The sequence below is a fragment of the Limanda limanda genome, chromosome 2 (assembly GCF_963576545.1).
Source record: "Limanda limanda chromosome 2, fLimLim1.1, whole genome shotgun sequence".
Classification (NCBI taxonomy): Eukaryota; Metazoa; Chordata; class Actinopteri; order Pleuronectiformes; family Pleuronectidae; genus Limanda; species Limanda limanda.
Genome location: NC_083637.1, coordinates 9,020,226 through 9,157,659, shown reverse-complemented (window position 1 = coordinate 9,157,659; position 137,434 = coordinate 9,020,226). Strand labels below are relative to the sequence as shown.

Below are 137,434 nucleotides of genomic sequence, written 5' to 3'. Positions count from 1 at the left end.
TTTCCTGTTGTATTCTCAAACTCGGACATTCTTCTGAGATTTTAATCGGGGGGTTGGGAGGAAAAAGGTCTGGAGATAATCCAGAGCAAGTGACTTGGACATTTGTGTTCTCACAATTAGCCCGTCTGGATAATTTCAGGAGATGGTGTCTGAAGGCAACTTTAGTGAATAATCTTGAAATCATTGAAATATTACTTTGACAAAACAATATCTATTTCCAGAAACAGTGTCTTTGTTAATCTGAATGATCCAGACAACATGCTTTTGTAATAGGGAGCGTTTCTTCTGAATTCATTCCTAAGAAAACATTTGAGATCTGTAATTTCGGTGAATTTAACTCTTTAAAGAACAAAAAACGTCTTTGAAATCTATCAGGATTAACAACATTAGGAACCGAGGACTTAACTGGTTCTTCAGTCAGTGTCAAAGGTTTAACTTGCTTTTATAGGGCTACTCCCGCCCCCCCACCCCTCTCATCCCAGCTCCTTCAAAGTGTGTTAGTTCTATTCAGCTCTCTGTTGAAACACTTATACGACCATTTAGGAGCTGGAGCCCCCTGTTAACCTGCAACTAGACTCCTTCTAGGTGAGCAGTAGGTCATCTGGCCGAACTGTACGTGGTAGGTCACTAGCTAACCTTCTCGCTGATCATCCGTAAACAGACGGCTGATGCCTCGTATGCCGGCTCCTGGGGCATCAGATAAATATAAAACATGTGGTAAACTAGTCGAGCTGATCCGTCCCAGATGCTTGAGTTCATCTTGTAGAGTTAAAGGGTATAAATGAAGGGAAAGGATCAACAGTGGATAGAGGGTTTGGATGTGATCATGCTTTACCACGCAGGCTTTATTCCTCCAAACACAGAAAACATGCAGCCTGCATTAACAATAGGGTTTCACAGACAGTAAAAGTCAGAGGCTCAGGACAGAGGTAAACTGATCCTGGGCCTGTGCCTAAAGTCACCCCAGCGGGTTCTCATTACAACTCGGGAAAATGAGACACAGCTTGTCAGACCCTCTGGTCCATCTGTCATTCGTTGTTCTACCCCCCCCTCCCTCCACCCCCCTTTCACCTTCTCCTTCCTGTCTTCATAAAGAGTCGAGGGCTAGACGATGCTGTCAGACACAATCACACAGTGTACGGCGCAGGTTCAAAAGGAGCGTCGGCTGAAATGTTGGCGAAATCAATTTATTGGATGTTCATGAAGAGTCCACCATCAAAGCCACCAGGGTTATAATGGGAACCAGGACCCATGCGTTTTGAAAAGTCCACTTTCTTACTAGATCTTGATTCTCAAAGATTCTGTGCCGAAAAGCTAAGTAGCTCCATACAGGAGATTTAAGGCAAATGAAGTCTGACCAGAATAAATGAAAGGATAGGTCTAGCGATCTTCTGTACCTAACTAACTGGTACCATGTTGCATTAGAGGCAACACGGACATGAATTGATTCTGTCTGTGGAGTGAAAGTCTAACATAGTTTATTCTCCTGTGCCATTGTCCATCGGTCCATTGTGTTTTCACTAAAAGGAAAATGAGCACAGTGTGTAGCATCATCTCGAAATACATAGGATGGTGCCAAATGTCCGTTAAATCTCAGTCGTCTGAAATCATTATTTATTAGAACACAATAAAACAGATCCACTGTAAGGAGCAGGAATCTTTACTGATCCTCCAAGGCCCCTCGACTGCCAGCTGAGAATCAACCCTACAGCTCTGAGCATTGTCCCAAAGTGCACTAATGAGCTTGTTAACTTCAATCACTCCTTGTACGTTGACATTTGGGAAAGAATTTGTCCCATCCAACGGGAATTAATCGGATTAGAGCTCGAGTCATATAGATGTTCCCTGCTTGGCCTAATTGATGTTCCCATTGAACGGGTCTAATTGACTCAGTGTGGCGGCTCAGAGCAGCTGTGGGATTAAACGTGTATGAGAAACGTGGACGTATAGAAGTGGTCAAATATGTGGAGAGGGAGCTAGAGCCGTTTATTTTCTGTTAAATCAAGGCATCGACATTTGAGGTTGTATAGTTTTTGGAAACATGTTCAGAGTTTTTTCTGATCAGACTTCATTTAATTTGTTTTACAGATAAAACGTACACATCTCATACACTGTATATAAAGATGGCCGACATGACGCCAACCCAAAAGTGAGGCCAAATCATCTTGATCACTCGAATCTGGTGATTCCAGAGATTTGGAATCTCACAGAAATTTGACAAACACAAGATACTTCTTCTTTATCTTCAGTTTTGTTGAGGCTGGCAAACAACTTTTAGGTGCAATACCAACACCTTGAACTGGAGTTGTACACTTGCTGCACAAGTACACAACATCCGGTTGATGACGCTTGCTGGTCAGCTCGCTCTCATTGGCTATTCAGGATTATTTGGGCAGATAATCTGCACCGACTGACCTAAATCTGCCCAATTATCCTCCAAACAAAAAGCAACAAACAGACAAAGGTGAAAACAACCTCTTTGTTTTAATTATTATTCTGAGAGTTGGTTTGAAAAGATGGGTGTATTACCAGATACAGGCTTGTAGTTTCCCACATTTTCTGTCTTTGTGCTAAGCTAAGCTAACTGGTTCCTGGCTGTAGCTTGATATTTGCAGCACAGATCCAGCGATTTGCTCTGACAGCATCGTGAAGGCAAACCCACAGGTGTGTGATTATTTCCGGAACATTGAAGACGCATCTCAGTATCTAAAGTGTGAGACCTCGTCCAGGTTAGTGTCACAGGATCCACAAACAGGCAGGTTTACGCTCACAGGATGTTAGCGTGACGAGCAGATCCTTCTACAGGGCGCTGCTCTCTGACCCCTGACCGATACCGAAGCTGGAAGACTCACACTGAGCGACTTTACAACTTCAACTAAAGTACAAGCAGTTCTGCAGCCACAGAGGAGTCTTCTGTCTGACCTGTACCTGATCTGCACCCCCTGTGGAGAAGTCGTGCCCCTTGCCACCTTCACACATTCCTCATTAAAAAAAGGATGTTGCTGTAGTTTCCCCCCACAAATTATTAAAATGAGCGTTAACTGAACTAGAATAAAAAGATGTTTAAACTATTTAAAAAGACTTTGATATCAGTGAGGGATGTTTACTGTGCTGGTTTTAAGTCACATTCTGTGCCCACATTTACCAAACTGATAAAAGTGAGATTTTGAATTAGAATTTCAACAGAAGCGAAAGTTCTTCTCGTTTACCCTTATTAGGAATTTAACGATCATTAAACTTCTAACAACTAAAATGCCTTTAAAGGGACGGATGTAACTTTATTTGTTGACAGGGAGAGAGACTGCATCGTCAGTCAGGATGAATCATTTGTTCAAGGTCAAAGAAAAGTGTTTGTTTTAGCCTACAGATAAACGTATATTTGATTTGTAAATGTATACTCCACTGTTAGTTATAGTACATTGTTTGAAACATCTCTTATTCAAGTCTTGTTCTTCTTAAAGCAAAAATTTAAATCCTAAATTGAGGTATTCTTAGAGAAGATTGATAAAAAAGAACAGCTGATTAATATTGTATTTTCAAATGAAGTATTTGCCTTAAATGTGCAATTTATTATTAGGGAACAACTTAATTTTTTTGCTTTGAAATAACAATTGGCTTGTTTATAGACAGTCAACGCAGATGATAAAGACAAATGATCTTTAAATAAGTGTGTGTGTGCGTGTGTGTGTGTATGTGTGTGTGACTGTGTGTGTGTGTAGGCGTGTGTGTGTGTGTGTTTAACTTCCTACAACGATAAGTTTTGCGTGACATGAACAAATTGCAGCTCTGGAAGAAGTCATGGATCATTTGCCTTTTGGAAGTTTGTGTTGGGAAATATAATCTCACATACCTTCATCTCAGGAATTCGAGGGTTTACAAAAAAAAATAAAACGAAAAACCCACCCCTCTAAATTTTAGCGATGGTGGAAGCGGTCGAGCAAGTGACCCACAGTGACCTCTGGAATACCAGACATGGGCTCAAGTGTAAATAAAGGTTTGGTATTCATTCACAGTTGTGACACCACAACAAGGACACCTTTTATTTTGAGATATAGTTGAAGTGTGTGTATGTGTTTGGAACAAAAAACGGACTTTACACCAAGTTCAGCTCAAACTCTGGACAAACTTTACTTCCTGGTTTCACCTCTGATTTTTCACTCTGAACCACGAACCAGGATTTGACTCATTGCTGCTTTGTACAGTTTCCAAATGGAGCAAAGCCATCAAAGTATAATTATCCTACAAACGCACGGTACAGAAAGCAGATCTGCAATATAATCATTTGTCATTTTCCAGATTTCTTTCCTTACACTAGTATGTCTACTACAAATAAGACGGATTACTCCATTTAACTTAAGTAAATGTAATTTGGGGTAATTTTATCCAGATACATCTGACCTGCCAACAAATACACACACGCATGAGCAGAGTGAGTTCGGACTTTATTGTTTTCTAGGAAATTTAAATATGCTGAGGAATGAAAGGCATCTCGATTAAACCAGAAGGAAAACCGCTCATAAAATGATATTTGTAATGTTTTAGATCTTTATCTACTAATTTTGATATTTCACAAGAAAAAAGTTGTGCATTAATCACAATCAAGTCTTAATGTTATAAAATAATATCTCCTATTGCTTATTTACATGTTTTGCTTTATTCTTGTAATGTAATAAGTTTATTCTTGTAAATTACAATAATTAATATAAAATCATGATATAAAAGAAAGTTACACGAGGGATAGAACAACATGGCCTCTGTCCTGAGAATCCCAAGAGAATAGGATTGATAACCTTGCAGCGGTTCTTCACTAAGTGTATTTTCCTTTGGAGTATCATATTATCCATTTGTAGCTTTTAGCTTTTTCACTGATACTCTCATCCCCCAAGAGGTTTAATCGATTCCAATTGTTGTCTCACAGTTAAACATAACGTCTCAAACCGCTTCTGCAGCATAATACGCTTCTCTGCCGTCATTGCATCTCATATTCTACCTGGAAATATGGTGAAACAAGTTGTTTTTTGTGTCATTCACAACCAACACAAGCAAACAAGTTACACAAAAAGATCGTTGACCAATTGTAGCGACAAATGAAAAGTGAGTTTTGTATTATTTTGTTCAGGATGCTTTCCTCCCCAAGGGAACATGCTGCAAACAGAAAACTGAAAATGTTTTACAAGTCATTTCCTAAATCAAACCAGACCAGTCAGCCTCAAAGCAGCTAAATATGTGCATCTGTTTGTTTATTTTACTGCAAGAAACTTTGCTTCTGTACTTTTCATACTGTTATACAATGTCTGATAATCTTATTCCACTGGGCCACCAGGTTTATTTTACAGCCACTTTTACTCCATAGGAGAAAATACTTTTGTAAAAGCGCCAACCACCGATTGTAATTTGTCTCGTGGACCTTCGAACATGTCATCATTGCTTTCCTGTTGTTTTCATTAGTGGAGGGCAACATTAAAACCCCACGCGCCGAATTCTCCTGCGATTGCAACAGAGGAGCGCAGCCCGAGTGCGGTCGGAGGGAATCACCGAGACTTTTACTATCCCTGAACACAGTCCCAGAAGCGAGTGGGTTCGTGCTGACTCCCAGTAGCGCCAGTGCGTTGTGTGTGCGTGTGTGTTTGGTTGTACTGGTGTGCGGACGCAGACGGAACAGGCCCGAGGCGACGCCCGTTAAACCTGCAGAGTCCTGCTGAGAGGAGGCGGAAAACAACCGGCGTTATCCCAAACTCTTCGGGGAGACAGATCACCGCACACACGCTTAAAACCAGGCCTCACATTAACGGAATGATGGGTCCCCTTTAATGCCCAGGGCTTCTCCAACCACAGCAATCCAACTAAACGGCCTCCTCCAAAGTGCTTCTCCTCTAATTGTTTGACATTCTGCTTGTATTTGTTACAGAGGGATAAAAACATCAGCTCGCCACAAGACACTTCTGCACACGAGCAGACAGTAAACACGACAACGCTTATCTTTCTCCGCGGCCTCTTAATCAAATATTCTTCAAATCTTCGCTCGACAGTCCTGGTTAAATAATGGCGATGGCACCATATTGACTTATGGCGTTCCAACCAAAACATGGTCCTGGCCCTGCTTCATAGTGCCAGATGTTACGTAGCCAGATCAGATGTCACAGCCAGTGTATACAACTCTCTGTATAACATTCATTCTAATCCAGTCCATGGTGTGTGGGTTTCAAAGCTGCTTTTACAACTGAAGGATTAAACAAGACCTGCTCAGTTTCTTGTTTGTTGAAGAAATTTAAGGTTTTAAATTTGACAAAAGCAGTTTTCATACAGATGAAATAAGATACAATTTGAAAATTGGATTGGAGGTATTGGGATTTATATCTGAAGTTTGCTGTTTTAACTTTATTCCAGTCTATTTGCTAAGCTTGGCTAATCGCCTCTTGGGTCTATTGCTTCTGAGTATTAAAATCATAAACTTTGATAAACCTTTAACATAAAAATGGTTCCCACTATGAATCTATCTACAAAAATAATAACACAAACATTTGCATGGGAAATAACGTTTTGTGGAGTGAGTGATCCTCAGTGAATTTCTCATAGAGCTTAAATGCCAAGCACTCTTGTATATGGAGCACATATAGTACGGTGGCCCTGAAGCATCTTTTTAACAGGAAGGAAAAGCTGACAAAACATGTTTGTGATTTGTAAATTGTTCTTTTTTTCCGTATTTGTCATTGTGTGTTGTGGTTTTTCCACTTCACGGCCACCATTCCATATACGTCTGTTTTAAATAGCCTATTTCTACACTGTATATAACCCCCACAGTGTATACATCATCTCCCTCTGCACTGTATATAAGCACATTACTAAACGCAGAGTCACATTCTTCTTATAGTCCAGCAAACTAAACTGTTTAAATGCACACATGCTTTATGCTTCTACACTCTCCGGAGTATTCTCAAAGTGAAGGGATTAAATGAACTCCACATGGGACACTGAGCACACTTTCATAGGCCTGGGAACCCCCAACACACACACACACACACACACACACACACACACACACACACACACACACACACACACACACACACACACAGATGCATGCGCGTCTCCATGACTTCAGAGCTGCAGAGGTCATTACATCAACTTCCATTAATTTCCTGGAAACTTGCACTAACCTTAACCATAACTACTTCTTGCTTACCCCCCAAACCTTAACTTTAAAACATGTTTAAATGATTTGCATTTTGTCCTTATAAGGAAGACAACACACACACACACACACACACACACACACACACACACACACACACACACACACACTGAGCTGTTCCGTCTGTCTCCCACACATGTGTCTACGGCCCTAATTGTTTAAAACCGTTCCCGGTTCGACCTCCCTCTGCAGCCGAGGCTCTAATGGGTCCAACAGAAAGCTGAGGCCCATGCACGTCGTCAGCCGGAGCAAACTGAAACAGATTTCACTGGTCAGCGGGTGAACTCATGCCGCACATCACCTGTGTTTATACCTCGGTCGCTGTGGCTGGTTTGTGTATATATACGTAAGTGTGTGTAATGGATGGTAGAGTGGTTTGGGGGGAAACTTTGCTTGTGGCTTCTGCAGGGGGCTGAGGGGAAAGGTTCTGGTCTGTTTGTTTCATTCTGTCTGTCCTTCATTTATAAAAACTGTTGAAGACGGGCACAGGAAAGAAATCCTTCTTTGTTTTTGCAGATTTTTTTCTGTTGAGTGGAACAAACACAAAGAGTGGAAGCGCTGAGTGAAAGGCGCCGGCTTAATGAGCCACATCACTCTCACATTCTATATTCTTTACTTTGGCTTCTCATTAGATTCAGACTTCATTTGAAGGTCAGTGTTCAGTCTGAGTGAGGATCTGACCAGAGCTTGTGTCCTCGCATGTGATTCAAAACAAATGGTGATCGCACATTTAAAGCGAGGACATTATGGATTGGCCTTCTTATTGACATCTGTGGACACTTTCCCTTCCTTTCCTTTGTCTTTCTTTTCCTTTTTCTTTCATCTCCAAATCTATACAGTAAATATGTTTAATACTCAGTATGTAGGTAGTCAGAGAGGTCCTGAACACAAGCATATCAGTCTCTCTCTGAACTTATTGAGCAAAGTATTTTTATAGAACTTTGAAATATCCAGAAATGAACGGATTTGATTGTACACATGTTGGACTTTACTTTGAAAAATCTCCAAATCTATACAGTAAATATGTTTAATATTCAGTATGTAGGTAGTCAGAGAGGTGAAGAACAGGCTTTCTTTTCCTGTTCTTTCCTTGGTCTTACTTATCCTTTCCTTTCCTTGCAATTCCGTCTCCTTTCCTTGGTCTTTCTTTTCCTTTCCTTTTCTTAGTCTTTTCCTTTTCTTTCCTTTCCTTTGTCTTTCCTTGGAATTCCCTTTCCTTACCTTAGTCTTTCTTTTCCTTTCCTTACCTTAGTCTTTCTTATCTTGTCCGTTCCTTGGCCCTTTCTTTCCTCTTCTTAGTGTTTCTTTTCCTTGGTTTTACTTTAATTTCCTTGGTTACGTACTTAATAACTTATTACCTCCTTACTTACTAACTTTCTAGTGTCAGGATGTTTACGTTGGAAAACCCTCACCTCTTCCTCCTCCTCATGTCTCCACAGACAGATATGGATGGACTCTTTTGGGTCCAAGCTGTCACTGCCACCTCATCTATGCTGTGTCAGACGCAGTTGTTTGAACCTGAGGTTGGGGCATAAATCTCCGTCCTCAGGGCCAACTGTGACATTCTGTTCCCAGACGGTGCCCCCCCTGCTGTGGACTCTGCCCCAAAGAGGCCTGGCATCTCAGCCAGACTCATCCATCACAGGAGAACCAGGCCTCTTGCATTGGGAGCGGAGGAGCCTGTAGGGAGCACCTGCCCTCATGTTTTCACCTTGTGGTTAAAACTGCCCCCGACGACACTTCAGCCCCCCCTCCAGCTGCTTTCCTCAGAGGTCAGAGGTCACTTGAGGGTGTGAAACAACTTTGCATGTCCAGAGACACATTTTTTTTAGGCTGACATTCACACTCAAGTCTGTGGTCAAGTCTATTGGGCCTCACGTTACAGGCAGGTGAAAGGTTGAGGTATTATTATTGTTAACAGAAGGCCACACAAGCTACAGTCACAACATGGAAATAATCCGAACCAGGGACACAGAGAAAAGAGTGAAAACAACACCTTAAAGTCATTAGACATTTAAATCCTTCAGCCTCTGACATGGAAGAATACACAGCGTCTCAGAAGACAGAGAAAAAGAGCGTTAAAAGGAAAAGGAGATCTGCTCTTCCAATCCGAACAGCGTTTACACAAAAGAACCGTACTCCTCCATCTGTTTCAGATATTGTGGCCAAAAAACATCACTGATTTGATTGGAGCCAAATGTGATGCTTGAGGCTCCTTCATACATCCAAAGACTGTTTGACCCTCCTTCTCCTGCCCAACACCAACAAAACTCCCCTCCCCTCTCACCACTGCGCTCTTTCAAGGGTGTGTGTGTGTGTGTGAGTGTGTGTGTGTGTGTGTGTGTGTGTCTGTGAGTGTGTGTGTCTGTGTGTGTGTGTGACTCATTGAGCTGAACTGTAGAGTAGAACTGTCAAGTAGCATTAAAAAGAAACTCAGTATCATAAAATTGAACCCAAGCACAGTTCTTGAGTAAATGGACAAAGTTACCCTCAATTACTTGAACTGCAGCAATTTTCAGATATTTACTCAACAGAATTGGGTCGGGACATTTTCACGTTCACAACAGGACGTTAGTGGACGCTGGCCTGTGTCACCAAAAGCTCTCGAAGCTCAAAGTTTTTCCAAGTTGATGTTTTCGTTGGGCATCTTCTACACATGTGACATATTTATATTCAGTGTTTGTTGTTTCATTGTTGTTTTAGTCATTTTTACTGCTCTACCACTTATGTGGCCAACGTTTTTCTAGCCAACTGTCTGTCTGTTGGTTTTGCTTCTTGTTATTTAGCAGTTTGTAAAGAAAAGTGCAATATGAATAAAGCTCATTATTATATTATACTATTCAGCTCCTCCGGAGAACTTCAGGAGAATATCCCCAGTTCAGTGAATGTCTAAAAGCAGCTTGAAATCTAAAAGTTAGATTCTTTCTCTTTTAAAATGAAAAAAACGTTTCTCCAAAAAAAAATTACATAAATATTCATATGTGTATGAAAGAAAAACCTTGAGTCTGAAAAAAATCTCCCAAGCAGCGAGCCAGTTTCTACACGCTGCATGTTGCCACCCCCACTTCAAACTCTTGTTTCCAGCTCTCAGCTATCCCACATCGTGTCTGTATTAATTTCCATCAGGCACAGCAATGCACTCTGGCAAATATCGTCCCACACAGTTGTCAAACATCTGAAAAGCATAGAGAGGACGTCCCACATGGTTCTGATCAGGACAGAGGTGAGCTATGGTCACTCAACAGTTTCCTCGTCCTGTTCTGCTTGGTTATCTCTTTGTTAAGGTTAAAAATATCTGGTCTATGAATAGATGCTGAAAATAAGTTCCCCTTTATTAATAAATCACAAAGGTTAACTTTTACTTTGGCTGTCAAATGTGCCACCTGTTGTTTTGAGGAAGGTCATTCAGGTAGAAGAGAGGAAACAAAACTGAAGCATGAAGAACGCTCTCTGCATGATGTTTGTATCTTAACGCTACGTGAATAAACTTAAAGATACAGATTTACCGCAAAATGATCTCCAGGAAAAGTCTGTCCAAATACTTTAAGTGTATATCATCATTTAATTCAAGATCCTTGGGTTATTACTTTGATAAACCGTCAGATGTAAACAGTGGTTTTTTATATTCACAGACAGGATTCTACAACTCTGCAAGTTATTAAGGCAAGAACATTCTATGGTTGTGACAATCGGGAGGCAAACAGTTCAATTTCCTACACAACATTGTGGCTGCAAAAGTTGAGTAATGCTTTTTTTCGTTGTACTTTGGCAAATAAGCAAATATTACCAATTGAAATACACAAACTACACAAAGATTGTCAATAAGGCAAACTTATTACCTGCTAAAAATGACCATGTTAGCATTTAGCTAACTCTATCGCTGCTTTCAGTCGTGCACTTAGCTCCAGAGAACCTACAAAAGTCAAAAGTCTGCTTACATGCATTTCTAACGAATTAATAACGAAAAAATAATAAGTTGTTCTTGTGTGAAAAGCAAAACTCTGGAGAAAGTCTGGACCCAATTCTGAGGACATCCTCCGGAGTTCACGTCTGGACACGGCCTACGTGTGGTCTCAGAGCTGCTAGCATAGTCTCGTTCCCACAAAGGCTGTTTTCATTTAGCGAAAGAAGCAAAAATTCTCCAACGTTAAGTGTTTTCCAAGAACAATCAGCCACACAAAGAGTTTGTCTACATAAAATAGGAAATATGTTGACTGAAGCTCTCTAATCAAAGAATAGGTAAACATTATTATGAATCTGATCGGACATTGACGTCAGCTTTCTGTACACAGTCTTCAATCGGCTTCTTGGTGCTATGGATATTTCAACTGTGACCAGGAATGTATTGAGGTTCAGAACCCGGCGGTCGGTTGGACCGACGAGCCTGTAGCGCTGCCATTTCTCAAGTTTACAGGTAATATAAAACTACGCTCAACCTCAATCCTGTTTGAAGACAGAACGCTATAGAATGACCTGATCATGCTGTTTTCATTTCCAAGTCTACGCACCATCTTTCATCCTACAGAACTTCAGAGGATTTGTAAACGCTTAACTTGCAACAGGTAGAATTTTCTAATGAAAATCTCCTGCTACAAATATGTCTTTTACGTAGAATGCTTCTTTCTTTCTTTCCAGTCGGGTGCTAGTCTAACAATGTGGCGCACATCTGGCACCAAACAACATCATTTGCATTTAAAACTTCCAGTTGAGCTCAACACAAATGTATGTGTGACGTAACACACAGTAAACAAGTCGACTAACAATTTGTATAATTGAGGACAAATAAGATTCTATTTTAGGGAACACAGGAAACTAAGCAATCAATAGATTGTTATGATATTAACCGCCCTGACTGCAACTTCCTCTCTCTGCCAAGTGAATGGAACCTGAATTCCTTTCTCGCATCATATAGATCTGAGCCAGAAATCACAGAACTTGTGCATAAGACCGCAATAGAATGTAAATTGGGATGAATATGAAATCCGAGCCGGGTTGAGAACACAGCTGTGTTTCATTTGTCGCTCTGCCTCCTCTTCCAAGTGACTATCAGACGGGACTATCAGATGATTATCTTTCCTTCTGGTTCTGGAGGTAAACACGGTTCAGGGGGGAACGTTGTGAGCTCACCGTTCACCTCTGGTCAGAATAACAAACGCTGATATAAAACTGATGTCATCACTTCCTGCCGCTTGTTTTTGAACTACAATGAAAGCCCCTTATTTTTTACCTTCGCAAATGAAGCTCTGTTTCATCTCTATTTGTTTGTCCGTTGTTCGTTAGCAGGATTATGCAAAAACTACTGGACTGATTTCCACAGAACTTGGTGGAGGAGTTCGGACTGGGTCAGGAAAGAGCTCATTCAAGTTTGGTGTGGATCCAGAATAGTTGGTGTATACAGGAATTTACTTTTGCGAGACGGAGTGTTTTTCAACAATAACGTGGATTTCTCTGAATAATTCATAGATGCACTGCGTGTTCAGTGGAGGGTTATTTATGAGTGTGTGCAATTTGGTGCAATACAAATAAAAATCCACATCTAGTGAATTTAAATGTGGTTTTATAAGTGGAGTTTTGGGCCTTGGCAGAGGAATGCACTCTCTGTAGCCTCCAGTGGTGTTTGTTTGCGAGATGACGCAAAAACTACTGAAGTGATTTCAAAAGACACTTTGTGGAGGGATAGGGCATGACCCCGCGGTGGAGCCAAATAAATTTCGGCGTGGATCCAGGAGTCTTTTTCTCACTTTGTCAAACGTGGCCAGATTGGATGTGAGCCTTGACCTAAGGCTTTGAAGGGGGTATGCACCGCATGTACAGCTTTTTTACATTTGCCATATTTATTGATTGGTTTGTAATTAAATTAAAGGACCATACAGAAAACTAGGGCTCATGTGCTATTAACACATGAATACTGTGCATGGGTGCAGCTGGAATGAAGGGAGGGGACCCGGCAGGTTATTTGCTCCTGGACCTCATATCATGTTAATGTGGCCCTGCTGAGGATTTCACAGAGAATAATCTAAAGCATGTATTGAACACAGAATTCAATCCAAAAACCTTTTTGTCTTTGTGTAATTGCCAAAGAATCTTTTTGTACTCGACAGCGCCTGACGTCTCTCTGCAAATTCAGTTGCCTGATGGAGTGACAAGCAGCAAAGGATAAAGATCCACAGGGCAGCTTGTGAAAGGGGCGGTTGAGCCGTGCACCGAGACACGGAAGCTTGTTTGGTCAGATCACCTGATATGGCGAGAGAGATCTCTTCCAACGCCGTGATCCCGGGGCCAAGGACCTGCTGAAATCACAAACACAGCAGAGCGAGGAGCCGTTCGAAGGCCACTTAGGTGCCGGGGAGAGACTGAGCTGGGTCAATAAATAATTACGCACCTATCAGCGGCTACATGCAGGGCACACTTGGCTGGTACGGCTCAGGGCCCGGGTGTTTATTATTTTTCATGAAACTATCTGATAAAGACTTTAGCTCCTCAGCTTCCTCGGCTTACATGTTCCCCCGAGGGCAGCACCATTTGGATTAACAGCAGACCAAGTGGAGCCATGTTGAATCACTTTGTGTTTCTTTACTGTTTTTCGGAGAAGCAGAAATTCTTAGATGTTCAGGTCACTGTTCCAGAGGGCAAAAAGGAAAATGTCTCCACAAGCCTCCTCTTACAGTAAATAACAGAAGACAAACCACGCAATGATGCTGGATAATGAGTTGTTTTATGATTCATCTGTGAGCAGAAGAGGTTGGGGTTGTTAAAAACATCTGAATCTGCTGATGAACAGTGGTATCCTGATAGCCATGCTGAATTCCCATTTTGTTTCACTTAATTCATTTCTATTTCATATTTGAATCACGGAAGATGTGGGCTGCGACTCCGAGGCAGAGATTTCAAATCATCAAAGAAGTTTAAACCTGAAATGTTCTCCCATGTGTCTTTGCTTTGTGACAACATCGAAGAATTGTGGAATTGATTCCATGACCAAAACCAATTTAAGGAGACAGCTCATCAGAATCAAGTTTTTTCTCGAGCCAAACTAAACAATGTGAAGTTACTGAACTATGGAACTATATATTGGTTCCAACAGTTACCTCTAATTGGCTAAGATTTGTGTAAATTATCTATAATGACACTGGGAACCTATAGGGGAATATTAGACCGTTTATAAAGATGGACGACGCCTCTCCACTTCCCCACTCTGAAAAAGTTGAAGCCAGAATAACCCTGAAATGGGGGCTGTCATTTTTCTTCTGATGAATAATTTGGAGCCAGTAGGGGTTGTGGAGTGGACGCGGAGCTGTGATATCAACACAAGCTTTACAAATCGTGGGCCTGTCTCAGCCACCAATCATGACATTTCAAAATATTCTCACTTTTTATGCCATTTACCTCGTTTTATTATCATTGTCTTGAACAGAAAAAATTATGTTTTAATTCAACTTTTTCTCCGTAAAGATATCCTGTCTCTGAATATGAGATATACACAAAATGAAAAAATCATATCACACAATTGTGAACCTAAGGAAATACAGAAAAAAAGGTTTCTTTATTAAAAATGTGATTGGAAATTTATTAAAATTACAAACTCATACATTTTCCTGGATATTGTACATAAAGTGCTGTTTATTGACGCAGTGTCTATAAACTACAGTTAACACACTTAAACACAACCATGAGGGACGGAGAACATTTCTGTCAATGATGACGAGAAGTGAAACAGAAAGAATGAAATGGGCAAATGAAAATGTGTCACGGGTCAACATGACAATATAATCCCATTCCTTGAATTAGTCATATAAAACTGTAGTGGTGAAGAATCATTTCTAAGTTTTAGTTTTCTTTTCTAGCTGGACAATAAAATACTGACATAAAGAACCGCCCTAGATTGAAGGGATAAAATAAAATAAAAGTTCTGTTCATCATTGGATCATTGGCAGAATATAATATAAATGTGGCCAGATTTTAAAATGCAGTATTTTTTATTGTTCCAGGAAGATTGACCACAGAACAATGCTTCTTTCCTTTGGTCATTAAAGTTAAATCTGTTTAGAAGCTGCAACCGACTGCAAAAAACAAAGTGTTTCATTTTCTGCACATAAAGACGTGTTTATAGTAAAACATTCAGTAATGAATTGCTGACTCGAACATCTGCTCTTAGTCTAAACGCTGCTTTATAAAATATATTGCAAGGCTGTGTTCCAGATATTAGTTTTATTACAGAAGCAAGTTATAAAATCAACCACAATCAGTTATTAAATGACTATATTACCTTCATATGAAAGTTCTGTCTGGTATCACCCCTTTGAGTCTAAACCCATGAAACCCACGGGTCTAAAACCATTGACAAACTGGGACAATTAAGGGAATAGTCGTTTTACCCTGAACAAGACTTGAAGCCCCCAAAAAATACTAAGGAACCAACCTTCAGATAGAGAATGGAGTTCCTGTCTACACCTGTATCTCTGCCTCCAATAGGCTTGCAGTATGGGGCCCTGAATCAAGTCTGATCCCCCCCACCCCAGTGTCAGAGACAACTGGTGAGGCACTGGGGGTCCTCATGGTGAGAGATGACAGTGATGGAGAGAAAGTCGGTGTCATGGCTGAAGGTGTAAGTCCAGTGTTCCTGGCTAAGGGGGAATATGCATATCTGCGGCAGGAGGCCCTCCTGCTCAGGGTTGGCACACGGCCCAGCTTTCGTGTAGGTACAGTCCTGATGCCAGGCTGAGCCACCCCGGTTAATAAAGGTGGTGGGTACATGAGACAGCTGGATTCCTCTGCAAACTCCTCTCGACCACCCTGAAGCTCCTCATCAGGGAGCATACTGATATCGCTGAAGACGGACGCCAGTGTCTGGTAGTTTGGTTCCCAGTCCAGTAGGTAGTCCCAGGTGTAGCTGCCCTGCATCTGCTCCTCTAGGCCCAGCAGTGAAGAGTAAGAATCTGCTAAGTCATTGGCTTCAGACAGGGCAGCGTATCCTCTGGTCCCCATGTTCTCCTCCATGTCCCTCACCCTAAGGATTGCAGGCAGCAGTCCCTCACCCCCTCCCTCTTCTCTGAAGTGGTGGAGGCTTTCTGTGCTGGCTAATCCTGAGACAAAACTTTTATTCATTGATAAAATATGCTCTGGCCCTACTTCGATCGAGTGGCAGGACATATTATCTCCAGGTAAGGCAGAGTCTGGGATCTTCATGCATTTCACAGATGCATCCCTTTTACGACAGGGGTAGTCATTAATCCATTTGATCTCCTGGTCTTCGGCCGTCTCACCTTCTGCTGACCCCCGACCGCTGGACTCAGACTGATTGTATGGGCTTGATACGTCGCTCTTCGTCACCACAATACTGGGCCGTTTAATCTCCTGAAGAGAGATTATACTTTGGCTGCTGGATCTGCTGAATGAGCCTGTGCATTGGTTCAAGTTTGAGGCAATGGAAGCAGCCTTCTTGATTGCAGTTTCTTTAAGCTTGTACCGAAGAACCAGGGCCACAAAAATGAGAAGAACGAGGAGGAAAGTGATTAAAGACACACTCAGACTGAGCATGTGTGCATCCAGGGGAACCCCGGTCAGTGCCTCTGCTGAGCTGGAGATGTTGACAAACACCAAGCAGGTGGTGGACTTGGAGCCCAGTCTGGGACTACCTGCAGATACCACCAGCTCCACCATGTCCTCACCGGCTTGGCCTCTTCTGCGAAACACAGGACCTGACACAAAGATTGCACCAATTGTTTTGTTCATTGAGAAAAATGGCGAGGAGTTCACCAGGGAGTACTGCACCATCCCATCCACCCCGCCATCGTGGTCCATCGCCATCACGTAACCCACCGTCTCTCCGTGCTGGACATTTTCGGCCAGTAGGAAGTGGTACTGCTTCTGGGTGAAGACGGGACTGAACTCATCCACTCCGCTGATGGTCACCTGCACTCTCACCGTCGCCGCTTTGTCGCCTTTGTCCCTGGCCTCCACTATAAAGCAGTACTCACTCTCGCGCTCAAAGTCAAAGGTCTGTCTGGTGAGAATATTGCCCGTGAGGGGGTCAATGGCAAAGGCCTCCTTCCTGTCGGGGCTGCCGCTGCCATAGTCCATGAAGCAAGTAGACGTTATTGAGTAGGTGAGCTGGCCATAGTGCCCCAGGTCATTGTCAACGGCGAGGACCGAACAGGCGTGGGTAAATGCCGGCAAGTTCTCCAACACAGAGCAGTTAATGGTAGGGAACACAAAGTATGGAGTGTTGTCATTTTCATCCAGCACTGTGATGAAGACGACCGTAAAAGCAATGTTGTGTTCTTCAGATGAGTCACCGCCGTCAGACGCTCTAACAGTGAGGGTGTATTTTGAGTCCTCCTCATAGTCAAGGGAGTGGTTGACGACTAAAAGGCCAGAATGAGGGTCAAGCTTGAGGTGACCTTTGCTGTTCCCAGAGATAATGTCATACCGCAACAGGCCGTTGGTTCCCAGGTCAAGATCTTGAGCAGTGACCTGCACCAGCCTCGTACCGACTTGGCTGTTTTCACTCACATGTGCGTGGTACTCGATGTTTGAGAAGACAGGCGCATTGTCATTGCAGTCCGTCACGGTCACCATGATAACGGCAGAGCTGTTCAGTGGAGGATGTCCTCGGTCAGAGACACTGACGGTCAGTGCGTAGCTCTCGGTGGTCTCACGGTCTAACGGGTTACACAGAACAAGTTTTCCCAAATTCTTCATCTGATTTTCCACTTGAATCATTTTGACTTCCAGGCAGAATCTCTTCTCCTCATTTCCCCTGATGATGGTATAGTCCATGTGGGTATTCTCGGGGCTCCAGTCCTGGTCGTCTGCAGACAGCGTCAGGAGGGTGGTGTCTGTGTGGGTGTCCTCTGGGACAGTGAGGGTATAGATGTCCTGGTGGAACAGTGGTGCATGGTCGTTGGTATCCAGAATCAGTACGTCTATGGAGGTGACAGTGGAGCGGATGGGGTCGCCTCCATCGCTTGCCTCGACCAGAAGGTGGATCAGGTTGCTGTGAGTTATGGCCTTTAGGGGCCTGTTGGTGAAAACCGAACCTGGAAGACACAAATGTAAATATCTTTAGTTTCACTGATCATATTTTATATGAGAAATGGATCCAATGACTGAGTAATGTTGTTAGTAGTGAAGAACCGGTTGACTTTATGTTCTTGTTGTGCAGTGTGGGCCATGTGTGAGAATGGCAATTTGGAAAATCACTGTTTCAGGTTTTGCAAAAACGTAGTTACCACTTAGAGCATTTAGCAGCGTCGCTTGTTCTCATAGGGTTTGGTGGAATAACCCAGAAACACAGCTTAACGCTAATGCTCTGTCAGCTTGATGTGAAAATACAAGTTTGCTTTAATAACTTTGTAACGTGATACCTCTATGATCAATTAGTAAAATATAAAACCCCTTTAACCTGATATTAGTTTCTGCTTCCGTGGGAAAAGAGACTAAGAAAGAACAATGTAAATGTCTCAAACTCATCGGAAGCTATGGTTCAAGAAATATACAGATTTTTTTTCCTCTCCAGAACGACTTCAAAAAACACATCTGCTTTTATGAAGAAATATTAATGATTGAATCAAAATTGCAGCTTTCATTTGACGCAACAACACAACAGCATTTCCTGAGTACAATCAAATGAATTCCATGTGGAGCCAATAAGAGAAAAAATTCCTTCTTGGATGAATATGAAGTATTTGTCCATCCAATTTATTTTTCCACTTGATTATTGCCACTTGAACTTTTCTCCAGGACGATGTTATTCACTCTGAGGCTTTGTTCTAAAGCAGCAGCAATGTTTGTTATTTGTGAAACACGGAAAAACTGAAAGGTTCTGCATTTCTGGATGGTACAAAGAGAGCATCGGTCCACATGGATACAGATTCCACTGTCCGTTAGTGCTCCTCACCGCAAAACAGTACATATCTCAGATAGTAAACCTTGAGGCTCAAACGTGGTAGAGGTCTAGAAATCTCTCATGAGTGCAAAAGACTGGCCGGTGCTGAGGATTGCTTGTTTGGGATCAGCTCTGTAGGACTTGTCTTCTGTCTTTGCTTTGGGGAAAGCCAGATAATTTCAAAGCCAGATAATGGGACAGGCATGACTCATTTGAAGCACTTTATCCTAGATTTAAAAAATATAAACAACGGAGACATACACTGCTACCGGCAGAGGGAGAATTCCCGGTTAACTCAGATACTGCACTGTGTATGCAGAGCTGCTCATAACAATGAAAATACTTTCTCACTGCCCATTTGTTTGGCCCAGGACACCTTAACTTTGCTAAAAAACTGGCTTAGATAGAGAGAATAAGACAGATAAATATGCAAATCAGACCAGCAGACAATCCTGAGTCAGGAAACTTCACATCAGCGCTTTTGGAGGATTTAACTTCCGGCAGCTTAGACATTCTTACCATTGTCTGGCTGGATGTAGAAGCCCTGTAGAGGAGAGGAAAGCAGTCGGTAGGTGATCTCCCCATTGAGTCCAGAGTCTCTGTCAGTGGCCGACACCGACGCCACTAACGTGTCTGTGGAGACCAACTCCGACAGCTCCACCTTGAAGGAAGAAAGAAGAGATTGGTCACATCTGCAGATGAATCCGGAAAAATGTCAGTGTCCTTAGGGTTTCTGGTTTTAAGAAAATGTTGTCTGGTATATAACCTCCTCTAGCTTAACCCGTCTTAAATCAAATTTATCATAAAGATTAATGGACTGTTGCTCACTTATCCTCAGGAAGAGAACTGCAAAATACGGGAATGAAATCCATTAATCAATTAACTCATTAACTAATTATCAGATTGCTTGTCATAAGTGTCTCTGGAGTTTTCCAGAGTCTGAGAAAATAATCGTGATGATGTCATCCGGGTAATCTTGGGTTGTGGGGTTTGGAAAAAAACTGAAACCTGGGGCATTTAAGAGGGAAAACAATTTGTTCAATAACAGCAACTGAGATTGACCCAAACTAGTGACTAAAAGTCAAGGTATCTCAGCCTCTGCTGCTTGTTTTTCACCGTATTCTTCCAAAATGATCTTGAGTTCACCAATTTAACAGAGAGACAACATACCTCTTTAATAAATATGTCACTTTCTAATAAACTTCAATAAAGGTTCACAGCTTTCGTCATCTAATAAACCATCAAAGTTCTTGAAACGGTTTAAAAATGCAGAAAGATAATTGACATTAACCTTTCATTAAAGGACAATCTGGTAATCCAAAGGTTATTCGTATTAACCAACTTAATATAGAATTAACAAGTAATTCATTTAACATTAACTACAACACATGAAACCAGAATACATCATCCCTTGTCAGAAAGCTGCTTCATGTTTCATTTTATCATATAATATCATTTTATACGTGGCTTGGAGCCTCCGACCAGTCGGTGTCCTTTACTTTTTATTGGTGAATAAACCCTCTGTACCTTGTAGGAGACCTGAGTGAAGACTGGAGGATTGTCATTGACGTCAAGCACTTGAACTGTGACCTCCCCTGTGGTCTGGTGGATGGTGTCGGACGCCCAAACGGTCAGCGTGTACTCTGTCCGTTCCTCATGGTCCAGCGCTCGAGTCAGAGTGATGACGCCCGTGTAGCGGTCGATAGCAAAGGGGCTGCTGGTGCTGAGGTTGTCTGTGAAGCTGTAGGTGATCGTTGAGCTCAGGTCCACGTCGTTCGCCGTTACCTGGGTGACCATGTAACCTGCCGGCAGATCTAGAAAGGAACAGAAAATGTCAATAGAGGAGCAGGAGCATCGTAAATAATAAACATGTATCATTAAAACCATTGAGGGTGAAGGGCTGTGAGGTTTGCTCTTACTCTCGGCTATAAGCACAGGCTCCATGGGGGGAATGGCCGGGCTGTTGTCGTTGACGTCCACCACTTGGACCCTGATGGTGGTGGTGCTGCTGAGTGGAGGGGTCCCCCTGTCTGCTGCCTGCAGAACCAGCCTGCGAGACAGAGGGAGTAAACAACTGATTGCACTGATAGTGTACTGATTTATAAACTTAATTTATACACAGCCATATTATTTATCATACCAATTACAGTACTTTTCTTTCTTTAAGGAAATGACGCAGGAGAACATTTGATAAGTTTGATTTTACTTTCAGTCTGAGTGTGCAGAGTCATTATGAAACTGAAACTTAGGATTTGCAAGATCAGAACAATTATATTTGCATATTTAGACATATTAACATTTCAGGCCAAATAACTACACATTATAGTTGCTTGTGAGAGCTTTTTGATACTTAAATATTTTTCTGATTCTTAAAACATTATGCTATTACGATTTGTGATCTTCTTACGGTTTGTAAACTGGTCAAGGGAAACACATTGCGCCCCATAATATAAACTAAACATAATAAAACAACATTTTCATAATCATTCACCAACTACTGCGCCCATGTTTTTATTTGGCTTAAAATACTCATTAGACATTTTTTAAAATCTCATTTGACCGACCAACTAAAGAAAACAGGTGGGATTCTGACTCTGCTTAGTAAATAAAACCTTTACTAAACTGATAGATCTCATTCCTGAAATGTCACACATGAAAGATCACCTCATACTGATTAATGTGTGATTTCAGCGTACTTGTATGACGGAGTGATCTCGCGGTCCAGAACAACATTGGTAGCAAGGATCCCTCGCACCGAGTCCAAGATGAAGGCGTCGTTATGGTTACCGGACACGATGGAGTATTCAATCTGCCCGTTCTCTCCACTGTCAGCATCAGAGGCAAACACCTGTCCAATGGGAATATAGTGTGAATGGGACCGAATATCAAATCAGAGCAACATCCTGGATGTTTCTGATGAAGGTGGCTCATATACGCAGGTTATACCTGCATGATGTAGGTGTTGTGCACCTGCCCCTCCCACACAGCGGTCCTGTAGCTGCTGTGTTCAAACAGAGGGGCGTTGTCGTTGATGTCCAGCAGCGTGACGGAGACCCTGCAGTGAGCCATCTGCAGCCCGTTGTCAGCCAGCACCACCAGCTGGATCTCTGGGCTCGCCTCGAAGTCCAGAGAGTTGTCTTTCTGCAGCCGGATCTCCCCTGCACCGGGGGGGAGGGCGAGAGGGAAACCCCAGAGAACAACAGTCAGAGCGGGTCAGGGCCAAGTGGGAAGTTTATTTTGAAATACAGCACATTGTTATGACTCGGTCAAGCACGTTATGATTTGATTAGCGTTTGTTCAACAACTGCTGAAGCGATTTTCACAAGACTTCCTGGAAGGATGCAGTCGAACCAAGTCGGGGAAGAACCTGGAGTAGATCTTGATCAGAGCTAGTTTATGAAAGTTTACGGGACTAATATTTTTGAGCTTGTGCATATCTTTTTCATAAGCGGACCATTGGAGGCAATTCTAGTTTCGTTTTAGTATATTCCAAATTACATCATTAATATTTAAATACATTCCATAACTTTTCATCCATAAAAATGTGTTGACAGAAGGTTGAGGATGTTGTGATAACCCTGAAATTCTGCCCCGATTGGGAGAACAGTTTGTATCAAAATGTCTGTGTCCACTAAAACAAGCGTCCAAAAAACGTTTTAAAATAATAAAATCACGAAGGCACCAATCATAATACTTAAGGAATTATTGTAAACAAACATCCAGATCAAACTGATAAGTTAAAAGGACATTTTTGCAGAGAGAGATGGAAACGTTACAAATGTTTTTGTTAGTTTGAAATAAACAATGACTTGAAATCAAGTTATTCTCTGGAAACTCTGGAGTTAATGAGAGTTTCCATATATTAGCATAACTCGAAAAGTAAAAGCAGGACATTCTTTCAAAAACACAAGAAGAATTTAATCAACTCGTCATCACACTGCAAACTGAGGACAAACATTTCCCATGTTTCTCACCTGTGTGACGGTTAATGGAAAAGACGTGGTTCTCGTTGCCACTGAAGATGGTGTAGGTGATCCTCTGTCTGCTGTTGGTTTGGTCGCTGGCCTCCACTTTGGCAATCCAGGTGCCTTGATGAAGAGAGAGTGGAGAAGTTGATGAGGTTTTTAAAGGTACCGAGTGGAAACGGAAAGAATCAAGGTACTTAAAAACCTACCGGCTCTACTGTTCTCCTTGGTAGTGCTGTTGTACACCTTGTTGGTGAACTGCAGTCCTTCATGTTCTCCCTTCAGGTGGATGAAGACCAAGCAGGTGGAGGTGAGAGCGGGTCGTCCTCGGTCGGAAACCTCAACCTGCAGCTTCCTCCCCGAGAAACCTGCTCTCACTCGCCTCCGCAGGGAAATCTCCCCCGACTCAGCGTTGATGTCGAACAGGTTTTCTTCATCGGACAAGATGAAGTGTATCGTCCCGTTCTCACCCTGGTCTTCGTCTCTTGCCGTTACCGTGGTGACTATCTGGTTCGGGAGAGTCCTCATGGAGACCCAGGCATTGATGGGATTCTGGTCACACACCGGCATGTTGTCGTTGACGTCCTCCACCTGAATGGTCACAGACGCCATGGAGCTCAGAGGCCCCTGGGTGCAGCCGTCCGTGGCCACGGCTCTGAAGGTGAACTGAGCCCTGCTCTCTCGGTCCAGAGCCCTGGTGATGCGGATCACTCCCGTGCCGGCGTCCACAGAGAACGCCCCCTGGCTGCTGTCGTCTGTCAGAGAGTAGGTGATGTCCCCGTTGGAACCCTCGTCAGGGTCGACGGCGGCGACTCGCAGGACCTCAGCTCCGACCGGTAGGCCCTCGCTGACGGAGGCGTGGTAACTCTTGCTCCTGAACGAGGGGATGTTGTCGTTCTGGTCCAGCAGCAGCAGCTGGAGTTGGGTGGAGGAGCTGAGAGGGGTGGGGCCGTAGTCCCGGGCCTGTATGTTGAGTGTGTAGTTCTGCTTTTCCTCACGGTCCAGGAGCTGCGTGGTGCTGACGACGCCCGTGTGACTGTTGATGGTGAAGCGACCTCTGTAGTCGTCACCTGAATAGAATCACAGACATTACATTACATTACATTTCATTTAGCTGACGCTTTTATCCAAAGCGACTTACAATAAGTGCATTCAACCCAGAGGGTACAAACCAAGAACAACAAGAATCAAGAAAGTACCATTTCTTCAAAAATAAAGCAAAACAACAAAATGCTATAAGTAGGTAAGTAAGTAACAGACAGATTGATATTGAAACAGTTGAGAGAAATTAAAGGATAAATCTGGTTTATCACAGCTAAAATAAGTTTGTTTCTTTCCCCTTTGACGATGCTTGTGCAAAATTACAACTCAAAGAACAATAACCTGTGTTTCTTGCCTTGTATGGAGTAGTGTATCGTTCCATTTTCTCCGTTGTCCGGATCGGAGGCCTGAGCAGTGTGGACGATCCCAGGCGGCAGGTTCTCTGGCAGGCTGATCTGGAAGGACGAGTGCATGAACTCCGGAGGGTTGTCGTTGTCGTCCAGCACCGAGCACGTCACTGTGGCCGTGCCGGTCAGAGGCCGCGTGCTGCTGTCACGAGCTTGAACTGAGGAGAAGAATTCACAAGCACACTCAGTGTCGTCCAGCATAACACCGCAGGGAAACATTGGGGTCGTTTTAATTGTCACGAGAAATCAGTTTTCTATTCCTTTTGTTCTGCTGTAAGGTCACTGTGACCTTTGACCTCTGAACTCCCTTAGTCCAACTGCATTTTGGTGCTTTGTTAACCATATTCACCATCTTAGATTAGCATGTTAGCAACGTTCAGAAATATATAAATATATCCACTGGTAATAAACTGTATGAAATAAAACCAAGAGCAACACTTAATTATATAGTTATGTTCAGTGGGCTCAAAACAACTCATTATTATATTCAGATTAGACTTTTCATAGCTGTAAAGATTTAAATGAAGGGTCAACATGACATATCCTGCGACAGCTTTAATACTGAAAAGAACTCTCCTTTTTATTTCTTTCCAAATTCATCTGCCGCCAGAGAAAATCGTCCCCACATATTTCTGTGTTTCCCAGTAAGCCCTGTGTGATTCTGGCACAACTTGAACTTGTCCAGTCTTCTCCTGTTATTTCATCTTCTAATTAAATTGAATTGATCATCACACTGCGGACTGTAAAAACATTATGATAAAAAACATCTGAAAGCAGTTCATCACTACACACGGCTGAGTGGCTCGAATGTAATTACTGAGAATGCCCACGAGAGAGTGAAAGCAAACACTCGGTGCAGCGGTGCAGTCGGTGGAGGTTAGACACACGGAGCACCACCCGGCTGAAACTCGACTGTTTCCACAGCGTAAATCTGCTGAGTAGCAGGAGGCAGATATTAGTTTGGCTGTGAAGCTCAACAAGAGAATCAGAAACACAGCAGGTCTGTTTAAAGGGACTCTTACCTTTGTTGCATTTTTACACTTTTTTTGGATAAGGTTAAATTGGTATTAATAAGGTAATGACACTCTAAAATGCAAGACAGACCCACCAGGAGTAAAAACAAACAATTATTTCACTCTCATAATATTTAGTGAAAACTTCAACCAATAAAATTCTTCGGACCGAAGGACCTTATTGGCCGACAGACCTGTCTGTTTGCTGCATGGACATGCAGGTTTTCCGTCTGCTTCTTGTGGCGCATTCGGGCCCGCGTCATCAATGTATATAACTTACCGGTGCTTCTGAATCCGAATCCATTGCTTTGGTAAACAAAAACTCACGTGCGTGCGCGGAGGCAGTAGGTTGAAAGTCTGCTTGTAAATAAAGTTTCTTCAAAAAAACACCGCGGATGGGAACGAGGGGGTGGGGCATTGGAGGAAGGCGGGATGATTTGAATGTGCTGTAATTCTCAAATGCAACAAAGGTAAGAGTCCCTTTAATGGAGACTGAAGACGACAACTTTGCTTCGTTTTAGCTGCTTTTTAAATTTTATATTCAATGTTTTTATTGGTTATCGCTGTCGCCTCACAGCTAGAAGGTTCTGGGTTCGAACCTGATGTACGACCAGGGCCTTTCTCTGTGGAGTTTGCATGTTCTCCCCCCCTGTGTCTATACTCCGGCTTCCTCCCACAGTCCAGACACGTGCAGGTGACGTTAATCGGAGACTCTAACTCGCCTGTTGGTTTGAGTTGTGATGATGTTTGAGTGGTTGTTAGTTTCTACGTGTCGACCCTGTGATACGCTGACGAGCTGTGCAGGGAGCATCCTGCCTCAAACCCAACCTACATCCACACGTGCGTCATATCTGTTTGCAAAGACTGAATGATATTGTTTTTAGCAAGTCTGACTGCACAGACTTTGTCAATGAGAGTGTGTGTGAGAAGAAGTAAGGAGTGGAGAGTGGAGCCAGGAGGACATGAGCGAATCAATCTGCTTACGTGCTTTTCATTTTTTAAATATAAATAAATCAATATGCGGCTGTAAATCTTGATATTGTGGTGGTGGCCACAAATAAATCAAAAATATGGGAAACACATGAGAAGAGAGAAAATAGTTTAGTATGTTTGGTTCATTGTGCAACTGTAGTGAGAAAGAGGGACGTCAGGTCGGTCCTTCAATTTGATCTAAATGAATTGTGAGTGTGTTTGAAGAACAGTGTGTGTTTGTTCATGTGTCTCACCCCTGAGAGTGTAGTGCTGCTGCTGCTCCCTGTCCAGGTAGGAGGTGGTGGTGATGAGGCCGGTGTAAGGGTTGATGCCGAAGAGCTCGTAGCCGGGACCCGGCAACAGACTGTACCACACCACGGCGTTCTCCTCTGAGGGACGGACACAGAAGCTCGAATTAAAACTCGTGACACAACAAAAACCTGAACTTAAAGAACACAAGGAGAAGTGAAAAAAACTATTTAGAAACTTAAGGAACCATTATGATATGTGACTGTCATCTATGTATTTGATATGATGAAGCCACAGCTTAGATGATTACAGACTTTCATAACAGAATCGAACAGTTGGTTTTCAGAAAAATCGACTCATCATAAAGCAAATTCACCACATCAGCTTCAAACAGGTTATAAGCCAATGCTCCCATACACTCCCTTCTATAACAGTGCCACATAAACATAAAATAGATATGACAGTAGCTTTTAAAGCAGAACAGCTGTTTGTATTATGTTGTAAATGTGCAATAAAGTGCATGAGAAATTCTGGCTGATTCCAGAAAACCTTAATAAATTATACATGATACAATATACGACGTTCATGAGGAAGGATTCCATACGAGGGGTTTCCTGAACAAAACAAGTTTCACCTGATGTTTGCATGTTTTTAATCAGAACCAATAAAGAGTGTTTTTCTTTTCTTTACATTAGCTCCGGTCCAGAGGTTCAGTTTAGCACCTCATCAGCCGGGTTCATGTTTCTGACCTTGAACCTTATCTGATGGTCAAATTGAAAACAGAACCACGAGGTAGAAATCCCACACCGTAATGTGTCACCTCTGGAAGCTGACAGAGCTGACCTGTATCTGAGCCCCGGTGCTCTCATGCTCCTCTAACGCTCCTCGACTTCAAGCCACACATCCACCAATGGAAAGAAAAAGTTACAATGGAGGTGAAGTTGAGTTAAGTTTAGTTTATCTGCTGCTGCACAACAACAATATGAGCTTCTTTAACTGGAGAATGAACAGATACGGTAGTCATGGATATGAGACCATTTGAAAACTCTTATTCTTTGGTTCAGAAAAAAGGAAGAAAGTGTTGAGTGTTTCCATGAATCCTGGAAGTGTCTTGTTGCATAAATGTTTTGTGCGTTGGTTTGTTTGTCAGCTGGATTTAAACAAAACTGCTGAAGGAATCTTCAGGTGTGAATCCTCACAAAGACGGGATGCAGGAATTATTTTTCACTTTCTTTAAAATTGCACATGATGATTGCAAATGATGATGATGATGATGATGATGATGATGATGATGATGATGATGATGATGATGATGATGATGATGATGATGATGATGATGATGATGATGATGATGATGATGATGATGATGATGATGATGATGATGATGATGATGATGATGATGATGATGATGATGATGTGCAGCTTGAATGCATTTAGGAGGAGTGTTGGGCCTTGGCGGAGGTATTCACTCCAGAGTTTGCTCTTTTCAGCGGGTTTGACTATATTTGAGTGTTTTTATCAGTGCATTTCATTTTAAAGAACCTCTTTCTGGAGGTTAAGGAAAAAGTAAGGTGACTAAACTAATATTTTGTTGTGTTTCATGTCATGTTTAAGTGTTTTAATAAGTTTAATAAAACGTACGTTGAGTGAACACTGACATATGCCAAGAGCTTTTGTGCCCAAAGAATTTTTGAAATAACTTTGAAGGTACAATTAGAAATATAATGTGTTGAGTATCCATCAATCATATGCATGTCAATGTTAAAGAGAGGGAAACAAGAAATCCTGGATCCACTCCCATGATTTATTTAATTGAAAGGCTTCTTTCTTGGCTCATGTTTCATCTTTTCACCAAGTTTTGTGGAAATCTGTTTAAACGTGCCGACAAACACACAAACAGAGAGGGGTGAAAACACAACCTCCCTGATGGTAATAAGCTGATCAACAAAGTCTTGTGTGTAACTGCAGTACTGTAGCGGTACTGCGTCTTACAAAGGTCTGCTGTGGTAGTAAAATGAAAATTGCCTGTTTCCTTCTGACCTCCAAAGAACGAACAATCCTTCTTAAAGCACAGAAATCCGTCTAAACGTTTGGACATTTGCTCAACTCAGTGAAACCCGGTGTAAGACAGAGGTTAGCTGTCACACTCGCTGATATTGCACATCTCCTCTGACTGACTCCAACACATGGAAACTGGATACAGAGGCACCAAACAATGGTCATCTTAAGGGGGGGTGCTGTTGAATGATAATCAAATAGCAACGGTGGCAGAGCGGGCGATTCCAGGAGACGGATGAAAACACGACGCTCTCTTGGCACAGATGGCTTGGATTATGGAAATCACCACGAGACGGGACCTTTTTCGATTCTCCCAGAGGAGCCGCCTGCTTGCTGTTCTTGGACAATTCTCACCCCCAAGAATGTTCGCTCACGTCGACACCTCCCACCCCCCCACCCCCCCCCCCTCCCGCACGGATCCAACCCTCCAGCATCGCAACCCCACGGCTTCTAGAAGGAGTCAAGTACTGTCAACACCACGAGATGAAATGGGATTTTTATCAGAGGCCCGGTGCACAACGTGTTAAAAGAAACAGGCCTGATGTGCAGATTTGTGAATGTGATTGGGGGTCAGATGAATGAGATTTGCTGGGATGTGCAGTGAAAGTAGTTTGAGTAGAAAAAACACACATGCACACACACACATGCACACACACACACACACACACACACACACACACACACACACACACACACACACACACACACACACACACACACACACACACACACACACACACACACACACACATGGAGCTCCTGAGTAAAAGGGGCAGATGTTTGGTTTGAATTAAACTTCCAATGGAGTGAAACAAAACAGATGATAACCTTGATTCACTGCAGCGCTGGAGTTTAACACAAACATGGCCGGTTGCTCAGCTCAGCTCATTATTAGAAGGGGAATGTTGTGCTGCTGCTTTAACTGAGGAAAACGTGATTTTCTCTTTTTTAACATTGAATTAACCAAGTTTTAGTTTAATCAGGTTTAAGATTTAAAACGTTTAAGAGCTGCAGAAAAAAAAAAATAAAGAAAAATAACTTTATATGTGTACAGTGAGTCTATTGGTTTACAGACACGTGCAGGTGCTGCCATCTAGGGACACAGGACACACACTGCCACAGGATGAATGCTACAATATACAAACTACACTTCATCTTTTTCCAATAACACCTAATCAATATATTTAGGGGACTGATTTCTATTTGTGCGGCTTGATTGAATTCCACTCTTCTGTTACCTGAGTCCTTGTCTGTGGCCGACACCCTGACCACCGGTTCTCCGGGGTCTCTGTTCTCCGCCACACTGGCATTGTAGACGCTCTGACTGAAGACGGGGGGCTGGTCGTTCACGTCCTCCACCTCCACCTTCAGGGTCTGGGTGGAGGAGAGCTGTGGGAGGCCGTGGTCCACGGCACGGACGGTCAGGAGGTGGAGGCGCTGGGTCTCATAGTCCAGAGGAGCCGAGAGGAACAACAGACCTGGAGGAGTCGGAAGAAGATGGACTTAAACTTTAATATTGATTATTGTTGTTAACTAAGTCAAAAAGAACAACTTCCTAATGTTAACAGAGAAAAAAGTCATATTTAAAGAAATACTGCACATTTAAATATGTTTTTTGAGCTGTAAACTAAATCATATGACAGTTCTAGATGAAACATATTAATGCTGATTTTAATTTCACCTTTAAACCATCTTGGACATTGCAGGGCAAACGCTTAGATTAAAAAAATTGAATTATTAAAGTAATGTTGGACCAATATGATCCAGTAAGAATATCAATATTATTATATACTATGTCAATATATTGTTTTCTATTAACACATATATACAAACCTTATTATAAGGGTTAATTTGTTTATATTTGTACTCGCAGTGTGTTCAGGATATTTAACAGTTGTTCACCAACACAAACAGATACATCAACCAGAACAATTTATCATAACTACTAAACCAATCTAACTGAACTAAAAAATACCTGTTTTCTCCTCTAGTGCGAAGAATCCATTGGTGTTTCCAGCTGTGATTGCGTAGGAGACGAGTCCATTTTCCCCTTTATCTCCATCGATGGCCACAAAGTGATGCAGCAGACTCCCCACCTCTGCGTCCTCCATCACCGGAGCCGTGTCCACAGACACAAACACTGGTCTGTTGTCGTTGGCGTCCAGCAGGAAGATCTGAGCCGTGACTGACGTCTGTCTACGCTGCTCCCGGCTCTCTGCCTGGTCGGTGGCTGTGACGGTGAAGGCAAAGCTGGGAGTGGTCTCTCTGTCTAAAGGTGCCGCCACCGTCAGGCTTCCTGTGCGAGGGTTGATCTTAAAGGGCACGCGTGAGGAGGAACCAGGGTCAAAGGTCAGAGTGTAGCGGAGGTCGCTGTTAGGGAGGGTCCCGTCAGCGTCTCTGGCGTGGAAAGCAAACGCCAGTGACCCGACTGCGGCGTCCTCCCTCAACCCGAACGTCACCAGTTTGTCCCGGAACCAGGGGGTGTGGTCGTTCACGTCCTCCACCATCACGCTGACCAGCACGGACACGTTTGCTCCAGGAGCCAATCCAACGTCTTCAGCTCGGACCATGAGGAGGTACTGCATGGCCGACTCGTAGTCCAGCGGCTGGTTGACGTATATGTAACCAGAGGAGGCGTCGATGCCGAAGTGGACGCTCCCGTCCCCCTCGGAGATGGAATAGTGGAACTTCCCTTCGTCTGAAACACTGGCCGAGCCGACGATGGTGGCCAGCTCTGCATCCTCTCTCACCGTGAAGCGCCGGATGATTTGGTGATCGCCGTGTCCAAACAGAGCCTCTAACCCGTGAACCTGCAAGAGAAACACATACATTAAAAAATCCCTCCTTCACAGTATCACACAGAGCGGAACACAGGAGAGGAATTCCATGAAGTGAATCATATGACTCATAAAACAATGTAAACCTCTGTGAACATACGCATCAAACAGTGTCATACCGAGTTCTGAATCAAAAATGTTAAATGATACAAAAATCTTCATGCAAAGATAATAAATGTCTCTGCCATATTAACCATGTATAGAAATATAAGTACTATAAGTCACAGGCTGAGGTTTCTACAGTTTGTGTGCAAATATTGTGTTACTGTGTATTTTTTAAATGTCTCTGACAAAGCTCTTGATGTTTAAAGTTGAAAGTTTGGGGAGTTTGCAAGATATAGTATTTGGACAAGTTTTATTTTTTCCTTTGAAGAGTAAAGATCAAGACCAAAAAACTGCAATTCATCAAATACAATTCACAATAAAACATATTGGCTGTTAGCAGTAAAGATAATTGTTTTTAATTATTTTTGTAAGGATCTCTGGGCAAAAAAAAATTCAATAATAACAACAATAATAATAGAGAGAAGGGATCTGGGGTATGAATCTAATATCAAAACATAATTTAACAAGTCCAGACTCATATATAAGACAGAGTTCATATTAAATGCATCATAATTGTTGCAGGACTTTCATTTTAAATTAAAATCATAGATCTCAGTATGGAGTGGATCAAAGACTGTACCTGTACGTGGATGACAGCAGTGTCCTCCAGAGACGTGGCTCCACTGTCCCTGGCCGTTACTCTAATGGTGTAGAACGGTTGTGTGTTGTGGCTGAAAAGCTCTGTGGTGCTGATGTCTCCACTTTTACTGTCAATCTCAAAGTGTGTGAGATCATCAGCCTCAGAACCAGCTGAAAACAGAAGGAACTCAATGATAAACGGCATCAAAACACACGTGTCCTGTACCGTAAATAAAACATCACTCAGGAACTCACCTGTGACCAATGAGAAGGAAACGGTTCCATTCTCTCCTGCGTCTAAATCTTTGGCAAACATGTTTGTCACCAAGGATCCTGTTGGTAGATCGGCCCAAATCTGCAGAGAAGAATTTAGTAGAGATCAAAAATACACGAGTTCACAATCATAAAAATCTAGTCAAACATTTACAGCTGTAGATTTGAGCCGGATGTCTTTTATGACTCTATATCATCGGGCATTTTCCAGTTCTTCATATCATTACCGCCACAGACTCACACCTTAGAAATGTGGCACCAGAAACGCACAGGAACCCATTTATCTGATGAAGATATCCTGTCATAAATGCTCAGAATGAGTCATTCAAATACAAACACATTGTAATCTAGCATTTAAATTGATGTCGTGGGAGAGAAAAAGTCAAGTAAGGGTTGTCGCACTATTTTTCAAGTGGCCATACTTTTTGAAAAATGACTCTGTATGATAAAACTGCAGATTTGAAAGAATTAGAAACACTACAGAAAATAACAAGCTCTGGTATTTTGACTCTTATTGCCCGTATAGTTCTTACTAAATTAAGATATGTCTCCTCCTAAATCTGTCTGGGGTTGTGGCTTCATCAGGACATTGTGATCTTTCCTTTACCATTACAAAGGGTCAAAGAGTATCATTGAGATTCTAGTGAGACTAGGAAAAACGCTGGTTGCAGCTTTGACTTCTTCTTTTTCAGTTTTGTATCAAGTTAAAGATTCAAGTTTTATTTGTCATAGTTATTTAAAAAAATGAAAAGTGTTGGATGAGAAGTGATGACAATTCAAATAAAGTACAGAGAGCTCACTACAAAAAATCATATAAAATACTATATACATTCAAGGATATAAAATAAAAGAATCCATTTCAAAACAGTTAGGCGAGAAATTTGCAAGATTCATTTCAAATGAAAATAGTTGCAGCTGTTACTGTTATCAAGATTTTTAATTTTTTGTTTTATAAAAGGATAAGTGGTATAGATAATGAATGGATGGATCTGCTCAAAGCACAGGAGGCTCCACAAGGCCTTGTTCCTACCTGCAAGTTGAGCTCTCTGCTGGTAGGCAGGTGTGTAAACTGCGGAGCGTTGTCATTGACGTCGGTGACCAGGATCTGAACGCTGGCGGTGGCGTTGAGTCGAGGGTGACCCTGGTCTGTAACCATCACCTTCAGGCTGTGCTGACTGTGCTGCTCCCGGTCCAGTGCCACCCAGTTGATGATTTCACCTGGACGGGTGCAGAAAAGAAAGAGTGACTTGAGGCCGAACAAGGAAACACAACACGACCCCAACGTGTCCCAGATGCGAACATTTTACCTGTTTTAGAGTTGATGCGGAAGAACTTCCCATCCGAGAGCAGGATGTAGGACAGCTGAGCATTTTTCCCAGAGTCATTATCCACGGCTTTCACTGTTCCCACCAGGCCTTGAGGTGACGACCCCTCAGACACAGTGAAGAAGTAGACGTCACTGCTGAACACTGGAGCGTTGTCATTGATGTCCAGCACCAGCACAATCACCGTGGCTGTCACCGTGGTGTTTGCCAGCGACGCGTCATTGGCTACGGCCGTCACACGAAAACGATACTCGGATTCTGTCTCGTAGTCCAAGTTGAAGGAAAGATACAACCATCCCGTCTTTGGATGAACACGAAATGGAGCTGGAGGGAACCCAGCTTCTGCCTCCAAGGAGTAGGTGAGGCCGGAGTTTGACGTGTGAGCCCCCCGGGTCCGGTGCGCCCTCACCTGGATGACCCTGGAATCTTTCCGGTATCCCTCGCCTATCTCCACCTGGTAGACCAACGTCTCGAAGGCCAGGCTGTCCTCAGCAGCCGAGCGGTCCACATTGACGGTGAGAGTCAGAGTGGAGCTCAGGGAAAACTCTCCTTCATCTCTCGCCACGATTTCCAGGCTGTACCTCTGCTGATGATCCACCTGTAAACTCTGGTTTAACGTCACAGTCCCGCGGTCGGGGTCGACAACAAATAAACCATTCCTGTTGCTCTTCAGGTAGTACTGCACCCTCCCGTTGGCTCCACTGTCCAGGTCATGTGCATGAGCGATGAACAACACTGTTCCCGGGAGAGTGTTCTGGGACAAAGTAATGGAGTCACCGAGTTTGGGGAAGACAGGAGCGTTGTCATTGATGTCAGCGATGGTGATGTTGACCTGAGTGGTGCTGTACACGGGAGACGTGTTGGTGTAGGACTGAAGAACCAGCAGGGCGTACGGCTGCGACTCATGGTCCAGAAGCTCGGTGCTGCTGATCAGGCCGGACTTTGGATGAACTGAGAACAAACTCAGAGGATCGCCTGAAGAGATTCGGTAGGACACAGATTCCTCAGCATCTGTGAAGGCAAAGATAAAAGATACACATTTCAACCAACCAAACACAACAAATCAACAAATCAACAAACCATCCAACCAACCAACCAACCAACCACCAATCAGCCAACCAACCACAACCAATCAACAAACCAACCAACACAAGCAACCAACCAATCAACAAATTAACCAACAAAACCCAACCAACTAAACATAACCAATCAACAAATTAACCAACAAAACCCAACCAACAAACCAAAAAGACACATCCAACCAACCAAAATGTACTTAATATAGTAGTAACATGTTGAAAAGAGTAGCAAGCTCAAAGATTTGTGTAATATCTGTTACTCGCCTCAGATCCACATAACATCTACAATATTTACATACACTTGTGTGTTGGTATAAATCAACAGTCACGTGTCGGAGAAACAAACAGTTTAACTGGCAGCATAACACTTTAAGTAATTACAGTAGGTTAGAATATCCCATTAATCCCTCCGAGTGTTTGTGCCACTTCCACAGTAACAACTGAGACAAGCAGAGAGCTTAACACAGCTTCCCCCCCCAGTCCAACAGGTTCCAGTGCTGCTGCTTTAAGTTGAAGTGTTAATCCGTTAATTGATTAGACAACCTTAAATAACTGTCTCGTTCAGGGGAGTGGTTTGGCTGCTGAAGGGAGTTCATGGGGGTGAGTGGCACAAAACAAGTGGACTATGAAGGGATAGTCCCAGAAAACTGAGAAACCATCAGATGAGAGAGGAGCCTGTGTGATTCAGGTTTTAATTCAATAATCAGCAGAAAGGAACTTAAAATCCAGTTTTTAGTTAAAATGTTGCTCATTTTGTTAAAAAAATATTACTGCATCCATGAAACAAACACATTTAAAAATTCACATACCAACAGATCTCTTCAGAAGAACAATGATATAAAATACCTCACCGCACATATACCCACATTTACGACTTCATCTTTGACCTGTAACCTTACTGATAAAATATATTGTCTCCGGCTCTTTATCACCTGTCATCTGCTCTTGTGGCTAAAGAGGATTGAAGATTAAACTGCAGCCTTTGCCTCTTCACGTCTGGAGGGAGATTTCAACAATGACAAAGATCGCTCCATTGTTTTTAATCACGATCATCTGTCGGGATAAATACAACATTTCTGTGTTGATGCACGGTTTCTTGAAATCATCTATTAGACCTTAACTCTGAGCAGCGTGCATGCAGAATTCTGTGTTATAAGTATATATTGATGGTAACTTTACCCTTCTCATATACATATATACATAAACCAGCTGTTTGACTTACTTTGAGCATGAATTCAGAAATGTTTCCTTTTCTTCTTCCTCTCATAAAACAACAAACCACATTCAATTCAATCCAGACTATCTCTCTCACAGTCCTGGTGCTTTAATTCAGCTCTGGGTTTATATCCACTTCTTCTATTTAAGGTTACATGAGGTTGCAAATCAAACATCATTATACATAATTTCTTGTAAGTGGAGATGTTCATGCACATATTGTTTTCATGTGTTTTGTATAAGAGGATCCATATAAAAACATGGTGTTAGAATGTCATGATTACAGCTGTGTCTGAAATCCTTTCCTATTTACTGTATAGTGCATCACATCCCCCTCGGTCTGTCAATCTCCTCATCGGCCCCCACATCACACTCAGCTCCTCCCAGACGGGCAGATAGGAACATGGTCAGAAACGCTCTCTCACCTGCCAGGTGTGTGGCCGCCACCGTCCCCACAGACGTCCCCGGGGGGGCGTCCTCCGGCACAGTGAAGGAGTAGCGCGACCTCTGGAACACAGCTGGAGCCTGAGCGCTGCGCAGGATGTTGATGGTGACCTGTGCAGATCTGAGCGACGTTAGACCCCCCCCATCCTGCGCTGATATTGAGAGTTTGACGCTGGCGGCACCGAGGTGGGTCAGTGTGGAGGTCAGGAAGAGCATTCCTGCAGAGACAGTCCAGGAAATTCAAGTTGTTTATCAGGCTTTAAGCATCAAGGCATACAGTGATCTTTCCTTCAACATTACGGGGTCAAAGAGAATCATTGAGATTGACATTGCAGCTTCTTCTTTTTCAGTTTTGTACCAAGTTTCAAGTTTTATCTGTCCTATGTATTTTAAAAGATGAAAAGTGTTGGCTAATGAGGACTTGTCAGCTCAGCAGTGCAATACGAGCAATTAGTTAATTCCAATAAAGTGAGAGAGCTCAATACAAAAAATCATATTAAATACTATAATACTGTATACACTAATGAAAGAGTGAAAAACTAAGTATAAGTTTCTAAGACATAACCGTTTATTTATTACTTGGGGAAAAAATTGTCTGATTATTTTCTAATGCATCTGTTACTAAGATTATGACTTTAATTATCTTTTTTTTTTTTTAAATAGAATAAAAACTGTTGCACTGCACAGAAAGAGAACACATAATATTCAATTAATATGTATATACAGGTATTTGCATTTTTTTTATATTACATTTTTTCTTTTTATTAACCATGAAAAACAGTTTTCCAGGCCTGATTTTAAATGAACCTTGTTCCAGGCCAAATAACAGTTGTAGTAACTGGTAAATCGCTGCAAACAGTAAAATGCATCAGTCAACTGTTTGTGACAGTCAGCTCAAGAATGTGACAAACACATGTCGTACAGATTAACCTCACACTCTCATGTTAAAACAAGCTCTGAATCAAAAGTACTTCTGATTGAGTATTTAGACTTAACTTTACTAATATAGATCTCAACATATTATTGTATTTAATATGACACTGTCTGAGTTCTAATCTTATTTCACACTCGGCCTCATGGGGATCTAAAGCTTTGGGCTTTCTGCAGCGCTCCTGCTGAGCAGTGACACTAACAATCGTATCATGGAGACTTACACAGGGCGAGCAGCTGTTTATCCCCGAGCACCGAGACGCCGTCAGTCACACACGTTACTTACAGACGAGGGAGAGGATCTAATACTGCAACTCTGAAAACAGCTGAATGTACCTGAACCTCTCATGTCTGCACCTGAACTTCTCGTGTCTGAACCTGAACCGCTCGTGTCTGTACCTGAACTTCTCGTGTCTGAACCTGAACCGTCGTGTCTGTACCTGAACTTCTCGTGTCTGTACCTGAACAATTCGTGTCTGTATCTGAACTTCTCGTGTCTGTACCTGAACTTCTCATGTCTGTACCTTAACTTCTCGTGTCTGTCGCTGAACCTCTCGTGTCTGTACCTGAACTTCTTGTGTCTGTACCTGAACTTCTCATGCCTGTACTTGAACGTCTCATGTCTTTTCTTGAACCTCTCATGCCTGAACCTGAACCTCTCGTGTCTGTACCTGAACCTCTCGTGTCTGTACCTGAACCTCTCGTGTCTGTACCTGAACTTCTCATGTCTGTACCTGAACTTCTCGTGTCTGTACCTGAACTTCTCGTGTCTGTACCTGAACTTCTCGTGTCTGTACCTGAACTTCTCGTGTCTGTACCTGAACATCTCATGTCTGTACCTGAACTTCTCGTGCTCTCCTACCTGATTGTTTATCCAGTGCAAACAAACTGGACACGTCCCCAGGGAGGATGTTGTAGGTGACCTGTCCAAAGCTGCCAGAGTCTCGGTCGGTAGCGATGACGGTGAGGATGTCTGTGCCCGGCTGGGCGTGGCTGCTGATGCTCACGGTGTACTCATCAGGGTTAAACACCGGAGCGTTGTCGTTCAGGTCTTCTATCTCAATGTGCACGTAGGTTTGAGCACTCAGGCCGTCCTGCAAACGGGAAAAAGGTGAGAAAAGAAGTTTGGAAATTCAAGAACCAGAAAAAAAATGTGAAAAGCCGCAGGAAAAACCCTCACTGGATCTTCAGCTTTGATCAGGATGTCGTGGACCGTCTGTCCCGTGTCTCGATCGATATCCTGAGACACACACAGCTCTCCGGTCTGAGGCTGGATTTGGAAGAGCGGGTGTTCGTCCTGTTTGTCGAAACCATCGGACAACGAGTAGAGCACGGTGCCGAAGTCAGGGCTGTCTGCATCTGTGGCCACGACCTGAGATGATAGACAAGACACAAATAAAACAACAGTTAAAGATTCTACGCAACAAAAACTATAAATCATAAGTTATTGTTGGGGGTCTTATTTGATTATAATTCTGTTTTATTTGCCTCTGTCCTGTTAAAAACTTTGTAAGCACCTTGTAACTTTGTGTCAAAAAGGGGCCGTATAAATAAAGTTGACAAAACAGCTCTTTTGACATGGATGACGTCTAATAAGAAAACTTAAAAAAACTTAAAAACTTCTTTAAATATTCATTATAACGAAAAAAACGTGTGCATTTATCTTTGTTCCTGATGTAGAAGGTTTTTAGTTGTAAAATTATGCAAACATTTGGAGCGTAATAACCAAGAAGAAATGTTTTATTTCCCTTTATCATAATTCATATTTAAGTTGCAGGCAAATCAATGTAGTAAAGTTAATGTATTTTTTAAATGCTGGCGCTAAGTGTATTCGTCTATTATCTCAAATTAAATCCTTAGGTTTTGGTATTTTTCCAGTGAACCATGAACTGTATTGAAATAAGCTTTTGTTGTTTATCCCTTTTAAATGTAGATGTAAATCTTTCATTAACAGTAGTGCGTGTTTTATCCTTGATAGACGCTGAGTCATGATCAACATAATAAAATAATAAAAGGGTGAGTGAGCGTTAACGGTTGAAAACATGAAACAAGCCTCTGACCGGACGGAGCTGCTTTCATGTGTCTGTGCGTCCGTGACAAGAGACAAACCTTCAGCCATAAAGATGATATCACCTTTATGAAGTGTTAGTTCAGGGTCAAGGTCCGATCAGACGTGTAACTCTCTCAACACTCACAGTACTTTCAGTTAACAGGATCTCAGGGACGCTCTGGAGTCTGTTCTCGTTACTTATTTATACATATCTAATGCATGTCTGAACAGCCATGAGTCGTCAGCATAGAGTATTAGCTGAGTTTATGAGTATTGTTTGTAATCCTGATCATATCCTGTGACTTATTAATGATGGTTTTCATGTTACTTTAAAGCTAAAAGGTGGATTTGGTGGATTCTCATCAAACTAATTTACTCCCTTTGAATTTGCACAGATAAAATAAAATATCTTTACTTTTAAACTAGTATTTATTATGTCAACTATTATATTTGTCATATATGGCTGTAGTTACATTAATATACGTGAAGTAGTGATTCTACATTGAGGATATTACACTAACCTACACTATACACACTAACCTACACTCTAAAAGGATACTAGTGCTCAGTATCATTATTTTCCTCCAGCAATGGAGGCCTCCTGCTTTTTACAGACCTCAATGTGTTGCCTGATTTTTTTCAAATCATGATTTGTGCAATATTCTCTGAAAACTAACCAAAATGCACAATGTCCTATGTTACATGGTTAAAGAAAGTGAAACAAAAACATTCCTCTGCCCCTTAATCTGCATCTGAATCCAAATGTAATCCTGTCAACAGATAAACCAACAAACAAGTAGGTGAAAACATAACCTTCTTGGCAGAGTTAAGTTAATTTTGCCCTAAAATAAAATTCCATACATCACTTATGTTGACAATAAGCTCACTGATAAACACAACTTCTTTTGTAATGTGCTTCGGTCTGTACCAGGCAGCAGGAGCGTGGTGCCAGGCTTCACATCTGTCATATCACAGCCACAGGGCTGAACTGGACAGAGTGTGTGTGTGTGTGTGTGTGTGTGTGTGAGTGTGTGTGTGTGTGTGTGTGTGTGTGTGTGTGTGAGAGAGAGTGTGTGTGTGTGTGTGAGTGTGTGTTTGTGTGGGTGAGTGTGTGTGTGTGTGTGTGAGCGTCTGTATTCATTAGAACAGTGCTGGCTTTTGTGTAAACAGACTGAGGGCGACTTTTGTCTTTTGAGACATCAGAAATGAGACAGTACGAGATGTTGAGTGTCCTCAGCAGAGACTTCACACCTCAGTATTCACGATGTATTCTATGAGCAGGTCAGTTGATTTACTGATTTAACTGACAGCAGTAACAAGACGAAAAGCAAAACTATCCAAAGGACTGTGTGGACCAATAGTTCTCAAACATGTGACCCATGGCACCGGGCAGGCAAAGCAGCCAAACTGCCTCTGAGCAGAGAGCGGCCCAGAGAATGGCTGATAATTTAGTTTGTTTCAATGTAGGGCCCCAAGGTCCAGAATATGTTCTACGTGTGTGTTGCATCCCATCAGATTTATATGTTATGACGCCTTGGAGGGATTATGACAACCTGGTTGTGAACATCTGTTATAGTGGATACTCTGATTCACTGCCTGGATGGATGAGATGTATCTGTCCATAAAAACTGATACGTTACTTCATCAAACTTCTAGAAAATATTAATATGTTATTTTTTGGAGAATTAAGGCCATAGAATATGAGACTGAATCCACACTAATCTTTGAAACATGTATCGTGATGATGGCTGAAATGTCTGATAAATAGATTTTGTGAGATAATATGTGTTTTCTAATCTGTGTGCGCTGATCCTTCAAACACAACCTACTTGTAAGAAGCAGCTTCCGATGGCAGCGTGCTCTGGTACGGACACGTTGTACAGCTGCTGCTGGAACACCGGCTCGTTGTCGTTGACGTCCTCCACCAGCACGGTGACTGTTGCCGTGGACGACAGAGCCGGCTCCCCTCCGTCCACTGCCGCCACCAGGAACCACACCTCCATCTGCGTCTCCCTGTCCAGCACCGCAGCCGTGGTGACCAGGCCCGACTCCGGGTGGATGCTGACCACACTGTCCTGGCTGGACCTGAGGATGGAGTATCTGACCTCCGAGTTGAGGCCTTCATCCGCATCTCGGGCCTGCATCTGGAGCAGGGAGCTGCCGGGCGGAGCGTCCTCTGAGATGCTGAGGACGAACATGTCCTTATCAAAAGTCGGGGGGGAGTCGTTGGTGTCGGCCACCTTCAGGAGAAACACCGTCTCACTGGTCAGAGGTGGACTGCCAAGATCTGATGCTCGAACCTTCAGCTCATAGAGGTCACGTTCCTCCCTGTCCAACTCGGCATTGACACACAGAGCGTAGAGGAAATCGTCTGTCTGCTTCAGGTCAAACTTCCCGTCCCCTCCCTCCAGTGTGACGGTGACCCCGACCTCCTCCTCCAGGTCGGGGTCTGACACTGAGATCCGGGCGACGTAGTCCCCGACGGCTGCGGCCTCCGACACCAGCGCCTCCCCGGTCTCGCTGAGGAACAGGATGCTGATGGTGGGACTGTTGTCGTTGATGTCGACCACTTTCACACCCACGAAGGTGCTGCTGGACTCGGGCTGAGCGCCGTTGTCTCTGGCGCTGACGATCAACTCGTGGAAAGCTTGGGTCTCAAAGTCCAGCGGCCTGTTGAGGTAAACCACCCCCGTGGTCTCGTTGATGGAGAACACCTCGCTCGGGTCACTCTGACGCCTGTTGATCTCGTAGGTGATCCGGCCGTTGTCCGCCAGGTCGAGGTCGGTGGCGTGCACTTGACAAACAGCAGACGTGACCTCGGCGTCCTCACGCACCGAGGCGTGGTATTCAGTCTGGTTGAACACGGGTGGGTTGTCGTTCTCATCCAGGACGAGGATGTTGACCTGCAGGGTCCCGGTCCTGGCTGGGACGCCTCCATCGAAGGCCTCGATGCTCAGGGAGTAGAAGTCCTGCGTTTCTCGGTCCAGTTTAATGTCCAGGACGAGATCCAGGCTCGTGTGCTTCTCAGATCCGCTGCGATAATCCAGGTGGAACAACTCCCCCATCTCGCTCTCTGTGATCCTGTACCCCTGGGTGCCAAACTCACCCTCATCCCCGTCTGTGGCCCCCTCAAGTTGAAACCGACTCCCCCGGGGGCTCGACTCGGATATCTGCAGGTCGACCTCCTCCTTGGGGAACACTGGCGAGTGGTCGTTCACATCCTTCACCTCAATCTTCACTTGTATCATCTCGCCTGTGAGGGTGGCTGCGACGAACTCGTACCTGTCCCTGCTCTCCCGGTCCAGCACCACAGCCGTGGAGATGATCCCGGTGTCCGCGTCGATCTCCAGGTCCCTGAACACGTCCGAGTCTCTGCTCTCCGAGATGAAGAACCCGGTGCTGGGCCTGGTGAGACCCGCTCCCAGATCCCCAACGATGGTCTTGGTGGGCAGACCCTCTTTGACGGAGAGGGTCAGGTTGAACACCTGCCCGAGGGTCCGTGCGTAAAGGAGCCACAGGACGAGCGCACGGAGGAGCGACCCTGTGCTCCTCTCCAAACCCATTCCTCCTCTCCTCATGACTGATTCCTCTTCTTTTAATGAGTCACACACCCGGCTACATGTTTTTTCCCATCCAACACACGCCAAATCACTCACGTTTTAGAGGACTTCTCCGAGCAGAAGCAGCTGAACGCTCGGTGCATCTTTACGCGCAGGGAAGCGGCCGCCGGTCATTTCTCCATCAGCGAAATTCCACCAGCTTGTTGCGTGTTTTTTTGGAGACTTAACAATTCACACTTGCAGGCACGTAAATCCCTTTGGCTCCTTCTCACACCACATCACAGCAGAGTGGCCACAGAGTCCCGGACGCGCGCACTGGACTCCCCCCTCCCTCCCTCCCCGCGGGGGGTGCGTCCCTCGCTGATCTGCTCCATCTGTGGCCCTGATTGCTGAACTGTTTTATTTTTTTCTTCTTCTTCTAAGGCCAAGAGATTAGGTTCAGTGTGACGTGCAGACAGGTGGCACGGTGAGTGGGTGGAGGGTCATAAAGTGAAGAGGAGGGTACAGGAAGTGGAGATTCAACCCATTGAACTTAAATCCACTGAGGAGAACAGAGAATTCAATCTGTGGTTTCTTTCTCCACATTGTGGTGAAGTGAGACATTTAACGACTGAACGATTTTAATTATGTTTTTGCAAAAGTCCATATCAAATTGCAGGGGCTCCCTCTACTGTTAGAGAGGAGAACTGTCTCTAAAATGAGAGTGAGAAAGAATTTGACCTTCTGCAATAACTTAAAACCCTGTTCTTTACAAGAAATGATCATAAATTAAAAAAATTCGTTGTAAAATGAAAACCTCTCTCCTTGTGGAAAAAAGAGAGGATACACAAAGGCAGAAAAAGGGCTGATTCAAAGGTAAATGAAGTTATACCAGACATTTAGTATTTTTTGACTTTGCTCAATAACTTATTTTTCTGTCTAAAACCTAAAATCTGAATTATTCTGAACTGTTTGTACATGATCCAGACTTTCACGTTTGTTTTTTAATTTGTTCTACAACAGGCACAGAACATATAATAAACATGACAACATAAATAACAACAAGACTTTAAGTTAAACAAAAAGCTGAAGCTTTTGACAATATATTTATTGCTGTTGAATATAAATTCGTAATAAAATCTGAAACATAGTCTTGAATTAGATTTTATGTTGAATTATGATTACTGCATTTGTATTACAAGTAAAATGAGCATCTGATTTACAAATTACAAACTTTAATTTACTATATATTGATTGATCTGACTTTTGTACAATTTGATATCATGTCAGTTTTATTTTGTGAAGCACCTTGTCACTCTCGTTTTGAAAAGTGCTGTGAAAATAAAGTTTTTCTATTATTACATTTGTTATATTTAGCTAAAAATAACACCGAACATTGAAAGTGTTAATTTCTTTACCAGTGAACTTTTCCCAGGTTAACACATCAGACCTTTATGTCTCTATGAATTCATTCTGTGGGAACAATACTTGATTGTCATTGTGAAGCCATTATTGCTGCTGCAGGTCACTCAAGCCATCCTGCGTCCTCCTTGTGTGGCGCTGTAACCTAGCAACAGATGTAACCCGAGCAGCGTGCCCGAGTAAACACTCAGCATAACTACTGATGCTGCTTTTGTTTGGTTTGTTCAGAAGACTGACAACTTTGGTCTCAGCTGCTTCACACGCGATTACTTTCAGATAGATTTGAGGTAAAAAGCGATAAAAAGAGATAACATGCCGTCTCATATCATGCTCTCGTACCAGTGGGACGACCAGGCTCTGGTGAAGAAGATCTACAACCGCCTCAAAGACGATGGGCTGCCAGTGTGGATGGACGTAGAAGGAGGGGTGAAGGGGAACATCAATGATGCGTAAGATTAAATATCATCTTCTATCTTTGGGAGTAACATAGATTAGAACATGTGTTTAGTCTGTGTGTGTTTTCAGGATGGCTGCAGGCGTGGAGGAGGCCGTGGTGATTTGCCCTTTCATGACCCCGGAGTACCAGGCGTCCCGCAGCTGCAAGAAGGAGCTCAACTACGCCGACACCAGGGCGGTCCTCGTGGTGCCCGTCATGCTCACCAAGAACTGGGAGGCCAGTGAGTGGCTGGGGCTGATCACTGCAGGCCTGCTGTGGGTGGACTTCAGGTGAGGAGGCCTCTGAAAGGAGCAGGTGGAACATCTAAAACCACGTCAACAGCTTGAGAGGATGAAAAGTGACATTTATGTGAAGATCATGCTCCAAAATGATGTGTAACCATGATAAAATGTTTTTAAATATTATTCACCTATATGAATATTCCACCCAACTTCCACTCTCAATGCTGTCATGTTGCAGAAATGCAGAAAACGACGAGGAGATCTTTGAGATGTGTCTCAGATCTCTGGAGGAGGAGATCATGTTTAACGTTGGTGACCTCCTGGCCGTGGAGGAAGCTCCCAGAGAGGAAAAGGAGGATGAACCAGAGCCACCGAAACCCTGCCTGAAAAAGAAACCAGGCCGAGGCTTCCGTCACGCCGTCTCTGAGCTCTACATCCACGACTCAGGTAAACACCCCAAAATATTCAAAATGTATATATACAGGACTGTCTCAGAAAATTAGAATATTGTGATAAAGTTCTTTATTTTCTGTAATGCAATTAAAAAAACAAAAATGTCATGCATTCTGGATTCATTACAAATCAACCGAAATATTGCAAGCCTTTTATTCTTTCAATATTGCTGATTATGGCTTACAGCTTAAGAAAACTCAAAAATCCTATCTCAAAAAATTAGAATATTTCCTCAGACCAAGTAAAAAAAAGATTTATAACAGCAAAACAAAATCAAACATTTGAAAATGTCCATTAATGCTCTCAGTACTTGGTTGGGAATCCTTTTGCACGGATTACTGCATCAATGCGGCGGGGCATGGAGGCAATCAGCCTGTGGCATTGCTTAGGGTTTATGGATGCCCAGGATGCTTCAACAGCGGCCTTTAGCTCATTTGCATTGTTGGGTCTGGTGTCTTTCAGCTTCTTCTTCATAATACCCCACAAATTCTCTATGGGGTTCAGGTCAGGGGAATTGGCAGGCCAATCGAGGACAGTAATGCCATGGTCAGTACACCAGTTACTGGTGGTTTTGGTACTGTGGGCAGGTGCCAGATCATGCTGGAAAATGAAATCCTCATCTCCATAGAGCTTTTCAGCAGACAGAAGCATGTAGTGCTCTAAAATCTCTTGGTACACAGCTGCATTTACTCTGGACTTGATGAAACACAGTGGACCAACACCAGCAGCTGACATGGCTCCCCAAACCATCACTGACTGTGGGAACTTCACACTGGATTTCAAGCAACTTGGATTTTGCTCCTCTCCAGCCTTTCTCCAGACTCTGGCGCCTTGACTTCCAAATGAAATACAACACTTGCTTTCGTCTGAAAAGAGGACTTTGGACCACTCTGCAACTGCCCAGTGCTTCTTTTCCATAGCCCAAGTCAGACGCTTCTTCCGTTGTCTTGAGTTCAGAAGTGGCTTGACCATGGGAATACGGCTAATGTAGCCCATTTCCCAGACACGTCTGTGAACAGTGGCTTTTGATACCTGGACTCCAGCTTAAGTCCACTGTCTTTGAAGCTCCCCCAAATTCTGGAAGCGACCCTTCTTCACAATGCGGTTAAGGCTGCGGTCATCTCTCTTGGTTGTGCAGCGTTTCCTGCCACATTTCCCCCTTCCAACAGACTTTTTGTGGATGTGCTTTGAAACTGCACTCTGTGAACAGCTTGCTCTTTGAGAAATTTCTTTTTGTGTCTTACCCTCCTGATGGAGGGTGTCAATGATTGTCCTCTGGACAGCAGTCAGATCAGCAGTCTTCCCCATACTTGTGATTTAGTTTACTGAACCAAGCTGAGGGTTTTTCAAGGCTCAGGAAACCCTTGCAGGTGTTTCGAGTTAATTAGACGATTCAAGTGATTAGTTGAATACCCTACTAGTATACTTTTTCATGATATTCTAATATTTAGAGATAGGATATTTGAGTTTTCTTAAGCTGTAAGCCATAATCAGCAATATTAAAAGAATAAAAGGCTTGCAATATTTCAGTTGATTTGTAATGAATCCAGAATGCATGACATTTTTGTTTTTTTAATTGCATTACAGAAAATAAAGAACTTTATCACAATATTCTAATTTTCTGAGACAGTCCTGTAAAGGTTGGTTCAGTCACAGAACGGACGAAGAAGACATCTCACTTACCCAGACAAGGTCACTAAAGATGTAAATACACTTAATGGATATGAAAGACCAAATGTAAAATCTATATATCATCCAAATCTGGTTTGAGATTGTAAAGAATTATGAATTGGAGCAGTTACTTCCATATGTAAATCAACAACTGCCCAATAAGTAATATTTGTTTTCTGATGTAAACTTTCTACAACAGGCACAGAACATATAATAAACATTACAAAATAAATATCAACAAGACTTTAGGTTAAACAAAAAGTTGCTTTTTTACAATATATTTGACACACTGTGTCCCATTGCTGTGGAATATAAATTCATAATAAAATCCGAAATATAGTCTTGAATTTGATTCTATGTTTAATAACGAGTATTGCATTTGTATTACAAGTAAAACGAGCATCTGATTTACAAATTACAAACTTTAATCTACTATATATTGATTGATCTGACTCTTGTACAATTTGCTATAATTTATTTTGTGAAGCACCTTGTCACTCTGGTTTTGAAAAGTGCTGTAAAAGTAAAGTTTGTTATTTTCATTACTGTTATATCTGGTTTGAGATTGTAAAGAATTATGAATTGGAGCAGTTACTTCCATATGCAAATCAACAACTGCCCAATAGGTAATATTTGTTTTCTGATGTAAACTTTTGAATGTGGCTTCAGGGGCGTCTTCCTCATGCCAGTAATACAATTCTCATAGAAAACATTTCATCCTTAATTATGCAATGATTTTTTTGAAATACATATAAGCCTAATAATAATAGCTTGGATTTGAATAGTTCCTTACGAGGTAACCAAGGTCAGGTTACAAAGTTAGGCAAACAAATAATGTATATGATGCAAGTATAATGGAATTGTCCAAAAAATCGTATAGACTTGATTCACTCTTATTAATTAGATATTGTTTTTCACATTATCTAATTTTATATCTGTGTTTATTAATTCCTTTTTGTATTTTCTCTTTTTACATATAGATTCCAACATTGTTTATGTTTCCCCGACTTTGGTGTCTACTAATTTCAAATTTATGCAGATACAGTATGATTATTCCTGTTATAATTTACTTTTGTCCTTTAAAGCACTTTTGTGTTGATTGTATGAAGTGTATTTTGATGATTGATGAACACTAAAAAGAGGTGGGAATACATTTCTGTGAAGTGACTCTTTCATCTTGGTGGCTCTCCTGAAACCTGTCCATTAAAACTAAACGTGTTAAAAACCGACAAAGTCATGACTTGTTTTCAGGTGAGCAGATGACCCCCCCGACCACTGAGAGCAGGAACACAGTGGAGCTGAGTGAGGCTGCAGGAGATCACTCCTACTGGGAGGAGATGAAGGGCAACGGCTGTAAGTTCTACAGGAACGTCGTCACCAACAGATTCCTGGGTGAGTAGAGAAATTCATCGGCACTCAACAGAACAATACAAGTGAAAAGTGACCTTTTATTAAATGAAGCCAAAGAAATGTGACACATCTGTACAACTGGCAATTCTTTAGAGTCAGGACAAAAACAAAACATGTTCTACAAATTCTCAACACAGTCTTTTCCCTCTGCAGGATTTGACTGGATCAGGAACCAGGTCCACTCTGAGGTCAGCCCCTCCGAGTCGGAGGAGTGGCTGCTGCTGGTGGACCAGACGGACCAGAGCCACAAGAGAGCCGTCATCATCAAGCACAAGCGCTCGGGGGGGTTCCTGGCGGTCCGAGACGGCCAATTCCTCGGACTGATGGCGTATGACGAAGACTGCAAGTGGTTTTTGGAGTAAAGCAGAAATACTGTATTTTTTGGGGGGGGGGGGGGGGGAGGGGTGGGACTGTTCGCTTGTGATGAAGAAATCTGCCTGATCATAAAGTAACTAACTAACAAAACTTGATTGGTGTATCTACAACAGAAGGTTTTGGTAGAAATACATTTTATTGAGAAGAAAAAATGACAAATAATTAGAATCTCTTTCTCTTGAGGATCTCTGGTTTCCAGTTGACCGGATGGCTTTCTTCTGTCTGCAAGAGAGTAAAGAAAACAGAATTCCTCAAACTATGTGGAGACGAGCACAGAAACACACAGCGGCTTTGAATTTAACTGTCAGACTTACCGCGGTGTCGTCCTCTCTGTACACTTTGATGGTCTTGTCGGCCTCGGCGCAGATCAGTCGTTTTTCTGAGTTGTCGAACATGCAGGCGAAGATTCCCGACTCGCTGTCCAGGGATCCCGGCTGCACGGCCGCGTGGATCCTCTGGAAGTTATAGCCTGTCCTCCAATCCCACATGTGGATGGTTCCATTGTCGGCTTGAGAGAAAAGACACAAATGAATCTTTAGTCAAATAACGACTCAAATACAGAAGAATTAAAGCTAATTTATATTCATATTCTATAGATGAAACAGGGGGGGGAGCAACAGTTAAGGTAATAATAAATACCTCCAGACACCAAGACGCCATCTGAGTTCACAGCCAGAGTGTTGATGATGGCGTTGTGACCCGACAGGTTCTGGATGAAGTTGCCATCTGGAAACATCCACTGCTTGATGTTGTCGGCAGAACCAGAAGCAAACGTGTATCTGTTAAAAAAGAAGAAAAATTAATTAACATTGAGGCAATTTGAACCCCAGTGGTCAAATGGGAGACTGCACCTGGAAACCATGTCCTTCAAGTAGGACTGGAACTAATGACCACATTTCATTATTTGTTTTGGGTTATTGTTCACTGTAAAATGTCAAGGAGCTCATTGTGTCTAAACTTAAATCTCAGGTTTAGTCCATTTAGAATAAAATGGAGAACGATGGAGACATTTAGTATTTGTCAAATGATTAACAGCAATAAATCAAATCTCTCTGTATTAACTTCCTGTTGAGTGACTATTGACTGAGTGTAAACACTCCTGGCTCCACTCAGCATCACACTTACTGTCTGGGATGCATCGCCAGAGTTCGGACGGACTTCTTGTGGTTGGTCAGCGTGGCTCGGGTTTTTCCAGCGATCAAATCCCACAGCCTGATGGTGGAATCGTGGCTTCCTGTAAGAAATTAGACAATCTGGGATTAACAGTAGAAAACCCACTGACCTGCAGAAATCACAGTAGCTTTAAACTGAAGGCGATGGTTTATTTGAGTTTGTAATCTACCAGTGATGATTTGCGGCTCCGCAGCTTGACACTTCACTGTGGCCACGGTGTTGGTGTGGCCGCTTAGCGTGTGCACGTTCGCTTTCGTCCTGATGTCCCACACCTGCGTGGACGGAAAGGAAACACAATTAGTCCATTACACTAATCCTGCAGAGGACGAATTTACTTAAAACATCACATTGTCTACGGATTAATTAACGGCAGTAATCTGATGGAAGTTTGATCTCCACTAGACTGTTTGAGACACTTTAACAAACTGTAGGTTAGACCGGTCACATGACTTCATCCATTAAACACATGTAGCAGAAGTTTACCCTGGCGGTGGCGTCTCTGCTGCACGTCACCAGCACGTCAATGGTCGGATGCAGATCGATGCCGTACACAGCACTCAGGTGTCCGTGGTAGTGTCTGATGACCTGGAACAGATTCATACTGTCAAGAGACTTCCACAAAGAAAGTGCAAGTTTCACAGTGACTCTCTGTGAGTGACTATTTAGATTAGATTAGATTCAACTTTATTGTCATTGCACAGTACAGGTACTTATACAACGAAATGCAGTTTAGCATCTAGCCAGAAGTGCAAAAAAGGCACTAAAAGTGCAGAGTATTGTGCATATTAAAGTGAAAATGTAAATAAATAAGATCTGTACAGTAAGAAATATATATGGAATATTACAGTATTAAGAGGAATTGTATGATATAAGAACGATGAATACATTATGACCAGGATCAAAATATAAATATATATAAATATGAATACACTATAGGCGGGATAATACAGTAGAAAAAAAAGCAACAGACAGTGCAAATGCACAAATGTTCAAATGTTCAGTGGTTGGAGGAGGGTGACAAACCTTGTTGTATTCCAGATCCCAACACTTGACTTGCTTGTCTTCACCGCAGGAGAACAGGTAGGGGCTGCGGGTGCTCACGGCCACACCACGCACCGTGCTGATGTGTCCGGTCAGAGAGAGTTTCAGTTTCCCACTGGCCAGGTCCCAAATCTGTTATGACAAACAGCATTCCAGTCATATTAAGATCCTACAAGAACATATGTAGATATAGTGTCTCCACTGTTAGTCTGTTAGTTCCACTTAATTCACCTTAATGGTTCTATCAGCAGACCCAGTGACAAACCACTGGTTCCCAGGTTCCACAGCGATGGACCTCACCCAGCCAAGGTGACCACTGATGACCTATCAGACAAAACACAGATTAAAATTGAGGTGCAGGGCAAACCTTAACGTGTGTGTGTATCAACAAAAGAAAGAAAATATTGTATTAAGATAAAAATGATTCTGAAGTTACCCGGAACAGTTTCCACGGTGGATGCCACTGGGGCTTGGGCATGGTTGGTCCTTTTCTCATGAGCGCAGAAGTTCTGGTGCCACCTCCTTCCAAGAGCGACTGAAAGAAACACATTCTTCATATCAACTCTGAACTTCTTCTCATACCAAAGACAAACACTTCATCATATGAAGTGAACGTGGAACCTACCAGAGCAGTGGAGTGAGGGTGAGATCTCTCTGCTCCAGCGTGTCGATGGATGTCACCAACACTGGCTGCAGTGCGGCTCATGTCCAGCCTGAAACACAACAACGACCAAAATAAGTACCGTTGATGAACTTCAATACGTATTTCGAATAAATTACTACCAACACCATCCCTGAAAGACAAAAAAAGGTGTGTACCTGGCTTGTGAGGGCGGCAAAGCCAACGCCATGGAAAGGACTCCTCCCTCACTGGGATTCCGGTGCATCTTTGTGTCAGCGGTCAAAGCAACTCCTGTTGGGTGAAACACTGGTTTGACACTGGGAATACTGGTGTGACACTGGGAACACTGGAGCAGTTCAGTGAACGGTTGTAGGAAGCTTGGTTAAAGTGTACTTACCAGGTCCAGAGGGGTACGCATGTGTCCCGGTGATCAGGTATTCTGGGTCATCTATTGAAACACAAGAAAAGAAAATATGTCAGTGTTCAGAAGAAGAAGAATTTGCTTTCAGACAAGGAACTTAATTCAGATTGAATGCAAAACTGATTAGAAGTGCGTTCTTGCTTTGACTGCTCACTTAATTTATTACACTTAGTTGAGGATATAAGTAAAGGAGATGTATTGACATTTGAGGGGATAGATTTCCTCCTTTGACTTTATATGAACCTGTTACTCTCACTAGTTTTTAAATGATTATATCTGAGTGTTCCGTGTCCTCCTGACCTGCTGCGTAGCTCTGGTGGCCTGGCATGCTGCCGGGGAGATGTGGGACTCGGTCTTTTCCTTCCTTCAGGACGGGCATGTGTAGAACAGCTGCGTAGTCCGCTTTGAGTTTCACACCCAGCTTCACTTTCTGGCTACAAATGAGAGAAAAACACACAAATTGATTTGGACAAGGAACAAGATAAACGTGTACTTCAAAGACACCATCTTATACATCAGGTACAGGCTTCATACACATTTTGACCAATGAATTTCCACGACTTTTAACCAAATTTCCATGTCCAAACATTTTGTGAAATCTCTGTGCATACATGAGAACGTGACAAAATGTAGTATTTAAACTAGCAATGAGAATTCTAAGGCATACAGTAAACCTTACGCATACGCTCTCATACTAACTCAGTCAGTTTGAGAGCATTTGCCTGCTTATATTTTGAGCGTATTTCTTTAAAAGATATGAATTATTTAAAACTCAGCGTAAATGAACGACATGAAAATATGAATATAACAAATTTCCATGACTTTTCCAAAACTTTTGGGATTTTATATTTTTCCAGGACTTTTCCAGGCCTGGAAATACACATTTTACAATTCCATGACTATTCCAGGTTTTTCTATGACCGTATGAATCCTGCAGGTAAAAGTTTAGAAATTATGATTACTGTAAAAAAAATCTTGCATTAAAAACTTGCAGGATATTAGATATGTAAATATGTTTTAAGAATCTAAAGTAAATGTATTACCAAGTATTGGATTAAAATGACTTTGATGTTGGAGCAGGTAAATCTTATTGTGTAAACAACCCAGATTGAAAACAGTGGAGTTTAGATTTCCCTCCGCAGAAGCAGAATATTATACTTCAGATAAATACACGTCCTAGAAACTTAATATAAGATGTATGGGACTTTAAAGGGACAAGTAAAACTTTCATTGTACCTTTCATCGTCTTGTGCGATGGACTTGGCGTGGTCGGACACGAACATGTCGTGGGTCCGTTTCAGGGACCGGAAGACCAGCGTGTGGACCGAGTGTTTCTGGACGTCCTGCGGGACAACACATGACTTCAGTGAGACACACTTTAACACAACTACACCTTGGACTGAATGGTTTATAAGACTCTTCAACACACGGAGCCAAACACAGGAAAACGTAACGCTAACGTAGCGGGCTCCAGTGGTTAGCCGGGGCCCGAAGCTCCGGGGTTTTAAAGCGGGAGCGAAGAAGAAGAAAATATGAAAGAGAACTTCAAACATGGACTCACCTCCGACATTCTGCTGGTGAAGAAACTGATGAGACGATGGAGTTTAAAAACAATGTGAATAATCTCTGTTCGTGTCGCTCCGCGGGTCTGACAACACGGAAATCACCAAATAAAGACCACACGGTGACCCGCTGCACCGGAAGTAGATAACCCAAAGAACCATTGTAAGATTTGGAGCGCCCTCTAGCGGCGAGGAGGTGGAGGAGGCGCCAACACTATTTTTGCTTAACAAAAATAAAAGTTTTACACATAAGTTTTTCCTTTCTTACTTTATAAACAAACGTAAATTGTACACACATGGGTAAAAATTCAGTCAGTGCTTCAAATTTACAAATCTGATGAGACTGATTTACCTCCATAGGATATTTAGTTATTTGTACATTTATTTTATATGTATTTATTAATTTACTTACTTTACTATAAATAAATTTACTTTTTTAATAAAAAGGCCGAAACACCTGATGACTCTAAGGTGCAAATCTGAAGATGTGTCCCAATATCCGCTAACACCAACTGGTGGTAGGCATTAATTAGTCCGGTGAGGGATATTCTCCATCTTGTTCAATGGTGTAAAATAGGACAGTGTTTAATTTAATATCGTGTAGAGGCAATGATGTCTGATCCATTGAGCGGCCACATGGTTTTCCTAGTGCTGCCATTCAAGCCAGTAACCAGTCAGATTGACCTTTAGCCTCAGGGCACACTCAGGTTCGGCCTGCGTCGTTGATCAAGAGGCCAAAACACTTGATGACGCATCAGCTGGTGGCTGCTAACACCTGCTAACCTCCACTGGTAGTTGGTAACTTAAATTGTGCCGAAGACCTTCAAACATACAAAAGATATTCACCATCTAGTCCTATATTCTAAAATACTTACTTATTTTGTCAAGATGTCTGGTTTGTTTATATTTTTGTTACTGTTTCCCTTGTATTGTTTTCTCGCTCTAGTTATGGTAGTTCAGTGTTTGTTGTATAGATTTGTATATGAAGGGTATAAAGGATGTGAATATTAAAATGATTTCCACTTTTTTTCACCTTTGCTCAAGAAAAAATCGAAATGTCCGCATAATGAATTTTTCCCATCTACATACAAATGGGTGTAATGAGTGACTCAGGCCAAAGTTAGCTTTTCCTGTCTTTGTGTACCAGGCCATGTTTGCCTAACAAAGTACATGGATTTAAGGTTTTCCAATCCTCCAAAGCCAAAAACAGTTTAGCCAGTAAAAGACATAGTGTTTAATTAACCATGTTGTGACATAATAGGACGAGAACCAAACGATCAGATATAGCAGAAAACATATTCCTTGTATATTTCAGTTTAGTTGAATCTGATCTTGCAGACTTCAGGCAGTGTTGAGCTGCGTACGGGCCTTAATGTGTAAATAACCACAAACAGGCCTTTGCCGTTTTGGCACAAACTTCTGCAATGAGCCGGATGGAATTTGAACTCCACAGTTGGGAAGTGATATGATGCATGGGGACAAGTACTACCAGTACACAACTCAAGGTAAACAAACTGTTCTTGTGTGAGTCAAAATACACAAAGTAACATGATCTGATAAGAAGTCTGTCACCACAACACAAGCAAAGAGCGGCTTCAGTGTCCTGTTTTATTATTTAATAATTAACTGCGGTCGCATATAAAAAGTTTTATTCCAGCTGAAACCGTTACTCCGGGCTTAATCACTGAGAAGTAAAAACAGGACAATTATATAAAGTTAATAATTTGTCCAGGCTGAGATATGAAGTTCAATTTTGGTCTTTTAGGAGGAAAATAAATACCAATCCACTTCATGTGACTTTGCTTTTAACAAACAACCACATGTAATGAAGAGATGAGCAGCACTTCAGTTAAATTAACTTACCGTAATCATACACCCACAGTATTTTGAGTATTACTGTCCTGGTCAATATCTTTTATTAATTCATTTTTTGGAGACAAACCTTTACTGATGGATTGTGTTTTGCTGCTTCTAAAGCAAATCGCCAGACTCTGTTCAAATCCTGTTTCCTGATAAAATACAAAACAAATAGGCTGCTATTTGTATCTTTCTGTTATAATTTCTCTGAATGTTTGTGTGTTGTCTAATAAGAATGAGACTGGAAATCTGCAGTAAAAACTACATTCTGATTTTGATACTGTCGCAGTGTGTCGTTGATGATATTCTGCACAAATGAAGTTGACAAAATATTTACAGGTAGTATATTTTTTATTTCAGGTCTGTTAAACTGCATTAAAGTGTTTTTTATACACACTCTGTGTACAACTAAAAAACATTTGAATCGTCTCAGGATCGGTTCAAACACAGATCTTGTTGGTGTCATGTTCACTTTCTCTGTGTTTCAGTCTGAATCTCACGTTGTTTTACAAAACAGATGTTATGGCTGCTACAGACTTTACCGGCTGGTGTTTGAACTGTTTGGTAAAGTAACGACAAATCAGATTGGTAAAGAAAAGACATTTATTTCAAGCTCTAAAACAACACTGACGGAAGAAAGGAGAGTGTGAGTGTCCGGCTGCGTCAGATCACCACAACACGCAGACATCACTTGGAGAAACACCATGGAGTCTGACATTTTCCCATGGAAGCATTTTATTTCATCGGGGGGTGATTTCAGGGTTGTCGTGCTGAACATTCTGAGTACGGACCACAAACATGTGTGTGTGTTTGTTTTACTAAATTTAAAGTCCGCCAAACTGCTTCACCCCGGCCTGCTCCCCGCCGCCTGCTGCGATGCGGCTCAGGGGAATGAGCTTCATGGTCGTCTCCTTCAGGGAGTACCAGCGGTCGTGCCATGTCACCCAGATGATGCCGTTGTCGTAGCCAAATTCACCTGCATCCTTTTCTGTGTATCTGCCGCCTGGATGAAGGGGGAACACAGAGAGTTTAGAGTAGACAACACCCTGGATTTCCCTGTGTTTGCTGGAAACAACTCCAAGTTAACAGGGTGTAGCCCTGATTGTAGCCACATGCTCTTACCCTGGTAGTATTTGCCGTTCAAATGTGCGGCATGGCATCTGTTCATCCACCAGCCGGAGCCGTCCTGGCGAGCACAGCTGCCGTCGAACTTGTCGTTGTCCTTGTCGCTGGTGCTGAACTGCATGCCGTTGTGCGACGTGAAGAACTTGTCGCTGGGGTCATCTCCGAAGTCGTAGCCATCGAAAGCGTCGCCGGCGTCACCGCCAAAGTAGTAACCGTAGGTCAGACGATAATTGTCGGCCTCTGTCCCCAGTTTGAACATGGTGTAGTCTGCATACCTGGAGAAAGAGGAGGCCCAGGGAGGGATGGAGGGTTTAGGGTTTGGGGTATTTTTGTTCTTCAAAGGGAAACCTCATCACTGGGGTCATGTTTGCTTTGTAAGAGAGTCCCTTTGCTCGCCTCTTATATAATCTGTTATCGTGTGTGTGTGTGTGTTTGTGTGTGTGTACATACTTTTTGTTGCCCTCCCAGTCAACAAGCTCTATCCGCAGCACAGTGGGGATGTTGGAGCTGATGGTCAGCAGGTGGATCTTCTCGTTGCCGAGCCAGAACTCGGTGGTGTCGTCTGGGGAGAGGTAACCGAAGCCCTGCTTGTACTGGATCCAGTCCTTGAAGAAGTCCACGCTGCCGTCACGTCTCTGTGGACACGCGGAAAAAAAGCACAATGTTGTTATAATAAGTGAATAACATAGTTCTATGTCCAGTATTAAAGTGTAGCTGACTAATGGACTGCGTAAAAAATTATTAGTGAGGAAAGGGAGGGAATTACATTTATATATCTCTCACTATAAGATAATCCTTTTTTGATCCCATGGGAGAAATGCTGGTATTATTATTATTATTATTATTATTATATTTAAAAAATGTATCTAATCGTTTAATTGTGACAAACAGGTAAATCTCTTTTGTCACAATATCACATGATCTAATTTTTTTTTCCACTTGCCCAGAATGAGAAAATCCGTGTTTAAACCAAATGCTCAGTTCTGTTGTGTCATATAGACCAAGTTATTAGAGTCAATAACTTGGTCAAATATCTGTCAGTTTATGTTTTTCTTTATTCCTTTATGACTGTTTTTATTTGATCCTATGTTATTCTTTTTATGTATTTTTCTCTATTTATGAAGCACTTTGTAACTTTGTTTTGAAAAGTGCTTATTTTCAGTAGTAGTAGTATTTGGTGTTTTTGTTCTTATTTGCAAATTACTTGTTATTTGACTGTTCAAAAGTAATATGTGAGTCCTCTGCTGCAGGATGAAGACTTCACAGAGTCAGTTTTCTTGCTGGTTGAAGTGACACGTACCCTCTGAATGACTGTGAAGCCGCGTCCGAAGCTGTCGATCTCACAATAGACCAGGAACTGCTCCGTGGCCGTCCGCGGCTTCACGTAGTAAAGACCGCTGACGGTCGCACCCTTGTTTGCAACGTCCTGGCAATCTGGCAAAAAAGGAGAGAAGAAGAAGAAAAGCACTAGTCAATTTGGTGGAAAGAAAAAAATATCATTCATAAACTCTCTTATTTCAGTTTATGATCAAATTCATTATCAGTCGTTGGTCAGAATGATGTGGAAAAAGTTCTCTGAAATGAGGTCAAAACAAATGACATGTGGAATACAGCTGTTTACTCTGCACTGATGCACCGTATTGATTTTCTGACTAAACACTGAACGAGGACAAATGTTGTTCAGATGAGGAACGATTGAGAAACTTCTTGTGAAATTGGAACGGCCTGAGGGTCAGAGTTGATTTGATTAGAGTCTCTTTTTCTTTTTTACCAAGTCCTGTGATGGGTTGGATGTCGACCGTGTCAGTGCAGGGCTCGGTGCATTTCTGCTGCAGCTGAATGGAGAGCTGCTTCAGGTCGGCCATTCTCCTCTCGTTAGAGGAGATCAGATTCTGAAGTTCACTGGGGGGGGGGGACAGAAACAAACAGGAGCTGAATGAGCTGTTTCCTGAGTAATTCACACCTGCCTTCTTAATAAATAAAAAATACTTAAAGTAGATCAAATAAGAAAATGAGAATTAATTGGAAAAAAGGCAAATCAAACTTGGGAATTGAAGTGCTTCTAAAAACAATCTGTCATGAGTTTGAGTCGTGTGATGGCAAATCGCCATCTGATCTGTGCTCAGTGCAAACTGCGTGGGCGAGGAGGCTGGCGTGCATTGACCTGAGGGTCCTAGCAGAGTTTGTACTTTGTGAAATACTCCAATACAAGGACGAAGTACAACCATGGACAGTACAACATGATTTCTTTGAAAGTGTTATTCTACGAATTATACTTGAGATTTATCAAATGCTACTGAATCAGGTTATAATTACTGATCATTTATTAAATTATTTATTTCAAAGGAAACGGTGGAGCTACTTTTAAATATAAATATGTGTCTATTGCAATTAGGGTTGCAAAGAGGCGGAAAGTTTCCAGTAAATTTCCGGAAACTTTCCGGAAACTTTCCATGGGAAGTTAAGCTCGGGAATTTGGGGAATTTTGAAAAAAAAAAAAAAAAAAACGCAAATTAAACGCTGAGCAAAAACATCATTCAAAACACTATTTTAAAGATGTATGGAATGCAGCACACGCTGCACGTTGAATTTCAAACCTCCACTGTGCATTCTTCCATCACATGCACAGATAACTCCCAGCATCCTGCACACTACAGCAGGGCTATTGAGGCCTGCTGTAGTGTGCAGGACTATTCAGGTAAGTTTCAATGATATTACTGGGGAGAATATATTAGCATGCTGATTGAGGATTGTTCTTCTGTTCATCTAGCCTATTTCCATTCATTTATTCATCAATTATAAAATATTTTTAATTTTAAATACTTTTTTCTCATCTTCTATTCTACAGAACAATGCCACGTGCACTATCTCATGTGTGGAGACATTTCGCCCCATCCAATGTAGAACGAAAGGCTGTGTACATTTGCAAATACTGTGCATAGACCTGTTAAGAATGACACAAAGATGCAGAAGCATATAGTCAAGTGCCCAAAGTTTCCTCAGGGCTCAAATCAGCCTATGACAAAACAAAATGTTTATATTTATGTCTGTATATGACAAGGTAAATACAGTTAGTATAAATTACCCACAACATTTCCAGTTAATTCCTGTTAATTCCCGTTAATTCCCGTATATTTGTGTATATTCCTGTTAATTCCCGTTAATTCACATGGAAAGTTTCCAACTTTGAATATTTCCGGAATTTTGCAACCCTAATTGCAATGCATCAAGACTTCTAAGATATGCATAAGTACTTATATTAAGTTGTAGTGAGCTCAAACTTTTACTAAATACAATACTTGAGTAATTTGACTCTTTCTCATGGTAACTTACTATATTTGCTGCTCTTGTGCGATGATGGTCTTTTCAAAGCGAGCCACATCGTCCAGCATGTTCGACGACTTCTTGAAGTAAGTGTCTGAAAAAAAAAAATCAAATCGACCCAGTTCGATAAAACATCCAATATATTGACACTGGTTTAGTTATTATTAAATCAAATAAACTGCTTTAAAAAAGTGCAATGATTTTGTGTCAGGCACCTTGTAGGCCGCTCTTTTGAACTGTAGAAGTCGAATCTTTCATGAAGACGATTGTTTCTTCGGCGGTCTGGGTCAGATTGGCGATTGTGTCCAGTTCACTTTGCAAATGGCTTAAATCCCTTTCGACCGTTGGCATGTATCTTATCATGTAGTCGGCCACGCCGCATGTTGTGGGACAGTATAACCCCTGAGTGCAGAAAGAGCAGGTGAGAAATGTCAATCATGGGGTGACTCAATGATTAAAAACATCATGCAAGTCACACAGCAAAAACATTAAAAGTCTTAGTTTACTCACAAAGCCGTCATTTTGGGTGCACGATGGGGCGGCGTCTCCTCTGAGCTGCTGCAGGAAAACAAAAGGAGAAAAGGATTCAGATTTTGTTTCTGCTGACGAAAACTGCATCAGTGAAAAATGTTGGATTAGAATCGGCGACTTACTGCAGAAGAGAAGGAGACGAGAAGCAGAAGAGCTCCGGCCGCTGTGAGAAGTGATGGCCCCATGTTGCTCCAGCCACCAGTCGTGGTCGCAAACTCTCGGAGAATGAAGAGCAGTCGGACTCGGTGGGATATTTATCTCCAACAAGGTCGTGGGTTCAGTGTTTGATTAGAAGTTCGTATGCAAACATCCCACTCACTGAGCTGGGAAAGAGCCGTGACTCAAATGTCTGACTGAGAGACGGTTACTGACAATTGATGTCACAAACTGCGTGTTTGTGTTGTAAAGGTGACAGAGCAAGTCCAAAAACTGATGACTCAGCTATGTCCAGGCCTTGAGAGTAACCTATATGTTATAGATATCTTATCTTATTTCTGCATATTCCAGTTAAGCTTGAAGCAGTGTATTTACTCTTATGATAATGATCACCAACAACACAGAATGAGTCATTTCATTTAAGAAAAAATCATTATAACATTATTACATTGGTGCATTGTGTATAAATACATTTGTGTTTGTGAACATTGCTGAGGAAAATATAAATTTTCAGCAAGGGTCACATATGAACTTTTAATGGGACGTCTCCAACAATCTGAAGTTTATATATATATAAATAATATCGTGATATCAACATCTAGATCTTTCTATGTGATAAAAAAGCCCTGAGATTATTTCTTTGAAAATTACAATTATAATACATCTTATTCATGTATCACTTTTAAAACTGCTCAAAGACACTTTACATTGGTTCAAAAGCTACTTTTGGTATAATTTGGCGCAATGTAAATAAAACTGACTTGACTTGAACTATTTGGAAGGACAAAAATAAAATGATTATTTAAAAAAAGTTAGTGAAACATGTGTAATATAAGTAGTTTCCTTGAATGAATAAGGTGTAATCACAATTCTGAGATTGCAAATGTAAATTATGACATTTTGTATTTTTGGAATTGCATATTTGAGACAAGAACAAGATTCCTGTTAATAATTTCCTTATCTTAACCAAGTCAGTTGTGTAGATGAATTTTATCAACCTGTAACCACAGCAGCTTTAAGAGCAAACAATGTTTAGTTTTGTTTAAATGTTCTATAAAGCGCCTAAGAAAATGTTGTTGTCCTGCAAATGAGGGTATCAGGTCAGAATCGGATTTGTCCCAATCTCTATTTGACTGTTACTTCATACTGGGACTGTTGAAACAAGCAACTGTAAAAAGTGGTGATGTTTGAACACCACGGAAAAGGGTTAAATGGAACCGATGTCCTAACTGGCTGCATTGGTCAGTCAAACCACTAGTGGGAGTGGAACCACAGTAAACCAAACAATCTGTGAGCTCACATGTATTAGTACACAGAGTCATGCAGCTCATTTGGTAGCTCTGGATAAAAGAGAGTTTAATGGCATTTTCCCCAAAACTAAAAACTGGATACATACAGTATGTGAGTCTTTGTTTGAGCCGACACACAAAGTGGAGACGCATAAATCTGCTTTCTCTCTTTTAACGTGAACATTTACTTCTGGAGGATGATACAGGGTTGAGTGGTGATGTGGAGTAGACTGGTGAGGAACCTGAATGAGATTCAGTCACAATCAAGGTTGGAAACTAAAAGCACAATCAGCTGCACTTCTTGCAGTGTATCGTGCAACAAGTGTGATTAAAGTGTGACAAACAGGACAAACATTTGACAACACACGCTGGTGCTTGCCGCTGTGCTGTGGAGGACTTTACCCACAGAGAGACATGAATTTAAACTAACTTATAACCTGATTTATTGTATGTTCAAAGACGTCAAACTTTATTGTACTTACATATCTAATTTCACAACTCCAGGACAGTAAAAATCAGCCAATCCCCTCACGGCCTCCTTCCCACATGTCTCTGGTTTCATGCCTCTGTGTTTGCTTTGAGTCACAGTAAATGCTCGTCTTCCTCCTGTAACAGATGAGTTTGATGCTTCTTTTCAGAAACGCACATTTTTCACTGCTGCAGATTCTTGAGGGTTAGTGGGTTAATGCAAGTCTTTTATTTTGAAATTATAAATTACATGCCGTCTTTGCTGCTGCTTGGTAAAAGTGAGTTAAAGTGATATTGTTGCCGTCTTCGTCAGCTTCTTCTACGTGTATGACAGCTCTTTTCACCCTGAGATATTTTTATTCTTCCAGTTTTGACTCCGTCTCTCGCTATGAATTTTCCAAAGCATAGGACTCGGACATTTGCGTTCCTGTGTGCAGCCCCTCCTGGAAAAATGGCTTCAAGTCTTCCATATATCACCCTTTAGCCACAGGGACTTATCGCTCTGATATCTTACTAAAGTAAATTTAAACATGGCCGCGGTAGATAATGGGTTTTATGTTCCATATTCCTCAGATTGCAGGAGAAAACAAACAGTGAAGACACATGTGACCAAACAGAGCAAACTAACGATTTGTCCGTCGGCCCCGTGTTGACTTTAGATGATAAATCGTCCTTTAACCACCTCCCGGTGACCTGCTTTTTATTATGTGGGAGAAACAGGCTCCTGATGGATATAAAGCCTCGCTGACCTGAGAGTGAACTGCCAGGGACATGAACCTAAACAGAGCTGAACCTTTGCTGAACTGGCCTCTTTGTGCAGAAGCACCAGATGGAAAGTGTCTCTTTCTCCCTCTAAGTGCCATGAAGACGTGGAGACTCGCTCTGAACACTGTGTCCTGGAGGTTGAGACGTGCTCTGGCGTTGTTGTTCTCGTTTAGGCCAGCCTGACATTCCTGTTCTTCTACATCAGAATATAAACCAACATATAATCTGTGCAATATAATAACCTGCAGTTGCAAACCCCCATCTATTTACCCTGTAGATCAAGTCAAAGGAATATGCTGCTGAGTCACTGTTTTTCTTTGGCGTCTCGAGGAAATGGCTCCACCGGTAATCAACTTAGGGTTTTAAGAAATAAAGTCGACATATTTCACAGGTTGTCTGACCAGGAATTAATTTTAAAGAGCCCTGCTCTGGTCCCGCACAGCGATAAGTCTGGAGCCAGTTGACCACGGTGCAAATCTCCCCCCGGACACAGGGCAAAGGTTTGTTGTGGTGCCAACTCGGGGTTCAGCCTGCGGTCAGCGGCGGTAAGTCGACTCAGCTGAAGGTGGTGTGATCCCGACGGGAGCAGGCAACAGGGCGGAGGCTCCGAGTCCACACAACACACAGGATCTGAGTGGAATCAGTCAATAATATCACAGGAAACATATCTTGTATGATGCAGTTTTCTTAGGTTTCTAATGAGGTTGACCACAATGTGTTACTAGTAATATTGCAGCACTGTTGCATGGATATTACATCCGTGTTTAATTTGGAGAGGCTTCACTTTGTCCTTCAGCTGCTCTTCAATAAAAGTTGTAGACACATATATAGTAATACTGTTTGTTTTCAGATGTGCACTTTGCCTTTCACATATGAAGAACACAGCAGAGTCAGACATTTTCACAACAACAAGAAAATGTCTGTAACATTCAGGCGGCTGACATCTTCCTCAGCGTCTTCGATGTGTAAAGCGCCTCTTTCTCATTCTCTACTATACTCAAGTACTATTACATTACTTGGTTACTTTACCTGAATATTCTTCTACTTTCAGGATGAAATATTAAAGGTTTTTAACATAGCAGAACTGCCAATCTATCAAGCTTTTACTTAAATCTTGGTTTACTAACATGTTGACAGCATTATAAACTATATTTACAGATTGGAGTGGTATAGGGTTTTATTGGCCTCTCATGCACTTTACAAACAGTGATAAGCTGATTTTGCTTTTCATTTATGAACAAGCTTATCATCTGAAAGTTTTCCAGGTTAGAAGAATTTCAAATATGAGTGGTAAAGTGCTGCGGGCTCATTAATCACAGTCATCGTGTGTTCACTTTGTTGGTCAAACTGGTTTTCCTGCAGTCTGAACAAGCAGCTATACATGGCCTCAACTAAACACCAGCAAACATGTGTCCCTCTTACAAGGATTCTACAGATCTGGGTCTGTAAATGTAAAAAAACGACTCAGATACACTGAGATCAAACAGGCTGAAGCGTTTCTCAAGGTTTAAAGATGAGCGTGAAACCAGGATTATGGTAATCGGGTCAGAGGAATGTTTTATCTCATCATATGGTTCCTCTGAGAAAGTGCAGGTCATCAGCTCATTCAGGCCTGATCCTGGATTGAGAATGGAACAGAACAGAGCAGCCTCTATGAGTTAGCTACTCCATCCCGAAGGTGTTTGATGCAGTTTTATGGGATTGAGGTCAGGGCTCAGTGCGGCCCAGTCAAGTTCGTCCACACCAAACTCAGCCGACCATGGACCTGAAACAGAGAAGGACCATCCCCAACTTTAAAATGAGGACTGAACAATGGAGCTCATTACCTCCAGTTGTTAATCTCTGCAGCCTCCAGTGAGTTAATGTACTAGTGTTGTTTCTATAGAGTAAATCCTACTGGAAACATGACTGGAAATATAAATACTTACTGGTGGTGACAGTCAGAACAGCATTTAGCAGCAGGAACCAACTTTCCAGTGGACTTATATTATCCTAAGCTTCACTAACTTTTAAATGTATTGAATATGTGGTCTATATTTATCTCTTTATTTTTATTTTGCTATTCTTATTATTTTATTAAATTTCTTACTTTTCTATTAATTTTATATCGCTCTCTATATCATACCTCTTTTTAAATATCTGCCACAAGGACAACTGTATTCCCTTATGTTACTGTATCTTATTTGATCTAAAACATAAAATAAAGTTATTCCACTTAAAACTGATCAGATGAATTTTGTCCAAATCAAGTTTCTTTTCCAACAAACCTCCTTACTTTTGAAAATAATGTTTTTCCACTTAATAATAAGACACCCTTCATAAAGGTCTTTACAGATGTGTCATAGAAGGACAAGTCTCTTTTGGGTTGTTTTGAGGAGGATAGACACCATCAGAGGGAAGTTTTCTCTCATGACTTATATTTCATCTTTAAGGATTAGAAATGAATCCCGTGCTTCACAGCTAATTCCCCTCCTCTCTGCTGCTGCGTGAGCACAAAACAAGATTAACGTGGAGCTGCTGCACATTCGTGAAAAAGGAGAAGGCGCAAGTGCAAAAGGTCACTCGTGTCCTCTCGCCACCGTGGATAAAAAGCTCGCTCCACCCGCGCCTTCGCAGACATTCCACTGTTACGCGCCCACGATGCTGCAGCTGCTGACCTTCCTGGTGGAGAAGCTCTCCCTCCTCTCCAACTTCAGACTGTTCGAGTGCAGCTGGTTGGACGCAGAGAAGCAGGATGAGCAGAAGGAGCAGAAGGAGCAGAAGGAGCAGAAGGAGCAGAAGGAGCGTCCTGCGCAGCGCGGTGGCCCCCCGCGGAGAGGAGACCTGCTCGAGGTTCCCAGGACCCTCTTCACCCACTTCGGTATCTACCTGGGGGACAACAAGGTGGCTCACATGATCCCAGACATCCTCCCTGTGTTGACCACCGACCAGAGGCTCATCGGATCCGTCATCTCCAACAAGAGGCTCATCCTCGGCTGCATGTACAAGTGTGCCACGGTGCGTGTGGATACCCTGGAGGACTTTGCGTATGGCTGCAGCAGCATCCTGGTGAACCGCCCGGATAAGACCATGAAGAAGCCGGCGTTCCCCAACGAAGAGGTGGCCAAGAGGGCAGAGAAACATGTGGGATCGATCCCCTACAGCCTGCTGTGGAATAACTGTGAACACTTTGTGACCTTCTGCAGATATGGACATGCAGCGAGCAGGCAGACTGAGAAGGTAAAGCTCCACAGCAGAATTAAACAACTAAGCATAGAAACCATGTAGAAACAAATCTAATCTCACTTGTTTTTGTCAACAGTGCCGGATTAATGTGTTTGACCACACGGGCTAAAATTTGTGGTCAGGGCCCCTTTACTCCCCCCCTTGGGAGTAAAAGGACATGAACTTAAGATTGAAGAATTGTGACCCTAACCTGAAACACATGTGAACAAAAGCCCCCACCCTGAAGCAATGCACTTCTCACAGCCACCATCAAGTCCTGAGCATGTGTTTGATATTGATTCGATAATGGGGTTGTATCATCTTAAGCTACTAAACTTACATTTGACAAATAAAACTTGTACTAAGGTACATATTGATTGATTGGAGTCAGGGTCTAGGTTATACATAAAGCACCATGGTGGGGCTCACTCTTAACCATGGTGCTTTATGTATAACCTAGAAAAATCATTTAATCATATTTAAGTATATACACAAAATGCCCCAAAAAGCACATTAACAGAAAAAATAAGTAAAGACAATACCTCACGTCCTGTCCATGCACGGAGAAAGTAAATCTCATAAATCTCAAATGTGGATAAAACATTAATAAGATATTATAAAAAAACAACAACAAAGAACCAAAACTACTTGGTTCCAGGCCTCTGTCACTTAGTTTGAACACAGATCCTGATTTGTTGCCTCTCTAGATGTCGGTTGAAAAATGACACCAAACTCATTGTGTAATAAAAAAATGTGTTATTGTTTTATTGTTAGCAGATGCAGACTTAAACACCACATCTGCTGGAAACCCGGTTTACCCAGAGTTCATGCTCTCGTCCACTTAACTGGCGCACATTCCAAAACCAAGGTGGAAATCTAAATTCAGCAAACCACACAGAGTGAACTGGCCGTAACCTCGAAAACTGATTTACAGCTGCAGTTAAACCGTTGGACGCATGCTTGAAGATTTTTTTTACACTTTCCATGTGACGACTGAGTGGAAACTTTTCCTGCAGCTAGAACCTAATCAAACGTGATCCAATAATCCATCAAACATGTGAAGTAACTGAATTTTCTCTCTTCTTTCTTTCTCCCTTTAGTTCTGCGAGTGTCTGAAATCGATCATCAGAGACCAGCGCAGCGTCTTCGCCTCGGGGCTGCTGGGAATGATCTCCATTGTGTGTTTTGGCATGGCGGCTTCAACTACATTACCCACAATTCTCATCCCCTTCACGCTGTGGATGGCTGGTTAGAGGGGCCCAGCACACGGGGACAAACTGAACTGAACTTTCACTTGGCAAAGAAAGGACCGGACCCCTCTTCCAGACTCTTGTCATCTGTTGTTCAAAGTCTGCTTCACAACACCTTAATTTTACTCAGTAGAATGTTGGATGTGACTGTGCATTGATTTCGTCCTTTATGCCTTATACTTAAAAAGTGTGGTCAAATGCATGAAATCTTTGGTATAAGATTAAATTTAGTGATTCGTGTTTGTGCATTTTTTAACATTTGAATCACGACAGAAGAGGATATAAAGAGGTACATGTAGCACTCTCAGAGTATCGTAATGTACTGTGTATATACAGCAGCTTTTTTTATCGCATTGTACTTAATATAAACCTGTAAATATGACAAATGTTTAATAAACCATTTATTTTTTATTTGTGTGTCTTGTGTGAGCATGAGCCTTCATATATCTGCACTAACATGACCGTGGAAGCAGAGCTCTGATGAACCTGAACTAAGAGCGCTCTCTAATTCGCTCTAATTTGCCATGTTAAAGGAAGTGCAAATATAATTGTTAACTACCTTTGCAGCATCTCTCTCCCCATTTCATGCCTATTATTTAATTTAGTGTAAGATGAATAAAGATGAACAGACATAACTACGATGTTACAGCCTACATTTATCAATCGTCTATTGAAGACAATAAAGCTGATTAATGTCGGCTGTAACGTTGAAGTTATCTCAGTACAGCCTGGCTTTTTTTATGATTTTGCTTTGATCTGTGTGATGAAATGTTAATATAATGTATACAAAATTATGAAATGAAGTACAATAACAAAATATATAATAGGCAACTTACAGTGTAGAAAAACAAACGAAAAACAAAACAATTAACATAGATTGACATAGATCCAGTTAATTAAAGTGAAATGCTCCAAAAATATTGGAATGATAATATTAATATTAATAATAACAATAATATGTATCTTTATATACTCAAATATTTGATGGGTTCTTCCTTGTGTCATGTCCCACCTGTGATCAAAATGTCATGGAAATCGCTTCAGTCTTTTTTGAGGAATCTTGCAGACAAACTAATAAACAAAATGAAAACATAACATTCATGATGGAGGTGAAAATAATATCAAATGGTCTATTTGGTTATTGGCTGAGCTGTGTAAGTGGTTTGGGGTAAAATCACCTAAAACACAGTGTAGATACTATACACTGTAAAAATGCTGAGAAATAATCTGATGACTGAAGCAGTCTTATTTCCATGTTGCTACAAATCTATACCTGTAAATAGAAAACTTGACAATCCACATCTAATTGTGTTTCTATCACTTTATGACATTTATAATTCTTTTATGGGTTCAGACTGTGTGAAATATGATGTCCTACTTTTGCTGTAGGTAAATTTACAATCTTTCACTTTCACCATTCTTCTAAATTCTTCTTATCCAGGAAAGTGCTGAATAATGATGAGTCAAATTGGAGCCAAGACTAATCCATGAATAAAAGGCTGTTTTATTTGTGATGGCTCAATATCTGCGACCTTTGTTAAATGAGGATTTAACTTTCAGCCTTCTTAACAAGGACCCTTGACCTGAATACGCCACACACAAGGCCCGGGTTTCAAAATCCCACCACACAGAAGAGTGATTAGCGAAAGCTCCTTTATTTCTGTCAAAATCAACCTGCAGCGTTGACCAATGTTTAATCCTACTAACCACGATGGCTCCTCCTTGCTCCGAAGTAAATAAAATGCTCATGTGTAGCTCTTTGACGCACTCTGCCACCATGTTTCTCTTCCAGCTGCTCAACTTCTTCTTCGTGGCGCCCCAAAAGGAGGAGGAGGACTCTAAGTATGACTTGTCCCTCTACAAGTGCGGTGACCTTTTGGAGGTCCCCAGGACGTTATTCACACATTTCGGTATCTACCTGGGCGACAACCGCGTGGCTCATCTCATCCCGGACTTCCTGCCCGTGATTACCCGGAATAAATCGGCGATTGCCAAGATGGTGACGAACAACCGGCTGCTGCTCGGGGTTCTCACCAAGGTGGCGAGCGTCAGAGTGGACTCTGTGGTTGATTTCGCCTACGGCTCGGAGATCCTCATCAACCACATGGACAAAGTGTGCAGCCAGCCGCCGCTAGATGGGGACGAAGTGGTTCGGAGGGCGGAGAAACTCTTGGGCTCGGTCAACTACAGCTTACTGTGGTACAACTGTGAACACTACGTCATGTACTGCAGATACGGGATGGCCATCAGCTACCAGACGTACCAGGTACTTCTCCAGTCAGTAGAGATTCAATGATTGTGACATATAAAGACACATAGAGTTCATGCAAGGTTACGAGAATAGAGATTAAAAGAAATAAAGGACGACAAACTCTAAACACAATATATGATTCATGCAAGGCTACACTTATATGTCAAAAGGAAATATACCCATTCGGAAAGAATTAGTCAATTTAAAGAAACGATTTCAACTACGTTTGAATTAATTTAGAAACTTTAGGGAATAACTGTAAAATACAGGATTCATAGATTTTGTTGCACACCCCTCACACTGAAATCATGTTGGAGATGATTTGCTTTACAGCATGTGTAAATAAGATAAATGCTAAATGGTCTGTATTTGCTGATCTAGTTTTTGTGACCAGTACAGTTTTTGCCGTTCACCCATACACACCCATTCATATTGTGCATCAGCATTTCTCTACCATATATTACTGACACCCTACCGGTGCAGCTGGAGGGAAACAGGGAACGACCCCCGAACCTTCTGGTTGGTGGACGACCCGCTCTACCTCCTCCTGAGCCTTAGCTGACCCCAGACTGTCTGAAATGAGAGGATTGATTCCAACTACCAATAACTATTTTTATTGTATAGAAAGGCCTGTGAGTGTTGGGTTATGAGACAAATCAATTCCAATAAATAAATATCAATGGTTCCTGCTCCAGTCCAATTATTCTGCTGCTCGGTTCTTACAATTTTGTTCGGTGTGTTGAAATGAACGTTACTGAGGAACCTGGCTGAAGCTGTGATGTTGAAGGTTGTGACAGGTTCTATGAAATATGTGCAATGCATTCAGAACTTGATTTCTGCAGTTTCTCAGTAGGTAGAGGTTGTATCTATCCTCTGTAGTTATCTCTGTCAGCCCTGTCACACACTGACGACCTGTACCGGCTTTACCTGCACTTGTGTACTCTTGCCAAACATTTGCTGGGATTGTGTTGGTCAGGGGTTAGAGTTAATAAATAAAAGAATAAACAGTAAATCTTTTAAAAAAAGACCAGGAATGGGTTTCGAAATATTCCTAATTAAAACTATTTATGTCCTGGTTGAACAGCTTGTCAAAATCTACTTTCTTTAGAGCAGTGAGTACCAGGGTTATTTGGAAAAGCTGATTTTCTTTTCTTTTTTTAATTCACATTAATCTTTAATTCCTCCCAGCATTTCTGTTTGTATGCCAGAGAATGTTGCAATACAAAGGGCACGTCTGATCACACGTGCAGCCTGTGAAATAGCTTTGGTTATTATGTAAGGGATTTAGACAGAGACAGTTTGCCTGTAATACTCTGTGTAATGGTAATGTGCTTATGATGGTGTGTGACTGAGGAAAAACACCGTCATGCTGACATTTGGACTCATGAGGATATTTTCACAGCAGACGACTGCTTGCTTTTCAGTCCACTGAGGTGAAACTTTACTCAGCAGGCGAGTGGCTCCATCTAGAGTTTCATTGTGCACATATTTCTGTTTCCCTGCCGGTAATGAGGACCTGGATTTCTCTCTCACTGACGGACTCATTTGTGATTTAAAAAAACAGCAGGTTGGACATCTGTAACTTTCTGTTCTACAACAAAGAACAATAATTCAATTTTTTTTAATAATACTAATTCTTCTACAGCACTTATTTTAAACAAGGTCCTTAACTAAATACATTGAAATAAAACAACATAGAACAAAACAAGACAAAATGAGGCCATAAGACTTTTAAACTCCTCTTAACTGCAATAACTCAACCTAACCAGCACCCTGGAATATTTGCATATTTGCACCAGCACCATAATAAGCATATTTGAAGATTTGCACTCCTGCACAAATTGAACATTCATCTGTAAAGATATATATTTAGATGTATATATTTTATTTTCTATTTAAAATTTTTGATATTCTATTTCATTGTTATTCTATTTTATTCTTTTTTATTCTATTTTATACTATTTCTATTTTTATTTTATTTTTTTTGGGTTGAAATTACTGAGCATTGCTTAAAGAGAGTATGTGACCCAAGCATTTCATTGACTGACTACTTCATGTTATCTCTGTTCATTTGACAATAAAAAACTCTTGAACTCTTGAACTCTTGAATAGGAAAGGTAACATGAAACAATACCAAATACGAATAACATCATTTGAAATGAGCAAAAATCCGACATTAAAAGTATTTCCTATAAAAATATGTTTAAGGTTTAAAAACAGATAAAGTGCTGACAAGTCTAATCTCTAGTTGCCTGACCACCAGCCTTAACTTAGCCTTAACTATCTATCTTCTCTGAATGTTTAACTGTTTAATTGGATTTGATTTGTTTGAACGATGCTTTGATTGATTGATCATCCTTTATCTTTTCCCTCAGTTCTGCACAACAGTGAGGAAGATCGTGTGCAGCAGGATGAGCTCCTACCTGACTGCTGTGTGCGGAGCCGCCCTCGTCCTCTACCTGGGCTGCGTGACGCCGCTGACGGTTCTACCGACGCTGCTCGTCTCCTTCACCATCTGGATGGCGGCCTAAAGGCCTCGCCAGTAAAGACTCTATCCTAACTCACCAGTGGATGGTGAATTGAGGTCCTGTGGTTTGACTTTATTTGGACGGTTGTAGATTATTTTATACATGTTTTATATAGATAGAATTAGCTTTTTATGCTTTTTTTAAGAGTAGCAGCACAGGAAATCTTTAGAGACATTAAAAAGAAGAAACTGACCCATGATATAAACTTTAGCAATGATATATACGTGATGTTTCGAGCAAAGCGCATGCAGGAATATCACAGTGGACATTGTTCTACATTTTAAGATCATTAAAAAGAAATTTGTCAGTGTGATACATTCCCATCGTGCTCTATCCTAAAGGCTGGCTTGGACAAAGTGCAATAACCTTCTTATGTAATAGTACTTTGATAGATTAAATGTGTTTTCCTCTGTACATTAAACATGTATTTCTACCTGTGTACAGTTGTCGTTGTTTCTTACATTTATTTTCATATTTTCCCTGCTCCCATCAAAGTTAATAATATCTTCTGTGCTGCCAAATGGAAAAACCGCATAGCTCCAAGGGACAAACTGAGTAATACAGGCCTGGGAAAAAATAAGCACTGATAATGATTTAATGAAGAGTTAAATGTTTTGCTCTTTTCTGCTGAGAATGTGGTCAACTTCCCGTCATTGTTCAAAGAGAATAAGATGTATGCAAAGTTCCTTAAATGTCCTTTTAGCTTTTCCCCAGAGAATGTCGAGGCAGGAAAAGAAAATGGTCCCGGGAAGAAATGACTCAATACTCATGAAATTCAGATTAATGAATAATGAATTATTTTAAGCATAAGGGTCAGAGTGATGAATCATTGAGGCATCTTCTGCCCAAAGGGAAGACGCTCTGAATGGCTTCATGCCCCAGAGGAGACATGGAGTATTTATTTAACTTAATAAACATTTATCATAGTTTAATGCTGATTGTAGATCCGCCTGCTAAAATATTAGGTTTATTTAACTCCATAAAAGGGATGAAATTGACTTCAAGAATGATTTATGGGCAAACAAGTGCAAAGGAGGAAAAAAATCCTTGAGAGGTGACACAGATATTTCACTTCACACTTGTTCACACACACACACACACTATCTGTATGTCAACTTTCAAAAGATTAAATTTTAGAATATGTAAGTGTTCAGGATTCATAGAAAAAACAATTAGTTAACATGGTGCATAAAAGCAAAACCATTAATGCAGATTGTGAGATGCCAGCCAAGCTTTCTGTAGCTGTTCACTGTTTGATTTACTGTAGGCCATGGTGACCAGTGGAGTCTGTGCTCTAAAATCATTATCTTATATTCTGGGCAGCCGAGAGGTCGATGATGTTGAAGATGATGTTGAAGGAAGAATTCTCTGCGGACCCAGAACCTGCCTGTACAGTACAAGTTTTATTACAAAGACGTTCACAGATCAGGACGGGTAGCTAGATACCCAGAGACACCACAGCCAATAGTGAAGTCTGTCTTTGCAGGAGTCAAGCCCACATTATCTAGAGAGGTTGCGACCCAAGGCAAAACAACGACCCAAATCCCGTGATTCAACAGGACATAACTGCATGTGTCTAAGCATGTAATGTAAATGAAATATTGTATTCATAAAGACATGCCTCATCTCTAATGACGATGTCCCATGTTCTATACTCATCCATTAACAGGTCAGGGATCATTCCCTAGAGGAGAGAACTAACTGAAAATACAAGGAGGAATTACAGAGAATCTTAAGATGAGGGCTGCATACTTAAACATGTGATTCTGGTTCATACCCAGGTTACAGGGATCTATTTAGCTGAATTTACCACATCATCAATCTTCCATAACATCCTCTGACCTCATCCCTCTATCTCTCTATCTCTCTATCTATCTATCTATCTATCTATCTATCTATCTATCTATCTATCTATCTATCTATCTATCTATCTATCTATCTATCTATCTATCTATCTATCTATCTATCTATCTATCTATCTATCTATCTATCTATCTATCTATCTATCTATCTATCTATCTATCTATCTATCTATCTATCTATCTATCTATCTATCTATCTATCTATCTATCTATCTATCTATCTATCTATCTATCTATCTATCTATCTATCTATCTATCTATCTATCTATCTATCTATCTATCTATCTATCTATCTATCTATCTATCTCTATCCATCTATCTATTAGGGAGGAGAGAGATAATGAGAGAGAGCGAGAAAAAGCAAGAAGATCCCAACGGACGAAATTGGACAGGATTTAGGTGGTTTGGATTCAAAGTTAATTATCAGTTGTGTCTGAAGTCATTGTGAAACAATAAAATCATAAACAAGACCACGATTTTTACTTTAAACTTTAACGAAGAGCTGTGATTAAATACGTTTAGTGATGCTGCATTCAGTACAAATGGAGATAAATATGTTACAATGAGATTTTACCAATGTATTCAGCCTCAACACAGTCGGCACCTGGTAAACAACACAATTAAAGAAAATGTAACACGGATACAAATGAGGAAGATTGATTCCGTACACGAAGTGGAATCCAGGTGCATGTGAAAAGGAAGGATGATGCATTTTTGTTATTTAACAGTAAATTTGCAGCAGCCATGACTGAGGGCGTATCATGATCAACTCATTGTGATTCATAAAAGACTCTGCTGTGTGTGTGTGTGTGTGTGTGTGTGTGTGTGTGTGTGTGTGTGTGTGTGTGTGTGCAGATGAACGGAGAAGAAAACATATTCCAAGAGGTGAAACCTGCTCGGCTGTTCACGAGAAGAAAACACCTCTATTTTCTCATTAGGTCTGAATAAATAAAATAAGTCAGCTGAGGCCAGATGGCATACTTTTTGTTCTTTCTTGGTCAATATTTTCATCTGAAATCTATTCAGCAGTGTTTGTGTAATCCTGCTGAAATACCAACGAACCCACCGATCAACCAAACCACCGACTGATGGACCAAGGAACTGACAGACAGACCATCCCACCGCAGGGGAACAAACATAACCACCTTGGTGTAGGTAATATAAGCCAATACTGTATGCGTGAAGAAAGTAATTATTTGATTTCTAATTGAAAACAAGCACCAATGCTTCATGTAGACTGTGTTGATGTAGGTCCTGATTTTTGCAAAATATCAACCAGAATGAAAACAATGGCCTTAATGTCATTAACTTCAGCTCAGGCCAAAAACTATAACAGCACAGCAACTATTACACGAAATGTAAAGAGAACTTCTTCTGGTTTAAAGGAGATATTTGATAATTGTTATGTTTTTCATACCTTTAGTGTGTTTTACAGGTTTTCTGTTAATGTAAATGTTATGCAGAGCTAAATAGCCCAAAGTCCACGATAAAGGGAGCTCCTCTCATGAGTGGTTCAGTTGGCCAATCAGAGCAGACTTTATGGGGAGGGGGGCCTTAAAAAGACAGGAGTTAAAACCAAGTGTTTCAGACAGAGGCTGAAAAGAAGAGCTGCAGCAATGGACAGAATGAGTGTAGTGAAGTGTTTACTGAACATTAGAATTTGTAAATAGTTTCAAATAATATTCAAATTCAAAACGATGAACCTGAATATGATAATAATGTGTCTCCTTTAAGCAGTTCACCTTCATGCTGGTAGTTGGAGGATGAATCATGACATGGAGCAGCGGTCGGCAGCATTGTAAAGAACAGGTGACATTTGTTCAATAATCTCATTTAATAGGCCAGGATGAAGTATCCCTGACATCAGGGTCCTGTGTAGCTCTGCATCTTAATGGTTGTGCTGCTCAGGATGATCAATGGGCCGCTGTACTCCACAGACACAGTGTGAGAGCCCTGAAGGATCCTGCAGGTATTCCGTTGGACTTCTGTCCCGTCACATATCTGTGGAGCATGATTCTGCTCAGACGGAGCCGATCGTTAATCAGTCACTGCTCTCCGCTGTCATGTTCAGTTACCAGCTCAGCAACATGATGTTGTTTAGTGCAGTGGAGAGAGACAAGCCATACGAAGGAGCTGAGACAATCTGTACTACGTAGGATCAATAAAGCATAGACGAGCAGATGAATTCGGCCTCATATACATTTCATCTTTTCAAAGACAGGGTAATGGTGCAAGGATGGAATAATTACAGCATGTATTTTTACTTATATTTTGTTCTGCATTTGTTACTAAGTTAGCAGGATTAGGCAAAGACCACTCAGTCAATTTCCAGAAGAGTGTGTGGAGGGGTGGGGCAAAACGCAAGAATGGAACTCAAAACATTTCGCAGTGGATCCAGTTTAATGGGCGGATCAAGGATTTCTTTTTCACCTTATTCAAAATGCATGTTCACGCTCTCTAAGCCCCCTCTATTATCAATATTGAAACCAAAGACTGTAATGACTTTACCTGAATGTGAAAGGAGTCACTCACAGATTTGGTTTTCTGTCACTTCTGATTTCAATCTCATTGGTTTCATTAACCAGATGTTTGGTTAGAACAGGCAGTTTGTTCTTTTTCTTTATTTGTTTATTAAGCTAAAAAGTTTTTTGCAACCACTCCCTCTGAGCTTTAGAATTCTTAAATGTGCTTATATCATTCTTGGCATCAACCGATATCCATTCCTCCACTGATTGGATTAAGATATAACAGCAAACTCTTTATAGTGTCTTGAGTTGTGCAGCCCGATCCATCACAGTGACAATAAAGTTACTTAACTGTGGCACGGTCCTGAATGGAAAACAGTTGGAAAGGAAGCAAAGTAAAAATGTTAAATTGTCTAGAGAACTGGGGATTGTAGAAAAGAGGAAAATGTCAGGTAAACATTTACTGTGGTTCCAGAGCTAAAACACAACTGGCTGGACATTCAAACAAGGTCATTACTTAAACTTCTAAATTTACAGAGATCCTCAAACTCATCTATTCAGCGTCTCCTGGTTTCTCTCAATACTTCCTCATCTGTGTAGTTTCACTTTGACACTAACTCACGTTCTAATGGCCACATGGTGTTTTGTTTTATACCAGTTAAAACCAACTTATGAAGTTCGAAGTGGGTCGTCTGCATCTTACCACACATTCAACTGTGATCTCTCACTGTCATTGAACACAACATGAAAGGTCTGGGTTATTAAACTGGGTGAAAGGTCATAATGGACAGCTTGGACTGAATTGTGATTGCTTATGTGTGTGTGTGTATCGGCAGGACCTTGATTTTGTGGCTCCGTCCTTCAATCGCTTCTTCACAGGCTCCAAATGACGTCATCATTCAAGAGGCTTCATTTCTGGATAGTGGGAGTGATAGTGAAGTCATAGTGATAGTGAAGTAATAGTGAAGTGATAGTGAAGACACGATTATTTTGGTCTATGTTTATCTCAGTAAAGTGGCAGTTTGCTTGAAATGCTTCAAGTCATCAGGGCTAAAGTGATGCTGTCGTGTTCAGGGACACATCTCTGCGTCATGTGATGGATGATGGATTGAAGGATGAATTGAAGGATGGATGGATGGATGGATGGATGGATGGCAGTGCGGACAAATCCATTTATGTTTGTATAGTCCACTGTTGGGAGCTTTAAATATTATAAACCTGCTTTGAGAACAGTTTGGTGAATGTCTTCAAATCGCTTCTAATTCCATTTCTATAGAAACCTTGGAATCACTCTGTTTGTTTTAACGAGAAAGATTCGTGACCCTTTGCAGAAACATGTCTCCTAAACCTTAAATAAAGCTTGTGGCTCCCTTTGCAGAGGGATTGGACTTTAAAAGCTCATTATCCAACATTAATTAACCTCAAGCTTAATATAATGGCTTGTGTTCTGATTCTACTTCTCACACTGTCTGTGTGCTATTTACCAATATCTCAATACAGATGCTGCCTCTGCATAACAAGCCTCTGCACCAGCTTTTTCATTCTGATTTACACAAATTGGCAGAAATATGACATTTGCCATTCGAGCAGGAGAAGGAGCTCGTTAAAACGACCCAGTGCAGAGCAAACAGGCGGCAGACATCACCTCAGTGTTTCCCGTCGTTGATGACTGGTGGACGTGTTTCCTCCCCCCCCAACCCCCCCTCATGTGGGGGTCTCTCACAGTCTCTCGGGGCCGGGGATGCGCGCTCGGTGCCAAACCGGCTGCAGCGCGCACTGGCTGATGCTGCGCGCTTTGCTTCTGATGGGAGAAGGTTGTCCCCTCGGTGTTGGAAGGAGTTCCATCGGGTTGTTTATCTGGATTTCCACAGAAACACGGAGGGTTGGACGTTTAAAAGAATCCGCAGGTTGAGGTGAGTGGAACAAAAAAAGGCTTGTTGATCTTTAATCTCTTCATCCAGACACTTGAAATGAGAGGTTGGCTGCTATTCCACGGTAGGTTTGCGTATGAGGTGATTTTATTACTTGTAATGTATTTTTTAATTTTTCACCAGACAGCTGCATTTCAACTTTCACTTTAAAAGCAATTTAACAACAATTAATAACAAGGGTATAGGAAAGTAGTGAAAATCCACCCTCAAACAAATGTGTATTGTGCCTTTTTGCAGTAGAAGTTAAAATCTACAAGCTCATCAGTTCCTTTATTGGCTGGAAACAGAGAATTGTAACTTGAATTCATCAAGTGACACTTAATTGAGCTTCTGACAGTGAGAGCTATCAGTAAATACTTCATTCTCTTTCTAAAATACAATTCTATTGTATTGTATTTTATTGTATTCAAATATACCGGCTGCTATGACAACTTAATTTCCCTTTGGGAATGAATAAAGTACTCTATCTATCTATCTATCTATCTATCTATCTATCTATCTATCTATCTATCTATCTATCTATCTATCTATCTATCTATCTATCTATCTATCTATCTATCTATCTATCTATCTATCTATCTATCTATCTATCTATCTATCTATCTATCTATCTATCTATCTATCTATCTATTCTCCGCTCCTGGGTCAGTGTCCTGAAGGCATCACCTGCAGCCTGTCTCTGTGATGCCCACTCTTCACATGTACAACTAACAGATTGGCTTTGCAATATGATTGTGCAATACAGTGCAACATGTGTAAATTAATTGAATATTGAATTTACGAGGCGTCAGTGGAGTTGTTTTTCTTTTCTTATTATTTTCTTTATTGCCCCTTAACTCAGAACTCTTTCCACAGAGAGACTTATGGGGACTGACTCTCAGCCATGGAGGCATCAGATCAACTGAACTCGACTCAAGGGGAAGATTCACCACTTGAAGTTAAATCTTCCAACTGCTGCTCGACCGCAGCCGCCGTGAATGATGTGAACTCCTTGCAGCTGGACGACAGCACCAAGCTGGTGGGAGTCCAAGTGGTTCTCATCCTCGCCTACAGCACCATCATCGTGTTCGGAGTCATTGGAAACTCCTTGGTGATTTACGTCGTCTACAAGTTCAGGAACCTTCGGACGGTGACCAATTTCTTCATCGTGAACTTGGCGGTGGCCGACCTGCTGGTCAACACGCTGTGCCTGCCCTTCACTCTCGTCAACACTCTGTACGGGGAGTGGAAGTTCGGCCACGTGCTGTGCTTCATGCTGCCCTGCGCCCAAGAAATGGCCGTGCACGTGTCCACCATCACCCTGAACATCATCGCCCTGGACCGCCACAGGAGCATCGTCTACCACACGGAGACCAAGATGTCCAGAGACATGTGCGCGCTGGTGATTGTCATGACTTGGACCGTCAGCGCCCTGCTGGCCAGTCCGCTCGCCATCTTCAGGGAGTACGGTACGATCTATCTGTGGCCCAACGAGTCTATTCAGGTGTGTATGGAGGAGTGGCCAGAAAGCAGCATGAACGGAACCATCTACAGTATATCAATGCTCCTGGGTCAATACGGCCTCCCTCTGGCCATTAACTCTGTGGCTTACATCCGCATCTGGAACAAACTGAAGAATCACACTGCTAGCGGGGGCCGGAATGACCGCCACCAGCGCAGGAAGAAGACCACCAAGATGCTGCTGACCATGGTGGCGGTCTTCGCCATCAGCTGGCTGCCCTTCCATGCGTTACAGCTGGCTGCCGACATCGACAGCAATGTGCTGTCCATGAAGGACTTCAAGCTGCTGTTCACCGTGTTCCACATCGTGGCCATGTGCTCCACGTTCGTCAATCCCATCCTGTACGGGTGGATGAACAACAATTACAGGTCGGCCTTCTCGTCCGTGTGCTACTGGCCCTTCGCCTCCAGTCGCTCCAAACGCAGAGACGCACGGAAGCAGGACTTCAGGGTTTGCACTCATCAAACCAACGTGTGAAGAAAGTCGCAGTGTCACTTCAGGCTCACTGATGTTCATTGATGGGAAGTCTAAGGATGGTGACTTGTGTACGGTTTGGGAGAAATGACTGAGAAAGTCTTCAAATTTTAAATTACTGAATTATCTTCACTACACTGAGGTGCAGTTCATAGCAGCTCTGATCCCAAACGTTAGTGCTCGTCTACTCAGGTATTTGTGTGTTAGACTCTGATGGACGTTCCTCTTTGTTGATGCAGTTCGTCTGTGTGCGCATGTGTCAGGAGGATCGTTGCTGATGTGTTCGATAATATGAATCTGAAAGATGACGCAGCATTTGAAACTGTTGTAGATGCTTTTATTGAGATGCCGTGAAGATTATTAAGGTGAGGATTGATCAACATAGAAATCAGATTTGAGGCAAAGAAGTTAAATTGTGAAAATACACGTAGGAAGTTATGTTTTCACCTCTTTTCATTCTTTTCATTTGTTTGTTCATCAGCAGGATTAATGCAAAAATTACTGAAATTAAACTAAATCTAAAAGAAAACTTGGTGGATGGATTTAACACAAACTTTCTTTAACTTTGTTAGATACGTTTTTTTGACATTCCAGATTAATTGAAAAAAAAATCAATCCATGTATAGATGCAGCCTTATAATAAACGTACTGGTACCTGTTTGTTTGGTACATTATCTTACATCGAATGACGTAAAAACGTCAAAATGTACTTATCCGAAAAGCACTGTCCCAGGTTTGATCTGACAAAACTGTGTAATTCAATCCCAACCCCAATGGGATCCCTTAGCAAAAGAGAAATTAGATTTATTTGGCTTGATTAATGTTAATATTTGTCTTCTCTAGCATCTTGTCTCCTCCGGCTCCAGTGCATGGTTTTTAAACGAGGGGGGTCCTGAGGCAGGGAGCTGCAGACCTGCGGGGGTGTGTGTTTGTGTTGATATCCAGTGGGATCTACTCATCCAGCGAGTGTTACATCATTCAGATGTGTGGCTTATAGAACATGTGCTCTATATATGATAACAGCACACATGTTGTCAGCCTGGTTGCACTTAGTTCTGTGGGACCTGTTTTTGTGTAATCCTGCAGATAAACAAACAAATGGACAGAGGTGGAAACCTAGAGGCTGACGTGTTGGTGGTCACTTTTACTGCATGATAAAATATACAAACAAGATAACAAAATAAATGTGAATTCATGATGTGAATATGGGGGACGTGCAGATTCTTCTTGTGTGTTTTCATTATTCTTATTTATGTATCAGACAGTTCCTTCCCTCCCACTCCCCTCCACCCTCTCGTCTTTGTTCACAGCGAGCGTCCTAATTACCACTGTTTGCTTTCACAATGATTGCACCGGTGCAGGGGTTCTGAAGGGCCCTTCCTGTTGACCGGCTCCTCGCTGATTCCCTCTGCGTGAGCGTGAGGACCTGGGGCACCGGGATATTAGCTCCATTTTTAGTAAAGCCATTCACGGGGTCAATCAATAAGTGCTTCTTTAACCGTCTGATGTTATCGAGCGACCGCGGCTGTCACAAACCGTGCTCTCAGGAGGATACTTGCTAATCGAGTCAAATGAACAATAGTTTGCAAACTAATTGAATTCATCCTGGTTTACGGATGGTCCCGTCTTTTGTTTTTTTTTCATATAGAGAAAGACTTTCTCTGGACTCTCGTTCTATTCGGGAAGAAGTCATATTTGATTTACGACATCTCGTCCGTGGAGAGAAAATCGATTTTGGCCACTTACTTCTATCTTGCTTGTGAAATAATTAAGTGCTGGAATTGAAACAGTGAGGCAGCATATTCAGTCAGTGGTTCACATAAAGAACACTGCGCCTCTTCAATCAATCGTGCATCATGGTTTTCTGTTGTCATTGATTCACTGTGGTCCATTTAATCTGGATGCAGTTACTATAAAATATATTTATTAGGATGCACTCTGAAAGAGAAGACTCTGAAACCTTTACGGCCTTTAGCGTTTGGTTGATTAAAGCTATTTATTGGTTATTTTTGTAGATTAGATTAGAGTAGATCGTGACCTTTGTCCTTTTCTGATTTTGTCTGTTTTGATAAATCGTTTTTAGCGGTTTAGGAGAGTTTTGACTTCGTATATAAAGACGGACGACATGACTGCTCCTTTAAAGTGAAGCCAAAGCATCTGGATTGCCCCCTGGTGGCTGTCTGCAGTATAGGTCATAACTCCTGCCGCCTCCATGTTAGCAGACAGCACAACCAACCCTAAAGTAAAGGACACGTTCAATATTTTGAGCATTTTAGCTAGATACTGTATATGATGATCTATTTTATATGATGCATGTTCACATGTTAATTTTTCCAGTGAGTTAAAATAATGGATATTGCGTCTAAATGAGTCGGTCATCTTTCTATACAGGTTTTGAAAATCAATGCATGGAGAAGTGTATTGGTTGACGATGTTTGTTGATATAAGCAGGTTGACTTGATTTGATATTATTGTGACATCATCACATTTCATTAATGCAGTTTTCACAGATGTCTTTGGTCTCCAGTTCTCCACTTGTGGGACTGTGGGGAGTTTGTCTGTTTACATTTTAAAGGCAATTAATCAATAACCAATGTAATTGTTGTATTTAGCACTACAGTGATCAGCTGTACACACATATATATATATATATATATATATATATACATTTATATATATAAACAGTAGACCTAGTGCAAACTGTAGACCTGGTGAGATAAAGTTCTTTCTGTTGCCAAGGGAGATGAAGAATGACCCTGCAGCGCCCTCCAGTGTCTCAACAGAGTCTCCTCCCTCCTCTCAGTGTAACACTGAACTGACTGAATTCTTGTATTGATGCTTTAGAATCTAGTTATTTAAAATCATACATAAAATAATTTTCTGTTTTCTCTTCCTGACCGTTTCAATACTTCATTGCAGAAGCTTGTGTCCGACCCTGATGCCGTAGTTTCAGCTCCACACGCTGAAAACTTGACCTTGGATCTTGACTTGAGTTTAAAATAATGTATAAAATTATAAATGTATAATACATTTTAAATGAGACAAACATGGGTGAAGGTGGTTTCACTGTAGCCTCGGCCTCCACAGTTGTATAACCTTTATCCTTTCAGTATATAAACTTATTAAATGGAAATTATCTAATGGTGGATAATGAATAATTCGTTCTCTGGCTGTTCAGTTAATTATTAGTTGATTTATTGAACGGGGAAAGTGCACATTAATCTTTTTATCTGTAAGTCCCTGAACAGATGTAGAACAGACGTCCTGCTCCACCTGCCGACATCTTCATCTGTCAACCTAACCGAGTTTGTCTGAGCCAAATATCCATTCACCTGTTGTTCAGAATTTGTCTGAGACTCTGAGAACCATAATCATATATAATCGATTGTCGATCGATGATTAATTATTTAAGATGGCGAATATGTATTTTGAGCCTCGTGCTCAAAACATCCCTACGACAAATAAATCCTTTGACAGGAGCTTGTAGGTGTGAACATCTTCTACTTTTTTCTGATGAGGGAGAAACGTGTGGACTGATGAAGTGTGTCCACACCTGCAGTTTGTGCTTTTCACATCAGGACTCCACACACACACGCACACACGCACACACACTGACACACACGTCGTCTTACAGTAGGAACAGAGGGTCTTTATTGAAAAGACATCAGAAGTACAGAGACGAGTTCTGTTGGACCTTTACAAACATGTGAAATGTTCCTACATGTGGGAGTTACTTACAGGATCCACACTGAAAAGTGACTGCACACAGACAACCTCAAAGTGCAGAGGACCCCTTCCACGTACGACTGAGGAGTGTGTGCTGAAGTGTGTGTGTTTGCATGTGTAAGTGCTTGTGTCTGTGCTGGCAGGAGGAGGAGGAGGAGGAGGAGGAGGAGGAGGAGGAGGAGGAGGAGGGATCTATGCAGAGGGATAAGTCGTGACCAGGTCGTGTCCCTCTGGTGGTCTCGTTCTGGCCCGAGCGTGGGCCTCACAGTACAGCTGCCCCTCCACGAAGAAGTAGCCCTTCTGCTTGAGGTTGACGTCACAGTCGGAGCACACAAAGCAGCCGGGGTGGCGATACTTGTCCCGAGCTTTCACCACCGTCCCGCTGCACCATCACAAACACAGAGAGGGACGGGTTCGATGCAAAGAACTGAGTATAAATAATTACAGCATCATCATACAGTATCACACAGTAAAAAACAGTATTTATGCCATTCTAGTTTAGGACAGGTTTGTTTACAACTTAAGTGTTTGTGCTCTAAAATACTTTAAAGAAATTGAAAAACAAAATATACTATAAAAATGTATATGTTTAACAGGGATAAATAACTCTCACTGATGGACTCACTATAAAACCACAAATAATAGTATCAATGTATTTTGAAAATGCTGAAAAAATTGTCTTACTTTTGGTAAGAATACACAGTATGTATACAATATCTTTAATATCTTAAAAGTCATCTTAATGGTTTTATATTTACATATTAAACAGTGAATTTAATGAATCATTTTATTACATAATTTGCCGGTAGGGTATTTTAAATATATGATTTAAAATGTGATTTAAACAAAGTAAATAAACAGTAAATACTAATTATCTATTGAAGTGCATAAGGTACAGTTCACATTCTGAACAGTGTGTTCAGACAGAGCCGTGTTTCCTCGTCTCTACAAGCTTCACATAGTTTGTGCTGCTGTTTTGTTCCTGCACGTTCCTCTCAGCCTTTGTTTGGACCGATTCCTGAAACGTCTGAAATGTGATTCACAGATGATTCCTTCTATTTTTACTCACACAATCCCATTCCCACACTTGTCGCAGACGGGCAGTTTCTGCAGGTTTCCTGTGGGTGGCGTCGGTTTGTTCATTGGGGCTTTAACTGTCCTGGTCACAATGGGACGTGTGCCTGCCCGAGTGCAAGAGAGAGAGAGAGAGATAGAGAGAGAGAGAGAGAGGGCATGCAACAAAACAATACTGGACATGATTACAGGACAACCACACAAAACAAAACCCTTCAGAGACAGGGACGCTCACGAGCACTCGAGTCACTTCAAAGACTCTTCTGGTCGGGTCACAGACACATTTCACCCCCCACGCCACCAGGACTCATTCATACTCATCAACTACTGAAGGAAACACATGTAGGAGTGGTTCTGTAACAACGTATTGTGTAGCTCCAACACAACACACCTCATATAATTAGGGGAACAGAGGGATTGTGTCACATTGGCTTATTGTGTAGCTTTAATTGTGGCTGTTACGAGACTGGTTAGTCACTCAGAATCTAAATATACCATCAATGATTCAAGTTCTAATGTTGTACAGTTCACATCTGTTGCTGGTGTCATAATCATCCACTGTACATAAAGATGGACGACATGACAGCTGAAGCCAAAAGTGAGGCCAAATCCTGATTGCCCCTTGGTGGCTGACTGCATTAAAGGTCAAACTAAAACGTTTTTTCTGTAATTTTAAGTGTCGTCCTTATCGCACTGATAGTTGTTCATGGGTTCATTTTTCTGGTGAGCTGGAACTTCATGATTGACAGCTGAGACTGAGTCAATTGGGCGAGTGCTTATATCTGAGGGACCTGGATCCAAACCACAAGATGGCAGCATCCATCTTTTTACAACGGGAGGAAGTGGAGACGTGTCGTCCATCTTTATACAAAGTTTATTGTCACAATGTTCAGAATTAGCTTAAAAACAAGCAACTTAAAGGTAAAGGAGTAAAACTCTGTGTCGCTAAGGGTCATAAAAGTCGGCATATCTGATGCATAGAGGCTAGGTAAAAGTTTTCCGAAAACAGTTTTCCAACTACAAACCAGCAAGAAGAGCTCAGAAAAAAGAAAATAGAAGATTCTCTATGTTGGAACAACCAAAACTTTTGTCACAGAGGCCACAGCAGATAATTGAGAAAATATCTCTGCAGGGTCTCTAAGACGTCTGCAAGACCGTCTCTTCTCTCTACTGGATCATTTCAACCTGTAGAATGCTGTTTGTGTCGTGGAGGAAATGCATTTGTCTGGAAGTGAAAGGAAGAACTCACCATCACTGTCAATAAAATCCTGCAGCGCCCGGAAGGAGCCAGACTGTCGAGGCTCCTGAGGATCCTCCTGGTTCTGCTGCAGCATCCGGTAGACGTCAGACTCCTCGATGCTGCTCAGAGTCCTGGGACTGAGCACACACACACACACACACACACACACAGACACACACACACAGACACACACACAGACACACACACAGACACACACACACACACACACACACACACACACACACACACACACACAGAGAAACACACACACAGACACACACACACACATAATACACATCAGTCTTTTGACAGTGATAGATTCAACTTTTTGTCAGACCACCCAGATTCCACCTCATGATGACGGATGGTTTCATGCTCAAACTGTTTTATTATCTTAACTTCACTGCCCCTGTGTGTTTTGTTTTTTATCAGGTGAGAAGCAGCTGGTCGACTTCACAGAGCTACAGCATCGTGTTTCGTCCTTATAAGGAGAAAAGGAGGATGAGTAAAGAATCAATTGATGGACTCGACCACAGAGAGCAGAGCAGGACATGATGTTGATGAATGAAAACAGCTCTGGTTGAGATGTAAAGCTGCCGTCGTTCTGCACAGTGCAACAGATTCCTATCGTGATATGAGTTCTGCAGTTTTAAATCCATCACAACGTCCATATAAATGAATCTAAACCATCAGAGCGAGTTGTATCAGTTGTCGCGACATACGGTTGTTGTGAGTCATGTTTCGCTCATAAATTGTGCGTAAGCGATGGAGGCATTGGCTCCGACGTCCTGTGGTCATATATCCTCAGGCTGACACATCGTATATATATCGGGTGGCCTCCTGAAATCCACAGGGCGGGATGTGAGGGCTGAGGCGCTGACAAGCTGTGACACCTTCAGAACAACTGTCCCACTGAGTGGCACATCGATTTAGCCTGTGAGTCATGTGAAGAGCAGGTGGATTCAAGTGAATGGAACGTTACTGCAGGAAGATACAGAGGAGAAATCACAGCAGGAACAAGATCCACAGATTCTGTCACAGGCTTTTATCATATATACCCACTGAGGGAAAATTAAGAGACCTTGAGGCCCTGAAAGTGATGTAATGTTAGTTAGTTACTTAGTTACTTAGTTAGTTAGTCGACCGGTGCCAGATGTATTCAGCTCTGTTAACCGTGATGGGCTTCAGCTTTAGTACCCTGCTTATAAGATAATTACTGATGGATGGATGGATAGATAACCAATTTCTGCTTATTAATATTCAGTTTATATAAATTTCTTTTGCATATTAATTTGTTTACTATGATATTATATAAAAAGCTATTTTACTCTATGTATTATCGGATAATTTTGTATACGTGTTATGGTTTATTTTTTACATTCCCCTTGCAGTGCCTAATTGTATATATAGTATTTTTTTCTTATCATGTTATTACATTAATTTGAATTTCATTTGAATATTGCTAAATATTAGCTTAGAATTAAATTAACACTATTCTTCGTGTGTGTGTGTGTGTGTGTATGTTTTGGCCCAGATTTGGCCCACATCCCACATCCGGCCCACGTACCACATGGAATGATGGCACCTGAACGGTCCGCACCTGTTCTGGGCCAGATCTGGGCCACAAGTCAGCCATAGCAATACCCCATGACAACCAACGGTACCAAAGGTGGCCTGAATTAGTTTGGTACCATTTGGGCCATAGTCATGTTTCCCAAAAAAGAGCAACATTTGTTTTAAGATATTTGGGCCACATGGCTATTTTACAAGGGGGCCACCAGAAGACCAGAAGTGCTGCATCACTGCCTGAAGCGGCCTCAGTACCTGGACCTTGTTCCAAACACAGATGAACAGATTGAACACCTCACATGCTGTTAGTTTCTGTTGTGTTTGACTCCTGATGAGCTGCAGGGACCAGTCACCTCTCAGGCTTCGTGGGGACGATCCCTCGGATCTGACCCTCCATGGCGTCCTGGATGTTCCCCGAGGAGTAGAGGCCTATGGGGGTGTTGTAGGCCGAGCTGACCACCTGGCGCTTCTCATCGATGTTTGCTGCCGCGACAAACGGCTGAGCTTTGCGGTTGTGACCGGTGCCAATCGGCTTGAACTCCTGAGCGGAGGAAACAAGAAGAGGAGATGTGAGATGAAGGTGTAGATGCAGAATGTGGTGAATGAGGTTTGCTGACACGTTTACAAACCTGCTGCTCTGCTTCCAGGTTGATTTTATACGGATGAGCTCGGCCCTCCTCCATGACACGAGGCGTCCACAGTCTGGCTTCATTCCTGGGTTTCAAACACAGATCCTGGTAAGTGTGTGTGTGTGTGTGTGTGATTTTGTAAGGTTTGGTTCAGTACTATTGTCTCATAAAACTTAATTCACATGTAAAAAGTTAAAACATGCTCACAGCTGCAACTAAGTGCAGATGGTGGAAGGAAAGCTCCAGGAAGCAGTTTGCTATTTTCGGTCTTGGATCATTTCTGAATGATACAAAACAATAAAGTCCTCTTTTGTTTTATTATTAATATAAAACAGATGGAACTCTGGACTCTTAAGGGTTGATATGTGGTTCATATAAGAAAAGAGCGGGGATTTTTAACCTTTGCAAGGATCTCAAGATCATTTGAGAATTAGATTTGAACTGATTTACTGGATGATTCATTTTGCAGAGACGTCAACATGGAAAGACAATGAGGTTCAAGAGCTTTTGGCGATAAGGACCAATGCCTGTGCTGATGTGGGTCATTTTCCTCCATTCTTCAATTATGAAAAGCAAAGTCAGGAAAATGTCTGAACCATATTTTCTGGACTTTTGTCCTGAGTTTCTCTTTTATCTGTTTGTGTGTGAAAGCAGCTCGATATCTGACCTGATACAGTTCAGAGGATGGACACAGTAAAAGGAACGACTGAACCATTTGTAATTCAATACAGCTTCATAACAATGGCCTTCAAACGTTACTAGGAATTAGATCAACAGCTGCTGGACGCAGGAATGGAAAAATGAGAGCTACATAAACACAGTGATTCCTTCCCAGCTGTTGTATTGAGTTTTATGATATTGTACAGGTGTCTCTCGTAGCTCGTGAATTTAACGACCTTTCCACAGTGAGACAGAGCTGACTGCTGGACTCTTTAATCTTGTTCTGGGCTTCGCTGTGCAGCAGGTCCGAGGCCGGGACTCCCTCGATGGCCAGGAGGACGTCGCCGGCGCACAAGTTGGCGACGGCGGCTTTGCTGCCCGGGGTGATCTGAGAGAGAGAGAGAGAGAGATAGAGAGAGAGGAGAGAGAGGAGTGAGAGAGAGAGGGGGAGAGAGAGAGAGAGAGAGAGAGAGAGAGAGAGAGAGAGAGAGAGAGAGAGAAGGAGAGCAAATAAAAACTGGATTGAAATGGATGATTGTAAACTCAATATAAAAAAGTGGAGAAACATGACCAATCCAGATGTTTGTATATCAGACATGAGGGTTCACTGAAAGGTTTGATGGGTAAAAAATGATGCACATTCTGTATAATGAAGATTGGTGCCTTGAAGTAGATTCCAGAGAATTACTTCTTAACACTTTGGTCCGGTTATTTTTCATATATATATATACATTCATATTCATGCAAAGACACATTCATAACACATATGTTGGTTTCCAATGTTTTTGTTTTCCAAGTGTCACAAAGTTAATCACTCCAAGTAGGGAATCTGTAGTTTGCTTCATCGATCAAATCCAGAATCAAAATAAAATATGGCTCATTTCGAAAAGACCAATGCAGCGGATGCTTCTTTGGCTAATGTTGGTCTTTTGTAAATTATGCTTTTGATTTTGCCTTAAAAAAACTTTTATTGACAATGCTTGGTATGTGATTATTTCAGCACAGCGTTGCATATAGGAATATAGCATATAGGAACCAAAAAAGTGATTCAATCACTCAGAGGATTAAAATAAAGGACAGAGACTCAAAAACTTAAATAATGAAAATAAATGTTCCTACTTAACATGATTAAGAAGTCCTGCAGTGTGAATCTTACCATTGTTTTTCCATTGGGCTCCAAGGTTCAATACAATGTGAACAAACTATAAAATGAACTTTGCTCTGTTAATTAGTTATTTCACTGAAAACAGAAAACTGTGTCCTGTACTTTCTGTTCCTTCATGAAAACCTGTTCAACAGCCCAGATGCTGCAGCCTGATGAAAACTTATATTCTGTTCTCCATCAGCGACACCTCATCTCTTAATGCATTCCTCCACGACCTTGGCCCCTGTTCACGATCCCTGCTGGAATCACAGCTCTTACACGACTCGTTCTCGGAGTCTCACCTGGTCTCAATACCAAGAAACAGCCTCCACTAAGAATCCAAACTATTCAAACTAATAACAGCGGAGAGTCAGGATCTGAGTTTCTGTTCTACACATGTAAACTGTGCAAAAATGAGGTTCCCGTTCCACACAGAAAGCCACTGGCCTGGTTGGTGTGTGCACGTTTACTGTCCGTCCCACGTCATGGAGATAAAATAGTTTCTCAGTAAGTGATCGCATCCAGATGGAATATGTTGCACCATCTGCCAGGAAGTGCTCAACATGAATGAGAACTCCCAGGAAAAGCTGTGAAGGTCGGGGAGGACGGCTCCGGAGCCTCAGACCGATCCCAACATTCCCACTCACGCTCCGCAGGTCGTGACCTATGATCAGACATATTGAATAACAGGGTGTAGGAAACTCAGCTTCACTGGGACGTTACACCGAAACTTCTCTGAGCTCATCTGCCTATAAATAACGGTGGATGAAAGTGCTGAGGGACGTCTCATGGCTGCCAAAGAGGGAGCAGCCATTAACAGTGGAGTGTTTGTTGGACTGCTGATGTCTGACTGCGTGGTTTACTGCTCTGGAGTCTGTTACCTGAACCTGAACCGGTTTAGTTGGATCCTTTCGTTTCATGGCCGCTTCCTTGTCTTGTCCAAACATTCGTCTTTGTTTAAATCACAAGAACAAGTTCCGTCTTCTTTTGCTTTCTTCTTTCTGTTGTTTTTTTTCTCTCGTTTGCTTCCTTAAATCCTCCCGACTTCCCCTCATTTCAATTCATGTTTCCCTCAATATAAAACTTAGTTATTTTTTCACTTTAGATACTTGTGTACAGTCAAGGTATTTAAAGTAAAAAAGTGAAACAATTTAATAATGGACTTAATGCTGCATTCATCGATATTTGATATTAACGTTGTGTGAAAACTAAAAGCTGTTGTTTTCATTTGAGAAACGAAACTCAAAGGAGAATAGTTATTGGACCCACATCTACTAATTGTCCAGAAACACAACACTGCAGGTTTCACATATCTGCTGAATGAGTTCACAGGCAACAATTGGTCATTCCTTTCTTTATAAGGTCAAAATGCTGCTAATTATATTAAAATTCTGTTCAAATTTTGTTGTGCTGCCAAACAAAATCTGTCAGTAAAGTTTGGAAAGTTACAAGGACACAGATTTCTGAGTTTACTCCTCATATGAATCAGGCTCAGATAATTCCACAAGTGAATCCTACACTTCCCATAATGCAACTCAGTTGTAAATTGGTTTCCATTGATTTGTTTTAAAGGATGGATGGATGGATGCAATACATAAAGTGACATAAGAAATCAATTTTTCTTAAAGTTCAATTAGAATTTGCACAACTTTTGGATATAAATCTAGTTTATATCCTTAATCAGATCCTTCCCACCTGGTAAAAGTCTGCAAATATTCACTCAAACTAAAACGACTGTGATCCTCTCAGACTTTTAAAAAGCTGCTCCAGAGTCTCTGGGGAAACGGTCCAGCTGTTTGCAGCGGCTCAACGTGACATGAAGGCGGAGCTGGTCTCCATGTGGTCATGTGACCGAGTCGGTGGCTCTTTAAGGCCGCTCTGTGCTGCGAGCAGAAAAAGATGATTATCACTTGTGTTTACTTTCCTCGAGCGGCTGGGAACTTCTGAGCTCGTGAGGATGTTCCTGACCAAACATGGCAGTGAATAGAAACACTGGCCTCACGTGTGCTGCAGTGAATCTGTGGCTTCACTGCAGCAGCTAACACACACTCTCACTGAATGTAATATAAGGTGTTGAACACGTCTACCGCAGCTCTGAGTCTTTTCTAATACTCGTCTACATCCTCCTTCTAGTAAATTTCCTTCTTGCATTACGTCTCACATTGACGCTCCCAGTCTTCTCTAACCACTGTTCTCATATGAGCCACTAACACAGCAGGTGTGAGGTGACTGGGCAGAGCCGCTGGTCTGAGGCCTAAACTCTTTTGGGCAGCAGCTCCTGAGGTCTTTCCCTAAATATAGATGCAGTCATAGGCCCAACAGAGCAGGATTAGAGGATCTCCTCACACCGGCTCCTGTGTGGCTCCGGGGATTCAGCCCACAAACCAGTCCAAACACTGATGGTCATATTCAGGCTGTTTACTGTTGAGTGAATTTTGACTCAATGTAAACGAAAAATCTAAATAAAGTATTTGTAGGCATCACATTAATGAGTGAACTTAGAAAAATTTGTGCTCATCCTACCTGGTTTATCTGCAGTGAAGGTTTTATAGTCAAGGTTTTGTTTATTGCTCCTCGTGTGTGTGGCTGTGAATGAATTTAGATATAATGTATTTATATGTTTTGTTTATAGCATATCTAAAATAATCTATTTGACAGGGACAAAGCTCATTGATCAACACAAAAAATATTGTAAAGAGGCCAGAATTAGCCCCAATGACATATTTTCATCCGTTGTCCTCACAAAAAGCATGAATAATCAAACTATTAATGCCAGAGCTGGTCAGTTTTAGCAAAAACATATGGACAGTATAACAATGATTTAGTATTTTAGTTTATTTAATGATGTTTGTCTGTTTCCAGCCAAGTTAATTGAACTTGTTGCTAAATTTAATCCTCTCATCTATGTTTCTTCGGAGAAAAGGGAATAAGGTGATTTTATGTTCTTTCTGGTTCTTTCAGTTTGATACAGAAACACGATTTAGTTGTTTGGCTGCACTTCGTAACAACAGGAAATGCCTCATCAGTCCCAGGAAATGATCATTTTGAAGATAAATTGGGATTGGACAGTTTCAGTCCGCAGCCACGACCTCCTTCCTCTTTTCTTTCTAAGATGTCGGTCTAACAAATCATGTGTTGATGCAAAATGATAGTTTCTGTGAGTTTTCTTTAATGGACTGAAACGTCCGTGTCGGTTTTCTTTCAGCGCCACCTGTGCCCTAGACAAGATGAATGATGATGTGATGGAATAAAGCTTCACTGTCTCCTGAGCAGCTGCATTGTTACACTACAAATTCATTCTCCTCTATGGATCCAGCCACAAACGTGAACTAAAGCAAAAACAAAGCTGATTCCAAAGCTGGGAAATTCAATATTTATGTTTCTTTGTTGAGATTCAAGTTTATTTTTCCATCAGATTCACACGCTCTCAGCAGGACTGGAGCTCATTTTCAGGAAGGTTTTCCTAAATTCCTCAGTCTGAATTCCACTCGGCGACACACGCACGTGTGTGTGCACATGTCAGAGGAATAGTGTAAGCTGCTATTTGGGACTAAGCCCCTTGTATTTACTGTGGCACAGGTGCAGACCCCATAGCACACGTCATTCTCTCCAGCGAAGCCCCCTGGAGACACAGTGTGGCCATAAACCAAAGACTGACTCATCGGACTCTATGGCAAACGTTTAAAAACACATTGACAGTAGCAACAAATCATTTGCCCAGAAAAAAAACAAAAATGTGCCAAAAAGAGAAATTAAATAAAAATTGAGTTATTGAACTGAATTATAATTTAAAAAAGTAATTTTTCTATCCTCATGTTTTCTCTCACTCACCCTGGAGATGGTCAGGGGCTGGTTGAAGTCCTTCCCCCCCGTCAGGCGGAACCCCCAAGGTGCCGGACCCTCCAGCACCACGTTGAGTGACATGACCCTTTAGAGCCCGGTGCTGTTCGCTAACCACAGCAACACACAGTGAACCGCACACTGTGGGGTGAACAGTCAAAGAGCACTGCACCATGGGAGTGATGGAGATTTTGTACCATGTTGGGAGGGGGGGGGAGGAGGAGGAGGAGGAGAATGGACAGACCCCTCCCCAGCAGTGAAGCAACTTGTCAGATTTGGGGAGCTGACTCTTCCAGTCTGTGTTCGACCGGCACTTTCTCATCAGTGCTCCAGTGTCTGTTGAGCATTTGTTGTTTCAGATTATTTTTCCAGTGTTTAAATCAGGTGCAACTACAACATCACTACTCACACCCACAGTTTTGGATCACACACTATAAATAAAGTACGTGGACACTTGAGGATGTAAACCAGCCCCTTGTGTTTCTCTTCCCCTGGAGGTTCGGTGGGGGGGGGGGGGGGGGGGCCTGGCCCTCCGCTCGCTCTCGCTCTGGTTGACGGCTCTCGCTGCTCCTGTCCTTATTTGGTCTGGAGACGCAGCTCCACTCTGAGGCCTCCGAGGTCCCGCTCACACATTCCAGCCACTATTGATCTGGATCGGGCCCAGGACCCTCACAACAAAGACCCTTCTCTTTGTTTATAACACCAACTTCATCTCGTCACATTTCTCACAAGTTGCTTTCATCCGTCGAAGGTTTTCTCTTGCCCATAAAGAATTGACTCTCCTGTCTATTTTTAGTGTTTAGTTCAGGGTAATTCCTTGTTTACTGTCTCTCATGTCTGCACGATGAATTATCGATGTACTTGGACTTAATGAGGCTGCTTCAGGTCATGGTCAACAAACTGTCAGAGAGGCTTGTTATGTTTATATGTACGTCAGCACTGACCTGCTTCAAGATAAGTTTCCATCAAGCAAGTGAAACAAGAGGCCAGTTCTAGCCGGTGTAGGAATAATAATAAAAAAAAGCATCGAAAAATAAATCCATCATCTGCGTACACAGCTTTAAAAATCTTATTCTGTGGAGGGTTTTCACAGCGAAGTTGATGAAGCACTCATCTGCCGAAATGTCTCATCGTATTAACTGAATACGTTTGTGCACTTGTTCTATTTCTTCTAATACAATTCCCTAAAACCCAGAACAATATGATCACATTAAGCAAACATGTTCTCAACCTATGTTTAAATGATAAATCTGAAATTTAGACATGTCGTTAGCATGTAGCGTTTCTATTTTGAAAGTTTCCAGTGTGTTGCACCTTTGTACACACCCACTAGTGAGGTCACACGCTTCGAACATGGAGTTAAAGGTTATATTTTGATTTAGTTAGGAAATTCCAGGAAAATACCAAACCTTTTTTTTAATCAAACAAATTATCTGTTTTCAGAGATAATGGACTTTGAGCAAAGGGAAGTTCTTAAAGTACGATGCACCGATGAAATGTTTTGTTTTCATGGATTTGATGACAATAAGTGAAATATATATATAACCTGTGTTATCAGGTTGTTAACATCAAATGTCTCAAATCAGAATATTTATAAAAGTCTTGTAGGTAGTTTTCCTTGTTATCAAACTTTTGATAAGAGTTTTCACATCATGTTTTGAAACCTGCATTTGTATACATCAGCTTCCAGGGGAGGAGCCGTCAACCGGCTCAATACCGCCACCAACTGTGAACAAGTGGAATTGTGTGAAACATTTCCTCCACACGTGATCAGCAAAAAGAGTTTTCCAATCTGTTAAACTGACAGGAGTAAAGAAGTTTGAAATATTGAATCTACCAGCGTGATTTTATTAGCAATACAGCTCCATAAAACCATTAAATAACTGCTAAGATATTGTAGAAATACTTAGGTCCAAGTGTGCGCACGAAATCTGGATATTAACAAGAACAACATAGAAGATTTTACACTTTCGTTATATGTATAAACATCTCATGAGTCAATTAAATGCCCTCAGTCCAAATCTGTCCACCCGGTTGTCGCATGAGAGGCAGATTAGATGCTTACTGAAAGTTTCATCACTGTTGAGTTTATGTGCACTCGGTCAAACACTGTCCTGATGTTTTCTACACTACATTAATGCATAAATGATTATTTTTTTTGCATCACAGAAGAGGCTCACATATACATGGCTATTAAACTTGCGAGTTGGACGTAAGGCAGCAATTCACCAACTCGGTCTACCTACAGTAACTTCAGTCTAAATACGTCACTGACTTTGAAAACCACAAAGATCCGGAGCAGAGGGAAATAAAGGCCAAACGCCGGGGGACACACAAAGTGGAAAAATTAGCACCGCCGGTGACGAACAGGTGAAGAAAGGAGAGGAAACCGAAGAGGATGGTGGGTGAGAAAAAGCTGAGTTTATAAAGCAAAGTGGATGTTGGCCATTTTACAGCTCTCATACAAAAAAGGCTTACAAAAACACCACAGACACACACACACACACGTAACACACCGAGTGTTCTCACACCATCGGAAACAGTGGATGACAGTGAGGTGGGGGTGGGGGGTGGGGGGGAGTGACATGGAGGACAACGGATGATGAAACAAAAATATACTTTAAGGTGCTTTAACATTTGTTTTGTTGTCAGTGTTCGTCTTTCGTGAAAACACAAAAATGAGAAGAAAAAAAACAAAAAAAACAATGACAAGTAAAAAACTGATCATTCGCTGTGCGTGACAAGCTAAGATGGAGATTAGCCAATAACTCCAAATGGTTTATAAACACATGAACAGTGACAAGCTACCTATTCACTCGGAAAAGAAGCCGTCAACCAAACGTCTAGTGGGAAGAAAAACTGCAGTTTACACGACTGAAGTTTTTCTCGATAAAATTCTATCTCATATAGTAACAGACTTAAATAAATTCAACATAACATCAGTCTCCGTCTGAACCATAGACTGTATATATGTAGAGATGGACAGCTCCCGCAAAGTGAAGCCAAAGCGTCTCAATCGCCCCCCCCTGGTGGCTTCCTGCAGTACAGCTCGTTAACCCTGTCTCCTCCGTGTTAGTCGATGGGACATGAGCGGCACTAAAAAAGTCAAAGGGACGTGTCAAATACATTTTTCTAAAAGATGGTTCCTTGTAATTTTGGGTCGTGCTCGTCACACTTGCTGAACTTTGGTTAGATGCTTTAAAAATTAGGTGAAACATCATGATTGACATCCGAGACTCGTGATTGGTCGAATGTGCACATCAGTGGGACCAGGATTCCGTGTCTGAACTGAACTGAAGGAAAAACCCGTAGAGGAGGTTTATGGTGGTTTTAGGATTTGTAAACTTATCTACAAATTTTGTGTTGATGTCTACTGTGCAGAATCTGGCTGGGGCGGGGGGGCGGTCATCCCTCTTCATACACAGTCTATGATCTGGACACTTGACAATAAAATAACATTCCTTCAAATGTGGGTCTTGCTGCTGTTAGAATATGTTAAAAAAGAGCAACATGTTCTAAAATCATCTCATCACGTAGTTTGACCAGCGTTCGTTCCTCTAATAAATATAATACCTAGAAAAGGTCAGTAACCTTTTTGCATACACTCCCCCCCCCCCCCCCAATGAGCCCCAGAGGCATAGCGACCTCTGGTGTATGAAATCAGAAGTGACATTTGAAACCAAAACAGAAACACAACGTTGTGTTAGAATTGCGTTAAAGTGCATCAAACCTAGTGTGGAGACGAAAAATCTTTGTTTTCAAATGTTACACTTGAAATCTAATGGATTATGTTTGGACAGACAGTAGAAGAGTTTCAATAATATATCTTGTCTACTTCCTCGTTTGCAATATTCAAAATATTTGCACGATAATGATACATGTACTGGTCAATACATGGGGTAACACACACATGTCTGCTCCACATGTTACTCCTTTTACCTTTTGATGCACCGTGCTGACAGAATACCGTTTGTGCAACACTCTCTGTACTCAACGTCTTTGTCAACCTTTGTGATTGAACACTGAAATGAAATGTGACAAGTGTTTTTTAAGATAAATATACACCAAAAAAAAATCAGATAAAAAAAAGTGACAGCGGTGATCTTACTGCCCTTAAAACAGCCTGGTGCTGCCTCGCTGTCGTTCCATCGCTGTGGAAAGTTAAAGGTCACTGACCGGAGCACAAAGGTTTTGGGTTTTTCCTCCGTGATAGAAAAATAAGGATAAAAAGATAAGTTTAAAAAAACAACAGCATCTTATAGAAAGTCTTCCGTTAAAGATGGCGAGTTAGAGCTAAAGAGTTCTGTTCGCGTGAAGCCAGCGAGTCTCTGCTGAGCGCTGTTGGGGGGGCGGCGTCCTGCAGGTGCTGTGCTGAGGGCGATGAACGTGTCACAGAAGGGGGCGAGGCGAAGAGGAGGAAGAGGAGGAGGAAGAGGAGGAGGGCGGGGCTGTGGAATCATCATTATAGCTGCTTCACGTAGTTTCCTGGGAAGGTTCCAAACAACTTGCTCCTTCGAGACGTCCCTTCACAAACACAGAGCAGTAGAGTGAGGTTGGCAGAGTTTGAAACGCTCGAGGAAACTTGGCAGCAGCTGCAACCGACTCTCAGCAGACTGGAGATCAGCCAACAGAGGAGATTACACTCAACCACTTAAACACATTTGTAGAGGACAAAGTTTACTGTAGAATAACATAAAGGTTAAAATGATAAAGGCTCTCGAGGTGTATACAATTAAATTATGCCCATTGAGATCATGTTGACTTCTTCAGAAAATGACGTGATTAATATGTGATGAGACTACACTGCCATCTAAAGGTCACAAAATACTTTTCAATCAGAGCCATAAGACTTTTAAACTCCTCTGAACTGCAATAACTCCATACAACACCACATATGCATATCCATATATGCACACATAACACCAAACCAGCACCGTGGCATATTTGCACTATTGCACACAATTGAACTATTGTTGTTCTATTTTTCTCTTGAGCTGTATATACATATTTTTAGATATATACATTTTTATTTTCTATTTTAGAAAATAAAATAATTTTTTTAAATTCTATTTTATTGTATTTTATACTATTTCTATTTTATATTTTTTGGTTGTAATTATTGAGCATTGCTAGAAGAGAGCCTGTGACTCAAGCTTTTCATTGCCAGCGACTGCTTTATGTTATTGACGTGCATTTGATAATAAAAATCTTGAATCTTAAATTGATCTGATGCTGCACTGTACATGTAGATGCACATATTTAAAAAAATATACTAATACAATAATCTGGCATTTATGTTTTGATCTCACCACAGCGAATGTTTTAATATTTGCAGTAAATTCATTTATTTCTGGTAGATAAGATCAACCCCTCATTTTTTCTAATGTACAAACTGAAATATTCCGTCCTCTTACCGACAAACCAGCCATCGTCACACTTCTCCATCACATCCACGATGTCGCCCTCCCTCAGCTCCAGCTCATCCTCGTTGCGAGGCGTGTAGTTGTACACGGCCTGGTACCTGGGTTTGAAAAACGCACTGTGAGCTGACATCAATCATAAGCTGCACGAATAACGCTGAACAATAGTCTCACTGGTAAGTATTTCCCTTCTCTATATTCTACAGGATTATTTCTACATTGAATGCATATACAGCACAAAGCACATAGGATTAGAGCCAATGTACTGTAACTAGAGTTGCAAAGGGGCGGACAGTTTCCGGTAAATTTCCGGAAACTTTCCTGAAACTTTCTATGGGAAGTTTAGCTCGAGAATTTGGGGAATTTTGAAAAAAATAAATAAATACGCAAATTAAACGCTGAGCAATAAAAACATAATTCAAAACTCTATTTTAAAGATGTATGGAATGCAGCACATGCTCCCCGCTGAATTTCAACCCTCCACTGTGCATTCTTCCATCACATGCACAGATAACTCCCAGCATCCTTCACTCTACAGCAGGACTATTGAGGCCTGCTGTAGTGTGCAGGACTAGTCAGGTAAGTTTCAATGATATTACTGGGGAAAATATATTAGCATGCTGATTGAGGATTGTTCATCTGTTCATCTAGCCTATTTCCATTCATTTATCCATCAATTGTAAAATATGTTTACAGACGATTCCAATTGTTTGGCTAACTATTTATATCTCTGGCATGCATTAGTGTTTTTTTACAAACTTTTTTCTCATCTTATTCTACAGAACAATGCCACGTGCACTATCTCATGTGTGGAGACATTTCACCCCATCCAATGTAGAAAGAAAGGCTGTATACACTTGCAAATACTGTGCAAAGACCTATGTAAAGAATGACACAACGATGCAGAAGCATATAGTCAAGTGCCCAAAGTTTCCTCAGGGCTCAAATCAGCCTATGACAAAACAAAATGTTTATATTTATGTCTGTATATGACAAGGTAAATACAGTTAGTATAAATTACCCACAACATTTCCAGTTTATTCCCTGTTAATTCCCGTATATTCCTTTATATTCCCGTTAATTCCCATGGAAAGTTTCAAACTTTGAATATTCCCGGAATTTTGCAACCTTAACTATATCCCTGATAAGTCAATCCACATATTATTAGAAAAGAGGTATGTTTATATTTGATAACAGCAATTCAGAGGAAACTGTGAGAATACTCCTGATCTCAATGATAACAAATATCACTTACGGGTCTCCTCCGCCATGTAGAGCATCCTGGACTAATCGCTGAGATAGACAAAGACAGAGAAACACAGACAGACAGTGAATTAAAATGTGGTATTTGCTAGGTTTTCATTTTCAGTTTGAGGAGTTTAATTTCTCCCCATGAGTCAGGAAAACTACATTTGAAATAAAAACAGTTTTTACATGTATGTGTTTGATGTGAAGTGTGGTGATCCGTCATGTTACTTGTACAGTAATTGCGTGGTTGAGTGAAGACATGCCCCCCCTACCCTTCGACCTCTAACGGATGACAGATAGGACCTCCGGAACAAGATGGGGCTACGGGGAGGTTTACCCCCGACAACTGCATCCTGCTTAACAGGCAGAAAGACCAGAGGCAACACACCTGTAATCTCCGTCAGTAACCAACTCAGCAGCCGGCAGCTGAACACACGTACTGCAGGCCAATGACATGCTCCAAAACACCATCATCACCATCACCATGCCGATGACATCACGGTACAACCAACACCAGCAGGACACACACTAACTCAAGAAGGTTCTCCACCAGTCCATCGAACGTTAGTGCACAAAACACAAATTAGTCTCAAGTCAGTTGGTTGCATCTAAGGATTAATCCAATATTTACAATTCTGTCAATATATTTTGATTAATTGTGTAACCCCTTGTAGACGAATGTCGCGAATTCGCCTCAAACATGCTCTTTTTTTTCCCACTAATGCCTGATGATGCAAACACTACACATACCATGAAGGTATTGGAACTACTCTGGCGCCATCTAGTGGCCGGAGTGGAAATTACATACTAGCCCCTTGGTACTGTGCAGCAAAGTTATTTTGAGATATTAAGCTGTATTTGAAATACTGTGATGATGGAACAGCAATGATTGTACAGAAACATATGTTGTTATTCAATTTCAAGCTAAAGCAGCATCAATATAATAAACTACTTACCAGAGACTGGAAAATTTGTTAAATAATTATGCCTAATGTCGCTAATTTGCCTCATACCTAAATTTTATATCTATTGTATATGCTATATTGAAATTAACAATCTCAACTTAATTAAGCATCTTTATGACAGCCAAAAACACAAATAATATTTTTTTTTATATAATTGGAAATTAATTCAGGCAATAAGGGGGTTTAAAACCACAAAATAACAAAAAATGCCGATCAGAATTACTAGATAGGGAAGCGTATTATCATTTGTCACCACACACACGATCAAAATCAAGAGCAGTGGTCTCCACATTCCAGCTTTACCTTCACCTTGGGAGACCTATGCCCGGGATGGGGTACAATGGGAGGAGTCGAGGGAGGAGAGGTGAGTTTAGGGGGAGACCGGGGGGGCAGGGGGGAAGGCGACTCTGACTCGGGGAAGGACGTGAGCGGATGAGACGGACAGGGAGCGATCTGAGAGGGATGAGGGGAGTGGAGGGGGGGTGGCGAGACGGGTGGAGAGAGCGCAGGCAGGGGCGACGTGGAGAGGTGAGGAAGGGACGGGGGGGGCCGAGGGGAGCAAGGGGGAGATGTAGGGGGGGTGCGCTGATCGCGCTGTTGCAGACGCAAGGAAGAAGAAGGCGAAGGAGGAGTAAGTAAAGAGGGAGAAGAAGAAGGAGGAGGAGGAGGAGGTGGAGGAGGAGGAGGAGGAGGAGGTGGTGGTATAGAGGGTGAGGAGACGCCGGGGTGAGAGAGGCGTGTCGGGGGGGCTGGAGAGACATCAGCCTATGGAGGCAATGACAAACACATGAATACTGAGGCTAACACACACGACGCTAACTAAAGAAATCCTTCAATTCCACTGGGGCTGTTTGTTACTGAAGCCCAGAAGGGACAGGGAGGAAAAGACTCTAATATATTAAAGATATTAAAAATATTTAAAAAAAACTCTAGGATTTCTCTTTTAACCCAAACATTGCATCATCACACTATCCTCACTCTATAATTTAATGTGTAACTGGGTAAGAAAAAAGGAAAGAAACAGCATTTTGGGGGGATTTCAAAATAAAAGTATAATTTATTTGCCAGTAAATGAATCAGCTTTTAAACGCTGAGTAACCCAGGTACAACAGGTCTATTCTTCTCTACAATCAAAAAGTGATTTTCCTCTATGTCCCTCACCAGAGGCAGCTCACACCATGCTCTACCTGTGGACTGAGTCTTTCATTCAAAACTCTACCGTCCTCCTCTTTCTCCTCTAAAGCTTCATCCTCTTCCTCAATGAACAACTCAGTGAATCCTTTCCCCCTGACCGACGGCGGCCTCTGAGACTCCACTGGTTCGTCCTCACTCGAACCTCTCGGTTGCCCCCCCCAGGCGACCGGCAGTGGCTCCATCGTCACAGGCTTGTGAAACTGCACCTCTAACCGAGCGCCCCCTGCTGGTTGGCTGGCGGGAGTGAGCGCTGGTTTCCCCACCACGGGATGGGATTCTTCTGCTTTTAATTTAAACCTACTCTGGGATTCACCGGTGGATGAAGCTGGGGGAGAATCTATTGGAGACAATCTTGAAAAGCCAACGTCGTCTGTGCCGGTAGAATCGTCCAGGATCATGGAAAGCAGCTCGTCATAAGGATCTTTTACTTGCAGCTCAATGTCGGGAATTGTGTTGCTTTTGTTTACTGGTGCAGTTGACTGGTGCCACATTTGTGTGGGTGACTGCACTGGCTCTGGTGACGTGCAGAACAAAACCTCTGGCTTAGTGATGTGGAACATTTGAGCTGTTTCAGTGAACCCCCTGCTGCTGTTGTTGTGTTGGAGAAAAGAGTCAGTCTGTGGAGAGATGAGTGAGGGATGAGGAGCGGGAGGAGGAAGAGGAGGAGCAGGAGGAGGAGGAGGAGGAGGAGGAGGAGGAGGCTGGGGAAAAGGCTGAACCGCTGGTACGAGTCTCATTTCTCTAAAAGGTGGATTTCTGGAAAACGACTGGGGCGGAGGAGCAAAGCCTCTCTGTGCCGGTGCAGGTGAGTGAGAGGGGGAGGACAGGGGGGGGGTCTTAAGTTCGTGAGCTGCTTGAAAAGCTGCCAAGTCAACTGGAAGAGGGGGGGGCGTGGGCGGTGCAGGGGTGGTCGTGCGGGAGTGAGCCGGTGTGGACGCGGCCGTGTCCAGAGTGAGGGACAGCCACTCGCTGGTGACAGCTTGCAGGTCAAGCCTTCTCAACGAGGGCGGAGGGAGGGGGGGGTCTCGGGCGGTGGAGGATGGAGGGAGATGGCAGAAAGGCTCCATGAAGATAAAGTGAAGGGAAAGGAACAGAGTGTGATTTATAAACTAATCTATACAAAGTACAGTTTGTGTGCATTTTTAAAATATGTGTAAAATGTAAAATGTTTGCATTTGAAATGATGATTAAAAACAAAACAATGCTGTTCACAATAAATAACTTTCATGAAGAAGATGTAGGTGGTTTCATGATCTTAAACTTAAAACCAATTTACGATATTGTCGTGATTCCCTTACCTTGCTGGATGTGCTGCCTGGCGTCCGGTGGCCCAGGTGCCCACGCAGGTCCGTGTGGTGGTCCGAGCTCTTGGCCGGGGAGCGCTTGATGATGTCGACGTAGGCCACGGGAAAGATGCCCTGTTTGGTTGAGTCCGGGATCCGGCCCTCATACCAGTTCTGATCCACCTGCCTGATCACAATGACTCTCTCACCCTGAACACACACAAGCAAACACAACATACAGAAGTTGTTAAACACCAGGATGGATATGAGGACTGGTTGGAGGTATGCAAATTCCAGTCGGAATGCACCAACTCTAACGTGTGGCGGGAATTTGGGTGGAAGTGTGTTATTCGTTTCTTTATTACACCAAAGCAGAAAGCACGCTTTGCTGGAGGGGAGAGCACATGTTGGAGACAATGTGGGTCTCGGGAAGCAAATCACTGGCATATATTCTGGGATTGTCCAGTGATTAAACCTTTCTGGGCAGAGTTTCACAAAGCATTAAAAAGCATTCTTAATACTGACCTGCCCCTGCAATTTACAGCATTATTTTTGGGAAATGTTGATTTTCAAACAAGGCGCCTAGATAAATATATGATTAGCATACTAATAACCGCCTGTAAAAAAGAGCTCACAAGGGGCTGGCTGCTTCCTGAGCCCCCCACGATAGAGGAGTGGATAGATATAGTAAATTACATTTATGTTATGGAAAGGATTACTTTCTCCCTTCGTCTTCGGAAAACTGTGTTCATCCAATTATGGAGCAAATGGGTGAGATATGTAAAACCACTAAGTCCAGACTTTGTGGAAGTATTGAATGAATGACCCTGTAATGTTGCCTTGATTTAGCGAGCCTCACCGACCCCTATCCCATTCTTGCTCAGATCAACCTCTAACATGTTGTTGTTTTTTATTCGGCTGGTTTTTATTCAATTATTATTATTATTTTTCTCTACTGATCTGTGATTATTGTCTACATGTACGCACTGTACCTCTCCCAAAACGTACAAAGTTGCCCAATTTTGAAAAACGTTGACAGCAGAAGAACGAAAATTGCCCTTGGGCTGATGTAAGTTTTTGTAAAGAACTGTCAAAAAAAATAAAGAATATAAAAAAAACAAAAAACACATGGACAACTATTACAACATGATTTCAAAAGATTTATATCCTGCTTTGCTGTCAGCATGTATATATAAAGTTGTGTTGCATGCAGCAGTTTACTTCAATGCATTCGGGAGGCTACCTTTCTGAGCGACAGCTCCACGTTGGTGTCCGCATTGAAGTTATAGCGAGCCACTGCCTCTCCGATCTCTCGGACATGTGCTGGCGGAGGAGGACGGATGGGCTGCTGCTTCTCTGTGGACGCCACCTTCTGTGTGTGTGTGTGTGAGAGCATTGTGTAAACAGATGTGCATATTGAGTTTGAGGAGATGTATTAAATGCATTGAAACTACACAAATGCTCACTTACACAACCACAGGACCAACACATATAGATTGATGTATCAGTTGCACATTTACCTCTACATATGATATGGGGAATATCCCCACCCGTCCTCGGTGCTCTCCCTCATACCAGTTGTTGTCTATCTGCCGGATGATGTTTACCGCATCACCCTTTTTAAAAGTCAGCTCCCTGTAACACAGTCATATCATTTTTGATTTCCACTGCCTGGGAAAGGAAGATTTGAACAGAACAAGACACAAACATTTCCCACAGCAGAGAGAGAAGAATGAGACAGAATGTCGGCGACCAAAGCAAAACAAGAGATGCGGCGTCAGATTAGCTCGTGCAATCATTTAAAAAAAAGATTAAGAAGGTAAAGTCAGCCAGATGTCATTTGACGATTAAGTTGTTTTAAGAAGCAAAATAAACTTTACGCAGGAAACGATGAATAATGTTTGATAGCAACATGTTTAACAGCAAGTCCAGGTGTGCAGTTACATATCCATGCATTAGAGCCTCACGCCGTTCGCCCCCCCCGGTGCCCCGTGAACTCACTGTACTCACTTAGCTGTTTGTGCCTTAAAATCATAAATGGCTTTTGCAGGCTGTTTCTGATGGAGGAGAGAGAACAGAATAAGTTGTGTCATCTGTTTATGGGAGACCTAGGAGATGAGAATGAGAGAGAGAGAGAGCCGGCAAGCAGCTATAACATAAAACACAGCTTTTAGAGTAAATTTGACCTAAAGACAAAAATTGTGTTTGTAGAGCCAAGCATCGTTAATTGTGTATAACTTAATGTGTATTGTAAGTGCCAGCTAATATGCCAATGTGTTTTAATATAAATGATGTATGTATACTGCTTAAGTTAATGTTTCTGATCTCTAACCAGGTGCTGAGAGTATTAAACATCAAGTTCAATGCTGTACCTCTCTGTCGGGAGTAGCTCTTCTACTCTGGGGCGTGTGGCGTCCGTACATTGTGGAATAACTCCTGGAGACATCCTGGTCTATGATTGGTAGAGACACAGGCCAAAAGGTCACAGGGGTCGAATAACCACAATCATGCCCAAAATATAAAAAATGAGTTTCGGGGAGGAAAGTGCAGAAATGGAACAGTGATGATTTCATTCCAACAGGTGAAGGAGGGAATGAAAGCTCGGGGTCAAACAATGGCTGAGCTTTATTTCCATTCCAAAGGAAAAAACAAAGGGATTTGACTTTTGCCACAATCTGACACAAAGTGACACGTGCAGTCATTCAAAAGAGATGAAGACAAAATGAAACAGGGAGAATACAGGTCAACGAAATGTGATGAAAACCATTTACAAAAGCAAATGGCTTGAGGGAGAGAACGATGATTGTGGGACAGTAAAATAACTCCACAGATCCATTTTTAACACAGACAAATAATACAGCCAAATACAATATTGAAATTAAAAACAAAAAGAACAATATTCACGTTTATTTACTCGACCCAGAGAAGTATACCATAAATTCTCAAATATTTCTGTATCTTAAGATCCAGGCACTGAAGTTTATTTTTAAAATATTTCACAACCATCTGAACTATTCTTCTGCACAATAAGAAAGTCAGACATATTGTTCTAACAAAAAATTCCAATTTCAAGTACTTTGCCATTTTTTTGCATTTAAGTACTGTCACTTAAACTCAGCATTTCCTGAACATGCTTCAAAATAAAAGCCCTCCAAAAATTCAAAGGCTGCTTTCCTAGAATACCTTTAATAAGAAACATCAGCAGGAAGTGTTAAGCTTCCACTGACAGTAGCTTTACACTGAATTTAAGAATCAGGTTTTACTTGAGAATTTACAGTCAACAGGTCTTCATATAAACACATAGAGATGCATAGTAATGTGAACTGGCTGAACAACAAGGGGAACGATGGGGCAACGGGTGCAGGCAACACTCAAAACACTGAAAAGGTACATTACCTGTATGTGGAATGTATATTTTTGAAATATGTATGTTTGAGTAGAATAAAACTATGTGTAGGTGTGACTGGTTACATTACAAAGTGTACTTGTGAAAACTTGTGTGTAAGTATGTGCAGTATCTCCACCTGAATAACAGAGACCATTTCCATTGCCCTGCTCCTCTCCATATTCATTATTGTTTGAGGTGTCCAAGTGGCGTGCGTAACAGGCACTGATCGGTGACTGTAGCCGCGGTGTGGGCGGATCCTCTCTGTAGGAGGCGTTCTCCGTGGGGCTCCCGTCCGGGTACAATGAAGCGGAGGAGTGCCCCCCCTGCCAGCACCCCCTCCTCCCCCGCAGCGAGGAGCTTCGTTCAGGCACGTTCGGCAGCAGCTCAGCCAGTATTCTCCTCAGGATGCTGTCATCCGGGGCCCGGGTGCCTCTCTGGCCTCTCTCGGATTGAATGTGCTCATATATGTCTCTCAACGCTTCGTCTAGTGCTTCGTAAATGTCCTGTTTGGACTTGGGCCTGCTGCCTCGACCGCCGCCACCACTGATTCTTTTAGAGGTAGGTGGTGATCCCTTTTTCCTGCGGAAAGGCACTGGGCTGACCAGGAAGGCCAGCTTGGACATCGCTTGCTGGGACTGGGAGCTCTGGATTTGAGAATGGCTGCTGCGGCTCGGCTGCGGCGGTCTCTGCTGCTCCTGACGCGCTCGTTCTCTCTCATGGCGAAGCATCGTTGTGAAGCGGGTGTAAGAAGCTGGGCAGCGGCCTTTGCAGGTGCTGATGAGGTGGCGGTGCTGGTACCCCTGACTCTGCCCCACGTTCTGGTGACCAGCTTGGTGGCGGTGGTGATGGCGGTGGAGGTGACGGAGGTGGTGGTGGTGGTGGAGGGTGGAGGAGCCGTACAAGCTCTCAGAGGAGGTTAGTGAGCAGTGGTCAAAGTCGCTCTCACTGCAAAAAGAGGAGCCCTCCACCTGGATGAAGTCACTGAGGTCTGACGCAATGGCGTCTTGTTCACTGTCAGAGTAGTCTGGGTTGGCTTGAGGGATTTGGGGGATCGGGGGAGCGGGAAAGGACCGAAGAGGGCGTGGCTCTGGCCCACGAGGCTGACCCTCAGGTGGGCTACGTGGGCGATTTAAAGGATCCATAGTGTGAGGTACTGGTCCACTGCTGCTCCTGATGTCTTCTTCTAGCAAAGATTCTATGGAAAAACGGCGTTTTGGAAAAATGGGTGTGGCACCACCACCGCTGCTGGCTCGGGATGATGAGCCACCGGGTGTAGTAGTGCCTGAAGGCCCCTCACTATCACCCAAGTTGGGCATGGATTTGGATTTCTGAATAAGGCTCTCATATTCAGAAATGCGGTTTGGCACCGTGTCGGTGGGCACCTCCACGCCCCACGAGGGGGTCCAGGGGGAGAGGACGTGCCGGAGCAGGTGAGGCTGGCGCTCCAGATCCAGGATACGAGCCCGGACTGAGCGGATGATATCGGACGGGATCAGCTGAGCCCGATCAATCTGGTGCATTTTACGATAGAGCTGCAGGAAGCCTGGTGAATCGTGCGCCCGTCGCCGGTGGAGTCGAGGTAATGAGCGGGTGGAAGTGGATCCAGTTGAACCTGAGGGATTCCCATCACACACCAGTGACCCAGCACTCTCTGAGCGGGGGGCATTGCGCCCGCCCGAGCCAGAATGCCCGTCACTGAGTAAGTCATCACAGCTGCGTGACCTGATTTTGCCAGAGGAGGGCGGCGGCGCCTCCTCCGCACCGGTCCAGGTCTCGGAACCCGGGCGTGTTGTCGGCCAACTGTTCTTACAGTAGACAGACTGCTTGGAGGAGGAGCTGCCGTCCGGGCTCCCGTCCTCGTGGCAACGCACCGAGTCAGAAGGGACGGGGGGCACATAGGGGCCCGGGTGTGGACCTGGGGAGGTCAAACTGTTTGAATACATGTTGCATGCGTCCCCACCTTTCAGATGTCCGATAGAAAGCAGCGTGGTGAGAGAGAAGAAGGAGGAAAGCAGGTTAAGCAAAGATACCTGATCACAAGGCGGAAGAGGTGAGGAGAGGGAGAAGAGTCAGAGGAGAAGAACTGGGTTGAAAAAAAGAGGATTTGAAGTTGTTTCTTCACCTTCCAACCAACAAAGGAAACACCACACTCACATTATAGAGTGAGAAGGCAACACGTTTATCACAGGGAAAACAAGCTCGGGAAAAGAAAGAGAGAAAAAGAATCCACTGAAAGGTAGATGTGTGTTTCTGTCTGTGTGTGTGTGTGTATTTGTTTACCTTTGGCTCTGGAGGGCGAGGATGGTGAGGAGCGAATGACGTTCTTCTTTATGCTGCTGCTGGGTCTGTAGGCATCCACTGGTTTGGGGGAAGTTGCAGCTCTGCTCTGAGACTGAGCGTTCACTTGGGAACTTGACGGCTCCGACTTCCTTCTCTTCCTGTAGTCGCTCGCAGCACTGGAAGACAAACAACACACACACATGTTTTCAGGCATTTGCCTTATTTCCCGAGTCGTCAATCCATGCAAAAATATAGAATAGGTGAATCATGAGCAAATTAACTATGTGAAAATTGTATAAAACATTTGCACGCTTGAAAGAAAAACAATTCAACCTACCGATAGTTATTCTCATGCAAAGAGATGAGACTGAGTCACTGTAACTTTCCTTATTCAAAATAGTGCGCTTCCTATTCAGTGGCTTATTCATCACATCCTATTTCTGCCCTTTCTGTTCGCCGAGGAAAATGCGACTGAATAAGCAGGCCACTGGTGAAAGGGAGTAGGAGGAGAGGAGGAGAGGAGGAGGAGGCAGAGGAGGGGGGGTTGAGGGACGGGTAGGAGGTGAAGGGCAGAATCAATGGATTTGCCGGGTTAATTTATTCCGGCTCAGTTAGAGAGAGTGAGCTCTGAAAAGCACCAAGCCTTTGGTGACAAAAGAAAATAAAAGACAAACACTAATCTTTGCAGATCCTCAGTGATAGCAGCCGCTGAGGCTAATTGCACCGGAGCCGGGGTGAGAGAGCGCAGTGTTGTGATTCCGCTGCTGAATCACAACATGGGCCAGTGCTGTGGAGAGAGGATGGGGGAGGGGGATGGAGGATGATGCAGAGGAAAACAGAAGAAGCAGAGGTTACCTCGTAGGTCTCTCCAGAGCCTTGTCAGCGGGAGCGATGTGCAGGGACGTCTGAAAATAGGGCAGACAACAAAAGAGGAAAGTGAGCTCCGCAGGAACAAAGACTGGAGGCAGAGCGGCTCTCAATGCACAGCCTGCATGCGGGTTGATGCTGTGCCACACTCAAAACACTCCCCCCAGCGTAAGGTGCAGTGGAAGCTGGTTCCACATGGCACACCTGGACGCAAAGAGGCCTACCGGCATAAACGCTGAGGGGAACCTCCTGCTCTCTCTTGGGCTGCTCTGGAGGATGGTGGTAAAGGTGATATAGGAAAGGATGTAATTAGCTCAGCTCAGGGGGGCAAAAGCTGCCCCTGCAAAACCTGGCGTGGATCAGCTGGAATGGGGCTTAGTAGTAAAGGATGATTAATGCATTTGAACTGCAAGGGTCTGTGGGAGGAGGTTCTAAGCATAGCATACATAATAAATGAAAAAATTGTGTTTTGAGCCAAGAAATCTAGAGCTTCATATTTTCCAAAGAGAGAGAGGATAAGAGACGAGGAGTAAAATCTGTCTGTTTACAACACAGCCTGCAGATCTTCATACAGTTCCAAACAAAGAAGCATTGTATATGTTTATCAGTCTTCACAAAGCAAGGACACAATCATTTTGCATTGAATGGCTGACATGTTGAAACAAGATCAAACTGCATTGATGCTACACACATTAAAACTCACTTTCAAAACAGCTGTATCTAACGTCAGTGTTGTTTTCTATCATGGGTTAGAAACTGTGAGATTAAAAAACTCTTGACACTCATGAATGTGAGATTACCTCAATGCGCTGGCGGGCGGAGATGTCTGGATTATAATCCAGTCGTTTTTTAGGAGGCTTGAGCCCCAAGCAGCAGCAGTGAGCAGGAAGAGGAGGAGGAGGAGGAGGAAAAGGAGGAGGAGGGTGAAGATGAGGTGAAGGAGGAGAAGCAGTGGTGACATCATGGGTGGGGGGGGAGAAACCCAAAACAAAAAAAAAAGAAACATGGTGAGAGAGTGACACGTGTTAGAAAATCTGAGTAAACAGAGATGGGCTAGTTCACAAGTGTTGCACATGTGCTTTTGCATGTACAACGCACACATGTGCACACACGCTATACACACTAACACACTTGCACATATAAATACACACCTGTGCACAACACACACTGGTTCATATGCACAGTCTACTGCTGATCTCAATATATTAACACTATATCAATGCCAACATAAATTACATCACTACCTTCTATATTTAAACCACACACACACACACACACACACACACACACACACACAGAAATGTTCCCATCTACCACACACACACATGCAGATTGTGACAGGAAGCTGTGAAGCAGGAAGCAAAGTGACGCAAAAGCTGCTGTGTTTGTTGGAGAGTGCAGTGAATCAGATGCTGTGACTTAGTGTTGGTTTACGAGTGCAAACATTAGAACACAACTCAAGAAACACACTGCAAGATTCTGTCCCTGCCGGACCAGTCAGTGCACGGAGGGAAACCAGCTACGCTCTACAGGCTAATTCTGTGATTGGTGAAACATTCAGAACGTTGCAGGTAGAAATGTGGACACGCGGCTCAACATGACTTTTGGAGACACAAAGTCGTGTTGGTTCCATGTGTGACATCATCACCTGAGCGTTGTGAATAAGCCCAATGACTCGATCACCTGATGTCATGCTCTGGCATGGACAGAGGCGTCTCCTCATGACGCTTTGTAAATCAGTCAGGTTGGGGGGTAATTTGATCCCAGATCTGTGGTGAGAGGCAACCCCTGCCCTGAGCCACTAGGGTGGTGTTACCACTTACATCCAGCAGAGGGCACTGAAGCCCTTTGGCATGAAGGTGCACAAAGTAATTCTCCAGACTAACAGCAATGAAGGTGAACAAAATAATAGTGGAAATGAATGAATAATAAAATGAATAACTGGAGAAAAGGCTGATTAAAAGATACAGCATGTATATGAGATGCAGAAAAAACTGCACAAAGTGTGTTTTGAAACTTGTTAACTGCATATTCATTAATATTAACGCATATTTATTTAAGTTAATGACTGACTGTCTTTTTTAACTGATTTTCCTGATAATTTGGGAGCAAATATCAGTTCTATAGTGAACAGACTAAAATAAACATGTCTTTTCAGTACCCAGGAGCCACCAGACCAAAAACCCCAGCAACGCAAAGACATAACACAGCCTGTCATAAGGGTGAGGGGGGGAGGGGGAGTCACAGCACCCAACAAGTACCACATGCCCAAACAACTAGCCACACCCAGACTATTGGTGGAGACACATATTAAGAAACTCCTGGGTGGGGTGGGACAAAGTGGGTGTGCGCCTGTACGGCAGGATTGTGGTTGAGGGAGTAGCTATGGCCCTGACTTACCGGCCGCCCAAACTCCAGCTCGGAAAAGAACTTATACCAAGGCTCGTTCTCTAAATCTATGTCATCATAGGTCTGGGAAAGCACGACAGTGACAGAGAGAGGAGGGAGAAGAAGAGACAGAAGAAAAGCGAGCGTGGAAGAGAAGGCACACACAAGAGAGAGACATGGACCTCATGGTTAGGAAGTGGCACAGGGAGACGGGCACAGGATGAACCAGGACTGAGATTAAGAATGAGGACAAAACGTGACGAAGCAAAACCCATTTATCTAATGATTTTGCTTTGGATGGTAATCCTCAAACTTTAGAGAGTGCATCTGACAGCGTTCAATCGTGATTAGACTTTTATATACGCGGAATAATCGAATATGCACAGTCTGAAGAGACCATTAAAAACACCTCGGCCCTTCTGATTTGATATCAATTAATTTCACGCGCAATTAAGTTTTAATGAGGCTGCAAATTCCAGGAGAGAATCCCATTACTGCAGTCTTATGATAATCCCCACTACAGGTGACAGCTCATGAAAATCAGCATGTTGCCTTGAGAATTACATATTTAACACGAACCTCATTATTAATATTTACAGCAGGGGAGCTCGCTACATTTAATAAGAGGAGGAAAGTGCATGTATTACACAACTGTTTAGAAAAAACCTGATTAGACTCTTGTCCATTGGCAGACATCCAGTTGACCCATGTGCTACATTCACTGCCACATAACTGAGGGTGAAGTGTATAGGTAATACTTGATCACAGTACTATTATATTATCAAACTACTGATGGTTGTTACACTGGCTGATTGCAGAACAAATTATCCCTGGGAAATAATAAAGATATCCTTGATCCATTAAATAAAGACGGTATCATAAACCACTGACCTGGCCCATCGTTCATATATTTAGGTAAAAGGTCACTGAGAGAGAGAGCACGTACTGTGTCTCTGCTGTGATGACACAGTTACTTCACTAGATACAGATTTGTATTTGGATCTTCACCAAATTTCAGTCCCCTAAACATGCACGATTCTTTTTCAGACACAAATTATAACCTCCACCAAGGGGGTTATGTTTTCATCTTTGCTTGTGAGCAGGATTACGCAAAAACTCCTGGATGGTTAACCACACAAAACACGTTGGAAGGATGTTGAATGATTCAGTAACAATATAGGATGATCAGGCATGTTTAGGGGTATGATGAGGGTGTGCAATTTGGTGCAGAGCCACATTCAAATCTGGATGCAGCTAATTTAAATATGGTTTCATCTGTTGGGCCTTGGCTGAGGTGAAGTACCTGCTCTCTCAGTGACCTTTTACCTAGATATATGAACAAGTAGGCCAGGTCAGTGGTTAATGGTCCTGTCTTCATTTAATGTATTAGAGCTCAAGGATATATTTCTCCTAGATACTCAGGATACTCAGTCTCCTAGTTCCTAGAAATCGATGAAAATAGTGAAAGAACACTATCGCAAAGTCAAAGAAAAACAAAAAAATCTGGCTGAGGATCCAGATCTGCTCAAACATTTTCAGGATTCTTTACTGACCCATATCCCATCCATCCTTTCAGTTTAAAGTTAGTCCATCCAGTGGTTTTTACATAATCCTGCCAACTAACAAATTAACAAATACAAACAAACGAAGCATTACCTTATTGGCAGAGCTGATAAGGAGAAGACTGTACTTGTGTTTGGTTAATTTAATCCCTATCACATCTCATAAGGGCAAATTCCTTTAGGGTAAAGGACTGAGATGATAATGTATCTATCTAGCCCATGCCTTGTTATATATTAAATGATAGAGGCTAATAAAATTCTTTCCCCCCCCGCTGTTGCGTGTCTGGTATGTAAATTACAGACGAATTGCTTTAAGTGAACCAAAGTTCATCTCTGTTGTTGAATGTTGATGAAGATGAAGATCTCATTCTGTGAATCATATCGAGAACGATTTCATATAAAATCAACCTGCAATAAGATGAGTCAGCTGAGATATTATATAGTATTTACATGAAGCAGAATAGTCAGGTATGCCAAAAAATGGTAGTTGCTGTGCACCAAGTTATTTATCTATTCTCTTATGTTCTATGGTTAAACTTGGACAAGCACAGTTTTCAATGTTTTTTGCATTTGCAGACTTTGGCATTCAGACAAGAGGTTTACTATTATTTGAACTGTAGAGCCGATGCAGTGCTTTACTCGTCTGTCTGCTCTTTCTAACCCCAGCCCCGGATAAACAGAGAATTTCACGCCAAATGAAACACCGCCAGGAGATGTTATGTGGGTGTTGTGGTTTTACATCTCTCGAGCTAAAACAGAAAAAAAATTCAGGTTTGAGACAAATGTGTCAGCCTGTAAAAAAGAAGAAGAAGTGAGGCCTGGAGCAAACACTGGCAACCGCACAAGTATTGTAGACGGAGAGAATGAAACAGGATGGCATAAAAATGTTTTTGCTTCCTACGACTCAAAAAATTGCCCAGATGGACAGAACTGAGAAGGAGTTTTTTTTTGTTGGTGCCATTTCCGACCTCAGAGAACAGAGAGAACAGGTAGTGGACAGACAAAATACATTAAGAGTCCCGACAGCAGTTAAGCCCGCGTGGGTTCACTTCTACTTTCTATGGCTTTCACCTTTTATTACCTTCGTCTATCAGCGGCTGACTCATGCATTATTGTTCCCAGTCATCGCATCCAACGACTGTGAATTCATCACAAAAAGCTTTTTTCCCTCATAACACCTCATCTGGAACAGGTTCTCCATTATCCTGTCCTCATCACATATCACCCCATGGCTATTATTTTATTCGCCCACCCCTCTACAAGATAATTATCTCTGTCGTCTGCTTCGAGCAGGCAGAAGAGAACAGTCCCTACAGGATGCATCACTGATAACCTTCGCTTTTTACCGCCCACATTGTGTCTGAAGCTGAGTTCACGCAAAAGACCATTATAGAAAAATATAATATTAACATGAAAACGAATTTGTAGCTGTGGTAGTTCAGCTCTCATCCTAATGTTTAGTTGTATCTCTTCAAGCAGAACAGAATAATTTAAGTTTTACAATCTTTTAACAAATACAAACATCATTAAAAAATAGCAACCGAATCAATTCACAATCACAGTAATTCAAATATTTCACAAAGACATCACCGTAGAACCAGTTGGGGAAGAAAGTCATGTCTTCTGAATGTTACATAAAATAAACTGACTCCAGATTAATGCCAACAGACCTCACAGGTGAATGAAACTTAAAGAAAGGCAGTGAATCATAATGGATAACAACTACTCACAGCATTTTAAAAGGGAAAGTTTTAAGATTCATTATAATTATTTGTAAAAAAGTACTCACTGGTCTTTCACGCTCCATAATAGAGGACTTCCCGGGCTCGTACTCAAAAATACTCTTGGGCTCCGCGCGATACTTTCGGGTGTCAACTTTCCTGTCAGGAGGACCCCATTCATTCCTGGTACAAAACACAAACAGACACAATTATTGTTTATAAAAAATGTTAGGTACATAATTCACAGAATAATATTGACTGAGTAAATACTAATAATTCATATTTATAGGGCTATGGGAGGGAAGGGTCCTTTAAATTTTGTATTAATTCATTAATGAAGGTTCTTCTTACATGTCTGGGGAATCTTTCTCGCGGTCGCTATCTCTGGCCCTCAGCTGCAGGAGGGACGCCATGGGTGGAGGCGGTGGGGGTACAGGGGACGGAGAAGGTTCTCGAGGACCCAGGTGTCCTCCATTGTCTGAGGGGCTCTTGGACAGCGGCCTGTATGTGTGTGTCCGGGGAGCCGGGTGGGCCATGGTGGTGGCGTTGGATGAAAGGCTGAAGTCATCTGTTAAGGACGACATTAGGGAGACATCAGGCAGGAGAAGTAATAAGGCAGAGCTGACCAGAGAGGAGATGACACCTGACTTACGGTGTGAAATACAACTGTGGCTACACATAAAGTGGGTCTCACCATTGTTAATGACAGCATACGTTGCGTTGTATGTGTCAGAGTAGTCATCGTCTGTAGGAGAAAGGAATGAAACCTGATTATTATGATACAAGTTTGAAATTTCCTCCTCAAGGAGAACAGGGTTTTTAGTTTGATTAAAGTGACATATTAAAGTGACATTACAAAATAATAAAGTCGACACATTTTCAACCTGGAAAGCATCGTAAAACAACCCGAGCAGCAAAATACACTTTTCCTCTTTAAGCTTATTAAAAAAAATTGCTTTGTTATATGTTTTATTTACCTTGCATTTAAAGAAACACTATGTCACTTTTACTGAGCAACAGCGACCTCTGCAGCCACATGTGGTGAATACTTCTGTTGGGCTCCCTGTCCGAGTGATTCAGTGATTTTCTTATAGAAACAAAGTCTATCAATCAGTTTTGTCGTCGCTCTCACTGAAATGAAACACAACTGAACGTTTTTTAGAAAAACTTCAAAGTCTTTTTATATGGTCTAAAGTTCAGCTTTACTCTTCAACTTGCTGGACCTGATTGAAGCTGCGACTATCAGTCAGTTCCACACTTGTCACAGGAGATCATACCCACTCAACAAAGTTACACAGAGTAGTGATTCTCAAATGGAGTTCCACTATCAGGAGTCTGTGAAAATTGTCCTCCATTAAAATGATCATGATATATGCCGGTATTGTGTTGTTCTTTCACATAACTAAGGAGAAGTGTAAAAAATATTATTCAAAGGGAAATGAGGAGGTTCCATATGGTTCCTTGGCTGAGACTCAATATTGAGAATTTCTGACAGAGCTGGTGTTCAGCCTAATTCTCAGTGTACGATGAAAATAAATTCCAAGCTACTGTAAAAAGGCTGAATATCAGACCCACTAATGCTGTTCCTGCAAAGAAAGAAGCTGCACACTCGAATACTACAGGAGTTGATACTCAAAAGACAGAGACTATGTGTGGGACTGGAGAACTGCTTTATAAATCCACTGGAAGATTTGAGTATTCAGCGAGGGAATTCAGCGATGCATCAAAGAAACCATCACAAGCCTGCAGATGTAGCCTGTAGAAATACTCTGCGAGCGTCTGTGTGTTTGTGCTGCGGCAGGAGAAGCCTAAGCTGTTTAGAACAAACAAGCCTTGTACTGACTGTGTGCTTCTGTCGGGCCCACAAAATTAGAGCAGATTTCCCAGGACAGCTCTGTTCCTATTAGAGAGTTTCTCTCAATAACTGCCTCCTCTTCAGACTCCCTCCCTCGCTCGCTCGCAGTTAATGAGTTCTGGCTCCGAGGTTCTCTGGGTCTTTCAGTTTAACAAGGACCTCTATGCTATGACACACACACAGATGCACACATGCACATGCATACAAGCAGCATGCATGCACAACAAATTCCTCCCATCAATCAAATCCCATTGAACAGAGGGTAATTTCTCCATCTTGCTCATATGGTGCAGACTTACCTGCTTTGTGAACCTTGTGGATCTGTTTGAACATAGTTTTGTACCAATCCTTAGGCCGATCCACCGTCTGTGGAGAGAGAAGTAATCGTTAAGATTTACGTGCCGTGAAATGCGGCAACTGGGGAAACTGTAAGGATCCCACTGTTTCACGGGACATTACTGAGCAAAGAAAAACACACTCAGCTTTTTCAGACATCCATAAGAATTTAAAAATAAATTGTCTATAAAAGTTCAATCTACACTCTCTGTAATGTGATTTTAGCAAATGCTGACCTCATATTATTTATTGTTTTACATCAAATTCCTTCCTTCGCTTTTCTCAAGTGAAACATTTCAATATTTTGGAAGAATTATCTCAAACTCTGGGACAAATAAATTGACCCAATCAAATGTGATTTGGGGCAAACGCCAAAAACCAAAAATCTGAATATGTTTCAATTAGTGCATATTTCAGCTTATACACATACTTTGCATACATCAGTTACAATATTCAAACATGCAGCCTGCACAGCCCTGAAAAAACACAATAGTAACATAAGTAACTTAATGAATTACTGCAGCAGCCGGTTTTTATATGAATGTGCATGTTGTGATGTGCATCAATGTCAGCAGATTGGGTTTCATGGCAAAGACGGCGCTACAACAAAAAAGAAATACGAGCTCTGGTTCTGTGCCAGGAGAAACCCTGGTATGTGTCTTTGTTTATACTGTATAGATCTAATGGCAGAGAGACTTAATCCGCTCTTTATTCAGTAGCAGTGTCTGAACTCCGGTCAGAGTGAGTGTGTGTGTGTGTGTGTGTGTGTGTGTGTGTGTGTGTTAGCGTGTGTGTAGCAGAGACAGTCCAATTACCACTTCCCTCTCCACGGTTACCAAACAGAGTGGCCACAAAAATGTTTGTCTGCTCACAATGAGGAGCATCTGTTTTTCGTTTTTCCTCTTTCAGGATTTTCTTTGCCCCCTTTTCACCTTTTCTTTAGCTTTTATTGCCCCATCTCTCGTTCTTCTCGTTTCTCTCACTCCGGGGTTTCGCATGTCTGCCTTTAAACCTCACTCTAACAGAGATGGATAACTGAGGCAAGTGCTAATACGAGAAAACCCTTAACAGAGATAACACGCACTCGGACAAGTTGGCAGGGAGGACCTTGAGGTGCCAAAGCAAAAACCCTGTGTGAGCTCAACTTTGAAACTAGCACACAGAGATACTGATAGTGCAAGTGAGGGAGAAAAACGGCCTTAAGATGGGCTCAAAAGCTGCTGACAGCTGAGAGTAATCCCCTCTCATGAGCCTGATCACATAGCAAGTCAACAGAAATGGGTCTTAGGACAACCCTGTGCTACACTACACTACCAAACTGAGCGTGTTTCATTCTCTGCACGTTTGACCTCACCGTGCGGATGGCGATAGGAATGCCGGACTCGTCCACAGGGCCGATGCCTTCATAATGAGGGGCTTTAATGATGGAGACCTTCTTTTCTTCCTCCGAGAAGGAGGCAATGGGCACAGTGCTGCAGACACTGGTGTAGCCCAACATCACAGACTCTCTGGTGACAGACTCGCTGCCCTCTGGAAACAGGAGGGAAGAGGAAAGAGAGAGGAAAGAGACATTTCAGTCGACCCTAAATCAGGAAAATGCTTTTAAAATCTTACAGTCCTGCAGTTTGGAGATATACAAATCACAACTTGTAAACCACATGACCCCTTAAGAAATTTCTATCCCAACACTGTGCACGAGATTAATTCACAAAGGTCCCTTGCCTGGTGCTTAAAGTGGCAATAGACAAGTCTTGAACTTTAACTTATTAACATGAAGTAGATGTTGATTGCATAGTGTGACACCATTGGAGCTCAGATTTGTTAAGACTAGGATTTCACAAAACAACCCTGTTTGAGGGAACCCGATCCAGGAACCCACATGCAGCACTCCAAACAAATTCTTGCACTTTTAGTACAAAGTAGGGTATTTATTTGAATAAAGAGGAATTTACTTTCGTCCACTGTGCCGTTTCAGAAAGGTAAAATGTGGCCGACGATGTTCTGTTTTTGTGTTTCTTTGTACTGTATTTGCAATGCGGTGCAACAACTTCCCTAATCATGTATTTTGTGCGAGCAGAGAAATCACCAAAGAATTACTGGTTGTATCCATGGCTGAAATGAGGAGGGGGTGACAAAAGAAGAGTGACTCACCCGAACTCCGGCTCTGTCTCTGGAGCCCAGAGTGCAGTGAGGCGGGGAGAGGAGGATAGGACGGGGGAGACAGGGGTCTCTGTGGATGGCTCGCGCTTCCATTCATAGCGTGAGAGAGGACCTGGCCCTAAGAGTGACCCACAAACCAGAGACGGAGCCAGTAAGTCTGCCATTCACAAATAGCAACAAAATGTACAATAGTGAACTTGATCTTGTAGATCTACTATAAAGAATGAGTTTTCAATGTCAAGATGTGTTTAAATCAAAGAAAATGAGTCATCTTATAGGATTCATAGAAGTGCTGAATCTGAAGTGAGAATGTAAGACAGGTTAGTCGGGAAAAGTGGAACTTATTGAATCACTTCACTCTACAACAGAACACAGATTAAAAAACAGCGACAGTAAACATGGACAACTCCTTCACATTCAGATACATTTCAGAATAAATTAGTAGCGACATAAACAAGACAGAGATCCTACTGGTTATATTACACAGAGACAGGATTCCATCTGACAGTAGGATAAAGACAGGATTTCAGTTTAAAGGCCTCAAAGTTCAGAACAATGATTCAAGAAAGCCCCAAAACACAAAACAACCAATTTATAACTGTTCAACTAACAATAAAGCAACAAGGGCCATGTGTAGATTAGTTGCTGTGATTACAAACTCAAGTTGAGAATTTTCCGCTGGTCATTACAACATATCCTAGTTTCAGTTATCTGTATCAGCATCTGATAAATCCTGCTGAATATGTCCGAGTCTAGCTGCTCATGTGAATGGATCATTTATGCTCACCGTTCAATACGTATACTCAAAGATTATGGATATTGCTGGAAAAAGACAAAACGGTGCAATACCATCAGAAAACCATGGGGGTCAGTGTTGCCGATGGTTCAAGCGAGACCATCATAGGGCATGAGAAACTACTGGCGTCTATATGATGCTGCTTGGCAGGTACATTATCACATTCTCCTCCACCGTTGCCATGTTTATTCTCCATTCTGCGCTGTCCTCTAATGGATGTATTGCTAAACAACCAGGCCAACTTAAGGATGCACGGAAGGATGTGGGCAGTGGCAGTTCCATCGTTGGAAGGAGGCATCTCTTTTTGTACGTGAAGGCAGCATAAATGAGCCTGAAGGCTGAGAACAGTGACGATGCAATTAACCTCTGACAGACTCGACAGACAACAAGTTAATTACTTTGCAAAGAACAAGCGAATGTCAGACCAAATCGAATTCCCAGTCTCGTATAACTCTGAAAACAAAGTGCCATGCAAAACAATGCAATAATCTAGTTCTCCCACACATTCTCATGCATCTATTCTCAGGTCAATATATATAATATATACTATGATCTGACAGGAAATATAACTGTTAGTCCTCAGCAGTCAAGTTCAGTCTTTAAACCTGCACCGGGGGGGGGGCTTCACCCTGCTGCAACTTCCATGAACAATGGAAGTGTCTCATGAATTTTTGATGCGAAATGGCCTTAAGAGACAGTGTAATTGCACTGGATTGCAAAAAAGGCACAAGAAAGAGAAATGCAGACAAGCACACAGAGACACACAGCGTTCTAATGAGCACAAAGACAGTAACACAATAAGGGAACAGAGGGGGCAGAACAGGTAGGCTGCAGGTGATGGTTAGTGGAAGGTAAAACTTGGTAGTAATCACGCTTTCTGTGGAGGTTGGGTTCAGCCATCCGAGTGAGTCGGGAGGAGAATAGGAACCATTTGGTTTGGATAATGTGTGTTACAGCAGTGACTTGTTGGGATAATTACGTTAGTGACAGTGGCTGATGCAGCAGTGGAGGCCACAGAGGTTGTTAGCGCGTCATCAGGGCCGGCAGTGGACGTGTAGGTGGAGACGTGGCTGAGGGTGGGCGACGGCGTGGGTGAGGAGCCGGGGGAGTCCAGGCTACAGATCTGCAGCTCGTCCAGCAGACACGCCGTGGAGGACGAGTAGTGGCTGAGAGCGGACACGGGGGAAGCCGAGGGGGACACGAAGCCACCGATGCTCACACCGGTTGTGCCGCTAGCTCCGCTGGGGACATAGGGGGTGGGCGATAGGGTCTTGGGCATGAGGCCAGACAGGTAGTCGAGTGATTCGGAGCTGTGGTAGGGGGAGTGCAGAGCAGTGGGGAATGGAGGCCTCTGGGGTTGGCGGGAGAGGGAGTTGATTGGAAAAAGAGGGAAAGGAGAAGAGTGCTTAGTGATATCACTCATTAGCCACACTGTCACAAAAGGAGGAGAGGAAGTAACACGTGAGCAACGAAGAAGGTGAAACGCCGGTGGGAAGCCACACTGAGGCGACGTGGGGCAGCAGCAGCAGCAGCATCTTCTCAAACATGATAATTGCTGTGAATTGAAGACGCTGTGTTAGTTCAAACTCTGTGAAAGGCAGCAAGGTATACAGACAGCAACGCTGGTGCATGATAAATGAAACACTTGGTTATGACACATAGAAGTTAACACATATGAAGAATCACAGTTAGTTTGCTTGGCTGACAACAAAAGAACAAAGCCTGGATCAGACTTCCCAGTGTTCATGTGCATCAAACCTCCAGGAGAGCGTTTCTCTGATGATGTCACACCGACTAGCTCTTCTGTTTGTATTGTGAATCAAATGATGTGTTGCAGACACTGTGTAAGTCTTAAATCTCAATGCAATCAAGAGAAAACCCCAGCGATGTCGTCTTTTTGTGACCTCAAAATCACTGCTCACAATAAGTAGTTAGTTATGTACCAACAGTTTTGCAGGAGAAGGTCTTGGTGGAACTGCAGGAGGAGGCTTCGTCATCTCCACCTGCGATGCAGCCGGACCTGAGGCCTGATATAGTACTTGATCTGGGACCAGGACTTCCTCAGTGGGAGTGGGAGGCTGACGCTCTGGATTTTTCCGACTCTCCGGGCCCAGGTGGACAGAGAGCGAGGATGTCCTCGTCGGGGGCTGAGAGGGAGTGGGACCCCTTGGTGGAGGAGGGGAAGCTGCAGTCTGGGTCTTAGTTTGGGGTTCAAGGTAAGAGTTGAGGTGAGCAGGAGGGTCGGGGATGGTGACCGGAGTTAGTTTGAGCGAAGCCACTTTACGCTCCTGGACCTGCTTATTAATAGAGGTGGCAGATTCAATACAGTTGATAATATCATTTGGGACCTGGTGTTCCTGCTGGACCGGGTTTGCTCCGGTCTCTGAATAGGAGTAAGAGGATGTGCTATTAATGGTGAAGGACTCTTTCAATACCGCTTTTTCATTGTGAGTGAATGTTAGCATTCCAGGGCCAGAATCGTTAGCCAGGGCAATGAGGGAGCTATAGTCTGGTGGATTAGTGCCAGAGGGCGAGAAGTGGAAACTCTCTCTCCTGGGGGGGGCCATAGGCAAGTGACTGATGTCCTTGTTTGTCAATTAGAAGCAGCAGCCAAAATAAGTCCAAACAACAACAACAAAAGAACATTCAGTGAAAAGCTTGATACAAATCATCAAGTTACAAACTTCAAATACATAATAGTTCTCTGTAAATGATCAGTCGTTAAGAATAACCTCTTCCACACAGCCAATAATATTACAACATAATTATTTCAAATACAACTAAACAGTAGTAAGAAAAAATGCAAACTGTGAACAAATGACAAATGTAGTGTGTGAGATCTGTTACCTGTGTCGCTGACTTTTTGTCCTGCAGGTTGGGTCGGACGCTTCGGAAGCCTTTGGCGGCGAGAGATGAGCTGCCGGCGTCTCCGTTCCTAAGGCCATCTGTTACGCTGCGTGACCGCCAAGAATCTGGGGAAAAGAAAAATTGAAAAACATCAATCCCGACAGTGGGTTTGAACAATCTTCTGGTCGCTCCATAGCCTCTTGTCAAGATTCTTCACCAGAATTCCCCCGAAAGAGACTTACCCAAGTCTGATGAGTGAGAATCACTCCCTGTGGAGACAGAGAAGACACGGCAAGAATTTATGTGTGGTCACATTTATCCCTGAAATGACAACACGTCCGCGTCTAAAGTTGTCACACAATAATTTGTCATCTCACAAAATGCTTATGAGAATGTTTAGTGCGACAAACATAGTCGCTCTGTAGACACAGAGGAAAGAGATCAGTGGTATCCATCTCTGTCAGCCATTTCTTTACATAACTATTTATAACATTGTTACACCTCTGAATTTATATTAGACTGATTTTTTTCTGATTTAGGCAGCTTCCCATGTACATCAACCACTTTACTCCCAAGACAAAGAAGGGATTTGATCTTCAAAAGGAAACAAATCTGAGCCACGTAACTCAACATGAAGTTTGATGTTTGCACAGCAGAATGGTCACACTGCATTCTTGAGACCTTTTACATATTCATGGTTAACTGTACATCCTTTTATTTAAATATATATAAGAATCCACTTTATCATTGAATCCACATGCTCGGGCAATCCTAGCTATCTCAGAACACAATAGATGACTGGTTTCCCCGGTAGAGATGCTTATGGCTGTGATGGTTTTCTCTGAACACTCTGAACATACCCCTAAACCTACAGTCTTTATTCCAAAGTGCTGTGCTATCTGAGCAGTGGTTTGATAAGACCAACTAAGCACCTAAAGCTGCTGTATTTGACAGCTGCTTATCAGCTTTCAGACAATGCCCTGCTATTGTTCAAAAAGGAAGCGGAATGCCAGAGTGCCCACGGGGGTGTGGCAGTTCACCTGGATGCTGATAAGATGCAACACAGTCAGGAGAGAGAAAGAAAAACCTGTTGGGGACAAATACCCTTCCTCTGAAAACCCTAGAATTTAGAATGTATTCATCTGTGCTGCCTGTTTATTCATCTCGACTTGACCTGTTATTTCAAACTATTTGAGAAACAAATTTAGCAACAGTTTTAGGCTGAAGGGGCTTTTACAAACAGCAGATCAACTATGATTGTGCTCGGATAAAACCGAAGCACAGATCAGGAAGAATTAAGCAGAGCTGTGCCGTTTTATTCACCGCACTAACCCCGTCCAAACACATTTCCACATGTCTCCAAGCGCTTAAGGTCAGGGGAGCTGTGGCATGTCTAACCAATCAATGCTGACAGAGGAGGAAAACAAGGAAACAGAGCCAGGAAAGATATAAAAGTAATTGTAGACAACAGGAACTGTAGAATAAACTGCCCACATGGAGGGGGGAGATGGTTAGGAGAGCAAGAACATGTCGCGTGAGAGGAAGGAGGAAAGATTAAAATCAATAAACTCAAAAATGGAGCAAACTAAATTGAATGATTGGTAAAAACAGCATCTCACAGGCCAAACATTGCTGAAACGTACCGAGGCAGCCACAGAAATTCTGAGAGCAATTCAAATATGCTCAAGCCATATCAGTTAGATGAAGCTCAAACATGATTTGGAAAATCAACAAGCCACTTTAAAAAATAACTTCACGTAGCTTATACCAACAGCTCAGCCCAGTCACTTCCACAGACTGGGTTGTATTTCAGGTATTGAGATTTACTCTCCTTGTTTGATTGTGTGTTAAGTTGTTGTGCGTTTGTGAGTGTTAGTACCTGTAGCTAGATTTGGTGAGCTCTGGACCCTCTTCATGGGAGAGAGTGTGAGTGACAAGGCCACGCTTTTGGGAGCACATCCTCCGCTATCTGAGGAATCACAGCCAGGCAGGTTGGATCATAGAGGCGGAAGAAGCAGCAGCACACATGCTCATGCACATGCAGAAAAACACAGCAATGCAAAAACACATGCATTCAGCCAGAGTCATAACCCCAAGGAAGAGAAGGCAAACACATGCAATAAAGGAGACTTGTGATACTATTTCAGTTTTTCTTTCCTCTAGTTTGTTTTAAAGGGTTTTTGTGAATGTAAAAGTTCTTGCAAAGTTAACTAGAAATACTACACTGCGGTTGTAGTGTAGTAGTTTCTATGTCCATATTTCTGCATATACTTTTCCCCAGATTCGTATACGGTCACCTTTGACCACTACATAATCAAGGCATTCTTGAGATATTGTTTTCACAGAAATCAACCGGCAAACAAAATAATGCCTCTGACTGCACTGGCTCCCGCCGTCGCGGAGGCATACAAAGTCCAAAGAAGTTGGTAAACCACAAAAAGTTCCTGAAACACCTTGCCAGTAATCTGGCTGCTACATCGGCCGCCAAACAAAGCCGGGTAAAGCGAGAGTAGAGGTCGACAACAAGCAGTTGACCAATCACAACAGAGTGGACCAGCAGCAGCAGACTGAGAGGGGGGGAGGGAGGGCTGCACGATAGACAGTGAGGGACAGTGATGTGTTTTCTGAACATTAGAGTTTGTAAAACTTTTTAAGTATAACACAAATCTAAATCAAGGACCTAAATATGTCTCGTTAAAAATAGCCTCGGTCTTACTGTGGCAGATTGGGCAACAGCTCATAGAAAATGAATTAAGAATTTGCAAAGAATTTTAAAAACAACTGGTCCCCGATTGCTCTACATTTCCACCTGATATGAGCAATATATATATATATATATATATATATATATATATATATTGCTTTTGTTTTCCCTTTGTTTCCCCTTTTAAGCAATGGACATATGCAGGTCATACTATTTCAGAATAATGTCTTGATGAAATGTTATGTGAAATGTATTGTGTTTGTGGACATTGTTAATCGGTAACTTGATTTTGATATATTTGGATCATGATGGCCTGGACCCGAGACATACATGGACAGGTAACCCCGGTAACCTAAGACTTGAACCCGTGATACCTAATTTCATGTTAAAAACGATGTACTGTATGACTGTATTTGACAAAAGGAAATAAAAAGAAGTTCAAAAAAAAAAAAAGAATTTGCAATGACTTTGGTCTTTAACCCCATTATAACACTGTATTTTGAAGCAGAAGCGGTTTGATTATGAAGAGACAGCACTTAGAGCATTTCAAAATAGATGACCCTGGACGCTAAGGTAATAATAAAAGAGTATGATAAATGGTGAAGTGTTGATTTAGATCAAAATAATAAAATCTCAGTTTTCCGACCCGCAGACACTTGAGTGAAAACCTTTAGTACTTTACAACAAGCTGATGATCTTCATAAAGGCTTAACTACATTTTTCTTTCATTCAATTTAGTATCTAGCACTTCTCTCCAGCAAACACTGAAATTACTTCTTTAGAATTTAAACCACCAGTTTAAAATCAATCCGTCAAGTGTGTTATTTTCTTTATTCAATTTTGTGGTTTTTATTAGTTATAAGTTGCATTTCAACATCTGAAAAAAATGCTATTCATGTGTGTGAATTCTATATCCTGAATACAGACAATCAAGCCAGAGGAGTAAAGCTACCACTGGCAGGCACTCAGGGTGGTGGTGGTGTGTGGTGTGTGCACAAAGCTCGGAGACAGATTACTCATCATTGATTCACCGGCGGAAATACACACATCAGCTCGAGATGACTGCCAAGTTTAGGACACAGCTTTGGAAATGTATTTAAGGTTGAATATGTCACCGGTAGTTAAAAGCAACAACCTTACGATACCTAATGATGCTTTTAGTCACAATAACCGAGGCCAAAAATGGATCCACACCAAAGTGGTGAAAGAGGGTCAGGGTTAGAGTTACAGACTCATGCCTGTGGCCGAGGAAAAGTAACACACATAGCAGCTTTTAAAATAGCGAGGTGGCTTGAAATGTGGTAACCTGTTGACTTTAAAGCAATGAATGTGGAGAAATAAGTTCTCTGTTGAATAAATGTATAAATATTTAACTTTGCCAAACTAAAATAATAGACAATAGATAATAGACTGGAAGGAATCCCCTACAATCTCATATGAGTGTGTTTGTGTGCTCATACCTGTATTCATATTGAAGAGCACTTCTTACTGATCTACTGCAGGGGGACACACTTTCCTGCAAAACAGAAACAAAGTATGAATTAAATGTTTTTGATAGATGAATAACCCATTAAATAAAAAACAATAGTCTATTCCAGTAATTTACATTCACATAATTATCTCCCTGAGGCTATAACAATAACTAATTGCGTTGTTGTAATCATCAAGAAATTCCCTCTTTTTGATTGCAAAATCTTTCACACTGAATCTTCGACGTATTCAAATGCTTTGGAAATCTGCCAGTTTCCTGTTGCCCACTGGGTCATCAGTTGTTTTGACTGAAGCTGCACTTTCTTTATGAGCCAACGTCTCTGCGCAGGAAGAGTCTGCAGAGATTTATGTTGTGTAGGAGTGGAGCTGCCGTATGTGCTGACATGGTGAAAGTGACTGCAAGTCAGCTTAACTTTACCTCCTGTCACACATTTCATTCCCCCCCATCTTGAGAAAACCTAATGGGCTGTGGACCAGACACTATCTGTTCGAGGAACTGAACAATTAACTGCACATCTAAATACGCAAGAAAAGCAAAGTGTCAAGGAACATGGTTGCAGACGTTTAACCCACTAATTTGTTCAGGTGAAATTTGGCAATTCTGTTTGATCTCTAAAGGGAAAGAGGCATAGACCTGTGATAGATAATGACATCCTGTTGAATAATTTTTGCCATGTATTGAAAGTCTTCACTCTCGATTATCAGTATCAGCACCTAAAGATCTGTATTTGCCGGGCTCTAGTCAATATTTGTTGTCCCTCAACTAATCCTGATTCAAACTTTAGCTATAAACCTAGCTACGAGCTATGAGCCCTAACTTTGACAATCGAGCGGCATGCAACAATAAAGAGAACCTTGTAATGTGAGGGAAACAATAATTAAAAGGGGGTTAAACTCCTTAACAAGATAGGGGGTTTAGAGAATGAATACAAGTAATGGAATGGACATGAATGCTCAAGAGATACTGGTCAAAATTACAAGAAAAAAATTGTCAGAGTACAACCACACTTGGCGTGTAAAAGTTTGTCTTGAGCAGAAATGAACAAGGGATTTAGTGCAGCTGAAAAGGATCAGAAAAAGAGTTAGGTGCTGCACCGCAGGACTATAAGCCGCGTCACTAACACACTTTCTCTTTTCCTTCAATTACAGTGTAGCATGAAAACAAAGTACGTTAAATCTAAATCTACTCGTGCTGCCTGTCATGTTCAAAAGGGTGTTTACGCCAAAGCCGAAACCCGTGGAATCCAAATGAGGGAATGCAATTTCTTCCAGCCGAGCGGACGATTTAACGACCTTAGCAAATTCTTTACAGCACATGGATGAAACATGAAGAGCTCTGACAAATGACACAGAACGCCCGTGTTTACCCAACTGTAGCCGTACGTGACGTTTGTCGCTTGCTATATGGAGACGTTTTCTTGGAACTGATGCGGGAGTGATTTATATGAACAGGGCACACATCAAAAACCAAAAGGCACAACTCAGACCATGCATCACTGTGTGAATGTACGCACACGTATGTCATCATGGGATTTGGTGTGTATGACAGACACCATGAGCGACAACCCTGCAGTGGCTGCAGTAGGGATCACACACACGTCTGGTATGTAAATAACTGGGACACACGCCACTCTGATACTGGTGTGAAGTTTGGGGGCTGTGAAGGACTGTAAAATGTGTAGATGCCTCCAGAGCATGTTAAATAATCTAAATCTAAGTCATTTAAAAGAATAACTGGATTTAATGAAATGAAATCAATACTTTAATCTTTCATCTTGAAAGTCAAATGAGAAAATATACTGTAGAGCAGGTAAAAGAGCGAAAACTAAATTGTTAAAACTATATTTGTTCACAGAGAACAGGGGGAAAAATCCTGTTACAAACCCGGGATATTAATCATGAAACACAATGTACATTTTACCTGTTGTACATCTACAGTAGAACATGAGTCTGCACAACTATATTATTCTGATAACTTTCTTTTCACTATAATTCCTCATCTTCTACATTCAGCACAGGGGACAAAAAATGAACAAATCTGTCAGAATTGCCTCCCTCTACGTGTCCAGTTACTAACCTTTGACTGCATATAACTATCAATAAGGATTGTCATTAGATGTAAAAGTTCTGTAAGACCCAGGTAGTTTATATTTGGGTATTGGATAGGGCATTACGCATGCAAAATGCATTAGTTTATATTCTAATGCATTTTAGCATATATATATAGCTTTTGGTCTAAACAAACTTAAACCAAACTGCAACAGTCTGACAACCACTTTGGGCCTCATTGACAAGTGAAGTCCTGATAATTGTAGTCATCTTGTACTGGTGCTTTTTTTGGAGAAGGTATGCAGCCCTATTCTAACCTGAATGTGTAAACTACCTCAGCAGCTGGCTACGTTGATGAGTGGCAGAAGATGGATAGCAGAACATTATTTGACCATGCCGACAATTTAAAAGGAAAGATGATGGTAAACATTCTTACATTTCTGGGATTCCTCTTCCATCACACATCAACCCTCACTCCTTATAACTAAATATTGTCAATCTGACATTGTATTTACTTTATTTCAACACAGCATTATCTGCTCAATAATGTATTTTCTCTGTGCTCAGGTAAAAAATATCTACAACTGTTCTGGCTATCATTAATAGTTGTTATTAATTATTTGACAATAATTTACCAAGATATACTGCACAACTACTTTGTTATCACATAAGTGCAGTTGTTTAACTATAAGATATTGAGCCTTCATTAAATGTATTTGTCATAAGGGTTTGATAACATCATCTTGCCAAATATCTTTTAAACATACTGTATATGCCAGCTGATATATCTTTATTGTAAACCTTTCCCTTTTAATATCTTTTTTTCAGCCTCCAAAAATCCTTACTGGTCGGCTCCAGTTGCCAGCGTTTTATGTGAAAACATATGTCTATGGTTTCAGAACGCAGTTAAAGCTGGTGAGGAGGAAGCACTTTTACTTGTAGCCTTGCATCAAGTCATGCATCACAGGATACTTCCAGTCCCTCAAGACCTGATCCTTACCCTCATACAGCAAGCGCCCTCGTAAATCTATCTGTGAGAAACACACACACCCAGTGAGGTAAATCATGGCTCTGGCGTCGCAGGCTGTCGGCGTCCAAATGATGGTCAGATTATAAACAGGATCATGTTTCCTGGGGACAGATCAGCGGCGACACAGCAGCTGTGGCCGTGGTGTAATGTTATGGCTGCACACAGGAAGAAAACGCTCCGGGCTTTACACCTCTGAAGGACCCGGACTATCTCTCCTGAAAGGAACCTATTAAGCCTTTAAATACAGCATCTGAACTTCCTAAGGTGATAAATTATTAAAAGTATATGTATTTTAACATGCATAACACCATATATATATGAGATGCACTATTTGTTTCCATCAATAATCAGTGAATGCTTTTATATAAGACTCAATGGAATACTTACAAGGGAAGTGGTGGGAATAAACGTTGTCAGATTATTACTTGATGTCATACTTTTTCTAAGAATAATTCAACTTAAATGTCAATTCCCAGAATATGACTACCATGAATTCTGAATTAACTTAATTCCAGAGACCTAAACAATTTGTTTTCTTTTCATGTCCTACTTTCTCCGTTCCAAAGCATTTTCTTTCGAGTGATATTTTTTTTTAAAATTTCCTGTGGTTTATCTATCGACTGTAATTTAGGCATCGGTCGGCCACTCCGGAGACTTGTGTGTGCATAATTACTGAGTGTAATCGCTGTGGGACTGCAAACACACAAGTCAGAGCTATAAGCCACAGAAAGCCGTGATGTCCAACACCGCAAGCCCATCAAGTCTCATTACTCTGCTGAGTGACCCACTGAGACCCATTTGGCGTGTATCAGTGGATTAAAAGGGTTTGAGCATTGAATACTTGGAATAATGAGACACTGAAGCCGCTGTGATGGGACATTTATCCTTCTATATTTATTCATTGGGACATTGGGTAGATTTCAGTTCATCATCAGAAACTGTTCTTACTTATAATGGCATGGCCATGACATGAAGTTTTAGCCCTCAAAGTCCTGGGCCATTGGATTTTGTCTTTACATTGCACTTTAATAATGTTTTCTACGCTTATGTTTGGCATCTTTTGTTCAGCATAACATTGCCTCTATATGATCAGACAATTAATGTTTTCCTTTTTATGCTGGGATATCTAGCAATCATGTGGTTTGATCAAGCCTGTGACCCGAGATAATTTTTTTGACCTGTTTGTTTATTTGATCTTTTACCACATTTTACTGACGCACTGCTTTTGACTCTACTTTCTTTTTATACATTTTTACTTTGACATTGACTTGTCAAAGTCCTTTGACTCAAGTCCAGTTTTTTTTTTTATGAGCTATATAGACAAATCTGACTTGACATGTAGACACAAATTCAACTCTGAAGACAAAATAAATCACAGCAGGTACATGGGTTTTTTATGTGTAATCTGTGTCTAAATATACTATTTAAATCATCTGATAAAATCAGTGCGGAGACAGTGATGGAGCTGTTCTTAATCAACACTAATTGAGACTGAAGTTTAAGCATATCAGTCTGGAATGAACCACTATCTTTGCCCTTATTAACAAAGAATTAGACATTTCCCATGCTACTAGACATGTCTGGAAAAAAAAACAGAACATGAAGGAAACATAGCCCAGACAGGGTGACTGTCAAATGGAAGGAAACAAACAAAAGGAAGGAAAGAAAAACACAAACACGTCCTCAAAGAGCGCTGGCCGGGATGCCATTACTCACTGGCCGTCTGCCTTGGCCCAGACAAAACAAGGGACTAAAAACAAATTTGTCAACATACTTCCATGAGAAACATTTTTTAGCAATGAAACAAACAAACCTATTTCACCCTGGATTCAAGAATTTCACATAACCTTTTCACATACTGCACAAGACTATGAAGTGTATTTCATGATGTTTTCAAGCTCAAACCTTCCTCTTACTGAGCAGATAAGAACAATTACGACACAAGAGACACTTTAGCTGGAAACAACTTGTTTTTAAAAGTAATTTCCTTTTATGTTTTTGTTCAACCATGTTTTCCTGACATATTAGAGTCATATATGGTTTATTCCATTTACAAGAAACGGGATTATTAATCAACCGTGTAACTTATCAGAGTTAAAAAAAACTTTGACGATACTATTTAAGTTCCATGGAGTGCATGCGCACGACCTACGTGTCTCATGCAATCTATGTGTAAAAACGGCAGCAGAGAGTGACCAGTCAATGGAGATAAGTCGACTTTATGGCCTCAAGGGTCCCAACCCTGGAGTGGTCGCTCAGACTGAGACGTACCCACAGGACGTCAACAGATTAGGCTCCTTAGACAATCTATTTAAAGAGCCAACTAAAAGTCACCGGATAGATTCTATTCAGCCGTTCCTACGGAGAAACGCTTGTCAGCTGTTGTTTACGAGAAAAAAAAATCATTCTAGCAGAAATATTAAAAGGATACATGTGCAGTGGTCTGTGTAAATTAATGAGAGACTGTATGATGCTGTGTAGTCCACGTTAGTTAGAAGCTTGGATTCCCGACTCACAAAGCAGAGCAATCAGAAGAATCTCACTGTAGGAATCAAAGAGAACAAATCCTTTTTCAACAAGGCAACAGAATGTCCCTGGAGATAAATCCCAGTTGAGCTATGGCCGGCCCGAAACCCAACTGACCGAGACAGACCCCTCCAAAAAAGGGAGAATTTAGGAATTGGCGCATTCCCTAATTACTGAATGGAAGCCAAGTTATTTTAGTGGTGCATTTTTGTGGTTAATAAAAAAAAGAAATGGAGCGTGCAGGGTTTTGATGAGACTAAAAAGACAGGCTTGGGAATGAAAATACCAGTCAAGCTATAAGGGCATTTCACATTGTGCTTTAAGTGGATACTCTTTAACAGTATTTCTAGGGCTTTGAGCATTCATGTCAAACATCAGACAAAAATGACACGGTATATAAACCAGTGATATAACAACATACAGCAGAAGGACTTCTGCAACATCTCAGGTTTCGCCGAATAGATTTCTGTAATGCTAAATTCTATATGTTGAATCACAGCGAGTCATCACACACTGACAGTCTTGATACAAATAATGCTTAATACTTAACGCCATGACGAGCAGGAGAAACTCGATACCTCTTGGTAAATCCTGAGAGTCCCCGGGCAGTGGAGCATTACATCAGCTGTTGCAAGACAACCGGTCCCTTGTCTCCTATTTTCAAACTTTGTTCTTGGACAAGTTAATCAACTAATGGGGGGTTGACAGACGGTTGAGCCAAGTAGCAATATAGTCCAGTTGACCTATTCATCTTAATTATACATTAGAAATAAGGAAGTGACTTTGATTTTTTGTGTAACTATAGACTGAAGGTTATTGTGCCCGTTCAACGAAGTGAAAACCAAAATCCTGGATCCGCCCCCTTTGGTTGGATTTACACCTAATTTTAGGGAGTTCTTTTATCGGAATATGTCCCATTCTTCCATTAAGTTTAGAGGAAATCCATTCAGTGCTTTTTGCATTACTTTGCTGACAAACAAACAAAACAAACCAACAGACACAGGTAAGAACATAATCTCCTTGGTGGCAGTGAAACGTGAGAAACAAGTCTTCCGGTAAAGCACTGAAGTACAATGCTCCTGCTTGTTACATGCAAGTCATGTTTTTTATCAGGACCCTGTAACTGTTCCACCACCACGTTACTGCCACCAGTTGAACAACAGCCATTTCCAACAAAGTCTCTTGTTATCAGCCGTGTTTGTTCAACCTTGCCACTCATTAGCGGACCCCCCTCTGGCTGCATGAATGGATGGGGCTGGTCAATACACTTACCCTGCATGGCCTCTCACTGTCCATACCGCAAACAACAGAGGCCCGTGTGTTCTGCAGATTGCATCACAACCCCGCTAACGAGCAGAGCCACTGGCCTGAGAGCACTAACGCAATTATGCAACACAAGCCCCGCTACTGTGAGTCGGGGCTATCAGAGGAGGAGAGGAGTGAATTGGATGTGACAATTTGTGGGTTTGTTATCGTACCGTTTCCATACAGAACTGAAGCTGCATTCACTTTGACATTCGCGCAGAGGAGGAGAAGATACAGAGAAAGCGGGAGCAGGGACAGGCACTGGATAAAAATGCAAATGAATAACAAGATAATGACTGCAGAAAAGAGTGAGACTGTGTTTGATGAAACAAACACAGATCATGGCGCACTATTGAAAATAGAAAGGGGACGATATTGGCATGTAGTGTTGTGTAATTTGTCTGGCTGCAGCCGTCTGGGGACACAGAGCATCGGCAGCAAACAACACCTCTAGATCGGCTTCACCTCCTCTTCCCCAAGATTAGTGCACTACACGTAGAGTTCGGTATTAAAGACGGGTGATTACAACCCTGTAGAACCCCAGGCTACACAACAAGACAAACACAACAAGCTAATACAGAAAGAGTTACAATGAGACGAGAGGACAAGAGAGCGGAGGGACGGCGTTACATGGAGCTGAACGCCAAAGCAATTTCAAAGATGGAGCATGAGCTTTTCCTGACGAGACAGTTTGGCTTAGTGTTATAGCTGAGATTCAATTACGGCTTCATCCTTTTCAAAGGGTAAAGTAAAAGGAGAACAAGTACTATAGGTTGTGACTTAACGACTTTTATTTTACACATTCTTATGTGTAACTATCTCCACCAAGGAGGTTATGTTTTCATCTGCTTGTTCGTCTGTCGGTTATCAGGATTACGCAAAATTCCTGGATGGATAACCAGGTAAACTTTGTGAAAGGATGCAGTATGGAACAAAAAAAACTATTTCAACATTTTCATTAGTATTTGATGGATCTTGATGAAAGAAATCTGGCATGTTTAGTGGCTGATATTTTTCAGTTTGTGCAATTTGGTGCAGATACAAATAAAAATCCAGACCAAGTGGATTGAAATATGGTTTCAAAAGGGGACTGCTGGACCTTGGCTCAGGTACTGTATGTTCTCTGTGTACAAATCTAGTTCATTTCTATATTCACATTTCTTATACT

At 42.1% G+C, this 137,434-nt stretch overlaps 8 protein-coding genes across 8 annotated transcripts; 3 read left to right on the top strand and 5 right to left on the bottom strand.

The window, feature by feature from the left end:
- Positions 1–15,637: 15,637 nt before the first annotated feature.
- Positions 15,638–43,199, bottom strand: dchs2 (dachsous cadherin-related 2). The gene is made up of 20 exons (XM_061083385.1): positions 41,451–43,199; positions 38,752–38,943; positions 38,434–38,665; positions 36,623–36,859; positions 33,886–34,914; positions 33,609–33,796; positions 32,561–32,660; positions 32,307–32,476; positions 30,760–31,594; positions 30,023–30,262; positions 26,732–26,866; positions 24,441–24,650; positions 23,254–24,114; positions 23,054–23,167; positions 22,026–22,237; positions 21,776–21,927; positions 20,999–21,129; positions 20,607–20,893; positions 19,599–19,740; positions 15,638–18,231 (listed from the first exon to the last, which is right to left on the bottom strand). Exons 1-20 carry the CDS (start codon positions 43,197–43,199, stop codon positions 15,638–15,640), a joined length of 9,810 nt encoding a protein of 3,269 aa, XP_060939368.1.
- A 6,087-nt stretch (positions 43,200–49,286) lies between these two features.
- plrg1 (pleiotropic regulator 1) lies at positions 49,287–54,105 on the bottom strand. The gene is made up of 15 exons (XM_061086474.1): positions 53,988–54,105; positions 53,663–53,769; positions 52,727–52,860; positions 52,403–52,453; positions 52,203–52,296; positions 52,009–52,096; positions 51,820–51,918; positions 51,615–51,707; positions 51,366–51,515; positions 50,826–50,927; positions 50,512–50,614; positions 50,295–50,403; positions 49,809–49,948; positions 49,484–49,677; positions 49,287–49,391 (listed from the first exon to the last, which is right to left on the bottom strand). Exons 1-15 carry the CDS (start codon positions 53,994–53,996, stop codon positions 49,332–49,334), a joined length of 1,533 nt encoding a protein of 510 aa, XP_060942457.1. The 5' UTR covers positions 53,997–54,105; the 3' UTR covers positions 49,287–49,331.
- Positions 54,106–56,430: 2,325 nt separating this feature from the next.
- fgg (fibrinogen gamma chain) lies at positions 56,431–61,157 on the bottom strand. Its single transcript, XM_061092636.1, has 9 exons — positions 60,948–61,157; positions 60,805–60,852; positions 60,510–60,696; positions 60,304–60,388; positions 58,742–58,872; positions 58,271–58,404; positions 57,421–57,605; positions 56,968–57,245; positions 56,431–56,848 (listed from the first exon to the last, which is right to left on the bottom strand). Exons 1-9 carry the CDS (start codon positions 61,008–61,010, stop codon positions 56,670–56,672), a joined length of 1,290 nt encoding a protein of 429 aa, XP_060948619.1. The 5' UTR covers positions 61,011–61,157; the 3' UTR covers positions 56,431–56,669.
- Positions 61,158–66,133: 4,976 nt separating this feature from the next.
- Positions 66,134–68,368, top strand: lrata (lecithin retinol acyltransferase a). Its single transcript, XM_061092182.1, has 2 exons — positions 66,134–66,722; positions 67,808–68,368. Exons 1-2 carry the CDS (start codon positions 66,144–66,146, stop codon positions 67,958–67,960), a joined length of 732 nt encoding a protein of 243 aa, XP_060948165.1. The 5' UTR covers positions 66,134–66,143; the 3' UTR covers positions 67,961–68,368.
- A 1,366-nt stretch (positions 68,369–69,734) lies between these two features.
- Positions 69,735–73,129, top strand: si:dkey-30k22.5 (lecithin retinol acyltransferase family protein). The gene is made up of 2 exons (XM_061094734.1): positions 69,735–70,223; positions 72,584–73,129. Exons 1-2 carry the CDS (start codon positions 69,735–69,737, stop codon positions 72,737–72,739), a joined length of 645 nt encoding a protein of 214 aa, XP_060950717.1. The 3' UTR covers positions 72,740–73,129.
- Positions 73,130–79,861: 6,732 nt separating this feature from the next.
- Positions 79,862–80,972, top strand: npy2r (neuropeptide Y receptor Y2). The gene has a single exon (XM_061083373.1). It carries the CDS (start codon positions 79,878–79,880, stop codon positions 80,970–80,972), a length of 1,095 nt encoding a protein of 364 aa, XP_060939356.1. The 5' UTR covers positions 79,862–79,877.
- A 3,625-nt stretch (positions 80,973–84,597) lies between these two features.
- On the bottom strand, positions 84,598–95,001 carry LOC133024831 (PDZ and LIM domain protein 3-like). Its single transcript, XM_061091998.1, has 7 exons — positions 94,843–95,001; positions 90,104–90,255; positions 89,208–89,292; positions 88,932–89,119; positions 87,019–87,146; positions 85,765–85,876; positions 84,598–85,077 (listed from the first exon to the last, which is right to left on the bottom strand). The coding sequence occupies exons 1-7, from the start codon at positions 94,933–94,935 to the stop codon at positions 84,888–84,890; spliced, it is 948 nt and encodes a 315-aa protein (XP_060947981.1). The 5' UTR covers positions 94,936–95,001; the 3' UTR covers positions 84,598–84,887.
- Positions 95,002–98,474: 3,473 nt separating this feature from the next.
- Positions 98,475–129,335, bottom strand: sorbs2a (sorbin and SH3 domain containing 2a). The gene is made up of 25 exons (XM_061093885.1): positions 129,326–129,335; positions 127,041–127,130; positions 125,404–125,430; positions 125,162–125,286; positions 124,258–124,899; positions 123,294–123,665; positions 121,510–121,636; positions 120,713–120,888; positions 119,322–119,388; positions 117,862–117,912; positions 117,519–117,735; positions 117,236–117,350; positions 113,897–113,968; positions 112,297–112,353; positions 111,485–111,534; positions 110,630–110,805; positions 108,486–110,309; positions 107,334–107,413; positions 106,972–107,069; positions 106,482–106,596; positions 106,205–106,333; positions 104,977–105,171; positions 101,527–101,564; positions 100,266–100,372; positions 98,475–99,375 (listed from the first exon to the last, which is right to left on the bottom strand). Exons 1-25 carry the CDS (start codon positions 129,333–129,335, stop codon positions 99,314–99,316), a joined length of 5,022 nt encoding a protein of 1,673 aa, XP_060949868.1. The 3' UTR covers positions 98,475–99,313.
- Positions 129,336–137,434: the final 8,099 nt, after the last annotated feature.

Excerpts from the sequence above, each read along its gene's own strand:
- dchs2 (XM_061083385.1), bottom strand. The coding sequence starts at position 43,199 with ATGAGGAGAGGAGGAATGGGTTTGGAGAGGAGCACAGGGTCGCTCCTC. Across the intron at positions 32,661-33,608 it reads GCAGAGAGCTCAACTTGCAG|ATTTGGGCCGATCTACCAAC; the intron begins GTAGGAACAAGG and ends TCTTCTCTGCAG. Across the intron at positions 31,595-32,306 it reads CTGCTGTCATCCACGTACAG|GTTCACGGGTTAGAGGCTCT; the intron begins GTACAGTCTTTG and ends TTTCTCTTGCAG.
- plrg1 (XM_061086474.1), bottom strand. Across the intron at positions 52,097-52,202 it reads TTGCCGCCCTCACAAGCCAG|GCTGGACATGAGCCGCACTG; the intron begins GTACACACCTTT and ends GTTGTGTTTCAG. Across the intron at positions 51,708-51,819 it reads CACCGTGGAAACTGTTCCGG|GTCATCAGTGGTCACCTTGG; the intron begins GTAACTTCAGAA and ends TTTGTCTGATAG.
- fgg (XM_061092636.1), bottom strand. The coding sequence starts at position 61,010 with ATGGGGCCATCACTTCTCACAGCGGCCGGAGCTCTTCTGCTTCTCGTC. Across the intron at positions 60,389-60,509 it reads TCAAAAGAGCGGCCTACAAG|ACACTTACTTCAAGAAGTCG; the intron begins GTGCCTGACACA and ends TTTTTTTTTCAG. Across the intron at positions 57,246-57,420 it reads GACTGGGAGGGCAACAAAAA|GTATGCAGACTACACCATGT; the intron begins GTATGTACACAC and ends CTCTTTCTCCAG.
- lrata (XM_061092182.1), top strand. The coding sequence starts at position 66,144 with ATGCTGCAGCTGCTGACCTTCCTGGTGGAGAAGCTCTCCCTCCTCTCC. Across the intron at positions 66,723-67,807 it reads CGAGCAGGCAGACTGAGAAG|TTCTGCGAGTGTCTGAAATC; the intron begins GTAAAGCTCCAC and ends TTCTCCCTTTAG.
- si:dkey-30k22.5 (XM_061094734.1), top strand. The coding sequence starts at position 69,735 with ATGTTTCTCTTCCAGCTGCTCAACTTCTTCTTCGTGGCGCCCCAAAAG. Across the intron at positions 70,224-72,583 it reads TCAGCTACCAGACGTACCAG|TTCTGCACAACAGTGAGGAA; the intron begins GTACTTCTCCAG and ends CTTTTCCCTCAG.
- npy2r (XM_061083373.1), top strand. The coding sequence starts at position 79,878 with ATGGAGGCATCAGATCAACTGAACTCGACTCAAGGGGAAGATTCACCA.
- LOC133024831 (XM_061091998.1), bottom strand. The coding sequence starts at position 94,935 with ATGTCACTCAACGTGGTGCTGGAGGGTCCGGCACCTTGGGGGTTCCGC. Across the intron at positions 89,120-89,207 it reads ACCTGGAAGCAGAGCAGCAG|GAGTTCAAGCCGATTGGCAC; the intron begins GTTTGTAAACGT and ends TCCTCCGCTCAG. Across the intron at positions 85,078-85,764 it reads AAGTGTGGGAATGGGATTGT|CGGGACGGTGGTGAAAGCTC; the intron begins GTGAGTAAAAAT and ends GTGATGGTGCAG.
- sorbs2a (XM_061093885.1), bottom strand. Across the intron at positions 106,597-106,971 it reads TTTAAGGCACAAACAGCTAA|GGAGCTGACTTTTAAAAAGG; the intron begins GTGAGTACAGTG and ends ACTGTGTTACAG. Across the intron at positions 106,334-106,481 it reads TCCCCATATCATATGTAGAG|AAGGTGGCGTCCACAGAGAA; the intron begins GTAAATGTGCAA and ends ACACACACACAG.